Genomic DNA, 121,896 nt, shown 5'->3' on the forward strand with positions numbered 1-121,896 from the left:
TTTAAGAGATCGATTCCTTAATTAAGTAATTGTTCCTTATCATACATCCCTGTTTCACAGAATGGTTATTCTTTACATCAAATGCATACATACAGACATACCCTTTCTCAGACCTTGAAACAACACAGCCCTGAATGCTGCATTTTAAAAAACCCAAACTATTCATTACTATTTTACGATGTACCAGACAGTCTTTGAACCTTTTTTTTTATGGATCTCTTCAATTAACTTGTGCACTCTCAGCCATCACCCTTCAAACCACCATCCTCCATAGATTCTCTAGTGGAAACGAAAGATTAAATAGATAAAACCTAAATTAAGGGATCAGCCCTTAAATTGTGAAACTAGGGTGTGTGTATAGTTAGGGGGAAAGCAGATCATAATGAGGCTCTGCTCCAGGACAGATTTACTTCGCCAATGTAGGCTGTCCCTTAAAAAAAGCCCCTAAAGCAGCAGTTTGCCCAAGCATGAATGAAATAATTCTGCCATCATGCAGCCAGCAGATAATAGACTTGTTGATGGCTCCAGAACTGCAATGGAACCATTTAGTGAGAATAAATTCACTCATCACAAGATTTAAATAGAATAAATCTGTGACTGGTAACCTGAGTGGGGGCCCGGCCAGAGGTACCAACAAAGTACCGGTATGACCACCGGTCCAATTAACGTGGTTCATAGTTCAGTTGGTTAGAGCGTGATGCAAAGGTCGCGGGGTTTCGATTCCCTGCATGAGCTAGCTGCATTGCAGGCGGCTGGACTACATCAGTGGATCCAAACCATTTTTTTTTGCCATGCCCCACCTAAGCATCTCTAAAATCCTGATGCCCCCCTCTTGCGACATATACCGGTAGTTCTTATTATTCAAAAAGTCTGATTCACGGTGGAAGATGCCTAAAAGGCCATTCACTGTTCAGAACTCATTCTCGAATTGCCCCCCTTAAAAATCTAATTGCCCCACGTTGGGAACCACGGAATTAGATGATCCTCGAGGTCCCTTCCAACTTTTAGGATTCTAACCTAGCACGGCTTACACTGACTGGCAGAAGCTCTCCGCAGTTCCAGGCAGGATTCTGTCCCGCTCCTACCTGGAAAGAGGAGGAAGGGGACTCTTCTGCATGCAAAGGAGGGAGCCCTGGAGGATCCCCGGCGCCTGGATCCACCAAGGGATCCCCGCTCTCCAGTGGTCCCCCGCCGCAGTTGTGGCGCAACGGCCAGACCCCCTCGCCGGCGGGAGACCCCTTACCAGTTGCTCCTTCAAGGCGCTCAGGGTGGCTTCGAGGCGCCGCTCCTTGCTGCGCGCCTGCCTGCCGTCGGCTGTCGGCTGCTCGGCCAGCGCCCCGCTCACCAGCGCCCGCTGCTTCTCTCGCAGCACCTGCAGCTCCTGGAGGCCGGCCAGGGCGGCTTGCAGCCTCTCGCCTACCCGGCAGCGGTCCCAGCCGGCCGGCCGCTGCTGCTGCTGCTGTGCTGACCTCCCTAGGAGCATCTTCCAACGCCGTCCGAGCCACAGGCCACGCCGGAACGAGCGAGGCGGAGCCCAGGCAGGCGCTACCCTCTCCCTCCACCGCCAGCCGAGCGAATGCAGCCGAGCAGGCGCTGCGGCGGCCGAGGGGGGAGGGCGCGCGGCCAAGCTGCAGTTCAGCGCCCTCCCCGACGCGGGGCAGACGCAGAGCCAACGCCGAGCGAGCCGAGGCGCCGGAGCAGCCAATCGCGACTAGAGCTCATTCATTCCCTGCCGCAAGCCCCGCCCCCCAGGCTGGGAAGGTTCAACCCGGGGTCTAGACGGCATGTGGATCGCCGCTTTCCCCAAGCATGGGCGTGCATGCGCAATTTTTTCCCGACCATCCCCACCCCACCACGTGGCCGGTGAATTCAGGCTGCGATCCTGAGTCAATGACACCTGCTAGGAAGGATGCGTTGCTGCACTCCTTGGGGGCTTCCTGCCCAGTAGGCATGCTCAGGCTTGCTACAGGTCAGGAAAATCCCTGACGTGTCCTGGTTTTAGATTGTAAAAATGGCGTCAGGGGGTGATAATTGCTGGTGGCGCTGTGGTCTAAACCACTGAGCCTCTTGGGCTTGCTGATCGGAAGGTCGGCGGTTCGAATCCCCGTGATGGAGTGAGCTCCTGTCGTCCTGTCCCAGCTCCTGCCAACCTAGCATTCTGAAAGCATGCCAGTGCAAGTAGATAATTAGGTACTGCTGCGGTAAACAGCATTTCCGTGCGCTCTGGTTTCCATCACGGGGTCTCGTTGTGCCAGAAGTGGTTTAGTCATGCTGGCCACATGAGCCGGAAAGCTGTCTGTGGACAAATGCAAGCTCCCTCGGCCTGAAAGCGAGATGAGCGCCACAACCCCATAGTCACCTTTGATTGGACTTTACTGTCCAGGGGTCCTTTACCTTACCTTTTTTACCTTTGCCAAATTGACAAAATGTCAGGGGAAACCCAGGTGTATGGCAACGGGATGGAAAAAGCAGTGGAAACAGCTCCAAAAGCTCAAAACCACTATGTTTAGGGGAGGTCTTCCCCCCAAACAACTTTGTGGGTGTTAGAAATTTTACTTTTTAAAATATGGCAACCCTAGGCATGCTAACTCTTGCAGATTTGTCTTTCCCGTCAAGTTAAGAGCCCCATCCTTAAATGAGAAGCATTTTGTCTTTGACATAGGATCTGGCTTTGCCCCTTATCCGACATGCTTCTCCTGCTCTTGAAACCTTTGAACAAGGAGGGCAAGATCTCTTTAGTTGGAGAGATCACACGTGCAACTAACAAGACAAGAATAATTCGTTGTCTCAGTGCCAAATGTTAGGTATGAAGAGAACTGACAGCACAGCTCTCTCTTTTAAAATTGTGTTGATTTTATTTGTATTTTAAATAATTTTTATGTATGCCTATTTTAAATTTTTATTGACTTTAGCTGTATTTTATAAATGTTTTGAATGATTTTATGCAAGTCATTGAGAGATTTTTTTATTAAGCAACCTATACATTTTGTCAAACAATTTTTGAGCAGGAATTTTTTTAGAGCATACTTTAAAAAAAACAACAAAAACAAATTAGGGTTGTTGAGTAATAGTGTGGCCTTAATCCCTCCCTCCCACACACAAGACATTACTGAGCAAGGATGAAATTTGCAGGGGTGAGGCAATGTGCCATTTTCCAATCTCTAATCTAGATCTGTCGCATTAGAGACAGGGGTGGGTGGGAAGCTGTAGCTGAAAAAAACGGGATTTCTGAAAGTTAAAAAATGTGTAAGGTTGTCACCATACAACTGGCTCAGAAGTAAATCCCAATGTCTTGATCTCCCTCACCCAGCAGAAAGACAGCAATAAACAAGGCATTTTGGATTTTGGTGAAATCATTGGAAGTAAACTTTTGAACAAGAGATTAGAATTTAACCAAATAAATAGGTCTTCTGAATGCCACATATGTCAAGATTGGAACTTGAGCAATTAATGACCTCGCACAAGACTGATTTCCTACACCAATGAAATCTCTTCCATATGTGATGGATGTATGATTCTGTTTTCCCTTATGTACAAGCATGATTTGAGTACTTTCCCACACTGAAACATCTTTGATAAAGGAAGTATTTTACATGAGGTGGCTCTTAGGATGAGGAAGGATTCACACATAAATAGGAATGGGATGATGGGAATTGTAGTTCAGCAACATCTGGAGGACCAAAGGTTTTCCACACTTCCTCTAGATATTGCTGGTCCATTGGCCATGTAGGTTTGGACTGATAGGAGCTGGAGTTCAATAACATCTGGAGGGGCACAGATTCCTCATCCCTGGTCTAAGGTGATGGACTGCTCTTTTGCACAAGCAAATGAAGCCTTGGTCCTGCAGTCTCTAAGTAAGGACTCTATCTAACCAAAGATGGCTTCTGCCATGGATTTGTTTCACCCAGCCCAAACCCCAAAGCTATGCTGAAATCATTGCAGCCAACCTTACACAGCTCTTTGGAATATGAGCACTCCAGTGTCTCTTCCTTCTGAAATGTTGATCTGGCAGCCTTAACCAATCTCCTTTTCTTTCCCATCTCCTGGAGGGGAGGGGGGAGGGGAGGAGAAAGTTTATTGCTTTTCCACAAAAGGAACATGTCTAGGCTGAATAAATCCAGCAGAAAAAGTGATTACAGGAGGCTTCACAGCAGCTTTAATCTCAGGGAGTTTTCATTTAAAATACAGTAAAAGCCTGCAGTACGGAAGCAGTGGGGGAAAGCAGGGAGGGAGAGCCAGTGATCTATGAGCTTCATATGTTTTCAATTTGATGGTTGCAGCTTTTTAGATAAGCCAATATTTTCTGGGATGAGAATCTGGAGAGCAGCTTAAAATGAAACACTAACATAAAGCACAGCAGTAGAATCAGTGGGTCGCACTCCTTTTTTTATTTAACAGCAGTTATATCCAAGAGGGGAAAAAATCAAGTCCAAGTGAGACTATGGTTTTGCTCAAACTGGGTTAAAGAATATAATTTTGGAGTGAACTGCAGAAGCAGCCTCATCACAATACAGGGCTAGCCATCAAACATGTATGTAAATTAACTTTCTATCTTACCCTGTGCTTAGGAGTTGGGAACCAAAACTGGATGCTAATGATACAAACACTAAGTCCTCTTTTGCAGCTATTTTATGCCTTCTTTATCTTCACAATAGCCATGTGAGGTACCATAGGTTAGGCTGAGAGTTGGTGAGTGAAACAAGTTAGGAAGTCACATGAGGATAGGTTTCTTCCCCAGAGAACATGCTTGGTCCCTCTCCATATCTGACTTTCTGCCTATGGTTTCCTTGGCCAACTTCCAGACCTCCTGGGGACTGGATAAGGTTTGTTCCAACCTGCCGGGACCATCCTTGTAATCATGAGACTCTAGCTTTTCAATCTTTTCCCACCCTTGCTCCTGATCTGGCCACCCCATCTCCAATCCAGGACATCTCCACAGCATAGCTGCCAAGTTTTCCCTTTTCTCGCAAGGAAGCCTACTCAGCATAAGGGAATTTCCCTTACAAAAAGGGAGAACTTGACAGCTATGCTCCACAGGGCTCATGGCATACTGAGAAATGATTGCTTTAATTTTAAATAGAAACATAATATGGCCTCTTCTGCACTATACCTTTAAAGCAGTGTCATACCACTTGTGCATTGAATGTGTTTTAAACATGACTCTGCAGACCTTCCCATGACTCTCTGTTCTGTTAATGGGAGGTGCCAGTAGGGAGGTAATGAATAGTACTAATCTCTCATCATTTAGGACAGTGGTTCCCAATTAGTTAAGTACCGTGGAACCCTTGTTTTTCAGAAGCCAAGACATGGACTCCATACTTTTGAAAATGTTGATATCTATAATAGTTTTGGTGCTGGAGGAGACTCTTGAGAGTCACATGGACTGTGAGAAGATCAAGCCTATCCATTCTGAAGGAAATCAGCCCTGAGTGCTCACTGGAAGGACAGATCATGAAGCTGAGGCTCCAATACTTTGGCCACCTTATGAGAAGAGAAGACTACCTGGAAAAGACCCTGATGTTGGGAAAGATTGAGGGCACTAGGAGAAGGGGACGGCAGAGGACGAGATGGTTGGACAGTGTTCTCGAAGCTACGAACATGAGTTTGACCAAACTGCGGGAGGCAGTGGAAGACAGGAGTGCCTGGCGTGCTCTGGTCCATGGGGTCACGAAGAGCTGGACACAATGAAACGACTAAACAACAACAACAATAGTTTTTGTTACGTGAATGGTGCCACAGGCAGACCCCCCCCGGGGGGGGGGTTTCCCGTGGATCCCCTGGGGTCCACGGACCATTTGGGAACCACTCATCTAGGCAGTTACTAGTTTCTTTGTGACACCAGCAACTCTTCTTCCAATCCCTACTCCCCCCCTCAGACCTCTCTGCATGCTTCTCAACCAAAATATGGTACCTCTTACTAACAAAGGTGTCGAATACTATCTCAATTAACAGACCTGGAAACAGCAGCAGGTGAATGAATGAATGAATGAGAACCATGGATGTGAAAAACAACCAGCACAGATGCTGTTTGTTACAGGTAGGTAGCCGTGTTGGTCTGACGTACTCAAAACAAACAAAAAAACAAAAAATTCCTTCCAGTAGCACCTTAGAGACCTATGGCTCATACCTATGACAAACTTAGTTGGTCTCTAAGGTGCTACTGGAAGGAAAATTTTTTTGTTTAGATGCTGTTTGGAAAGTGAGCAAGGCTTGAGGAAACAGATGTACAGTATAATAAGCTCTAAGGTTTGCATATAGCAACAACAAATATATGGCACATTATATTTATACATCTCATAGACCTGTCTACATTACTGTACACATTTCCATCATCTTTGCCCTGCAGTTTATCTTAACCATTGTATCCAACCCCAAGCAGGCTTGTAGTACTTCCCCAGTGTTTACTTTAGTTAGTAAAACAGGCTCATGATCTATCTACTGGTTGCCAAAATTGGTGTTGGATGATAAGTTTCCTTCCACAGGGATATGCCAGAGGCTTCTGGACAGGTTTTGCTACATTTTCTTTGCCATATACTGTAAACATAAGTATATATTGCATCTAATTTTCTTGGCTATCTGCTCCATTGACTGTTTGGGTATAGAATATTATCCAGTAAGGGAATGGATGTGATGGCATTTATCAGATCGATAGTTTTATCAGCCTGTGAGTTTACAAATACAGGGCTTTATATAGTTATTAGGTCAACTGGGATGATTTTAAGCTGTAGAAAGGAATTCCAAGGAGAAAAATTTAGATTGTGCTCCTTTAGGTAATAAATATAAAGGAATGGGCTATTAGAAAAAGTCACTGATGCAAAGATGACAAGCGTCCATCTACACACCACCGTTAAATGTACTGTGTCCGGTGCAAAATTAAAATGACCTTGCAGTTTTGGTTCCATGGCTTTGCGCCTGCGTTGTGCAATGGAAATAGCTTGAAAATCCTTCTTGTTTGTCCCAAGATGTCAGAATAGCACCCTATTCCCAAGAATTAAAGTGCTGCTTTCTGAATAGCCTCTATTCAGAAAGAGGCTTGCAATCCTGGTGCTGCACACAGCACAAAAGCAGCGGACGTGCTAGCTATGTGTGCATGCCTCATGTCAGTGGTAGCGCATGCTGTGGTTGGCTGGTCAGTTTCCAGCTTCCACTTCTGAGTGCCTATGAATGGGACTCAGTGCCCATTCTGGCAGTGGTGGAGGCGCTGGGGCTGTTATTTCAGTGCTGTGATGTTGGGTAGACACAGGTGTCATCACCTATGACCACGATAGGTGCTGCTGTCTGCCCTTAAGTCACTTGCTTACACCTTCAGGGGGGCAAATGCTCTTCAAGTCTCTTTCTGGCCCTTGGAACTTTTCACAAGCTGCACCCTCTCCACAGGCCACACCCTCTCTCTATAAGCCACTCCCCTTGGTGGTCCTGCTTCCCACACCCAGGTGTTTCTGCCTGGCTAGAATTTGTCCTCGAACTCTGATTAATGTTTCTTGCTTGCCTGGATGGAGCACAGAGGGTGTGTGTGTGGGTGTGCATAGAAATTGGTTAAAATGTGGTTACCATATTTATGTATGCGGCTCCTGTTTTGTTAGGCCCCGAATGGAAAATGAGCGAAGTCCCAACTAAAGAAGAATGGCAACTTAAACTGATGGAATATGTGCAGCTTGCGGACCTAACGTTTAGAATAAGAGAAGAAGAAGAACATATGTTTAGAGAAGATTGGGAAAAACTTATTGAATATATGGGGGGAAATTGTGTTTATTTGAAAATGTTGGCAGTGTTAAGATAAATTCAACAGTGTAAATAAGTTTTGATGGATGTAATAATGGAATGCTGAACGGTTTAGTTTATATAAAACATGCAGGGATTTATGTTATGCAAAATGAACCATGGAAAGGGAAGGGAAGTCATTGATATTTTAAGGTTGTTTAAATTAATATTCTAAAATGTAAAACATAAAATTTAATAAAAGTTATACAAAAGAAAAAAGGGGGAAAAAAGAAATGTGTTAAATAGCAACAACTGGCATGTGACCCTTGGACATGCCTGGCCTAGGAGGTTCCCCACTCCTGATGATGCTGAATTAGCTGCCCTGATAACACTTTCTCTTCTGCCTTATCGTTCTCCGAAAGAGCCCTGGGTCATCCAGTCTGTTCAGCAGATCCTGACCACCTGCCAAGGAACAACTGCCACAAGCTGCTGCTTGGAGGTGGGTGGGTCATGTTTCTCCCCATGACTGAATGTTGCGGCTTCAGTAATACAGTACTGTACACAAATAGATCACTGAAGCAAATATTCTGCCTCAAAGGGGAAATGCCTGACTATGTGCAAAAGTGATGTACCTATTGCATGCAAATCACTTTTGTAGGAAAACATTGTGATGCAACGAAAGCATTTTAAAGCCCTTCCTTTGAAAGACTGGGGCCTCGCATACTTCTTCCCGGCTAGAGATAAGGGAATAACATGCACTCTCATTCTGAATGTCCCCTGAAGCTGCAAAGGGGACGTTTTGAGCAAAGCTTATATGGTATAATCATGGACAAGAAATGAGGAAATCCGCAAATAGGTGACACAGCTCTAGCTTCTGTTAGGAAAACATATTTTACTCGATAAGAGTATTTGCACAGAAGACTCTTCTAAAAACATGAGCAAAATCCTCCCCTTGACTGGTGGGGATTAGGAGGATGCCCATCTGCTTTTCTGACATTTTCAGTTTATTTTTCACGGGGTTACAGTTTGATCGTTTTCTTGCAGAACAAACATATGGGAGAGGTTGCCAATACAGCTGTGAGTTAGTTAGTCTGACAGCATTCCTTTTAACCTTTCCCCTCCACCACTGCAATGTAAACATGCATCTGAGAAGCAGTAGCAGTAATCAGAAACATTATTTCAAAACACGTCCTGGTGGGTTTTTTATATCATAGTAAAGGAGCAGTTGTAAGATTTTACTGTGTGTTTTTTTTTGCTTGTATAGCAACATTAAATAGAAGCATTTAACAAAACCTGGGTCATAGAATCATAGAGTTGGAAGAGACCACAAGGGCCATCCAGTCCAACCCCCTACCAAGCAGGAAACACCATCAAAGCATTCTAGACATATGCCTGTCAAGCCTCTGCTTAAAGACCTCCAAAGAAGGAGACTCCACCACACTCCTTGGTAGCAAATTCCACTGCCGAACAGCTCTTACTGTCAAGGAAGTTCTTCCTAATGTTTAGGTGGAAGCTTCTTTCTTGTAGTTTGAATCCATTGCTCCGTGTCCACTTCTCTGGAGCAGCAGAAAACAACCTTTCTCCCTCCTTTATACATAGCTGCCAAGTTATCCCTTTTTTAAAGGGATTTTTCCTTATGCTAAATAGGCTTCCTCGCGAGAAAAGGGAAAACTTGGCAGCTATGCCTTTATATGACATTCTTTTATATATTTGAACATGGCTATCATATCACCCCTTAACCTTCTCTTCTCCAGGCTAAACATACCCAGCTCCCTAAGCCGTTCCTCATAAGGCATCATTTCCAGGCCTTTGACCATTTTGGCATAGCTGCCAAGTTATCCCTTTTTAAAAGGGATTTTCCCTTATGCTGAATAGGCTTCCTCGCGAGAAAAGGGAAAACTTGGCAGCTATGCATTTTGGTTGCCCTCTTCTGGACACCTTCCAGCTTGTCAGTATCCTTCTTGAACTGTGGTGCCCAGAACTGGACACAGTACTCCAGGTGAGGTCTGACCAGAGCAGAATTCATTGGTACTATTACTTCCCTTGATCTAGATGCTATACTCCTATTGATGCAGCCCAGAATTGCATTGGCTTTTTTAGCTGCCAGATCACAGCTGCATCTAACTTTGATTTAATATATTTCCTGTTTAATGTGTATTGTTATCATTAAACCATCCTGATAGCTTTAAAATGTCAATTGTATTCATTTCTATTTGCTCAAGATGGTTTAAGGAATGTACCTACCTAGTTCTGCTAACTCCTGCATTTCTGCTTTTATACTCTAATGCAGTGCCCCCCCCCCCGCTAAAAAAAACCTTTAGGGGTACTCTCATTTTGAATCAAGAAAACCACCATGTTATAGTTCAAATCAGGAAAAATAAATACAGTAAATGGACAAAAGTACAAAGATTCACAAAATGTTTAAGGGTATGCATACCCTTGCGTACCCCCAGAAAAAAGCACTGCTCTAATGTGTTATTGGGGTTTTGTTTATTAGTGTTTTATAGTTTGACTATATTGTTTTTAATAGTTCTGTTACCTGCCCTGAGTTTCTTCAGGGAGGGCAGGTTTTAAACAATCCAAAAATAAATCAATAAAAACAATAATGAAAGTGCTGGTTCATACTTGCCTATCCATCAATAAGGGAGTGTTTGTTTCTGTCAACCCAGGATGTCTTTAAAAGGTGTTTACACCTTGGTTAAAGATGAATTATGGATGGTTTATGGAAGCCAATGGGTGTGAACACCTCAAAAAGCAGTATTTTATAATAAAGCCCTGGAAGCCCGTACATTTTCCATAATGTTGTGTATGAACATGGATTAAAAACCTAGCCCTGGAAATGCAGTGAGGGCACAGTAAACAGGAATCTGAACACAGCCTCAGTGACTGCAGGATAGAAAAAACCTTGCATGTTCCTCTTTCAACAAGCCTTCGAATACCTTAATTCCAACTGGTATCTGTCTTGGATTTTAATTGATTTCATGTACGTGTTGTCTTCATCTGTTTTTATATCTATAATATTTTTTTAAATTGCTGTTATTTGTATGCAATTGTTTAAACTGTTGTAATTGTATTCTATTCCTGATTGCTTTGGGATGCCTCATGGGAAGCAATTTGCAAGTGAAATAAATAATAACTCATGGCTGAACAATCACAGATCAAACACCAGAAAGACAACTTGCATATCACCTTGAACGCCCTCAAATGACAAGCTTTCCAATACATCTATGGTAGTTCACATTTTAACCTGTAAGTTATCAAGTGCTAAGTAATCAAGTGATAAAAAGGCAAGTATGAACCACATTAAATCCATTCGGTGGATTTGGGACTAGAACACACAGAAAGGAAAGACCTGGTAAAATCCAAGAAGAATGAAGGAGCCAGATAAATGTGAACACCCCCCCCCCCCGATTCCCAGTGGAAAAACAGCAAGTGTGCAAACAACAGACAACAGTGCTATGCATACAAGGGGAACAAAGCATTGCACATTTGTTTATAATACGGCCCACTGCAAGTGTAGATATATCTGAGTATTGTCCTTTGCCTACTGAACATAGAAATGCAGTGGGTTTAGCCAGCTAAAGAACCGAGCTTTTAAATAAATGTTGCCCTTGTAGATTTAAATGTTGGTTTTCTTATTACTTATGTTTAAAAATATGCTTGTTGTTTGCTTAATGGCATCTCCTTTTTATTTACATTTGGTGATCAATATCATGGCACATTATATTGCTTGGCTTGATGAGATGTGGGCGGCTGGGAGGTCAGAAGGGGCTGTTTTTGGCACCCCTCCTAAAGATCTGAAAACGTTCACTAGAGAGTGTTTGAGCTATTGCTATCTTAATGCAGAAAGATATTCATGTGCTACTTAGCATGGATTTTCTGCCCTTATTGAACCAGTGAATCAATAAAAAACCATGGTGGCCGGCACAGCACAGTTTGTCTATTATCAACAGAGGCTTTCAAGCTGAGAAACAAATATATATTTTAAGGGAAATGTAAGCTGAGTGGTTAATGTGGGAAAAAAGCTAGCCACAGAGTTTGGTGAGTATATTGCAAGGGTGTGCAGAATGAAAATGTAACGTTTTGTTTATTTATTTATTGCATTTACATCCCACTTTTTCATTTAAGGAACTCAATGTGGCATACATGGTCCCCCTCATTTAATCCCCACAACAACCCTATGAGGTAGGATAGGCTGAGAGGCAATGACTGGACCAAGGTCATCCAGTGAGCTTCATGGCCCAATGAGGATTTGAACCGTAAAGCTTTCCTCTCCCAGCGATTCCCCTTGTGCTGCTCAGCTGACTCGGGGTGTGTGGGCTGCAGAAAAGGTTTTTCTGGCACCCCAGCCCTTATTCCTGCTGCTTGGTTTATCAGTGGGAGGACATATTGTGGACCATGTATGATTAAACTGTGGACCTGAAGCAGCCTGGATGTGGCCGTGTGCAGGCTACACACTTCTGAACTAGAGATAGGAAAGAAGAAAAAGACTTATTTAGTGGAGACTGCATACTGTCTGGATCATGTGCATATTGCCCAGAGAATGTACAAAATTCTGTTGAGATAAGCACATTATTTATATCGACCGGGAAATATGCACACCTCCCTCTTCATGGATACACATTCTCAATGAGGCAAAATGTCTAATTGTTATTGTGAGGGGCAAGGGGTATCGCGAAGCCCCTCCCCTCCTGAGTTCCAGCCCAGCCCAGAGCACGACTGAGAGCAGGGAGAGCTCCAGCTCCAGTGGGGAAACAGGAAGTGGGATCCAAGGCTCTGGCAGGGTAGAAGAGCCAGCGTCCCAGGTGGGACAGGAAGGAGGAAAGAGGGGGGGGCAGACCCATCCCCCCAACTCCGGAACTTCGCAGAAAGCGTCGGGGGAAGAGGATGGGGCTCCCCAAGTTGTTATGCTGGCGCAAGACGCGCCAAAAGCCATTCGGAGGTTCTGATGAAAGCTGAAAAGATGTGTCTCTGTAAATAGCTCTACCTTTAGCACTGTAAATACGCAGCACCAATAAAAAGATAAAATGCAGAGCGGTGGAGAGTCGTTACTCTGAAGTAGTCCCATCCGACCACTGTGACAGCAACCTCCGAATCTTTTTTGGGCTACTTTGGAGTTGCCGGGATGAGCGCGCCAGAAGCAGAGACATGGCGGCAGATCGCGGAGAAAGCCCAGCAGGACCTGCAGGAACTGGTGTTGCAGGCACAGGGGGAATTAAAGGCGGCGAAGCAAGAAACGGAGAAAATTAAAGAGGACAGGCACAACCTTGCTGAACAGGTGAGAGCACTTCAGGACAAAGAGCAGCAGTTAAGGGCGGTAGCCGTGGACCTCCAAAACAAGTTGGATGCAGAGAGAAACAAGGGAGGAGGGGGAGCCCAACTCCAAGTGCTGACAGGAAGGAGAGCAGGGACCCTAGTAAGCAAGTTCAATGGAGACCCGAGGGAATATCATGGCTTTGAGACTGAGATCGTGTATGCTCTTGAGCTGCACCATGATGAGTTCCCTGATGATGGGCACAGGGTAGCGTTTATTGTGGAACACCTTACCGGGGCAGCCAGGGAGTGGCTCAGACCGTTAATCGCGACAAAAAATCCTTGCATGAAGAATGTCAAACTATTTTTAGAGGCTTTAAAAACTATGTATGCGTCCGATAGCCATATGGACCAGACCAAAGAGGAACTGCATAATTTAAGACAAAGAACAATGACAGTTCGCGAATATTGGGCGAGATTCACCATGCTGGTGCACAGACTGGGGTGGGAACTGCACTCGCCTCCGATGGAAGCGGCGTTCTACCTGGGGTTGAATGAGGATGTGAAAGATGAGCTCTCGAGAGGTCCAAAGCCCAGTAATATGGATCAGCTGAGCAAAGCGGCTCTGGCGGTGGGGGTGAGACAGGAATCCCGGTGGAACGACAAGCAAGCAACGCGCGCAAAGCGGGCTTGGTTCCCACGGTCGCAGGAGAAGCCACTCCCCCAACAGCCATCTCACGCCATGCCAGGGGCCAGCCAAGACCAGGAACCCATGCAAATTGATAGCGCGCGCGCGCGGGCTTTTCAAACCCCAGCGGCGCCAAGACGCAAGGAGGGAAGAGGCGGGAATTGCTTTCTCTGCAACTCCCCTCAGCATCTCGTCAGAGACTGCCCACATCGCAGGGAATGGCAAGGAAAGGCGGGAACAGTTGTGCCCTCCCCCACTGACGCAGCACCACAGCAGGGAAACGAGACAGCCTGGCTGCAGGAGACAAGGGGCAGCAGCCAGGCGCAGTCAGCACACAACAGCCCCAACCCACCCGCCCGCACAGCGAGGAGCAGCGCCAGCCCACCCCCCCAGAGCAGGGGTGGTTCTAGAAGTGACGCTAACGCTCCCTAATGGGTATCCCCTGACGGTCCTCGCGTTAATCGATTCGGGGGCGTCGGCCAACTTCTTTTCGAGAAACTTTGCAGAAGCGCACCAGATCCAACTTCTGCAGCTGGATTTTCCCCTGCACGTCTCCACCATTGACGGCAGGGAGTTGCTGGGAGGGGCCATCACCCACCAGACCCCCCCCCATGAGAATGACGGTGGGGAGACACTCAGAGACACTGGCATTCAACGTCACCACCATCTCAGACCCCCCCATCGTCTTGGGCATGAGCTGGCTGGCGCGCCATGACCCCTCCATCAGTTGGCACCAGAGATGCATCACGTTTGGCTCAGACTATTGTCTGGAGCATTGCATGCAACACCAACCAGGGGAGGGGCCTCCAATAGCCACGGTGGCCACCATGCACGTCAAGGGGGGTGAGACGATACCCAAGCAGTACTGGGACCTGCAGGAGGTCTTCAGTGAAGCGGAATCCGACCACCTGCCCCCGCACAGATCATTTGACTGCCAGATCAACCTGGTGCCGGGGGCCACGCTACCCCCAGCCAAGCTGTACTCCATGTCAGATCAGGAGCTGGAGGATCTGCGTGCGTTTATAGACAAGAACCTCAAGAGGGGGTTCATCAGAGAAAGCAAGGCAGCAGGGGGCAGCCCGGTCTTCTGGGTGGACAAGAAAGACACGCAACAGCGCCGTCTGGTGGTGGATTTCAGGCGCCTGAACAACATGACAGAACCGGTGGCTTTCCCGATGCCCAGAGTGGACGATCTGCTGACAGCGGCACGCAGGGGCAAGATCTTCACCAAGCTCGACCTGAGGGGGGCGTACAACTTGATCAGGATCCGGGAAGGCGATGAGTGGAAGACCACGATGTTCACGCCTCTGGGCTCTTTTGAATATCTGGTGATGCCCTTCGGTTTGCAAGGGGGCTCAGCATGCTTCCAGGCCTTCATGCACCACGTCCTGGGGTCCCTTCTCTTCAAGAAATGCCTGGTCTTCTTGGATGACATCCTTATTTACTCCAATGACCCAGAGCAGCATGTGAAGGATGTCAGAGAGGTGTTGCAGCGCCTGAAGGAGCACCACCTGTATGTGAAGCTGGAGAAGTGTAAGTTTCACACCAAAGAGGTGGACTTCCTGGGCTACAAACTGTCAGACACGGGGCTGGCGATGGACAAGGACAAGGTGCAGGCCATCCTGGACTGGCACAGCCCCAGGACGCGCAAGGATGCCCAACGCCTACTAGGCTTCGCCAACTTCTACAGGAAGTTCATCAAGAACTTCTCTCGCGTTACGGCTCCCATCACGGACTGCCTGAGAGGCAAGCAGAAGTTCAGGTGGACACAGGAAGCGCAAGCAGCGTTCGAAAGCCTCAAGAGGGTGTTCGCTTCCGACCAGAACCTGTTCCACGTGGTGCAGGATGCGCCCCTACGCGTTGAGACCGATGCTTCAGACAGAGTTTTGGGAGCGATCCTGTTGCAACTGGATGCCAACAGAGAGTGGAGACCCTGTGCCTTTTTCTCTAGAAAGCTGACACAGCCAGAACGCAATTACACGGTGTTTGATAAGGAACTTCTCGCGATCCACGCTGCGTTTAAACACTGGAGACATTTCTTGGTGGGCGCCAAGCACCCCATTCAGGTGTGCACGGACCACAAGAACCTGGAGTTCTGGAGAACGGCCAGGGTGCTCAACCAGCGGCAGATACGATGGGCAGAGTTCTTCTCACACTTCAACTTCTCCATCCACTACATACCGGGGGAGCAGAACGTCAGGGCGGATGCCCTCTCCCGCAAGCCAGAGTACATGGAGGAGGAGTTGCCACCAGCACCCCGACACATTTCCCCCCCATCAGCATGGTCCTGCGGAGCAGCAGTGGTGAGCGAGGCAGAACTCACAGCACTGACGGCAGCAGATGAGTTTGCCACCCGCATCTTCAGAGAGCTGCGAGGGGGGAGGGAGCAGGCAAAAGACTTTGAGGAAAGGAGGGGGTTGCTTTTTTACAGGGGAGCCCTGTACCTGCCCACCAACCAGCTCAGAGGTAAGGTCCTCAAGCAGATGCACGACAACCCGACGGCGGGTCATTTCGGAAGGGACAAAACCACTCACCTAGTCATGAGACACTTCTGGTGGCCAGGGGTGCGGGAAGATGTTCAAGACTATGTACGGGGCTGTGACACCTGCCAGCGGGCAAAGGTAGTCAGAGCAGCACCAGCAGGGTTGCTGGAGCCATTAGCCACCCCGCACAGGCCGTGGGAAGTAGTGTCCATGGACTTCATCACAGACCTGCCGTCGTCCAGGGGCAAGACCGCAGTGTTGGTGGTGGTGGACCTTATGTCCAAAATGTGCCATTTTATACCGTGTGCCAGGGCGGTCTCTGCAGAAGAGACAGCCAAACTGCTCGTTGACCATCCATTCAGACTGCATGGATTACCTTTAAGAGTTATTTCGGATCGTGGCCGCCAATTTGTTTCCAGGTTCTGGAGGCGGCTCATGAACCTCCTGCAGGTGGAGGTCAGCTTGTCGACGGCTCGGCACCCGCAGACCAATGGACAGGCGGAGCGGGTCAACGCCATTCTGCAGCAGTACCTGAGATGCTACGTCAGCCAGAGGCAAACGGACTGGGTGGATCGTCTGCCACTGGCAGAATTTGCCTACAACAATGCGGTGCACGTCTCCACAGGGGTGTCGCCCTTTAAGGCCAACTACGGGCGCGACCTCAGATCTTTCCCGGAGAGGGAGGGGGAGGAGGAGGAGGAGGGCCCGCAGGCAGAGGATTGGGCAGAGGAGCTGGAGACGGTGCACCAGCAGCTCAGAGAACACTTGGAGAGGGCCAAGGAAGCGTACAAGAAGGGGGCAGATCGCCACAGGCGACCGGGGGAGGTCATCAGGGTAGGGGACAAGGTTTGGCTGTCCTCGGAGGGCCTTCCCACCAGAGGGAGGTGCAAGAAGCTGGCACCCAGAAGGTTGGGCCCCTTCACGGTCACGCAGCAGGTAAACCCGGTGGCATACAGGCTGGCACTGCCAGAGGACATGAGGGTGCACCCAGTGTTTCATGGATCGCTGCTGTCTCCGTACAGGGAAAGTAGCAGATTCCGAGACGGCGCACAGACCCCCGAGGGAGGGGGGGAGAGAGGAGGCAGGGAGCCACTCAATGAAGCAACGGCCATCCTTGATTCACGAAGGGGGGTGGGTGGCCTGGAGTACCTTATGGCATGGGAGGACGCCCCGCCATCCCAAAATGAATGGGTCCCAGCCACCCAGATACAGGAGGAATTCTTAGTGGAAGAATTCCACACCCTCTTCCCACACAGGCCCAAGCCCTGGCACATGGAAAGGGAGGGGGAGGAGGAGGACGCACAGGAGGGGGAAAGCAGTTCACCATGGAGATGGGAAGCAGAGTTTGAGGACACGGAGGAGGAGATATGGGTATCTCCGAGGTCCACTCAGTCAGGAGAAGAGGTGGACTGGCAGCAGATTTTCACCCCCACCAGCTCTGAGGCCACGGATTTTTTGGGCTTTCCCTCTTCCCAGGAGGGAGGAGGGGGACAACGGGACTGGGGGGAGGTGTTCACACCAACCGGCTCGGACAGCATGGAATTCTTAGGCTTTCAGTCACCACCAACACCCGTGCAACCGCCCAGGAGGGAGGGAGGGGGGCCTGGGGGGGATGGATGTGAGGGGCAAGGGGTATCGCGAAGCCCCTCCCCTCCTGAGTTCCAGCCCAGCCCAGAGCACGACTGAGAGCAGGGAGAGCTCCAGCTCCAGTGGGGAAACAGGAAGTGGGATCCAAGGCTCTGGCAGGGTAGAAGAGCCAGCGTCCCAGGTGGGACAGGAAGGAGGAAAGAGGGGGGGGCAGACCCATCCCCCCAACTCCGGAACTTCGCAGAAAGCGTCGGGGGAAGAGGATGGGGCTCCCCAAGTTGTTATGCTGGCGCAAGATGCGCCAAAAGCCATTCGGAGGTTCTGATGAAAGCTGAAAAGATGTGTCTCTGTAAATAGCTCTACCTTTAGCACTGTAAATACGCAGCACCAATAAAAAGATAAAATGCAGAGCGGTGGAGAGTCGTTACTCTGAAGTAGTCCCATCCGACCACTGTGACAGTTATGCATATTAACTCCTCAATTTATACCCCCCCCTTAATATCTCAATCTCTGTCTCTTTGTAACACCGCTAGAGTGTAAGAATGAGGTGCATTTATGCATTGTTAAACATGTTGAATATTATTTAGCCAAGTGAACAGCTATTATTAACATAATGGGCTCTATGACTTTCTGCTTACTAGTACCGGTATCTGCTCCAAATGTCCTTGAAATACGCAGAGAAGCTTTTATTTGCTGAAGTGTTTCACCTGACTTTAATAATGTCAGTTTCCCTAGGAATTGACTTCCCTTCCATCCTGCACTGGAAACATTGCCACCCTTGCTGGGTCAAAAGAATAATCAAACCACAGAGATGGAAGGGATAAACAGTGCCTTCAATGGTTTTTGTAGCCCCATCCAAGTCCTGTTGCCAAGCAATCAGGGGCTAGGAGTCTCCAAGGAACTCTTGGCTGAGAGCAGAATCCCCATATGAATCAGACAGTCCAGAGGTCAGGTAATCCAGATGATGACAGAGCCAAGGATCCAGTCTAAAAGTCATGGAACCCAGATGGAGATCAGAAAGCAGCAAGGTAGGACCAGGAACCACAGGCATTGTTTCCAGCATCTGACTGCTGCTGAGAGCTCTGCTTAAAAAGGCTGAAGCCAGCTGGTTCTCATCAGTGTCTTCTCCTCTGTGTCCTTGAAGGCTGATCAGCTGCAGGTGGAGTCACTCCCCCTTCTTCCCCTTCAGGCTGCTGTTCAGCAGGCGAAGCTGAATTGTGTCAGTCAGAGGCAGGATGCTTCTGAATGCTGGGAATCACAAGTGGGAAGACTATTGTTGGGTGCAAGCCCTGCTTTCAGGCTTCCTACAGGCATCTGTTGACCACTGCAAGAGCAGGTGGCTAGACTAGATGGGGCATTGGCCAGATCCAGCAAGCTCTCCTTATGTTCTTAAGCCTGCACACACTCACTCAGAAGTAGACCTCACAGGGTCCAATTGTGCTCATTCCCAGTAAGTTTCTTTACTGCCCACTCCACACTCCCCAAACAGCAGAAGCATTGATATAAACATGGTCAGTGCTAGTGGTTGGTATAGACAGACATTTGCTGTGCCAAGACCAATTCAGAAGCCAGAGAAAACGACACTCTCTTTGCAGCGAGGCACACTCTTGATTTCAGCAAGTTCTGGCACAATGTGAGAATGCACCTGCTTTCTCCTCTCATGGTCTCTGGCACAGAGCTGGCCCTACTATTAGGTAGAGTGAGGTGGCTGCCTCAGGCAGTTGATCTGGGGCTTTGTGAAAGGGCATCAAACGGCTTGTTATTTAATGTATTATTGTTGCATTATTACTGCCTCTCACCCACTACATCAGTTGGCAGGGGACCCCAGAGCAGGACTTTGATGCTATTGGACCAGAACAAACAAGAGGAAGTATATAGACAAAGGGTCCCCATTAAAGTTCCAAACTGGTTAGGCCTTTAAAGGTAAAAACCAGTATCTTGGATTGATCCTGAAATGAATGGCTGACCAGTAATTAAATAGGGCTGGAGGAATATGCTCTAGCCAGCCTGCCAAAACACAGTTGAGTGGAGAAATTTTGGGCTAATTGAACTTTCTGGACCATTTCCAATGGCTGCTCCACACAGACTCCATTACAATGGTTGCAAAGAGATTTGAGTGACTTGCAATGTTTAGATGAATCAATGCTTTTAGACATTCAAATGTAAGGAGCGGTTGAGGGGAAGAGGAGTCTAAGAGGAGATATGATGACCATCTTCAAATGTCTAAAGAGCTGTCACCTGGAAGATGGAGCAAGCTTGTTTTCTCCTGCTCTGGAGAAACGTCACAAGCAAGGAGATTCTGACTAAACACCAGGAAGAACTTTCTGATTGTAAGAACTGCTGGACAGTGGAACGGACTCCCTTGGGAGGTGGTGGACTTTCCTTCCTTGGAGGTTTTTAAGCAGAGGTTGGATCGCCACCTGTCATGTATGATTTAGTTGAGATTCCTGCATTGCAGAGGGTTGGAATCGATGACCCTTGGGATACCTTCCAACTCTACAATTCTATGATTCTGTAATGCCCATTTCCTCAGAAAAGTCCTTGATTCCATCCTTTTTGCCCCCAGGATATGTGGCAAAACAAAACACAAATTAAACAGAAGGTGAAGCATGTGGAGTGCCTTAGGTTAATGTCTTTGGATTTCCTCACCTCAGTTGTGGCATCATCTCAATCAGATTAAAGATGAAGGCATTTTACCTTGCAGATGAGAATCCCTGATTACTGACAGACAGAGGAATTGTAAATCATTTTTGCATAAAGGTGCTTAGAAGGCAGGAGGGAAGACGTCTGAAGGAAATAAAGTCTATCAACAGCTTTTTGTAAAGTACCATTACATATTAATTTGAACATCATCTGCGCTATTGACTTGGTTGTTTTGCTTACTGTCTGACGTGTGCTGTCATCTGGAGATTATGGCACACTTTTTATAAGTACATTAAAAGAATTCACCATCTGAGTGGGAGCCACATCCATCAGCAGCTTTTCAGCGGCTGAGAGAACAGTTAAATAACTGAACTCAATGGGCAGGGCCAGATCAAGTGGGTCTTTCTGTCACAAAGACACTGCTGGGAAAGACCCATGTTCTCTGTGTGCCATTTAAAAGTTCTCCCCTCCCAGCCACACAGGAACTTGCCCATAGATAAATGACTTCCCACATCACTGGGATAATGTTTAAAGTGAGATTATAAGATATTAATTCATTTAGCTAATTATTTAATGTTTCCTTTGAACATTTATGCCTAAGGAGGAACCTAATCCTTTGGAAGTTTGCAAAATGTTCAAACAACTTGCTGGTGCAAAAAAAAGGTGTGTTATTTTCCTCCCCCCCTTTTTTTTAAATGTAAGCCCTTTTCAGGTGTTAAGGGAAGAGGAGGAGTATGGTGAAAGGGGCAGTGGAGATGCACATTTAGACACAGCCCCAATATCATGTACCGTAGTTCTCTCTGCACCAATCACGCATAAATTTTGAATGTGCATGGAACCTGCTATATGTGTGATGGCTCCATGTGCAATATAGAACCCTGGGCAGCCAAGGTTCTAAACTACATGGGAATTCTTTCCATGTAATGCAGGGTCCTTGCTTCAAAGGTTATGCCCTAACATGGCAACAGCAGGTGCAAAACAAGCTGCATGGTTTTGTGGAGCAAGGATAAGCTCATCACCCTGCTGCCACTATTGCCCATGCGTTCTCCCCTTTGCACAAGTAACATCTGAAGAGGGTCACTGCAGGGATCCAAAGAGATTTGTGCAAATAACACAAAGCACTTCTGCACTTCCGCACGTGAAAGTAAGTAAAGGACCCATGGACGGGTAAGTAAAGTCAAACTTGACTATGGGGTTGAGGTGCTCATCTCGCTTCAGGCCCAGGAAGCTGGTGTTTGTCTGCAGAGAGCTTTCTGAGTCCTGTGGCCAGCATGACTAAACCACTTCTGGCTCAACATTACACCATGATGAGTACCAAAGCACACACAAACGCCGTTTATTTTCCCGTCGCAACGGTACCTATTTATCTACTTGCACTGGTGTGCTTTCAAACGACTAGGTTGGCAGGAGCTGGGACACAGCAATAGGAGCTCACCCCATCGTGCAGATTCAAACCGTCGATGTTTTGATCAGCAAGCCCCAGAGACTCAGTGGGTTAGATCACAGCACCGCCTGCTCCCACTACTTCCACATGTATATAGGGACACAGACACTTTCCTCTTCCAGCTGCAGCCCCAGTGCTCTAGAAGGTCCTTCAGCCACATTTAGGGGACACAAAGGGCAGGATATGGGCCCAGTGTGTGTGCAGACCACTGCAAGAGAGCCTTTGGATCTACAGGTGTGTGTGTGTGTGTGTGTGTGTGTGTGTGTTGTAAATTTGTTTTATTGTGCTTTGAATTTTTAAGCTGCCTTGGGAATGCTATTGAAGAATAAGTTATAAATCCCTAAAAGAATGAATTAATAAAAATTATTCATGAACCATGGAATATGGCCTATTTGTAATCTCAAATGATACACACAGCTTGAAAACTGAGTAGCCATCCCACTCGTCAGAGGAAGTTCTGTCCTGTTGCCCCTATGTTGTTGTTGTTGTTTAGTCGTTTAGTCGTGTCCGACTCTTCGTGACCCCATGGACCATAGCACGCCAGGCACTCCTGTCTTGCACTGCCTCCCGCAGTTTGGTCAAACTCATGTTCGTAGCTTCGAGAACACTGTCCAACCATCTTGTCCTCTGTCGCCCCCTTCTCCTAGTGCCCTCAATCTTTCCCAACATCAGGGTCTTTCCCAAGGATTCTTCTCTTCTCATGAAGTGGCCAAAGTATTGGAGCCTCAGCTTCACGATCCGTCCTTCCAGGGAGCACTCAGGGCTGATTTCCTTAAGAATGGATAGGTTTGATCTTCTTGCAGTCCATGGGACTCTCAAGAGTCTCCTCCAGCACCATAATTCAAAAGCATCAATTCTTCGGCGATCAGCCTTCTTTATGGTCCAACTCTCACTTCCATACATCACTACTGGGAAAACCATAGCTTTAACTATACGGACCTTTGTCGGCAAGGTGATGTCTCTGCTTTTTAAGATGCTGTCTAGGTTTGTCATTGCTTTTCTCCCAAGAAGCAGGCGTCTTTTAATTTCGTGACTGCTGTCACCATCTGCAGTGATCAAGGAGCCCAAGAAAGTAAAATCTCTCACTGCCTCCATTTCTTCCCCTTCTATTTGCCAGGAGGTGATGGGACCAGTGGCCATGATCTTGGTTTTTTTGATGTTGAGCTTCAGACCATATTTTGCGCTCTCCTCTTTCACCCTCATTAAAAGGTTCTTTAATTCCTCCTCGCTTTCTGCCATCAAGGTTGTGTCATCTGCATATCTGAGATTGTTGATATTTCTTCCAGCAATCTTAATTCCGGCTTGGGATTCATCTAGTCCAGCCTTTCGCATGATGAATTCTGCATATAAGTTAAATAAGCAGGGAGACAATATACAACCTTGTCGTACTCCTTTCCCAATTTTGAACCAATCAGTTGTTCCATATCCAGTTCTAACTGTAGCTTCTTGTCCCACATAGAGATTTCTCAGGAGACAGATGAGGTGATCAGGCACTCCCATTTCTTTAAGAACTTGCCATAGTTTGCTGTGGTCGACACAGTCAAAGGCTTTTGCATAGTCAATGAAGCAGAAGTAGACGTTTTTCTGGAACTCTCTAGCTTTCTCCATAATCCAGCGCATGTTTGCTATTTGGTCTCTGGTTCCTCTGCCCTTTCGAAATCCAGCTTGCACTTCTGGGAGTTCTCGGTCCACATACTGCCTAAGCCTGCCTTGTAGAATTTTAAGCATAACCTTGCTAGCGTGTGAAATGAGCGCAATTGTGCGGTAGTTGCAGCATTCTTTGGCACTGCCCTTCTTTGGAATTGGGATGTAGACTGATCTTCTCCAATCCTCTGGCCATTGCTGAGTTTTCCAAACTTGCTGGCATATTGGGTGTAGCACCTTAACAGCATCATCTTTTAAAATTTTAAACAGTTCAGCTGGAATATCATCACTTCCACTGGCCTTGTTATTAGCAATGCTTTCTAAGGCCCATTTGACTTCACTCTCCAAGATGTCTGGCTCAAGGTCAGCAACCACACTACCTGAGGTGTACGAGACCTCCATATCTTTCTGGTATAATTCCTCTGTGTATTCTTGCCACCTCTTCTTGATGTCTTCTGCTTCTGTTAGGTCCTTACCACTTTTGTCCTTGATTATGGTAATCTTTGTACGAAATGTTCCTTTCATATCTCCAATTTTCTTGAACAGATCTCTGGTTTTCCCCATTCTATTGTTTTCCTCTATTTCTTTGCATTGCTCATTTAAGAAGACCCTCTTGTCTCTCCTTGCTGTTTTTTGGAAATCTGCATTCAGTTTCCTGTATCTTTCCCTATCTCCCTTGCATTTTGCTTGCCTCCTCTCCTCCGCTATTTGTAAGGCCTCGTTGGACAGCCATTTTGCTTTCTTGCATTTCCTTTTCCTTGGGATGGTTTTCATTGCTGCCTCCTGTATAATGTTACGAGCCTCCATCCATAGTTCTTCAGGCACTCTGTCCACCAAATCTAAATCCTTAAACCTGTTCCTCACTTCCACTGTGTATTCATAAGGGATTTGATTCAGATTGTATCTTACTGGCCCAGTGGTTTTTCCTACTTTCTTCAGTTTAAGCTGGAATTTTGCTATAAGAAGCTGATGATCTGAGTTACAGTCAGCTCCAGGTCTTGTTTTTGCTGACTGTATGGAGCTTCTCCATCTTTGGCTGCAGAGAATATAATCAATCTGATTTCGATGCTGTCCATTTGGTGATATCCATGTGTAGAGTCGTCTCTTGTGTTGTTGGAATAGAGTGTTTGTGATGACCAGCTTGTTCTCTTGACAGAACTCTATTAGCCTTTGCCCTGCTTCATTTTGAACTCCAAGGCCAAACTTGCCAGTTGTTCCTTTTATCTCTTGATTCCCTACTTTAGCATTCCAGTCCCCTGTAATGAGAAGAACATCCTTCTTTGGTGTCATTTCTAGAAGGTGTTGTAGGTCTTCATAGAATTGGTCAATTTCACTTTCTTCAGCACCGGTAGTTGGTGCATAAACTTGGATTACTGTGATGTTAAAAGGTCTGCCTTGGATTCGTATCGAGATCATTCTGTCATTTTTGAGATTGCATCCCATTACAGCTTTTGCCACTCTTTTGTTGACTATGAGGGCCACTCCATTTCTGCTACAGGATTCTTGCCCACAGTAGTAGATATGATAGTCATCCGAACTGAATTCGCCCATTCCCTTCCATTTTAGTTCACTGATGCCCAGGATGTCGATATTTATTCTTGTCATCTCATTTTTGACCACATCCAGCTTACCTCCACTCATGGTTCTTACATTCCAGGTTCCTATGCAATATTTTTCTTTACAGCATCGGACTTTCCTTTCGCTTCCAGGCATATCCGCAACTGAGCGTCCTTTCGGCTTTGGCCCAGCCGCTTCATCAGCTCTGAATCTACTTGTACTTGTCCTCCGCTCTTCCTCAGTAGCATGTTGGACACCTTCCGACCTGAGGGGCTCATCTTCCAGCGTCATAACTTTTATATGCCTGTTGTCTTTGTCCATAGAGTTTTCTTGGCAGGGATACTGGAGTGGCTTGCCAGTTCCTTCTCCAGGTGGATCACGTTTAGTCAAAACTCTCCACTATGACCTGTCCATCTTGGGTGGCCCTGCATGGCATAGCTCATAGCTTCTCTGAGTTATTCAAGCCCCTTCGCCACGACAAGGCATTGATCCATGAAGGGGGTTGCCCCTATAGTAGGGATTAATTCATCTTCATCATCCCTAGTAGGACGTCTCTGCAAATATTTCCTCCTCTTTCCAAGCAAATGACCACACCTTTCCCTTAGCTATTTTACTCTCACAGGAAATTTAAAAGATGAACACCACAGATGTCAGAATTCCATTTTTTGGTTATTATCTACTAAACCATCCAAAAGATACCGGTAGCATGGAAATTTACTTTGCTCCAAGGTCAGTGTTTTAGGGGCTTAATATCTATCTGCCTATCTCACTAGCTCTCTATTTCTCTAGCCCAACTATCAGCTTGGTTTTTTTGTTTTTTTGTCCGCCCCCCCAAAAAACTATCAGCTTGAACCTAAATACGGTATGTTTACCCTGAGTCAGAAGTACTGTAAGTCCATTTCCTTCAGTTGGCCTTACTCCCTGCTTAGGTGGGACCTACTTAGATGGATATTTCAGTTCTTACACAATGATGCTGTTGTACTAAGTATCAACAGTGAAGATTAAGAGCAGACATGGACACACTTGCAAAAATATGCATGTCTGAAGGATCTTGTCATAATGGAGCTTTTGCAAAAACAAACTGAAGTGCAGAGCAATTCTTGTCAGCAAGTAGATTCTTGTGGAAACCTTGCATAATTCTTTCTCAGCCACAGTTGCACATGCTGGGTTTACCCTGATGACTTGATAATATGCATTTTGTATTTAAGCCTTTCCTGGCTGGAAATCAGGATAATCTTATCCATCTGCATATTGTAGTGGAAACATAACTGCTTTCTTTCTTTTTCTGATGTTGTATTTCTCCCTCTCTCTCCCTCTCTCTCCCTCTCCCTCCCTCTCTCTCCCTCCCTCTCTCTCTCTCTCCCCCACCTTACTCAATGCTGTGTAACCCTGAGGCAGCCGAGAACATAGTGCCCTCCTGTCATGGAATTCCACTCAATATTGATCCAGAGCAGATTCCAATGTATAGTTAGCAGAGTAAACACTTAAACACGTTTCATTGCAGGATTCCCCAAAAACAGACCAGTGGCAATTGTATTTCATTCAGCAGAACTTTTCTGCTACTGAAGGCAAATGAGCATAATGGTTACAAATCCAGTACATTCAGGATTGGCACTGTCCATAAGAAATCCAGTTGCAGCAGACGTAACGTAAACTCACAATAATTTATAATAAGTCTAAACCTTAACACTAAGCATACAGTGGTACAGTACCTCGGTTTGCGACCGCAATCCGTTCCATGGAGGCGTTCGCTCACTGAGGCGATTGCTCGCCGAAGGCACGCTTCTGCACGTGCGCAAAGTGCCGGTATAGCGCTTTTGCGCACATGTGCGCTGTGCAGATTGCTACTGCGCTTCCGACGCCGTGGAACCCGGATGTAAACACTTCCGGGTCTGCGGCGTTCGCTCGCTGAAGTGTTCGTAAACCGAGGTTCCACTGTACTATGTACAGAACACCACACCAGAAGGAAAAGAGATAGAAAGAGAAAGTGAAACCCAGGCTCCTTCAGGCCCTACTTCTTTAGTCAGCATGACCTTGACTGAAAGAGATATCAGAACCAGTTTAAGGCATCTGTATTCAGCTTCCCTGAAGGTATAACCCAGATATCAAGAACCCCCTGCATTTTGAGGTGCTTTCGAACTGCTAGGTTGGCAGGAGCAGGGACCGAGCAATGGGAGCTCACCCCGTCACAGGGATTCAAACTGCCGACCTTCCAATTGGCAAGCCCTAGGCTCAGTGGTTTAGACCACAGCGCCAGTCATGTCCCTATCAGAAATGTAAAGGTAAAGGGACCCCTGACCATTAGGCCCAGTCGTGACCGACTCTGGGGTTGCGCGCTCATCTCGCATTATTGGCCGAGGGAGCCGGCGTATAGCTTCCAGGTCATGTGGCCAGCATGACAAAGCCGCTTCTGGCAAACCAGAGCAGCACACGGAAACGCCGTTTACCTTCCCGCTGTAGCGGTTCCTATTTATCTACTTGCACTTTGACGTGCTTTCGAACTGCTAGGTTGGCAGGAGCTGGGACCAAGCAACAGGAGCTCACCCCGTCACAGGGATTCGAACCGCCGACCTTCTGATCGGCAAGCCCTAGGCTCAGTGGTTTAACCACAGCGCCACCTGGGTCCCACAGCGCCACCTGGGTCAGAAATGTAGGTTTGTGCAATTAAAGTGGATTAAAACTCTCTGTTTCCTTGGCACAACAATGGCACTGTACATATCCCTTGTGGTTTTTAAAGAGATGGGGAAACGCGCTGAAAGGTGTGGGGTGAATAAATGATTAGAAGCGAGACAAAAACACAGTGCAAGGAAATCAGGACAAATGCTTACTGTCGTAGACCCTCCCCGCCATTAAATGAATGCATAATGAATGCTCAGTAAATCTGGAGGAGTCCTACAACAGGAGGGAAAATGTCATATTAGACTAGCTGTGGCAATCTGATTCTGTTTTTTTTTTTAAAAGAAGACGCACAGGATTTTGTTATGCACATAAGAAGAAGCAAAAGCTGAGACAACACTTTTCATTCCTTATGCCAAGCTCTGTTCCAGATCAACTGCAAGCTGCTGTTCCACATTTTTCAATATGAAACATTTTTCTATATGCTTCAAGGTCTGGCAAAAACAAAAAGAAGATGCAAATCAAATTAAAGGGAGCCAAGGAAGTCGGCATGATAGCAGCTAATTACACCTGCAGATAAACAGTCCTGTCAAGGTTCCTTCATTTTCTCCTCCCCCCCTCCCCCTGAAGACAGTTTCTGAGCCCAGAGCAGTTCTGCCTTTATAAAAGACATGGTGTTATATATAACTGGCATTCAACCAACACACTTTAAAAATGATCCCCTGCATGTGCATGTTTGTAAAAGTTGCACAACAATTGTTATATACATTTCCAGAGATTTTGATGCATTTTGCTAGTGGCTTAATTCCTAAAAACTTTTCATGAATAAGATAAATTGATTTATTTCTACTGCTCAGATCAACTCCAAAAGTAAAGTGATGAGCGGACCTCTAGTCTTCCTCTTGGTTTTTTTTTTTTTTTTGCCCTCTTCATCTATAACATACATTGGTACAAGAGTCAGGAGTTCTGTGTATAAAAATACCTTGGCCTCCTGAAAATGTGGTTGCCTATCCTAATGGCAAAGAATGTTTGCACATGCTTCTGAGCATCCCTCTGGCACTTGTTTTAGACATTTTAATCTACCTTTGGACAAATGATCTTGCTCATATTCAAAATGTGATCTGAGCACCTTTCTTTGGTTTAGAGTGACACTCAGTGGTATGATAACAAACTGCACTTTGGCTCCCATCTTGCTGAGCAGTTTGAAGAGTCATTTTCGACTAACTAGGTCAAAGGCCTGTTGTCTTTGTCCATGGGGTTTTCTTGGCAGGGATACTGGAGTGGCTTGCCAGTTCCTAGAGAGTTTCAGAAAAAACGTCTGCTTCTGCTTCATTGACTATGCAAAAGCCTTTGACTGTGTCGACCACAGCAAACTATGGCAAGTTCTTAAAGAAATGGGAGTGCGTGATCACCTCATCAGTCTCCTGAGAAATCTCTATATGGGACAAGAAGCTACAGTTAGAACTGGATATGGAACAACTGATTGGTTCAAAATTGGGAAAGGAGTACGACAAGGTTGTATATTGTCTCCCTGCTTATTTAACTTATATGCAGAATTCATCATGCAAAAGGCTGGACTAGATGAATCCCAAACCGGAATTAAGATTACCGGAAGAAATATCAACAACCTCAGATATGCAGATGACACAACCTTGATGGCAGAAAGTGAGGAGGAATTAAAGAACCTTTTAATGAGGGTGAAAGAGGAGAGCGCAAAATATGATCTGAAGCTCAACATCAAAAAAACCAAGATCATGGCCACTGGTCCCATCACCTCCTGGCAAATAGAAGGGGAAGAAATGGAGGCAGTGAGAGATTTTATTTTCTTGGGCTCCTTGATCACTGCAGATGGTGACAGCAGTCACGAACTTAAAAGACGCCTGCTCATAGCTGCCAAGTTATCCCTTATTTTGAGGGATTTTCCCTTATGCTGAATAGGCTTCCTCGCGAGAAAAGGGAAAACTTGGCAGCTATGCACCTGCTTCTTGGGAGAAAAGCAATGACAAACCTAGACAGCATCTTAAAAAGCAGAGACATCACCTTGCCGGCAAAGGTCCGTATAGTTAAAGCTATGGTTTTCCCAGTAGTGATGTATGGAAGTGAGAGCTGGACCATAAAGTAGGCTGATCGCCGAAGAATTGATGCTTTTGAATTATGGTGCTGGAGGAGACTCTTGAGAGTCCCATGGACTGCAAGAAGATCAAACCTGTCCATTCTGAAGGAAATCAGCTCTGAGTGCTCACTGGAAGGACAGATCATGAAGCTGAGGCTCCAATACTTTGGCCACCTCATGAGAAGAGAAGAATCCTTGGAAAAGACCCTGATGTTGGGAAAGATTGAGGGCACTAGGAGAAGTGGACGACAGAGGACGAGATGGTTGGACAGTGTTCTTGAAGCTACGAACATGAGTTTGTCCAAACTGCGGGAGGCAGTGCAAGACAGGAGTGCCTGGCGTGCTATGGTCCATGGGGTCACGAAGAGTCGGACACGACTAAATGACTAAACAACAACAACAACAGGTCAAAGGCCTTTGTCAGGTCTATGAAAGTGATGTACAAGGGTATTTCTGCTCTCGGTATTTCTCCTGCAGCTGATGCAGTGAAAAAACATGCTGGCTGTTGACCTCTGAGCTCTAAAGCGGCATTGTGACTCGGGATAGACCCTGTCAGCGAATGCACTGTAATCTGTTGAGAAATACATGGCTGAAGGCTTTCCCCACAGTACTAAGCAGGGAGCTTTTGATGTGGCTAGATAGCTAACACATTACTGAAAGTTCACCGGTTTATTGTTTTTCCAAAGTTCTAACTGGGGATGTCCTACATTAAGACTTTTGGAACAGAGAACATTGTTTTAAATGTCTCCCCTTCCCCTCCCCCTAAAATGAATAATTTGTAAAATCAAACAATATGGTTTATGGAGTTTGGGGAAAGAGTTGATCTAAAGATTTCTGACATTGTTGGTATATAGAGAGCTGTAAAATTTTTATGTGACCCATAATGTGCCTTTCACTTAGAGTCCTTAATGCAATCACTTAAGGAAAAAAGGGGTCTCTGGCAGACTTGCCATATCAAAAGAGTTCTCTGATTATACCTCTGACCATGGAGGAAAATATGTGCCTTGGATTCCTTGGCAGAATGGAGGCTAACTATGTCAGTTCAAGACGTGATCGGGTAATAACCCATGCAACACACCATGCTTAATATGTATTCTCACAACCCAATATTAAAATTTTGCACTTGAAATTTACTTTTCATTGATGAAACTAGAGGGTGTTAGATTTCGTGAAGGACGTTGGGTTGTTTCAACTGCCTTCAGGTTGATGGGGGAAATGTGCATTCAACATGTGACACAAAGACCTAGATACCATAATAAACAAGTTGGGCAGGATTCACCCAATGAACCCCGTAAGTGGAAACCCTGCACTAGGGCTTCCACTTGTGCAATGGGGTTTCCCCCTCTCCTGCCTGCCCCAGACTTCCTGGGCTCCCCCCAAATTGGTTTGGGGAGTCAGGAGACTCCCCAGAGCAGCATATGGGTAGAGGGGAAGGGGGATTATATTACTCTTAACCAGGACTTCTTTTTTTCAGCCGAAGCTCACCAGAGCTCAGCTCTGGCACCTCTCAGGTAGATACCATTGCCATTCCAAGAGAACAAGGGGAAAGTTCATGGTGAGCTCCAGCACCTCATTTTCCTAGAAAAATAGCACTGCTCTTAACCCTAGAACCGACTAGCAGGGAAGTGACCTTGGACCTAATCTTGAATCTGATGTATGACGTAAATGTTGTCAAACTGCTTAGGAACACTGACCACAATATTACCAAATCCAACAGATATGGAAGTAGAAAGTCTGCTATGATCCAAGACAATCTGCCCTTTGTGAGGGAGTTCCATGCACAGTAAGTCTAAAGTCTAGAAACCAGTCTCACTAGTTTTGTTTAAGCAACTTAAAAATGTGAAACAGCTCCCACAGGGTTGAGTGAAGTCAAAGAAAATTGTGGGAAGAATAAACATTGTTTTGAAGAGGAGGCTTTTGGTCTTTCCATCCTGTTGGTGGTAGCACCTGAGCAATAGACAATGGTGCTCATTGTTGTCACTTTGAGATTATTTTCAGAGTGGGGTGTCTGCCATTTTCTATAACTTCAATCCCTATGATGTTCATATTTAGGCTGCATTCCTAGCCACACTTACCTGGCAGGAAACCTCTCTGAATTCAATGAGACTTATATCTATGTAGACCTGGTTTGGATGGCAACCATGGTTAGTGTAATGTAGGAGAAATCTGCAAGGATAATTCTGATTCAACAACAGTGTGTGATACAATGACACTGGATGGGGGCTTTTAAAATGGCCAAGGTCTCTCTGCATATAGGAAAGAACAAATAAATTGGTCTTCATTGGAAAAAAACCTTCGTAGCAAACACATTCAACATTGCATTATTACATATGTTCCACCTGTCAGTTCACCCCTATAATAATAATAATAATAATTTATTATTTATACCCCGCCCATCTGGCCGGGTTCCCCCAGCCACTCTGGGCGGCTTCCAACAAAACAGAAATTCTAAAATACAGATCCTATGCACAATTCCCTTCTATTTAATGAAGTGGGACTGCATTCTGCTTAAGCACGCAGAAGATTGTGCCTTTAAACTACTGTCAAGATGGAGCTAGAATGTGCTCCTTTAAAAACAGGCCAGAAGGTTTATGTTTGCTTTGAGTATTTTATTATCTATCTATCATCTCTATCTATCTATCTATCTATCTATCTATCTATCTATCTATCTATCTATCTATCTATGGTAAAGGGGCCCCTGACCATCAGGTCCAGTCATGTCCGACTCTGGGGTTGCGGCACTCATTTCGCTCCATAGGCCGAGGGAACCGGCGTTTGTCCGCAGACAGCTTCCGGGTCATGTGGCCAGCATGACAAAACTGCTTCTGGCGAACCAGAGCAGCGCACGGAAACGGCATTTACCTTCCTGCCGGAGCGGTCCCTATTTATCTACTTGCACTTTGAGGTGCTTTCGAACTGCTAGGTGGGCAGGAGCTGGGACTGAGCAACGGGAGCTCACCCCGATGCAGGGATTCAAACCGCCGACCTTCTGATCAGCAAGCCCTAGACTCTGTGGTTTAACCCACAGCGCCACCTGGGTCCCTACACACACACACACACACACACACACACACACACACACACACACACACACACACCACAGTATCATAGAAGTATATCAGTGGTTTATAACAATATAAAAACATATGGTAAAATCATAAAAGCAAAAGAGCTAACATCAAACACCATGCCCATCTCTTTTGTGTTTTAGCACATGCTGTACATATCACCTTCCAGCTCTGCAGGGGTTATGTAATGGTTTCATAAGCATGACACCACCTTCTCACAGTTCTCAGAAAAGGATTAAACACCATGGTGGTGTAACAAGGCTGAAATGTTGATGGGATCTTTAAATGCTGCTTTTGTGTCAGAAATGCTTTTCTCTTTTGTTTATTTCTCTTTTTGTTTATTTCTATAGCGTTAATCGTATTAGAACATTGTCCCTTAACACACTTGGGCAAGCAGGGCCGGCACCCTCATGAGGTGGCCTGAAGCAGGTGCCTCAGGCAGCAGAATCCTGCCTCTACCGCTGGGGTCATGTGGTGGCAGCTTCTAGCAAGATCTCACATAAACAGATAATATATATACCGGTAATTATTTACAGTTTATTAGTATTTTTATATTATTTTTTGTTATTATTTTTTCCTCCCTCTGTTCCTCTTATGATCCCTTCACCTTTTTATAACAATAGTCCCCCCCCCAGTTTAGGCAGTTCTTTTTGACATAGAATCATAGAGTTAGAAGAGACCACAAGGACCATCCAGTCCAACCCCCTGCCAAGCAGGAAACACCATCAAAGCATTCTTGACATATGCCTATCAAGCCTCTGCGTAAAGACCTCCAAAGGAGACTCCACCATGTATGAGTTGATTTGCATGTTCAGGTAAAAACAGGTTGGAGGACAAAATTGCTTTGCTGCAAGTGAGGCCCACTGGAGCCCTCCTTTCTGCCCTCCTGATAGCTCCCATATTCAGTTTGATCTCGGCTCCTCTGGTTCATCTGTTGCAGTCTGACATGTTAGACAAGGCTGACCTCTGGCCCCCAAAACGAAGGTAAAGATGCAAGTGATTATGAACAACCACAAAAGGTATGACATTTTGGCTTTACCTTGAGTTTTACAATGCCTCAATTACAGGTGTACCAAATACCATAGAGATTACTTGCTCAATTACATATAATCACAAATGTTAAGATGAGGGTGAGTTCTTCTTCCATATATCTGTCACTTTCCATAAACATGACTCCATATAGCAGGATTCTCAAGGGCACCCTTTTGTTTAATGGACATTTGAATGGTTGTGTTTCACTGTGTCTGCAGGGCAATAATTGGGAGTTTTCTTGCTCTCTTACCACATGTGGTGTAAAGTCATCCATTAGATCAATCAATTGCTCCTAAAAGTTGTTCTTTGGCAAATATCTTGTGTGAAGCTTATCGTTTCACTTCTGATAAACTACCCCAGGGAGCGGGCACAAAATGTTTATGCCAGGTGCCATCTCACTGGGCCAAGTGAACTAAAAATCAAAGGAGGACCTTTCTTGGACAAAGCCTATCATCCTTAAATTGTGCACAGCCCCCAAATTGTTTCATAAGAGGGCTGATTTTGAGCCTAAGTCATGAGGTGCTCGCTTCGGCAGCACATATACTAAAAAAAAAAGCCGTGATGTTTTTGAAATACTTGTCCATTAACTATCACATTTCTTTTCCGCATAGCTTCTAGAACTTTGGCAAAACATGACACCACCCTCTCACAGTTCTCAGGAAATAATTTGATACCACAATGATGTAACAAGGCTCAAATGTTCCTGGGATGTTTTAAATGTCTTCTTTTCTGCCAAAAGTATTCACTCTTTTGCTTATTTGTTTTCTATAGCTATAATTGTGTTAGGAAACTCTCCCATAACGAAGAAGAAACAGCATGCAGAAGAGCATCAGATAATGTGAAGCCTTCAATTCCTGATTCAAAATAGGTTTCCAAACAGTTATATTTAAGAAGAGGACAACTTCTTACAGGGCAGCTGACAAACTCCTCAGGGGTGGGGATGCCCTGTGGATCTGACCACAAACTCCATCACACAATTAAAACAGAGGATTAGTCGGTGTTGTTCACACAAAACATAACCCACAGTCAGTAGCAGTCCTGAGACAAAATCCTGCTAGAAAGAACAAATATTGTTCCCTGAAGACCAACCTTGACTGCCCAATACAGTATACAGTGGTGCCTCGCTAGACGAATTTAATTCGTTCCACGGGTCTTTTCTTATAACGAAAAATTCGTCTAGCGAATCCCATAGGAATGCATTGAAATTTTTTTGAATTTTTTTTTTGCCCATAAGAACGCATTCATTGAATTTCAATGCATTCCTATGGGAAACTGCAATTTGCTAGATTAATTTTTCATAAAACGGATTCGTCTAGTGAGGCAACCTCCGCTCGAAAAATCCTTTCGCTAAGCGGAAATTTCGTTAAGCAGGGCATTCGTTAAGCGAGGCACCACTCTATAGGGTAAAGGCAAAGTCCTACACATAAGAATGATGCCTCTCTATTTTCCTGGCATAAATGCTTCTTTCTCCCCTCATTGATGCTGTCCCTGAATAACAGAACATCTGTATGAATGTGAAATTACAGGCATACCCCTTCAGAGTGCAGTTGCATTGTTTTCGGGTTATGTATTATGCAAGTGTACCGTGGAGTGTGACATTTTGAAATCAGATAGGTCTTTTGGCTAAAAAAACCGGTATTCAGTTCTTCAATTCCCCCCAACCCCTTTTGGGCCTAATCCAACACAATGTTTATGGGATTACTCTGACTGGAAGTTCTTTGTATAGAGCCACATCCCTATATACAGAGCAAGGGTTCTTCGTCCGATTCTCTCTGCTCACAGATCTTACTAAAAGGAAGGCTTTGGGTTTCAGTCTCTCTGCAGTGACTTGTGGGCAAGTAAGAGGAGAAAATGACCACACACAGAAAGAAGTTTATCGCCGTAATAGATAAGGCAATGGCTGATGGTGAAACGATGGCACCTGAAGAGCTAGTGTTTTCTTACAAGGGGGTTTTGTATCCAAGTACTGTTTGCAGCCTTGAGACCTTCAAAGCTCTCGAGTCCTTTGAAGCAAGGAGTGACGACGTGTTCCTAGTAGGATACCCCAAGTCTGGTAAATACCATTTGCTTGCTATAAACATATGTCATGTTCAGAATAATTCTGAATGGTAGTTTGAGAGGGGTGGGAGGAGAAAAACTCATGCTGTTCAAATGAAATGTCCAAGGACCTGTCCCTGATATGCCATAGATATCAGGGCCAAAATATGTCACAGCTTTTGTTGTTGTTTAGTCGTTTAGTCGTGTCCGACTCTTCGTGACCCCATGGACCAGAGCACGCCAGGCACTCCTGTCTTGCACTGCCTCCCACAGTTTGGTCAAACTCATGTTCGTAGCTTCGAGAACACTGTCCAACCATCTCGTCCTCTGTCGTCCCCTTCTCCTAGTGCCCTCAATCTTTCCCAACATCAGGGTCTTTTCCAAGGATTCTTCTCTTCTCATGAGGTGGCCAAAGTATTGGAGCCTCAGCTTCACGATCTGTCCTTCCAGGGAGCACTCAGGGCTGATTTCCTTAAGAATGGATAGGTTTGATCTTCTTGCAGTCCATGGGACTCTCAAGAGTCTCCTCCAGCACCATAATTCAAAAGCATCAATTCTTCGGCGATCAGCCTTCTTTATGGTCCAACTCTCACTTCCATACATCACTACTGGGAAAACCATAGCTTTAACTATACGGACCTTTGTCGGCAAGGTGATGTCTCTGCTTTTTAAGATGCTGTCTAGGTTTGTCATTGCTTTTCTCCCAAGAAGCAGGCGTCTTTTAATTTCGTGACTGCTGTCACCATCTGCAGTGATCAAGGAGCCCAAGAAAGTAAAATCTCTCACTGCCTCCATTTCTTCCCCTTCTATTTGCCAGGAGGTGATGGGACCAGTGGCCATGATCTTGGTTTTTTTGATGTTGAGCTTCAGACCATATTTTGCGCTCTCCTCTTTCACCCTCATTAAAAGGTTCTTTAATTCCTCCTCGCTTTCTGCCATCAAGGTTGTGTCATCTGCATATCTGAGGTTGTTGATATTTCTTCCGGCAATCTTAATTCCGGCTTGGGATTCATCTAGTCCAGCCTTTCGCATGATGAATTCTGCATATAAGTTAAATAAGCAGGGAGACAATATACAACCTTGTCGTACTCCTTTCCCAATTTTGAACCAATCAGTTGTTCCATATCCAGTTCTAACTGTAGCTTCTTGTCCCACATAGAGATTTCTCAGGAGACAGATGAGGTGATCAGGCACTCCCATTTCTTTAAGAACTTGCCATAGTTTGCTGTGGTCGACACAGTCAAAGGCTTTTGCATAGTCAATGAAGCAGAAGTAGACGTTTTTCTGGAAATGTCACAGCTATATCAGGACGAATGATTTGTGATTAGGAAACAATTAATAGTAACCATGAAGGAGGGGGCAACGGCTGCAGTGCTAGTAAGGGGTGCTTTAGCTTCTTCCTCAACAACATTTTCAGGATTAAAATGTCCTGTCGCCCCCCCCCCAAAACCCCACCCTGCTCTTCCCCTGCTTACACTGCTACCTGCAATATATCTTTACCTTTCTTCCATTAGGACTAATAGTAGATGAGGATATTTTATGTGTAGAGGGCCACTGAACCTCACTCCTTCAGTGTGACAATACTAATCTGATATTGCCACATGCATGGCAGTTTTTTAAAATAAAAAATAAAAAAAGATCATAATCATAGGAAATCACAACCACAAAATCCACTACTGCATCTGCAGTGCACATACATCCATGCCACCAGGGGTTTTTGTTTTTAAAGTATTTTCCTGTTGTCAAAACGATAAAAGTTTATTTTGAGAGGAATTCCGGTCTGCCGCACGGACTGAGTGGTGCAAAAACCTCGAGCTCCGAGGTTTCTGGCTGCGTGGAGGAGGAGGGCAATTCCACGGGGGGCGACACGCCCCCCCAAAACCCCGGATCGAGCGTTCCGGGGCACAGATTGCTCGGCAGTGCCCCGGAGCGATTCCTTTGCTGCCCGGTAAGCTCCTTGGAGCCCCGAGAGCCAGCAGAGTAGCAGTCGTGGGAGCCATTTTGAGCACAATCACTACCTCCACGGAGCGAAGCTCCGAGCCGACAGCCTGTAAGCGGTGGATTCTTCCCTTTAAAAAGAAGAGATTTGGACTGAGTAAGTAAAAAATTTATGAATTGGACTCTGTAATTGGTTATGGGATGAGACTTAAAAGGGAAGTCGGTCTTCCCATTTGAGTACTGGAGGACGCAGTGGAGTAATGAATTGCCCCCAAATTGGATTTAAAATCTTTCCCTGAAGCAGAGTAAGGGGGAGAGTTGAACTGTGCTTAGATCTCTGCAAAGGACTGTGTTCTGATATGAGGAAACCCTTCTGGAAATTGGAGTCGGGTCAAAGGAAGGACCGGCTAGCCGCCATTATGTTGTCACAATAGAAAGGAATGTGCCTACCTATCGGAGATTGAGTGACTGTGAGCTGCTGACAGGCTGTCTAGTATTGAATTCAAAGATTGCTCAGCATAGATTTTAAAATTGAACATTAGGAGGAATATCAAAGAAATAGAAGTTGGAACCAGTTTGGATGGGACTTTATCCTTTTTTAAGCTTCGAAAACAAAAAACAAAGAGAACAATAATACCATTTCCGGCTCTGTCACACTTATGGAAATGGAGAACAACAACAAGATGGAGGAGAAGGTTCTGGATTCAGAGGAAGAAAATATACAGTGGGACTTGATTCTGGAAAAAAAAATGGAAATGAAAGAGGAAATGCTCAACTCTAATGGAAAAGCATTAATCTTGGAGGAGAAGATTGCTGAACCAAGAGAACTGAATTTTGAACCAGGAGATTTAAACTGTAGAAAATATGAGGAAGAAGAAGAGGAGGAGGAAGAAGAAGAAGAAGAAGAAGAAGAAGAAGAAGAAGAAGAAGAAGAAGAAGAAGAAGAAGAGAAGAAAATCACTGTTCCACTGGTGGGAGGGGAGGAACAGGGATTGGACTTGATTCGAAAGTCCCCCCAAAAAGGGAAAATCAGAAAGGTTGCCGTCCCAGTGAGAGGGGGAGGGAAGGATGTAGGCTGAAGTCAGAAAGAAAAGGAGATTGAAGATAAAAAGTTGGGAATGCAGCAGGGGGAGAAGCGGGCTGAGAAAGGGATGGATTGGGACAGAGTAGGAGTGGGGTAAAGGTGGAATATTGATTTATTTTAATTGAGTGGATAAAGACGGTCTGAACCTGGATAGTTTTAAGGAGCTAGCTGAAATTTCTGGAGACACCGATTCCAAGGGGAAGGGGGGATATATTAGTTTAAAGACAGGATTAAAGAAGAAGATATAGAAAAGGATGTATGGATATTTTTGGGTAGGGAATAATGGTTTTGAAATTGTATAAAAGTTAAGAGAATTATGATATTATAGGAGAGAAATTAAGAGGATTCTTTGTAAAGATAAATATGTAAGAATTAAGAATCAAGGTTTAAAATATGAGGTATGATGTTAAATTAAGATATTTGGAAACTGCAAAATTTAGATAGAAAAAAATGAGCTCAAAAGGGTGAGGAAGTCCGTAGAGTTAAGAAACAAGAATCCAGAATGTATTTTTTCTTTTTCTTTATGTTTTCTTTTTCCTTTTTTCTTTCTTTTGTTATTATAAAACCAATAAAAATATTATTTAAAAAAAGTTTATTTTGAGAGGTGGTAATAAGGCGTGTGTGATATGCGTACTGTTTCCATTTTTACAATTATTTTATTAATTCATTCATTATATTTATATACTTTTCATAAAAAGAAAAAGTTCCCTGGTACATTAGCACTGATAACTGTTTAATTATAGCTGTGAGGTAAAAGCATCACATTCCCTCTCTCCCCTTTTCAGGTACAAACTGGGTTGGTCAGATCCTAACAGATTTAGTGCTAACATCTGCAAAGAGTAACGAAGACACAAGTAACCTGGATAATGAAGAACTGGAAGAATTTCCCTATCTTGAAGTTGGAGATCCAGAGAAGTACCAGGTGGATAAAAATGTGTTTACTAAGACTGCGGAAAGGGACTCTGATTCATTCCAGTGAATTCTCTTTTATTAGTGACAGCTTGTATTGTATGTATAACATGATAAAAATGGCATTGTACCTGGGGATGAACTTTATATATCAAACTAGAAAGATGTTCTTTAATTCCAGAAAGATGCTGAACCATTTGCAACTATACTCTCTATCATTTTCAAGCCTTTTCTTCACACAGCTGTTGAGAAAAGCTATCCCAAATGCCCTTAAATTATTTTTCTTGATCATCTTCTCTATCAACAACTTTTAGGTAGCAATCCTGTACACACCCCTGAACTCAATGGGGCTCACTCCTGAGCATAGATATAGGGTTGCACTTCATTGTTGATTTTCAAAGCTCTGTTTGACTTTCTGTTTGAAATGCTAAACTTTATTTACTGTCTCTCTACCCCATACAATTTACCAAAGAGGATGGCAGATTTACCCTCTCGAAGAGTCATATTTACCCACCTCACTCCTCAAAATCTTCCTGCATCTGTCTTCAAGAACAAAGCCAAGGTGCGTGAGTCTTAATGGTGTGGAGGAAATATCTTAATGGTGAGTCTTAATGGTGTGGAGGAAATATCTGGAACACTGTAGCAGCAAGCAGTGTCTGCATGGAAATTGGCAAAATGTCCGGAGGGAAACGTCCAATTTCTTTGCGATTTTGCAATTTTTTCTGTCTGGAGAGTCACTTTTTGAAATATGACAACCCTACCGTAGATTTACTAACCTCTTTAGTGGCTCATTTTAGAGTTTCAATGACATGTTATGAGGTGTTTCTGTGACAACATGTAGATTTTTATTTATGGCTTTATTTATTTTGTATTTACATTAGGTCTCCAACTTCTCCTTCATATTAAAGGTAAAGGGACCCCTGACCATTAGGTCCAGTTGTGACCGACTCGGGTTGCGCGCTCATCTCGCATTGTCTCCTTCATATTATTAGTATTTTAATTATGTATTGTAAACTACAATATGTATTGTAAGAGTTATGGGGCAGCATGCATATGCCAACAAATAAGCAACAAATAATATTTTTATTACAACAGTTTTTTTTATCAAAATCCGCTTTGTAAACATCATAAATATTGTTTTTTACTTATAGATACTGCTGCTCATTAGAAATCCAAAAGATGTGGCCACCTCATTTTACCATTTTATCAATCGGTTATCTCCTCTTCCCTCTTACAATACCTGGGATGACTTCTTTACAGCTTTTATGAATGGACAAAGTATGTTCCCTCATTTCCCAACTGAATGCGTTGAGCTCTATCTGCAGATAACTATGCAAAGAAAAGCACTGTAGGCCCATCAGAATGACTGCATTAATTCGGATCAACATCACAGTTTGATCAATTTAGTTCAGGGGTAAGGGAACTTATTGGCCTGGTGGGACAACTCTGGTCCACAACCTGGACCACAACACTCTGTTGGGTGTTGTGAGCAGGACCAGGTTGGGCAAGTGAGCAGGACACCTACTCAGCCATTTGTTGTCACAATCGGTTGTTGTGGGACTGGGAAATGCCTTGCCTACAGAGCCCCTTTTGGCTAAACCTCACCTTTACCTGCCCTGAAGTCAACAGGGCATGGCTTAACTAAAATGGCCTCAGAGGTGAAAAAGAAAGACTTGGCAGGCCAAATTTGGCCCACAAAATCCAGAGCACTTTTGCGTCATTGGGTTGGGTTTTATTTCTTACGCTTTGAACTTAGATGACCACCATTCACCGTCAATGCCCCCTCAGGAAATATGGATGCCTTGATTCATATTGGTGTGTTACTACTTCTTCCTCTTATTGTCTGTGTTTTTGCTTGCTTTGTATATGGTAATTATTATATATGATGATGATGATGATGATTATTAAATTTGTATATCACCCATCATCTGTAGATTTCAGGGCAGTTCACAACATGAAAATACAATAAAAACAAAAACAAAATACATGATAAAAACAAGAACAAAAACCACAAACCAATAAAGGTAATAAACATCCCTCCCCACCCCCCATTTCCCACGGACACATTTTCTATCAATATCAGACTCTCCAAGTGTCTCTATTTTCCACGGACATCTCTGATTTAGAGAAGCTGTCCTGGTTTCTGATTTTATCCCAGAATGTCCCACTTTTCCTTAAGGGTAAAGGTAAAGGTACCCCTGACCATTAGGTCCAGTCGCGGACGACTCTGGGGTTGCGGCGCTCATCTTGCTTTATTGGCCGAGGCTGCCGGTGTACAACTTCCAGGTCATGTGGCCAGCATGACAGAGCCGCTTCTGGTGAACCAGAGCAGCACACGGAAACGCTGTTTACCTTCCCGCCGGACTTGCACTTTGACATGCTTTTGAACTGCTAGGTTGACAGGAGCTGGGACTGAGCAACGGGAGCTCACCCCATAGCGGGGATTCGAACCGCCGACCTTCTGATCGACAAGGCCTAGGCTCTGTGGTTTAGACCACAGCACCACACTTTTCCTTAGGATGTCCCTATTTTCATTGGAGAAATGTTGAAGGGTATGGAATTATCTGACCCATGAGTCATCTGAAGGCAATCCTGTATAGGGAAGCTTTAAAAAAATGTTTAATGTTCTATTATGTTTTTATATATGTTGAAAGCCACCCGGAGTGGCTGGGGCAACCCAGTAAGATGTGTGGGGTATAAATAGTAAAATTATCATTATGGAATGGGACGTCCCCATTTTCATCGGAGAAATGTTGGAGGGTATGTAATACGCTGCTACTGCACCTTTGGGTTATTAGTCATGCTCATTATGTTACAGTATTTTTTTTAAAGGAAAGAAACAGGGATAGGATTCATACTTCGTTAGACCCCCATGCCCATTACAGCCACCAGTCGTCTTTAATTCCAGATGTTCAAAAAGCAGAGGCTGGGAATCTTTTTTATCTGGCTAGTGGGTCACAAGCCAGTGTTTGGAGAGGCCAGAGGCCAGAGCGAGAAATGTAAATTCTACCTTTGTACAGTAAACTGATCGCTACACAAACACACCCCTTTGTTCTCTATCCAGACAAGCAAAATGTGTGGGCAGAGCTGGTGGAACATATTCCAGTCAGACAATGACAATTCAAAGAGGGTGTGAAGCAGGACCAAAGAGGGGGGTATAGCTTGAGGAGAATGATGTGTGGCTGCGGAAATAATAATAATAATAATAATAATAATAATAATAATAATAATAATAATAATAATAATAATAATTTAATATTTATACCCCGCCCATCTGGCTGGGTTCCCCCAGCCATTCTGGGCGGCTTCCAACAAAACAGAAATTCTAAAATACAGAAAAAGTGTGGTGTTTGAAGGGTACTGAGGGCCAGATATACAGGCTGATCTAAACGATGCTCCTTCTTCCACACCAGGGTAAGAGGCATCTCTCTCGCTGCGCCTTTGGTTAGGAAATGCCAGGCCTGCAGATTCTCCACATATATTAAGGAGCATCTAGGGGAAAACCTAGTTTGCCCACAGTTGCACATTGCATGCTGTCTCTGGGTAGGGGTAAATAGAAGAAAAAAGGTGTATGGACAGGGCTGACACCCCCCCCATGAGACAGGGTGAAACAGAAGCCAAAGAGGTGGCACCCCTGCAGGTACCCCACGCACCACAGTGCCTCTGGAGAAGTGGCGCTGATTTCATGTGAGATTTCATAAGAGCTCACCAGAAACCAGTGTCTTCTCTGCCACTGTTGGGGGCAGTGCTTTTTTGGCTTCCCAGGGTGGCGCAGGGGCAGGGTAGCATGGCAACACCGCAGATGGCAAAAGGGGCCACATTCCCCTGTGTATGGCGCTATGAAGAAAGGATTGATTTGCTGTGCCTAATACGGGACGTGGGTGGTGCTGTGGTCTAAACCATTGAGCCTAGGGCTTGCCGATCGGAAGGTTGGTGGTTCAAATCCCCGCAACAGAGTGAGCTCCCGTTGTTCAGTCCCAGGTCCTGCCCACCTAGCAGTTCGAAAGCACGTCAAAGTGCAAGTAGATAAATAGATACTGCTCCGGCAGGAAGGTAAACAGCGTTTCCGTGCAGGGCCGTCTTAAGCATATCTGGCGCCGTGGTGCGACGATCCCTCCGGCGCCCCCCTGCCCCGTTTCTGAGCGTGGCTGTCTGGCGGGCGCAGCGCGGCACCCCCCTGGCGCCCTGCGCCCCCCAGCCTGGCCATAGGGGCGGCCCTGTTTCCGTGTGCTGCTCTGGTTTTGCCAGAAGTAGCTTAGTCATGCTGGCCACATGACCCAGAAAAGCTGTCTGCGGACAAACATCGGCTCCCCCGGGCAGTAAACCAAGATGAGCGCCACAACCCCAGAGTTGTTCACGACTGGACTTAACTGTCAGGGGTCCCTTACCTTTAATAATATAACATCTACACCTGATAAGCAAGCCTCATTATATTCAGAATGCAAAGGAATGTTTTGATCCTCAACTAACCAGCCTTGTATTTCTGTCTTTCCTTGCAGTGGTCTGGGGCTCTTATTTTGACTTTGTTTTTGAATGGAATAAGCATGCTGATGACGCAAATGTCATGGCAATCACATATGAGGAGCTGAAGGAGGTAAGTGCTTTGCTGTGTGGAGAATGCCCTGCACTTTTGGCAAAGGGCATTGCTGAATCCTGGCCATGCGGCTATAAATAGTCAAGACAACAATGCCTAATGGTCGGCTCAACTGGAATACAGTGGTACCTCTGGTTATGAACTTAATCCGTTCTGGAGGTCCGTTCTTAACCTGAAACCGTTCTTAACATGAGGCGCGCTTTCACTAATGGGGCCTCCCACTGGTGCTGCGACGCCGCCACACGACTTCCGCTCGCATCCCGGGGGAAAGTTCACTACCAGAAGCATCTACTTCCGGGTTAGCGGAGCTCGTTACCCGAAGTGTACATAAAGAGGACGGTATGTAACCCAAGGTTCCACTGTACACGAACCAGTCGAAACACTTGTATTACATCAAAATGTGTGCGTCTTTCTTTATAGAGATGTGTCTAGCATAAAGTCTTTGAGTGATATGTGATCGAATGACTAGTAAAGGCCTTAGAATCACAGCAAGCTGCCTTATATTGTGTCGGATGATTGTTCAGTGGTAGACTTTGGGCTCTCAAATTCCAGTGGCGGCCTGCGTAATACTAAAATTTGGTGCCCCCGCTTCTCACGCTTCATTTTGCAGCACTTTTAAAAATCCAATCATTCTACCCCGTTGTTGTGGTGCCCCCTGCAGTGTGGCACCCAGTGTGACCACACCAGTCACCCCACCCTAAAAATGCTGACAGTGCCGGTCCAGGGTTCAGCCAAGGAGCATTTCTCAGCCTTATCTGGTGATTCCCAGGATTGAACTTGGGACAGATTCTCTGCTGTTGAGCTATTGGCCCTTTTTTCCTTCTATCCCTCCTTCCACAAAGTGCCTTGGTACCGTGTTTCCCCTTTTTTAATACGTAGTCAGAAAGTAAGCCATGGCAGGGTTTTTAACCATTTGAGAGCTATAAGACATACCCCGAAAATAAGCCATACTTCCGCACCAGCTAGCAGGACCCAGCATGCCGGCCGCGACAGGAGGAGGAAGCCTGCCGGGTCGGGTCAGTGCCCGGAAGCGGCGGTGGCTGCTTTAGTGCCAATAAAGCGTGCAGCAGTGCCGCACGGAGCACCAGCCAGCAGGACCCAGCTCCTGCAATGCCGGCCGCGGCAGGAGGAGGAAGCCTGCGGGGTCGGGTGGGTGCCCAGAAGCGGTGGCGGCTGCAGCGCTGACAAAGCGTGAAGCAGCACCGCACGAAGCACCAAGGGCACGAGCGGCAGGAGAAAAGAGAGAGAGGCTCGTTACTTGCGGCACTTTAAGAGAAGCAGCCAGAACCGATCTCCACATTCCGAGCCTCCCTTTTGCGCGTGCGGGCATGTTAAAGCCCCGATCACTTCACTCCCCACTTCTTCCTCGCCATCCCTCCCTTTCACGCGTTGCCTTGACCCCGCAGCCCCCCTCCCTGGCCATCTTCCCCTAAGTGCAGCGCTGCTTCGTGAGCGCTGCAGCCGCACGCTCTCTGTGTGTGCTGCAGCCGCACGCTCTCTGTGTGTGCGCGCGTCTCTTTCTTTCTCTCCCTGTGCGTCCGTCTCTCTCTGTGTGTGCGTGTGCGCGCGCGTCTCTCTCTCCCCCGTGCGTCTCTCTCTCTGTGTGTGTGTTTGTGCGCGTCTCTTTCTTTCTCTCCCCGTGCATCCGTCTCTGTGTGTGTGTGTGTGCGCGCGCGTCTCTTTCTTTCTCTCCCCGTGCATCCGTCTCTGTGTGTGTGTGTGTGCGCGCGCGTCTCTTTCTCTCTCTCCCCCGTGCGTCTCTCTGTGTGTGTGTGTGCGCGCGCGTCTCTTTCTTTCTCTCCCTGTGCGTCCGTCTCTCTCTGTGTGTGTGTGTGCGCGCGTCTCTTTCTCTCTCTCCCCCGTGCGTCTCTCTCTGTGTGTGCGCGCGTCTCTTTCTTTCTCTTCCTGTGCGTCCGTCTCTGTGTGTGTGTGTGTGTGTGTGTGTGTGTGCGCGCGTCTCTCTCTCTCTCCCCCCCGTGCGTCTCTCTCTGTGTGTGTTTGTGCGCGTCTCTTTCTTTCTCTCCCCGTGCGTCCGTCTCTCTCTGTGTGTGTGCGCGCGCGTCTCTTTCTCTCTCTCCCCCGTGCGTCTCTGTGTGTGTGTGTGTGTGTGTGCGCGCGTCTCTTTCTTTCTCTCCCTGTGCGTGTCTCTCTCTCTCTGTGTGTGTGTGTGTGTGTGTGTTTGCGCGCGCGCGTCTCCCCCCCCCCCACAGAGAAAAGGTTCCGCTTCGGCTCGTCATTCAGCTGCGCGTGCGCGCCAGGGGCATGGGCCCAAGCCTCGTCCCCCTCGCGCTTCCCTCACAAGCATCTCAGAGCGGGACGGGTCACGGCCTCCCTCCTTATTCCTCGGCCGGCGTGAGAGAGCCCGGGGAGCAGAAGGATCCCAGGTTTAACCCCCAGGTACCCCCAAGTTTGAAATTCTGGAGAGCTGCTGCCAGCCTGGTTGACAGTAAAACCTGGATAGCACAGTAGGCTAGAGTGTGGTGTTTATAATGTGCGCGGAAGAGAGCACCGAGTGTCCTGAGCCAGTGGGACCCAGTTGTACCAGCACTTAAAAAAAAAGACACCCCCTGAAAATAAGCCACCGTGTGTTTTTTTGAGGAAAAAAAGTTATAAGACGGTGTCTTAAAAAAGGGGAAACACGGTAGTTCCTACATCCTATGGTTCCTGGCAAAGCCTTCCAAGAAACCGCAGAATTGTACCCGCCATGCCTGTACATTGTAGATCCCACTCATTCTGCTCTTTTCAAAGTAACACTTTCAGCAATGATGGCATTTTTGACAATTCCTCCAGAAACAATTAATACTAAACGTTGCATATTTTTCTTTCCTTGCTTCAGAATAGACCTTTGGGAGTGAAACGGATAAGTGAATTCTTTGACTTGCAGCTAACTGATGACAAGATTCAAGGGGTTGTGGACAGAAGCAGTTTCAAAGCTATGAAGGAAAACGCTGGAAAAACCCATGGCGCATTTGGTGATATTCTTTTCCGCAAAGGTAAACTTCAAAGACCATGTTAATGTTCTGCTAGAGTTTAAAAATAGCTGGATTGTTGATATAGCTGCATTTCAGTCAAAGGCAGAGCAGGAGGGAAATAGATGGGTCAGGGAGAGGAGGCCTTTCTCCCTGTCAACGCTGGAACTGCTGTGGCAGTTTGACGAGAAAGAGGGTGGGTAAGAGGGAGGAGTTCTCCAACTCAGCTTAAAATCCAAGCTGAAGAAGAATTTTGGGGACCACAACATTTCCCTTCTGTTGAAGGCAAGTTGGTGATGAAAGGTTGGTTGATGAGTTTCATATGCGAATCTAAGAAAGTGTAGACTCTGGAAACATCCCTAAGAGCACCTCTCCTGATCTAAGCAACAGAATGGCTTGGTGGCCTCATTGTGATATTAGAAGTGGTAGTCATTTATTGAGGCTCCATCTGCAATACATATTAAAGCCAGTATTATACCACTTTACACTGCCATGGCTTCCCCAAAGAATTACGGGAGCTGTGGTTTGTAAAGGGCACTGGAAGTTGTTAGGAGAGCCTGTTCTCCTCACAGAGCTACTGGTCTCAGAGTAGTTTAATGTTCAACCCCTCTCTTCAGGAAACTCTGGGATTAGAAGCTCTGTGAGGGGAGTAGGGGTCTCCCAACAACTTTCATGAGCCTTAACAAACTACAGTTGCAAGAATTATTCGAGGGGAGCCATGCCTGTTTAAAGTGGTATGATATTGCATTCAATGAACAGTGCAGATGAGGGCTCAGATTAGATCATTAGCCTCTAGCCCCATTTGGGCTTTCTCAGAATATGTTCTTTTTGGTTCAGAGTATTGCCCAGTCTTGTCTTCCATTTCTTTGAGGAAGACACAACAGTGAGTGGATTTGGTTTTCGAAAGCAATAGCAGCAATAGCACACTAGTAGATAGGGGAAAATTTTATTAGAGCACACTAAATCTGGAATTGCAGGAGAAATTGTCAATTGATCCAAACGTATTGCTTGAGGATATTATTATTAATGAAATCTACTCTGTTCAGGTGGCGTTAGTGACTGGAAGAATCATTTCAGTGAAGAGCACAACCAAAAAATGGATGCAACATTTGAAGAACGCTTGGGTGGAACAGAATTGGGAGGAAAGTTAAAATATGAGGTGTATTGCAAGGCTTGAAGTCTTGACCCAGGACTCCCTCAATCCTAGAGCTAACCTTGTTTAAACTGAGCATAATGAGGGGAGTGCCAAAGCTCAAAATGTTATGTCTGTATCTAGTAGAGATGTGCAACCCCCATCTATTTGTATAGAGGCATTTGCAAGTTGCATTCAACAGTGTCCAGTCTTTTTACCTGTGTACACAATAGTTCAGCTATACAAATCAAGAACTGTGCACTCTTTCACACAATCATTTGTACATGTGAGGCTGTACCTTTTTCAGTGTGATGTGTGAACTGTCTTTTGTTACTTTGTGAACATATTTTTATAGATTTCAGGTAAACCTTGGAAGTTAATAAATGCTAGGGTTTTTGGTTATTTCTGATATGAATGGACAATGCAAGCTACAAAGGAATTCCTGGGCTGGCTTAAGCAAACAAACCTGCTAACATGACAAAAAGGTGTTGATGGACCATTGTGGAGAGGAATCCTTTAGCCTGGGGAGTGAGCTGTTACCAAGTTGATGGGGTTTGTTTGAGGGGACAGGAAGAGAGAGTTTTTGCTCAAGGGTTGCTGGGAGAAAGGAGGAGGATGAAAGGGCTGAGATCCATCTTTGGAGGGTGCTGGCTGCAGGCAGCTTATGCTGCTGCCTCTTGGAATGACTATGCTGTAAGATCTGGACTCTCTCCATGCTTCTTCTTCTTTCTTCTTTGGCGATCACTCATAGCTGAGTAAGATTGTCTTCCATAAACACGGTTTTAACAATGGGTCCCTAAGTGACTGTGGAGGCCAATTCTGGATCCGCACGTCCTTCCACAGTGGGGACATTGGTTTCCAGGCGGGAGTTGATCACAGTGTGGATTTGCCAAGCGTGCCTTCCTCTTAGCACGTTTCTCCCTTGCATCCTGAGATCGAGTTTCTTCAAAGCCCATGACACCTTTGGTAAAGGCTGTTCTCCAACTGGAGCGCTCTCAGGCCAGTGTTTCCCAGTTGTCAGTGTTTATACTACATTTTTAAAGATTTGCCTTGAGACAGTCTTTAAACCTCTTGTTGACCATCAGCATTACACTTTCCATTTTTAAGTTCGGAATAGAGTACAGTGGTACCTCTACTTACAAATTTAATGCGTTCCGAACGCACATTTGTAAGTAGAAAAAAATTGTAAGTGGAATCCCATAGGAATGCATTGGGAGAAAAAATTCGTAAGTCGAAGCAACCCTATCTAAAAATTTGTAAGTAGAAAAAATCCTATCTAAACCGCATCCAAGATGGTGGGCGGAGCTCCATTCGTAAGTAGAGTTATTCGTAAGTAGAGGTACCACTGTAGTTGCTTTGGAAGATGATCATCAGGCATCTGCACAACATGACCATTCCAATGAAGTTGATGTTGAAGAATCATTGCTTCAACACTGGTGATCTTAGCTTCTTCCAGTACAGTACACTGATATTAGTTCGCCTGTCTTCCCAAGTGATGTGTAAAAATTTTCGGAGACACCGTTGATGGAATCTTTTGAGGAGTTGGAGATGGTGTTTATAAGTGGTCCATGTCTCACAAGCATATAGTAAGGTTGGTAGTACAATAGCTTTGTAAACAAGCATTTTGCTTTCCCTGAAAATGTCCCGGTCCTCGAACTCTGCACTTCAATCGGGAGAAAGTTGCACTCGCAGAGCTCAGCTGATGCTGGATTTTGGCATCAATGTTGGCCCTTGTGGAAAGGTAACTGCCTAGGTAGGAGAAGTGATCAACATTTCCCAATGTTACACCACTGAGTTGGATTTGTGGCGCTGCAGAGGAATGCAGGCTGAAGGTATAAATAGTTGAATAAACCATATTTCTTAAAGCACAACAGTCTCTATTGTGTCTTCTATTCTCCAAAGGGCCACAGGCTCTATATGTGTGCCTGGGACCCCATGGACTTTTGCCACTGCTTTACAAGTCAAGAAGTGTGGACTCTTTCACACAAACACTTGTACATGTGAGGTGTACCCTTTTAAGTGTAATGTGTGAACTGTCTTTTGTTACTTTGTGAGCATATGTTGTTTCATTTCATTCCTGCTTTGTAAGGTCATTTCATTTCATGAATGAAGATTTGCTTGTGTTTTCCAGTGATTTGAATGGGCCAGGGCCATAGCTAGGGGGTGGTGAGGAAGGCCCCCACCAGGGGTCCAGGCGAGCTGCCCCCCGAATTGGCTTAAAATATGTCCATAAATATGTCTATGTTATAAGAATTTTAAGGTCATATATATAAAAATTTAAATGTTCATAACTGTATATATAAACCACATGTCTGAAACCCCACAGATTAGGTCCTGAACAAATTGAACTCAAATATTATATATGTCTATATAAGGGCAGGCACACCTTTGTTCTGGGTCCTCCTCCTTTCTCCTGCATGTGGGGGAGCACCCTGTTGCAACAGTTAATAAAGATCAAGCTTACTAGCTGCTTTGCTTCTCAATATTCTCTGGTTGGTCTCTGTTATTTTCTCCTACCGATAGAGAACCTACAAAAGGACTCTATATGGGCTCTTGGGTACCCCATAAGGGAAAAGGAGAAGTTTTTTTTCCTTATATCATCTGTAAATAAAAATATTGATTATTGCCTCATAAAAAAGGGTTTTAAATAGAGAGGGGAGGTTGGAGGAGAGGCAAAAAGAAGAACTAATTTGTCCATGGCTAGGGGCTGGGGGGCTCGATCTGGATGGTTCTGCTGGGGGCACAAGATCACCTGGCTATGGCTCCAGCAAAGCCCCAGGGAGTCTATAGTGTTTACAGTTCTGAACATAACTGTATGAAATCTGCAGGGATTAAGGGCAGGACATCAAAATGTCGGTCAAATAGGACCAAGGCTTTGGTTTTGTTTTCGTGCCAGGCACTTTACACTTGAAACATTTTAAAATGTTTCTGCTGCTAGGCCATCTTCTGGTTTACATGAAACTCACAAGGAATGTTGAGGTGCCCTTGATGAAAATCTCTCCAGGCATGTGCCTGGCATTTTCATTAGACAGCTTTCAGACAACGCTGCAGATGCAACTCTTGACCCTGGCTTTTGACCCTTGAGGTGTATGTTTTTAGGATCCACCTTACTTTTATGGTTTAACCTATAAAAAATTCAGTTTCCCCAAAACATGTAGCCAAAACGCAAAGCTGTCTGTTGGGGGAAAATGTGCATAAACATGAAGAGATTGGTTAAAATATCAAATGGAAATGCATTATACTAGGGGGATTGCTTGCAAAAATGTGCACCAAGTCAAAAGCGCATACAAAAATGTGAATGTTTGGAAAGATGCACACAAAACTGCTGGTTAATTTTTAAGAGGAATTAAATAAGGTAATAATTTTTATGTATTGAAATGACGAAGTGAAGATTGGAAAAATGGGAAACGGAAAGAAATGGAAACTGACAGATTCGAGCATCCCTACCTGGGTCTTACTTTATTCCACTCCTCCATGGTACCCCTGTGCTGTATGGCATACCTGGAGTCCTGGTCAATTGCACAAAGTTGGAGACTTGATTGATGACAGAACTGGGGGCAGGAACGGGCAAGAGAAACTATGGTGGCCTTATCTCTTAGAACATAGGGGTATATAAAGACCTATGACTGCACTTTCATTTTGATATAGAATCCGTTGTCAAGGTTTTATTATAGGCATTGGCCCATAATGTGTACTTTCCTCTTCTGAAGAGCCATTTAATCATTTATTATATGCTCACAGACCCATTAATCTTCCAAACAGTGATGCAACAAGTGCAAAGATCAAACATGTTTGATTTGGTCATTCTAGGCATGGCAAACAAATTAAATGATCCAGACTCTCAAACGAAAGCTCATTGAGAGGTGAACTAGATGTCAATACTGTGCAGTAAATACAGGGTTGTTTGATGTGGTTTTCTTTTTATATAAAAAAAATTGCACAAATTGCAACCTCTGGGAGGGGGCCCCCAGCTTACCGTAAGCGGCTCCCACTTTGCCGCTTTACAGCAAACCGGGGAGGGAGGGGGAGCTATGGCTCCTGACCACCCCTCCCTGACTCGCTGTAAAGTGGCAAAGCAGGAGCTGCTTACGGCGAGCCGGGGAGGGAGGGAGGCTGGGAGGGGCAGCCACGAACGGAGGATCCTCTACATGGCAGGGAGCCACCTTGCCACCCCCGGAGATGTGCCACCAGGAGTGCACCGCTCCCCACTTGTGATGCCACTGCTCTTCTGCAGACTGATCTTTAGTGTTCCACCACCAGCATCTGGGATCTAAGTCATTGTCTTTTGTGTCCTCCCTGGAGGGCTCTTGGGTGGGCGGCTCCCACCCCTCTTCCTCATCTAGCCGTTCCTTGACATTTGTTTACCTGCACTTTTAGGAGACAAACCTGTTTTGAATCTAGCCGTGCTTGTTCTCGGTTGTAAATCGTGCTATTTTTATTACATCGTGTCTTAGGCTCCTTTAGGGGAAAGAACAATATATAAATACCATAAGTAAGATAATAAATGACAAATTGAAGACAAGGAAACCAAGCTGCACGATTTCAACTCCCCAAATTACAATTTAACCTGGGCTTTTTTCAGCTGGAACTCAGTCCTGGCACCTCTCATGTGGGAGTCATTGCCATTATAAGAGAACAAGGGAGGTGCTCATGGTGAGATCTGGCACCTTTTTCTTCTAGAAAAATAGCACTGGATATAACCGTTTAATAGAAATGTGATTTATGGCTTCAGTGTCTTTATTTCTAGAGGCTCCCTTGTCTGAGTGGATGGAATTCCAGAGCACCTTTGCAGGACTGGACTCTGCCACTGGAGACTGACGGCCAAGCTGCACATGTTCTTAATGGCATCACTTGCAGTGAATGATTTCTCTCTCCCAAATAGCCAGCTTAGGGGTCCTCATTTGTCTTGGGGCCCTGGCTTGGGGACGGTGGTAGGGAGATTTCTCTCTTTGCCCTTGCTACAGTACAGATCCGGATCAGCTCCTTTGCGCCTGCAATTTGCATGAGAAAATACATTCCCATTCACTTCAGTGGCATCCATAGAAACTGCAGGTGCAGGAGGGTCAGATCAGGACCATGGGTTTGGAGTGGGGGCAAATAGAAAAAAGTTCCCATCTCTCATGCTGTCTGACGCAAAACCACCAGACATGACTATTTCTGAAAGAAGATAAAACCCCAATGAACACAAGAGTAAACAATGGGATTAACATAATTTATAGTATTTGCCCTACCCCCATTATCTTTGGAATAACAGTTATTTTTTTCATTTACAGGTGGTGAAAAGGCATATCAGGCACAGAGACAAGCAGTCGGACAGGGAACGCCCAGGGTTTTGTTCAAGGGGTGAAACTTCCCCTTTAAAATCATATTTTGTTCTAAGACAACCACTTAATCCCTTCCTTCTCTGCACTTAATGTTTATTTAGCTAGTTGTTTCACAAGATTTATATACTGTTTGAATGTTGTAAAACCTCAGAGGCATAGAAAAATCTAAAAAAAATATAAAAAATAAAGTGGTTTACTTAAGAAATTGTGTGCTTGTGTTGAGTTTCCAGTAACCACTCGGAGCACAAAAGCTTCTGCTGACTCTGTCGTTTGAACCTGTTGCTGATGTGAATATTTATTTATTGTAATTAAAGCTCATTTTTTCCTCCAATGAGCCCAAGGTGGCATCCATGGCTCTGCTCCACTTCATTTAATGCCCCCCCACAACCCCAAGAGGTAAGGTTAGGGAGAGAAACAGTGACCAGCCCAAAGTAGCCCAGTGAGCTTCATGGGCAAGCATGGATTTGAAATCTGGTCTGTCAGGTCCTTGTCTGACACGCTAACCACTACACTACACTGCCTCTAGAATCTCTCCACCCTCAATCCTAGGCCAAACATGTTTGCCTGGTCTGGCATTAACTATGTTGCTGAGACAGGAATGGATTCCTGCACGCACACAGGCCAGGCACAGATTACAGATTACAGAGGTCAGAGAGACCTTTTTCTGAATGCTTTCTGTCCTCTTCCCCCAAAAGAGTGGAAAAACATCAAGTTTGCTGATGACACTGAATTGATCAAGGTTGTTAAAACAAAAAGAGATTATCAAGAGCTCTGAAAGGACCTCACCAAAGTGAGTGAATGGACAGTAAAGTGACACATGTTGGAGCAAAAGACCTTAATTTCACCCTTGCACTCATGGGGTCTGAACTAGGGGTGACGGGCCAGAAGCAAGACCTCGGGGTCATAGTAGATAGCTGGGTGAAGATGTCGACCCAGTGAAGATGTCAGCCTCAGTGTGCAGTAGCTGTGAAAAAGGCATATTCTGTGCTAGGGATCATGAGGAAAGGAATTGAAAATAAAACTGCCAATATCATAATGCCATTGTAGAAATCTATGGTGCAACCACATTTGTATTACTGTGCATACAGTTCTGGTTGCCTCAATTAAAAAAGGATTATTGTAGAGTTGTGAAAGGTGCAGAAAACAACCACGAGCAATTTCCTATGAATAAAGGTTGCAGCGCTTGGGACTTTTTAGTTTAAAGAAAATATGAGTTAGAAATGACATGATAGAAGTTTATAAACCTATGCATGGAGAGCACCGCAGTAATACCATGTTGAGATGCATCTAAGACCCTTCTAATTATGTTTCCCATTTTATAAATGGGAATCACAGAGGTGGAAAGTCTTTAGTCTAGCAGTTGCCAACATAGAGCCACCCAGATCTTGTTAGATTCCAATTTGCATCAGCCCACCCTGCTATACATGCCCACGGAAAAGTCAACCCAGTTGTTTTCATTGGGGCTTATTTCCATCAGGTAAGTGCTTAGGTTTGCAGCCTAAACCGCTTATAAAAACTTCCTTTCCTAATACTGTCGTACCTTGGTTTTTGAACAGAATGCATTCCGGAAGTCTGTTCGACTTCCGAAACCAAAGCACAGCTTCTGATTGACTGCAGGAAGCTCCTGCAGCCAATTGGAAGCTATGGAAGCCCTGTCGGACATTTAGCTTTCAAAAAGAAGTTTGAAAACTGGAATTCTCACTTCTGGGTTTCGATTGTTCGGGAGCCAAAACATTCGGGAACTAAGCTGTTTGAAAATCAAGGTACTACTGTATTTTCCTGCATATATGGTATGTATGCTACTCATGTGACTTTTGACATGTAGGCTGCAGTTGAGACCATATACACTTTGTCCATATACCACTGTTGGAATCTGGGTTGTGCAAGGTTGATCTGTGTTGGCCTGGTTTTGTGGATGGATATATTATTTGGTGGCAGGAAATTGTAAGCACAAGCAATATCTATGCACCATTCTATGAGCAATCTATGAGATGATCCTCATTACTGAATGTCCTCTACTTCTTGGAATATCAGATGGTTTCTCCTGGTGCTAAAAGGGGTGCAGACCATGGCAAACGAAGAATAGGGTCTAAGGAAAGTCGGTGGGTGATTCTGCAAATCCGAGGTACCAAAGCATGTGCAGAGTGGCTTTCTGGTTGCATTTAGTAACCATAGCTCAAAAAATTTGCACAAATATAGAAGAGGCGCTTGTGGTCACATGGTGGAAAAAGAAAGGAACGGATTTCTAGCAGTAACTATCTGAGAAACACACCCAGTGAAAGAAGTTGAAGAAAATGGAAAAAGTAAGGGCCAAAAAATCCTAAAAGAGAAAGAGAAAAAGAGGAGGCAAGCATTATGGAATGCAAAAATAGCTGTAGGCTGCAACATTTTGAACAAGCAAGGCAACAAGTAAGCCTGAGAACTGCAGCCACTTGATCCCTAGGGTAATATTTGATGGAAACTGGACATTCTCACCCAAACTGGATGGAACTGGACTTTGGGCTTTGCATATTGCAAAATCTGCACTGATTGCATAACAACCCAGAAATACATGAAACAAGGAGGGTGGGATAAACAGCATGTCAGAACAAGGGAGAGACTTGAGACGAGTATAAAGGCTTCGTGGGATTGGGAGGGAAAGTTTTGCTCAGTTTGGTCCACAGCTCAACCTAACTGGAGCTCCTCAGATTACAGAAGGTAAAAATCTGGGGTTAGGTAAGGGCTCCACACCTTTGGGACTCCCCCCCCCAAAAAGAAGCACCTTTGGCGATGCCTTTGCTAACCTTTAAATGACTAAAACAATTACATTATTTATTATTATTATTATTATTATTATTATTATTATTATTATTATTTAAAATGCTGAGGGTTGAGGGTCTTCTTTTTCAACACAAAAGATTCTTCTTTTAACCCAATCAACAATATTTGTCATAATTTGTCTTCTGGTCTTTGACCATAATAAAGATATTTACATTTACAACACAAAAGACAAAATTTAAATTTTTGTTTGTTTTATATGCTTTTAAAAAATAATAATAATATGATGGCTTTGGTTACTTTTTGCAAGCTGTCATAAAAACGCAACACCTATAACTCAAGTGTGTAAGCCAAAGTCTCTGCCTTCCTTTACAGGCACTCCACTTCCAGAGGAGAAAGAAGAAGAGACCTTTGAAAAAATGCCTTACGTTAGACAGAAGTTCATTGACATTCTGGAAAAAGCAATGGAAGATGGTGAAAAGATGACTCGAGAGGAGATGCTATTTACTTATGACGGAGTTGTGTACCCTACAGCTCTTTGCAGCCCAGAGCAGTTCAAAGCTCTTGAATCTTTTGACGCAAGAAGCGATGATGTGATTCTAGCAGGATACTGCAAATCTGGTGAGTGTGTGGACATCTTAATATTGGCTAAAGTCAAAGTGTTAGTAGAGACTGGAATGATAGTATGCAAAAAAACAAACAAACAAAATTTTCTTGAATAAATGGCAGTATAATATCATAATTTGCAAAGAGCTAAAGACAGGAAAAAATTATCGTTCTCAAAAACAACAGTTCTAATCCCCTGAATATTTTGGCTGCAGAACTGTGATGACAAATGGATATGCTACAAATGTAGACATTTTAATGTGGAGAGAGAGTTCAAATGAGATAAGCTGTTTTGATAGGACACTCGTCTTTATCTGATATAACCACCAAGGGATCCTGACTAGATGTAGGGAGGTCTAAATGTAAAACAAAAATATAATAAGATAAATGTATTTCTACTGTTTGACACAGTATATGCCTCTCGTCTAGTGAGCTTTGGAATCTGATGGGGAAACTGACATCTTGGTGCGACATTTCCTCTTTTTGCAGGCAGTTGATGGGATAAGGCTTAATATTAGTGTCACTCAGATTAGTTAGTTTTCTGCTGTTGCCTTCTGTCTTAATTTGTTCTTAAATTTGATTTCAGGCCTATTTTAAACAATATTTTAAAACTTTATCATCAAGGTTGCCTAGAGACTGCTCTGTCTTGGTAGACTAATGAAATAAACAGGAAGGTAAATAAATAGCTAGGTGACACTCACAAGAATATGTGAATAAGTCTCTCTGTTTATACACACACACACACCTTAAGTATGTCAGTGAAAATGCAGTGAAAATGCAGTCTTTAAAGATCTCATTTTTTCTTTGTTTCCTGGCAAAGCAATTTTGCTTTTTGAGGAGAGAAAACAATTATGATTAAAAAAATGGGAAAGAATGTCTTCTATCAGAGTTTCTTGAAAGTCACTAATCTTCTTGCTCATGAATTAATCAGTTCTCCAATTCCTATGCATTTGTTTGGCAGTCTGAAAAAAAGCATTTCATTCCCAGCTCTGTGTTTTCCTAGGTACCAACTGGGTTGGCCAAATAGTTACAGATTTAGTAGTCACATCTGCAAAGAAACACGAACCGGAGAAACTGAACGAAAAATTGCTACTTGCGGAATTTCCGTATCTTGAAATTGGAGATCTTGAAAAATATCAGGTTAGTGCTCTTTGTAATGAAACCAGGATTGCTCAGACATAATTTTATTGCCCATACACAATCCCCCCTCCCATTGTCACATTTGTCGCATTAGTTCCACTACTCTGGTAGGATAGTTCTTGAAGTTTAAAGTGGACCTTCCTAAGGAGACTTCTGGGCAAAGTTTTCCCTTATCATTTCCATGAAAAGTGCATCGACTCATTGCACTGTGTTATAAGAATTTTAAGGTCTTAGATATGTAATAAATGTCCATAAATGTACCAAGCAAACACGTACATAAATATACAAACTACAAGTCTGAAACCCCACAGAAAAAAGTTCTGAAACCATTTTGTCCCTCCCAAATTGACATCTTCAATTTGGGAGGGACATCATCTCTTCTCTGCAAGGTCGAAGGAAAATGGAAAAACCTCCCCACTGTCTTTTCGTTCACAAATCCTGTCTTAAGGGTATGTCTGTGTATGGATAGGGTGAGCCTGTGACCTGGATCAGGAACTACAGTAAGTATTTATCATTGAAAAAGACTGGTCAGGCTCCCCAGGTAATACAAGCAAGTGACCATTAACAGGTAACCTGCCAGACAGGAGATAAACAACGCATTCTGATTTCTGTTGTAGATACCGGTAAGGGCAGATTTTGTTGACAACAACTGACACCTGTGCAGCTAAGGACAAATTTTGGGGTGGGGAAAACTTACCCCTCCCAAGAAGCTTGTTTTTTTTTAAAAAAATATATATATTTAAAAAACCAGATGCCTTTTGAAGGGGCATGGCATTGGGGCCCCCAGCAGGAGGTTCCCCCTCCAAAAATGCCCCAGAATAGCATGCAGTTTTGGACATTCTGGGAGTCAAAATGGCAGCCACCAACTAGTGTCTTAGTGGTCGCTAAGGAGAGTTCCATTGCTGCCACTACTCTAGATGTGGCAGCAGGAACAACAACAACAACAAGTTTTAAAAGAAGCTGCCCAAGGGAAGGGCTTCTCTCCAAATTTTCCAGCTCAGCTTCAATTTCTATGTTGAAGTTCTTGGAAGTGTTTTCAAGAGTCATGCACAAAGCTTGGATTGCTCAATCAGTTTTGCTGTTGGCAAATAGTAGAACTGGTTATTATTATTTTTAAGATGGCTTTTAAAAAAACGAATAATCTATTTTCCATTTCATGCCTATTTATTTGGCCTCTGGAAGAGGATGAACAGCTATCCCTCCAGGAGAGTGATTTTTACTCATCTCCGCCCTGATAAGCTTCCAAAATCCGTCTTCAAGAATAAAGCCAAAGTAAGTACTGTTATCACAAAAATATTTTAAGTGGTACATGTATGTAGATCAGCCTTGAACCAACACATAACTATAAGCAAATAAGTCAAGTGCTTTTCGCAGTAGATGTTAACTTACAGCTCAAACATCTAATAAGCTTTCTTTTTTTTTACCAGCAGCCAGGCTTGGAATAAATAACAAGCGACTGGAAGAACTTACCGGTAGAGGGTGCTTTTCTGACAAATTGGTACAGTAAAGCATGTAGAATAGCACTTGTAGAAAAATTCACTAATAAAATAACATTGGCACAAGGGTGAAGCATAAAGACTCTTTTGTAACTGATTGGTATAGGTTTATTATGCATATAGCTCAGATGAAAACAGAGGACACTCCTCACATTATGTAATCTTTTGGTTAACATAACTTTTTTATTGGTTTCTATACAAATGGTTGTCTAGAATAGGAACTTAACTCTGTTTTTTGCATGTATGCCTAGACTCCATCTTCTGGGTTAGGGAAGAGATATTTTACTATATGGGTGTATGATGCTGTTATATGTTCTAAGAATCCAATATACAAACAAGCACTTTAAAAAAAATAAACAAAATCGGATATAACAGAGCAGCATAGCTACAACTGCATCTACAATCCTGTTACTTGCAGCAGCCGGAGCAGAAGAGTGGTGTGGGAGAAAGTTCAAATTGTAATTTTGCTATGCCAAGTTCAAATTGTAATTTTGCTATGCCAGCTCCCAGGCTGGTGCAAGAAATAGATCCAGGCCTGTTGCCATCAACAATGGCCCATCAAAGCTGGTGAAATAAGTCCTGCCAGAACTGCAATGGGCTGGTTTATTGCTTTAATCCTGGTGCTGACATTCTACTCCATCCCTTGTTCCGCTTAAGTATAACGCAACAATTGTCTCACAGTGTGAGATTTGAAGGTGTGTTTTCTGGCCGCCTTTTGTGTAGCGTGACTTGGTCCAATTTGCACCGCATAGGAAATCCCATAGTAGCAACAGGACATGTTTGTACTTGATAATCAGTAGCTACAAGCAGCGGGAAAGAAGGTACCTTTTACCAGATAAAATGAATGTGGATGACAGCCAGTCCGGGGGTGGGTGGGGGTGAAAGCTTCTCGTCTAAAGAGGTTAGACAAATTCATGGAAGATGAAACGAGTCATGGCCACTAGTCATGATGGCTGGGAGAGCACTAGTTGCTGAGGAACGCAAGTGGGAATAATGTTGCACTCATGTCCTGTTTGTATTGTATTCAGACATCACAATGACTGCAATGGGTCTCACTCCATTGCAGTGATAATATGTGGTGCATTAATTGATTGCCAGGGTACTGCCAGAGGCTCCTGGCTGGTTGCCCAGGGAAGTATAAAGACAAGGAAAAGTTTCTTACCATCCTTTTTTATTTTAAACTTTACAGAGAGGCTATAGAACCCAACCTCTTGGATAATGGCGTTGTCCCGACTGAATCTCCACCCCCCCGTCTCTCCCACTTCCTCATTCGTCATCACCATCACCTCCTCTATGGATGCCGCTAAGTGCCCTCTGTCTTTGAGATCTTTGCTCTCCTACTTTTAAAGCTTGCCAGGTTCTAGGAGATGGTGGGCCTGTAATGCTTTCTAGTGACAACGTGTCAGCCAGCTGCTGCTCTGGTTCTGCCTGCTCCTCCTCTCCAATTATTTCCCAACTTTTCCTCTCTTCTGCCTCTGAGCTGTGACCTCCCGCAAATCACTGTTGTAAAGCTATAGTTTCTTCCTCTTCCTCCTCCCTGGGAGGGTCAGGTTGGGGAGGCGGTTTCTACCACTCCTCCTCCTCAGTCCAGTCCCTGACATTGATTTATGAATAATATGGTATATTGTAGATACTGCAATTCTATCATCTCACACTTATCATTCTCATGTTTTCATTTTCTAGATATTGCTGCTGATTCGGAATCCAAAGGATGTCGCTGCATCTTTTTTCCATTTTTCGAACACTTTTGCTCCATATCCCCCTTATGATAAATTTGAAGCATACTTCCGAGCTTTAATGGAAGGACAAAGTAGACATTTCCTTTTCCTATCTATGTCAATTATAATAATAATAATAATAATGCATATACTATGAAAAATACAATGGTTTGTATCTAACAAAGTTGTTCGTGTGCCATCCTCCAAATCTGTTCTGGGGGATCCCCAACCCTCCCAAGCAGATTTGGGGAGTGTGGGGTATGTAGGAAGAGGAAAGGGAGAGGAAGTGCCATTGTGGCACAAGAGGAAGTCCTTGCACAAATTGTATGACTTTGTTGGATACAACCTAGTGATTTTATGTCTTCTCTAAAGTCATCCAATGTTGAATTTGAAGAGATTATATTGTAAAGCCTTTAAAAAAATTCATTGTGAACATTGATGTTTCTTCCTCAGCTTTATTGGGAAATAATTATTATATTAAGTGTGCCCACGAGGCTTACAATTTTAACTAACCATAGTTTACTGCTAAGTCTGAACCAGGACAAACTATAATTAATGTTAATTGTAGTTTATCTTAACAAAGCATCCTCTGACAGTGGATAATGATCCTAGCTTCATCCGATAAACCATAGTTAACACCAACCACAATTCCCTAATTGAACATAACAACAAATGGCATTTAGTTGAAAATGGAAGCAGATGTTTCCAATCTCCTTGCGAACTGAAGAGTAGTAGGAAGGGGAAACACATGAGTCAGAAACTCCTGTATGTAACACTGAACTATGGTGTTACAGGTACACCAGGCCTCACTTCTTAGGAAGTGGCAAACTTGCTGCTTAGATTGACTTGTACAGACAGTTCAGATTGAATGCCTCCTTGCGGAGTCCATCAGCTGGACAGTCCTAATTCCCATGCTCAAAAATCCTGATTTACTATACCGACATAAATTTGTTTTTTGAGATTCAGTTAAATGAGAACCATGGAGCACCAACGTTACCATATGGTGATTCCAGTGCTTCTCAGGCTTTTGATACTATTAAGGCCCAGGGTTTGGGGGTGAGAGTTGAAGCAAAAGGGAGGCACATTTCATTCCACATCAAAAAAAAAAAATTTGTATTTTCATGATCAGTTTACAGATCATTGGGCAGGCATGCTCTTTGCAACTGAAGGAAATCCTGATTAATATTGCTTTCGAGCAGGGGCACCGTGAATATGGGGTATATGGGGCACAAAGGGCTTCAGCCCCCTCAATATTTTCAGGCAGGGCAATCTCGAGCAGGTCGGGCGCCCTGGTGCTGAGGGGCGGAGATTGCTCTGGCGCCCCCGCCCTCACAGGGTGCAGCATGGTTTCCGCGCGGCTTTGCCGCGCTGCGCCCCGCCTACCGGCCCGGCGCCCTGACACACCGCACTACCGGGAGTCTACCTAGAGCTGGCCCTGTTTTGAGGCCTGGGGCTCTCCCCTCCCAATATTGAGGGGGCCACCATCCCCTGCCTCCCATGGGACGGGAGTCTTGGAGGATGTTTTTGCCATTCCCGCTCCCCCCCATCGCATGTGATGTCATGCACGTGTGACTGCCCCCCCAATGTTGTGCCCAGCTTTGTGCGCCTGCTTCCTAGTGCCAAACTTCCATTTTGCCCAGTTTATCAGGACTTCTGGATAGGGACATACTGGGCAATGGTATTCTCTTGACCTTCTGGTGGCTGAGTCACCACTGCTGCTTACAGGTGAGAGTGGAGAAGGTCAAGGTTCCCAGTAAGCAGCAGCAACTCAGCTGGTGGGAGGTCAGGTAAGCACCAGCAACCCCACCACTACTGTCCATTACAGTCAGCCATTGTGAAGGCTACATCCCAGTGTAGAAGATTCCACCTAAACATTAGGAAGAACTTCCTAACAGTAAGAGCTGTTCGACAGTGGGATTTGTTGCCAAGGAGTGTGGTGGAGTCGCCTTCTTTGGAGGTCTTTAAGCAATGGCTTGACAGCCATCTGTCAGGAATGCTTTGATGGTGTTTCCTGCTTGGCAGGGGGTTGGACTGGATGACCCTTGTGGTCTCTTCCAACTCTATGATTCTATGATTCTCTCCCTCATGATGGTGTGCAGAACAATTCTGCATGGCACATTCCCAATTTGAGGGGCATAGAGTAAGTCTAACATGTAATCCTGTGCTTAGCCATGGTGTTTGCATAAAATGAAGATGTTATAAAGATTGTTATACAAATTCTATACTTATTCTTAACAGGAAGTTCAACCTTTTGCATGCATTGAACCATTGGGTTCAATGGGACTTACTACAAGATTATTGTGTATAAATCTTGCTCTCACTATTACTGTATGATCTGATTTTTGCCAGTGCCCTGGGGTTCCTATATTGAATATCTTTCCGTGTGGAACAAATTCATTGATAAAGAAAATGTCATGCCAATAACATATGAAGACCTGAAAGAGGTAAGGTTAATCATGTTCAGATATACCTCGTAGTTCAGGCAATTGTTCAGCTAAAACAGGGTTGCTATATTTCAAAAAGTGAAATATGTCAACCCTAGCAAAGTTGTTGAGCTTTTTTCCCTTTTCTTTTGGCCAAAGCTGTTAAAAGCTATTTTTGAGGAAATTAGCCAAAAACTACACTTCCCACATGGGCTGCCATATGTCTGGATTTTTCCTGACATTTAAGTGATTTCCACCCATTTTCGATGGCCGAATGTACAGTGGTACCTCGACTTACGAAGATACTCTGTTCCGAAGGCACCTTTGTAGGTCTAAAATTTCGGAAGTCGAAAAAGCGGCTTCCCCTTTAAAAAAACAAAACAAAACCGGAAACAGAAACATTCGCAAGTCGAGTAAACCGCATCTAAAACTTCGTAAGTCGAGGAAACCGCATCTAAAAGCGCTGTGTTTTCCTTCGGAGGCTCAAAAAAACCGTAAGCACAGGGCTGTTTTTGCCGCTTGTAACTCGAAAAAAACGGAAGTCGAGTACTTCGTAAGTCGAGGTACCACTGTACATTATTGAAGCCAAAAACTGCAGCACAAAATTCAGAGCAGTTCAAAAGCAGAAGGATAACAATGCTCCGAGCAGTGCACAAGTGTTTGCTTCCATAAGTGAAATAAGCAGAATCCTCAAATATCTCTTGCATGACCCCATTTCAGGTTGGAAGAGGCCCCTTTGAGCTGAGCCTAGCTCAACTGAACTGAGGTTCATACATGCAGAAGATGTTGCAGGCAGTGTTTTGCTATATAACTGGAGAACTTGCATTTGAGTCGCCACACCAGGCTATAAAGAACAAGAACGCCAGCAGGCACTTCTGTAATACAAAAGCATGAAAATACATAAATTGTATGTATGGGGAAAGGCCATTGTTTAGTGATAGAATGTCTGTTTTGCTTGCGGACGGCCCCCAGACTCTATCCCCAGAAACACCATTAGGTGAGCTTAGACAGTGTAGACAGTAATGAGCTAAGAACATAAGGCAAGCTCTATGGGACTAGGCCAATGGCCCATCTAGTCCAGCATTCCATTCTCACAGTAGCCAACCATGATTGTGGGAAAGCTGCAAGCAAGACCCAAGGACAAGAGCACTCTCCCCTCCTGTGATTCCTAGCAAATGGTGGAAGCTAGATGGATGAAGGGTCTGACTTCACAAGAACATGGCTTTGCATGCCCCTGTAATCAACATAGGTATACTGCAAATGGATGCGAGTGGCGCTGTGGTCTAAACCACTGATTGCTGATCAGAAGGTTGGCTGTTCGAATCCCCACAATGGGGTGAGCTCCCGTTGCTCAGTCCCAGCTCCTGCCAACCTAGCATATCGAAAGCACTCCAGAGCAACTAGATAAATAGGTGCCGCTCCAGCGGGAAGGTAAATGGCGTTTCCATGCGCTCTGGTTTCCGTCACAGTGTTCTGTTGCACCAGAAGCGGTTTAGTCATGCTGGCCACATGGCCCGGAAAGCTGTCTGTGGACAAACGGCCTGAAAGCGAGATGAGCGCCGCAACCCCATAGTTGCCTTTGACTGGACTTAACCATCCAGGGGTCCTTTACCTTTACCTTTACCTGTACCTTAAGGTAAAGGTAAAGGGACCCCTGACCATTAGGTCCAGTCGTGACCGACTCTGGGGTTGCGTGCTCATCTCGCATTATTGGCCGAGGGAGCCGGCGTATAGCTTCCAGGTCATGTGGCCAGCATGACAAAGCCGCTTCTGGCAAACCAGAGCAGCACATGGAAACGCCGTTTACCTTCCCGCTGTAGCGGTTCCTATTTATCTACTTGCATTTTGACGTGCTTTCGAACTGCTAGGTTGGCAGGAGCTGGGACCAAGCAACGGGAGCTCACCCCGTCACAGGGATTTGAACCGCCGACCTTCTGATCAGCAAGCCCTAGGCTCAGTGGTTTAACCACAGCGCCACCTGGGTCTCATTACCTGTACCTTAAATGGAAGTAAAGTGTGTTGCATTGAGACCTTTCCTAAGCAAGCCGGATTTATTTGTTGGATGTATGAATTTATATAAGTAAGTTTGATTAACTTGCGGTGCTTCATCAAACATCTGATCAGAGTATCACACACATTGCTTTCCCCTTTTCTCTTTGCAGAACACAGTTGCAGGAGCCAAAAAAATAGCTGAATTCTTTGAACTGAACCTAAGTGACGAAGACTGTCTTGGTGTTGCAGAAAGGAGCACTTTCAAAGCAATGAAAGGCAATTCCAAATCCACCCATGGAGGATTTGGTGATGTTCTTTTCCGTAAAGGTAAGTGCTATAAAGCAACCTACACTCTCTCAAATGTCCTCTCCCTATTGGAGGCCAAGATTGTGTCCACATTCTTCTGCCAGCTTTGGGAAAATCACCCAAGACTATGAATAAATAGCTTTTATGCATTGCATAAGAAAAAAAAAACAAGAAGATTTCAGGGGAAGCATCCCAAAATTCTTCAGGGGATCTGTATTTTATTTAGACTGCAGAAAAAGAGAGTGAAATGTCTAAAAAATAATAATTGAAAAAGTAACAAAATCCCAGCACCACAAAGGGTAGGAATTGTGTTACTCATCATTTATAATGTTTGACATTTTATTATGTTTTTATGTGTGTTGGAGGGCACCCAGAGAGGCTGGGGAGGCCCAGCCGGAAAGGCGGGGTAAAAATAATAAAATTATTTATTCACAAAAGTAATTAATATGCTTTAGTAGTTCCAGTAATGCTTTGGACTTACTAATGCTTACCTGCAACTGCAGGTCCAGTACCGAGGGCCTTCTGACGGCTCCCTCGTTGCGAGAAGCCAAGTTGCAGGGAACTAATCAGAGGGCCTTCTCGGTGGTGGCGCCTGCCCTGTGGAATGCCCTCCCATCAGATGTCAAAGAGGAAAACAGCTACCAGATTTTTAGAAGACATCTGAAGGCAGCCCTGTTTAGGGAGGCTTTTAATGTTTAATTATTTTATTTCATTTTTCTGTTGTAAGCCGCCCAGAGTGGCTGGGGAAACCCAGCCAGATGGGCGGGGTATAAATAATATATTTATTATTATTATTATTATTACTAAAATATGTGATTTCGGGACCACAAATAGAAAATCATGGTTGCTTGTGGAAGTATATACGGTATATACACACACACACACACACACAATTTTATATTCCCTTGTTTTCAGGTGGTGTAAGTGACTGGAAGACACTTTTCAGTCAAGAAAATAGTGAGGAAATGGACAGAATATTCAAAGAGAGATTAGCAGGGACCAAGGTGGGATCAAATATAAAATATGATGTCTATTGTAAATAATGAAGACTGAAGAACAGATGTAACTACTAGGAGTGGATTCATAAATGATCCGCTGAATTTCAAGGACAGCAAGAAATCCAGGTTTTTGGAATGAATTCATAAACATTATATCTATATGAAAGGGCAAGAGAAATTATATCAGCTTTTTGGGGGGGTGAAAGCTTTCAATATATACATATACTCCTCCTGTAATTAATCCTTATCAGATAGATGCCAGATTGTTATTTCAAAGATATAAGCTTTGTAAAATGATATATTTTATTTGATTAGTCTTTTGTCACTGTAGAAACACACTTTTTCCGTTTCACTAATTTTTCATCAGGTAGACTAGCCGGGTTATGCATTTTAGATTATTACACTAAACTGTCAAAGCAGATGTATTATCCAAATATGTTTCTACTGGGAGTTGTGGCTCTGCTTGCATTGCTCACCAACCCCACCCCTAACCGCTTGCCAAACTCCCCGCCACCTTTTGCCAACCTCCACAAAACTAGACTTTGCCAACCCCTGGGCTAGCTTTGTAATGTGGGTGGGGCAATCTGCTTGCCAGTCACATGATGGCATTGCAGTATCACATGACTGACAGGTGAGTTGCCTCGAACCAAAAATGAGACAGGGCTGAAAAGTGGAAATGTACGGTAGTTGGATGGTATTGTGCAACAGCTAGGAAATTGGGGAGGCAGCAGGGGACGAAGAAGGGAGAGTGGTGGATAGGTGGTGAAAGAGCAGGAGTGGGGTGAGGAGTAATAATGGATGCTATTTATTTATTTTTGACTGATCAAGATGGCCCGAAACTGGAATGACCTATGGAACTGGCTGATTCATCTGGGAGACCCTGAGTCCAGGGGAAGGGGGGGGGGCTGAATTAGATTTAAGTGTTTAAATGTTATTATGATAATAGAAATAATATTTGAATGTATGGAAAATTTTGGGGTATAAATTTGAGGCTAAGGGGAGAAATAGAGGATAGATGGCTGGGAAAATAAATTTAGATTTGGATTAAGATGAATTATGGGTGGAAGATAGTCGATGCTTTTAAGAATAGAAATAGTTGTGAGATAATGAAAAAAAATTGTTAGAATGATTTACGATAATAAATGAAAATTGCTTAATTTGGAGTTAAAAATGGACCCAGTGTGAGGGGAATCGAGGAAGTCTACAATGTTAATTAAAATGTTAGAATTGCTATGTTTTTCTTTTTTATGTTTTCATTCTTTTTTTGTCTTTGTTTTTGTGAATTTGCAATCTTTGAAAATCAATAAAAAAAATTTGGGGGGGAGGGGGAGACAGGTGAATTGCCTCTCTCACACACACACCTGTCAAAATCCCAGCATCAGAAGTTGCAAGGGGGATTGCCTGTAAAGCCTGCCTTGCCCTGATCCTGTCAACCTTTTGCACGGGTCCTCTCACTGCTCCTTTACCCCGTTATAAAAAGGAGGAGGAGGAGGAGGAGAAGGAGGGAGGTAAACAGCTTAGACCTTCTCCTTTGTACCTCATGCCACCACAGCCAAGCAAGATGAAAAGTGAAAAGTGGGTGCAGCAAAAGTACCAGCATAGGAAGGAGGCCAGAAATGGCAGGCAGCCAGTCTGGAGATTGGTGGCAGCAGTCGTAGATTCCCAGGCCAGCTGACTCCTCCTCCTGGCCATCTCCCTACTTTCCATGCTGCTGCCAGAGTGACTCCACATCGTAATAATCCCAATAGGGCCAGAAGCAGCTGATCTCCAAACTGGCCCGGGAGGAGGAAGGTGGCCACTAGTGGTGCCTGCCAGCCTGGAGATGTGGATCTCAGACACAGGGACCTCAGGGCTGGCAGAGCTGGGATGCTGCTGCAGCCTGTTCTCACCCACTGCAGCTCACCTGGGCTGCCATCTCTCATTATGCTGTGGTTCACAGCACCCCCTGCCTGTGGCTAAGCAAACTGCAGCATGATGATACTCTTGCATTTTTATTAGAAAGCACAAAGAATCACAACGCTAACCAACACAAAATTAGGGGGGGGGGAATGAAATTATATCCATTGTATTTTTATGGCCAGCTAATCTAATTGCCATCTGCTATTTTCCACCAACAATGGAAAAAAATATACATATTTGAAACAATTTGTATGGGTTGGCTTTACTTATACTAGTCTCACCCACCATAGCATAGATACTTAGCCTCCCAACATAATAATCTCTTTCTAATATGCATGTGTCTGTCCTCTAAGTAGCTTGTGATTTGCTCCTTTAAATTGCCTTAGCATTCCAAGGGTAAGGTTCAAAAGTACATGTTACAGCAATGTTGAAGAGGCAAAATAGTTCAGAGTTAGGGTTAGGGTTAGGGTCAGTGAGTCCATTGGAGGCAGTTTGTACTGTTTGTACCTTGTGTTGTGTCTTGTGTTCTGCAGGGGCGGGGGTGGTATTGAGATATGAATTGAAAAAATAAATAGCTTAAATCATATGGTTTTGTCAGGAATAAGCCAGCTCCAAGCGAAGGTTTGCAGCCAACTGCAGAAACTAGCCAGGAACAGAGAGGCTAAGATGTTAGTCAGGCAGGGAAGAGCCAGCAGCTGCAGACTTCAGCTCTTCCTGACCTTGACAGAGAGGCTGATAAGGCAGTAGCTGAGAGCAGGCTAGAACACAGACAAAGCTCGCAGGAAGCACAAATAGGCGCGAATAGATTCAGAGACAGCCTCTCTCTGCAGCTGATCCACTAAGTCCAAAGATCTAGTTACAGGTAGGTAGCTGTGTTGGTCTGCAGTAGTTGAAACAAAATTTTAAAAATCCTTTGTATCTGAAGAAGTGTGCATGCACAAGAAAGCTCATACCGATAACAAACATAGTTGGTCTCTAAGGTGCTACTGGAAGGAATTTTTTTATTAAATCCAAAGAGTTGGCGAATGGGAGGGCTGCTAGATAGGAAGCAAAACAAGAGATGTAAGGGTTGTAAGTTCAATATCTTCTGTTGATGCCGGAAGCTTTGTCAGCTATCTGTTTGTTTTTGCAATACATTCTCCTTTCTAATTACCTATGCTTACTGTGTTATCAAGCTGGGAACCTGGACTCCTGACAGGAGTCATGTAGTGATTCTCAATGCTTTAAATCTCTGTCTTGTTCTTCTTGTACCATGACATCTGCTTTTCTGGATGCATTTGAAACTGACAAGTAAAACAAGGGACCACCGTCTGGATTTAATCCATACCCCTGTGCATATAAGGGAACTTGTTACATCCAAAATAGTCTGTATGTAGTGATATTGTCACAGGCACAGAGAGAGACTTTAAGAAGCAAAAACAAGCCTGTGGTGCGACTCTACAGACTATCTATCATCCATGGGTATAAGTTGAAAACCGGTTGATCAAGGGGAGTGAAAAAGACTGTGAACAGGAAAATCTGTGACCGGTAAAAAAACCCCAGCATCCTAAAGGAATGTAATCCCTATGAAGTAAAGTGACAACATTAGGGGTTGTGATGTCACTCTGGACATCACAACCCCTAATGTTGAAAGAACTACTCCAGGATCTTTCGTTTCACTTATTCATTTTATTTAATTAAAAATATTTATATACTGTTTTAGATCAGGGGTCAGCAAACTTTTTCGGCAGGGGGCCTGTCCACTGTCCCTCAGACCTTGTGGGGGGCTGGACTATATTTTGAAAAAAATATATGAATGAATTCCGATGCCCCACAAATAACCCAGAGATGCATTTTAAATAAAAGGACACATTCTACCCATGTAAAAACACCAGGCAGGCCCTACAAATAACAAAGAGATGCATTTTAAATAAAAGAATGCATTCTACTCATGTAAAAACATGCTGATTCCTGGATCATTCACGGGCCGGATTTAGAAGGCAATTGGGCCGCATCCGGCCCCCGGGCCTTAGTTTGGGGATCCCTGTTTTAGGTTTTAAAAAAATCAAAAGCAGTCCACAACAGAACATTGCAAAAGAATTGCAAAAGACAGCAGATCTATCTGAAAACAGTAAAACATATGCAAGCCAATCCATTAGTTCTGTGTGCAGGCAACATTACTGATCAGGGAATGCCTTTTTTTTAATTCCAAGCCTACAGTGCCTCTTAAACAATCACATTGTGCTTTTCAGATCATGTTTCATAGGCCCTGGGGCTCCAAATGTCAAAGGGTAGGGTTTGAGTTCCGGGAACACCAAGTTAAAGCATTTAAAGCAAAGCTTTTATGTAAGGGTGTGGTCCCAGAAGTTCACACCCTCCTAGTGTGTAAAAGTTTAAACAAAGCTAGTCAGACAAATAGATAGTTCTCTGGCCCCACCCTCACCGGCTTCTAGCATAATTAAGGCATGCTTTTATGTAAGGGTCTGGTCACAGCTGTTCGTATACTCCTAGTATGCCATAGTTTAAGAAAAACCCAGTGAAGGCAATCAGATAGCTCTGAAACAAGCTTGCTTATGAGTTGAAGGTCATCAATTGCCTTATTCTGTGCTACTCTTTGCACTGACTCATTGTTTACCCTCTTGTAAAATGCTCTCGGTACATATTGCCTCAGTTACCTGTGCTCACAGCAACACTTTGACCTGTTTCTACTACCCTCTAAGGGGAGAAAATGGTCATGTATTACTGTTTCCCAGCAATTGCTATTCTGAGTTATGCTGCCTCTCTTACTGGATATAATATACAGTGGCACCTTGGTTCTCGAACTAAATCCATTCCGGGAGTCCACTTGATGCCCGAAACCATTTGAAAACCAAGGTGCAGCTTCCGATTGGCTGCAGGAGCTTCCTGACATTTGGCTTCCAAAAAACATTCGCAAACCAAAACACTTACTTCTGGATTTGCGGCGTCCGGGAGCTGATTTGTTTGACAACTAAGCCGTTCAGGAACTAAGGTACCACTGTATTCATGACTAGTAGCCATACATGAAAGAAAGTGATCTTTCAAGAAACATGATCACAGGCCACAAAGCAGGGCTCAGCAACCTTTTTCAGCCATGGGCCGGTCACTGTCCCTCAGACCATGTGGTGGGCTGGACTATATTTGGGGGGGAGGAATGAACAAATTCCTATGCCCCACAAATAACCCAGAGATGCATTTGAAATAAAAAAAAACATTCTACTCATGTAAAAACACCAGGCAGGCCCCACAAATAACCCAGAGATGCATTTTAAATAAAAGCACACATTCGACTCATGTAAAAACACACTGATTCCCGGACCATCTGTGGGCTGGATTGAGAAGGCTATTGGGCCGCATCTGGCCCCCGGGCCTGAGGTTGCCTACTCCTGCCTTAAAGGGCCCTAACTCTTTATACTGGGTCCTTATTTATTTATTAAATTTGTATATCACCCTTCATCCAAAGATCACAGGGCAGTTTGCAACATAAAAATACAAATACAGGTATATGGACAAGGAGCCAGTCTACCTGACAATGGAGTGGTTTGATATGATCCAACTGCATTGTTGCAGTAAGTTATCTTGTGGCCCTATTTTGGATCAACGGCAAAATCTGGGCTATTTTTCTTTTTAAAGGCAGAATGACACACAGCAAAACATTGCAATAGCCTGAATGGGAGGTTTCCAGAGCATGGGTGACTATGACCCAACTATCTCCATCCAGGTATGGTTGCTGAAGTTGATAGAAAGAAACTGCAATGAGAATGCTGTACCAATAACTGACCCCAGACTGTTAACCTGATCCTTTAGAAGGAGTGCAACCTCTACGGAGAACTTGGGTCTAAGAGTAGCCTACTGAAAGCACCTTCATCTTATCTGGATCAAGTCTATTCACCCTTATCTAGCCCATTGCCATGCTCAAGCGTTGTTTCAGTACACCCACAGCCTCCCCTGCAGCTGGTGGAAAACAGAGGGAAAGCCAAGAGTAGCCCACATAATGGTGATACTGTACTTCCACCCACATCTCCAGATGGCCTCTCCTGGGTGTTCCCTGTAGATCAGGGGTGGGGAAACTCAGGCCCATAGGCCAAATGTGGCCTTCCATGTGGAAATTCCTCTGCAACTGGTATTTCTCCCTTCCCAAATAATCAAAATCCTAGCACTTATTAATTTCTAGGGGTTTTTTTGGGGGGGTGTCCCCCTAATCTATAACAGTATAATGGAAGAGGACACTCATTCTCACACACCCCTTAAATAAAGTAGGTTCAAACTGCTGAAATTTCATCATCATCATCATCCTGAGAAAAAAGCATCCTGAGAAAGAGGCAGGGGGAGGGGAAAGCGCTCCTCTTGCATTATCCAGAAAGTCGAGGGCAGGATTCATAGAATCATAGAATCATAGAATCATAGAATCATAGAGTTGGAAGAGACCACAAGGGCCATCCAGTCCAACCCCCTGCCAAGCAGGAAACACCATCAAAGCATTCCTGACAGATGGCTGTCAAGCCTCTGCTTGAAGACCTCCAAAGAAGGAGACTCCACCACACTCCTTGGCAGCAAATTCCACTGCCGAACAGCTCTTACTGTCAGGAAGTTCTTCCTAATGTTTAGGTGGAATTTTCTTTCTTGTAGTTTGAATCCGTTGCTCCGTGTCCGCTTCTCTGGAGCAGCAGAAAACAACCTTTCTCCCTCCTTTATATGACATCCTTTTATATATTTGAACATGGTTATCATATCACCCCTTAACCTTCTCTTCTCCAGGCTAAACATACCCAGCTCCCTAAGCCGTTCCTCATAAGGCATCGTTTCCAGGCCTTTGACCATTTTGGTTGCCCTCTTCTGGACACGTTCCAGCTTATCAGTATCCTTCTTGAACTGTGGTGCCCAGAACTGGACACAATACTCCAGGTGAGGTCTGACCAGAGCAGAATACAGTGGTACTATTACTTCCCTTGATCTAGATGCTATACTCCTATTGATGCAGCCCAGAATTGCATTGGCTTTTTTAGCTGCTGCATCACACTGCTGACTCATGTCAAGTTTGTGGTCAACCAAAACTCCTAGATCCTTTTCACATGTACTGCTCTCAAGCCAGGTGTCTCCCATCCTGTATCTGTGCCTTTCATTTTTTTTGCCCAAGTGTAGTACTTTACATTTCTCCTTGTTAAAATTCATCTTGTTTGCTTTGGCCCAGTTGTCTAATCTGTTAAGGTCATTCTGAAGTGTGATCCTGTCCTCTGGGGTGTTAGCCACCCCTCCCAACTTGGTGTCATCTGCAAACTTGCTCAGGATTCCCTCAAGCCCATCATCCAAGTCATTGATAAAGATGTTGAACAAGACTGGGCCCAAGACAGAACCCTGTGGCACCCCACTAGTCACTACTCTCCAGGATGAGGAGGAGCCATTGATGAGCACCCTTTGGGTTCGGTCAGTAAGCCAGCTACAAATCCACTGAATGGTAGCATTGTCTAGCCCACATTTTACCAGCTTCTTTACAAGAATATCATGGGGCACCTTGTCAAAGGCCTTGCTGAAATCAAGATAGGCTACATCCACAGCGTTCCCTTCATCTACCAGGCTTGTAATTCTGTCAAAAAATGAGATCAGATTAGTCTGACATGACTTATTTTTCAGGAACCCATGCTGACTTTTAGTGATCACAGAGTTTCTTTCTAGGTGCTCACAGACTGTTTGCTTAATGATCTGCTCTAGAATCTTTCCTGGTATTGATGTCAGGCTGACTGGGCGGTAATTGTTTGGGTCCTCTCTTTTCCCCTTTTTGAAAATAGGGACAACATTTGCCCTCCTCCAGTCTGCTGGAACTTCGCCTGTTCTCCAGGAATTTTCAAAGATTATTGCCAGTGGTTCTGAAATCACCTCTGCCAGTTCTTTTAATACTCTTGGATGTAGTTCATCTGGCCCTGGAGACTTGAATACATCTAAACTAGCCAAGTATTCTTGTACTACCTCCTTACTTATTCTGGGCTGTGTTTCCCCTGCTGAATCATCTGCTCCATATTCTTCAGGTCGGGCGTTGTTTTCTTTCTTGGAGAAGACTGAGGCAAAGAAGGCATTGAGGAGTTCTGCCCTTTCTCTGTCCCCTGTTTGCATTTCACCATCTTCTCCTCTGAGTGACCCCACTGTTTCCTTGTTTTTCCTTTTGCTACGGACATACCCATAAAAGCCCTTTTTGTTGCTTTTAACCTCTCTGGCGAGCCTGAGTTCATTCTGTGCTTTAGCTTTTCTGACTTTGTCTCTACACGTGCTGGCTATATGTTTGAATTCCTCTCTGGAGATTTCCCCCCTTTTCCATTTTTTGTACATATCCCTTTTAAATCTTAACTCAGTCAAAAGTTCTTTAGATAGCCAGCCTGGCTTCTTTAGGCACCTTCCATGTTTCCGTCTCATTGGTATTGCCTGAAGTTGTGCTTTTAATATCTCCCTTTTAACAAACTCCCAACCATCATGAACTCCCTTCCCTTTTAGTATTACTGTCCATGGGATTTCACCCAGCGTTTCCCTAAGTTTTCTGAAGTTGGCTTTCTTAAAGTCTAGAATTTGGACCTTAGTATGCTTGGTTGCTCCTTTCCGCTGGATAATAAACTCCAGAAGAGCATGGTCACTCCCACCTAATGATCCTGCCACTTCTACCCCACTAACCAAGTCATCACTATTGGTTAGGACCAGATCTAAAATGGCTGATCCTCTTGTTGCTTCTCCCACTTTCTGGACAATGAAGTTGTCTGCAAGGCCAGTGAGGAATCTGTTCGACCTTATGCTCTTGGCTGAGTTTGACATCCAACAAATATCAGGATAGTTGAAATCCCCCATTACTACTATCTCACTTCCTTTGGAATGCTTGGCCATCTGTTCCAGGAAGGCATCATCTGTGTCCTCAGTTTGGCTTGGGGTTTCTGCACAGCATAATCAAAATCTATGGATTGCGTGAGTACGAGTTTAATGAAAGCCGTTTCACTCCCAGTAACGTGCATGCTTCTGTCCAATTTGGAGTTCCAGATGTTGAAATCTCAGCTTAGAAGTTGACTTCAACTCCTCCTTGTGGGTGGAAGCAAGGAAAACTGCCTTCTTCTATTCGCGTGTTTCCAGGAAATGCACCCCCCTCCTCCCTCTCCCTCTAGCCAATTTTCTCTCTCAGAAACAAACATTTCTCAACGTCCTGGCTCAGCACAAGTTGGCCGCACCTTCACTAAATGCTGTGCAGGCTGGAAGAAGAAGGTCAGAGTCCTTTCTTGCGCTCCAAACACCAACTCAGAGTTAATCTGTAACCAGTTCTCTTCTTCAAAGCAGGCACGGCAACTTATTCTTGAGCATGTGATTAGACGATGGATCTATAATTATATCTTATATCTGTTTATTTCACCATTGGCCGAGATCTCAGTCTGCCTGTGCACTAGTCTCCTATTCTGCACAATCATGTCTCAGGAAGAATTTAAGGACATGCTGGACAAGAAGTTGGAAGAAGCTGGAAAGGCTGCTCCTGAAGACCAGTTGTTTACGCATGATGGGGGTTTATACCCTAACATAGTCTGTTGTCCCGACACACTGAAAATTATTGACACATTTGAAGCTCGGAGTGATGATGTGGTATTAGTGGGATACCCCAAAACTGGTGAGTATGTTCATCTTGCAAGAAATACTTGGTGTGTGTGTGTGAGAGAGAATACTACTACAGTGATACCTCGGTTTAAGTACACAATTGGTTTCGGAAGCCTGTACTTAACCCGAAGCATACTTAACCTGAAGCGAACTTTCCCATTGAAAGTAATGGAAAGTGGATTAATTTGTTCCAGATGGTCCGCGGAGTACTTAAACTGAAAGTACTCAGACCAAGGCGTACTTAAACCGAGGTATGACTGTACTACTACTACTACTACTAAAGCATTTATATTATAATATTAAGGTTCTCATTACAGTGGTACCTCAGGTTACAGACGCTTCAGGTTACAGACTCTGCTAACCCAGAAATAGTACCTCGGGTTAAGAAATTTGCTTCAGGAGGAGAACAGAAATCGCGCGGCGGCAGCGGGAGGCCCCATTAGCTAAAGTGGTACCTCAGGTTAAGAACGGTTTCAGGTTAAGAACAGACCTCCAGAATGAATTAAGTTCTTAACCCAAAGTACCACTGTATAATTAGCACCACGTCCTTTTTTTAATCAGCAGAAACTTAGTTGTGAAATATTTAATGAGCTCTCTTGGTGAAAGTGCATCAAAAGAAAAACAAAACACCTATATCTAAGAGAAGGGATGGGGGGTGGCGAGAAATACAGGGCCCGCAAAATGAGATCTTGCTATTTATGGTTTTAAAAACCTCCTATATGTTAAATGATATGAACTAATAAGCATGGAAATAAAAATGCCAAGTTCCATAAGCATTACAATGAGATGCAGCACAGGTGTGTGTGAGTGGGGGGGGGGGGCATTATCCATCCCAATCGTGTCCTTGCATGCATACTGGGGTTCCAGGCGCTTGCCCAGGGTTCATGTTTATTTTGGAATGAGGCACAGCAGAGAATGTGGTGTGGTGTCATGAGGGTATATGGCTTATTTACACATATAAGGCGACAACCATTTTGTGTGTGGGTTCTGTTCCTGGCCTTCTCACATGTCAGCAGAGCATGCAGAACCTCGCCCCGTGTTACACCCTGTTACACTTCATGACAGGGTGGATAAAAATAAATGATTTTTTTAAAAAAATTAGATTTTTTGATTTAAATTGGATTTTTTTATTTGAATTGGATTTTTTTATTTAAATTGGATTTTTTAAATTTAAATTGGATTTTTAAAATAAAATGCTTTTGGAGGAAAAATCTTTCTAAAGATAGCTTTCTATTTAAGCTACATTATAGTCCAAAGGCTATTCATCAGGAAATAAGGATTTGCTTTAAGTTTATCATGTGTGCTAAAACTCAGAGTAAGTTTTGTGTTGTTGTTGTTTTTTTAAAAAAAGTTTAATCACATCAGTTAACAAACATGGATACATAAGCTATCATGTTATTGCTTTAATTAAATAAATTGTTTAAATTGTTATTAAGGAAATGATTGTTTTTCTCCTTCCCATAAAGTACAGCAGAAAAGTTGTCCAAATATAAACAGTTAACTTATTAAACCTTGCAATAATTTCATAATTAACTGTCTATGTATTCAGCGCCGGTGCTAGGGCTTTTTGCGCCCTAGACAAAATCACCTTCTGGCGCCCCCCCCCCAGGCACATGCGCCATGACGCGTGCACAACGCCGCTGACGCCCCTGTGTCCCACCCATAGGCGGGAGGGCGCTGAGCTCTCATTTTGGCTCGCGTGCCTCCCGCCTATGGAAGGGACGCTGTGAGCTCTTCAGCGGTGGCTGCAGCGAGCGGGCGGTGGCGGCAGCAGCAACAGCGCCCATAGCTGAAGGCTTCAGCTACGGGCGCTGCCGCCGCCACCGCCACCGCTCACTCGTTGCTGCTCCATAGGCGGGAGGAGCGTGAGCGCGTGCCGTGGGAGGGCGGCGGCGGCGGGGTTTTTTTGCGCCCCCTCCATTTACGCGCTCTAGGCAACGGCCTAGTTCGCCTAAAATGGACGCACCGGCCCTGTATGTATTTCTAATAGTATAACCAAATCAGTAATTTTTGATATAGCTGTAAAAACTACTCTGAAAATTTATTCTTCCAAAAATGAAAACTTCATCTGGTTGTAAATATTAAGATTATACCAGCATGAATGAGTCTTTCTGTAAAAAAGAAAAAGAAAAAAAGATTTTAAATCTTACTGACTAGTAATTTAAATCATGATTTAAATAAATTTGATTTAAATCAACCCCCCCCCCGCTTCATTACACCCCTGCTCACAGTCGGCTAACAAAATGCCTAAATAAATAAAAATATATTTTACAAGGCACCTAAAACCCCTCAGGGTTGGCATGAACAAGGTATGTGAGGGGAGACTGTTCCACAATTGGGCATCACACTATTGACAAGTGTAACATTGTTTTGTTTTGTTTTTCAATCTCAATCTCAAACCTTTTATTGGTGTATAGACAAAATCCTGAAGGGTTCAATACAATAAAATCATTCTGCCCTGCTCAGCTCCATCACAACTTTACTTCTTGCAAAGTCCATGGACCAAGAGAAACAGAGATATACAGATATAGCAAGGCAGAATTCAAAGGAATTCAAAGGAACAGAGTGACAGTGGGGACCCTGATCTGACTTGGGAGAGGTTAATGGACATCATTCTTAAGTTAGGTCTAGGGCAGGCATCCCCAAACTTCGGCCCTCCAGATGTTTTGGCCTACAATTCCCATCATCCCTGACCACTGATCCTGTTAGCTAGGGATCATGGGAGTTGTAGGCCAAAACATCTGGAGGGCCGTAGTTTGGGGATGCCTGGTCTAGGGGAAAGAACCCGCTAATCATCTGAATTGGCCTCATTATCACCCCTGAAAAAAACCCCCACAAAAAACCAATGCAAACCACTGAACACATATGGTTTTATCTATGTTGTGAAAGGTAAAGGACCCCTGACAGTTAAGTCCAGTCGCAGATGACTCTGGGGTTGCATCGCTCATCTCACTTTACAGGCTGAGGGAGCTGGCGTTTGTCTGCAAACAGTTTTTCCGGGTCATGTGGCCAGCATGACTAAGCCGCTTCTAGCGAAGCCAGAGCAGCGCACGGAAAAGCTGTTTACCTTCCCGCTGGAGCGGTACCTATTTATCTACCTTGCACTGCGTGCTTTCAAACTGCTAGGTTGGCAGGAGCAGGGACCGAGCAACGGGAGCTCACCCCGTCGTGGGGATTCGAACAGCCAAACTTCTGATCGGCAAGTCCAAGAGGGTCAGTGGTTTGGACCACAGTGCCACCTGCGTCCCCACAGTGCCACCCGCTATATTGTACTTATCTCAAAGCAAAACAACCTCCCCCTTTGGGAGTCTCGCAGAACAGTCAACTTGATTGTACTACTATTCTTTATCCTATATGCACACCACAACCACATTCAAATTCTATGGTTATGAATCTCGCTTCTGAAGTTCCTTTGGCTGTGCAATGGTGATGCAAGGCCTATGTTACAGCAGGTATGAGGAGTCTCTTTCTGTGTTTTCTAACAGTTCTTTAGCATTCCTTCAGGTACAAACTGGGTTGGTCAGATTTTAAAAGAGTTGGAAGCTGCATCTGGAAAATACGATGAAGAAGAAATGAAGCGGAGGCAGCAGATAGAGAACGAACTAAAACTAATGCCATTCCTTGAATTTGGAGATCCCGGGAAGTTTGAGGTCAGTATTGGAGAGAATAGTGCATAGCTTGATTCATTTGAATGACATGAGAGATACCTCAAGGTCTTCTCCAACCTACTGTGCTCCAGAAATAGGCAGTCAGTTTGATGAGTTAGTGTCCTTGGGGTGGGTAAAGAGAACTGCCTCCCAGCTTTGAATTCAGTTTCTCGGTGCCAAAGCTCAACTCAGTGCCAAAGCTCAACTCAAAACCTCTTCTGGGCATTTTTGTTTGGATGAGCTTGTAGAAGCCAGAGACAAAAACAAGTGACTTCAGCTGTGCCTTGTCTGGCTTCCGAATATTTAAGGCTGCAATCCTAACCCGATTTACCTGGGAGTGAACTCCAAGGAATTCCATAAGACTTACTTCTGCATAGAAATGGTTACATTCAGAGTTATGTGAAGCAGCTCTCAATGTGTCAAACTTGCTGTGGATTATTCCTATAGTACAATCGAACCACCCTGCTATTTTTTGCCCAAACATTTCTCTTTTTTCCCTAACATGTTACTAAAGAGGTTGAAGAAGTTACCTTCCAGAAGAGTGATAAAAACACATCTCTTTCCTCAGAAGATTCCCAAATCTATTTTCCAAAAAAAGGCAAAGGTAAGTTCACTGCTTAAAGTTTCCTTAATCCATCCATCCATCCATCCATCCATCCATCCATCCATTCATTTAGAATATTTATATACCACTTTTCATGAAAAATTCATCAAATTGGCTTACATACCAAAATATGGCAATGAACAAACTGTTGTTACAGATTCTGGTCAGAATAAACTTTAGGTTTGTTTCTTTTATTTTTACAATGGGAAACTGTTTTATTCAAAACCAAGGGCAGAAGCTTTCAGTCTCCTTGTATAAGAAGGGGAGGAGAGCAGAGGTGCAGCCCACGAGTCTAAGGTTTGCTGCAGCTTTTAAAAATAATGCTAAAGAATACATTAGCATTATGCCCAGCCACTGAATGGTTGCATTCTGCATGGCAGCAGTTTTTCAGGGTCTCAAGCAGAGGCTTTTCCCATCCTAAGGATGGCTTTCTGCTATGGAGTCCCATCAGCCAAAGGATTTACACTTGTTTAAAAAGTCTTTGCCTCTCTCTGTACATGCCCCATGTCCTCTCCAAATCTGCTCCAAAGGGTTGGGGGAAACTCCACAGTAGTTTAAGGGGGAGTAAATGGAAAGGAGAGGGCGAGGCCTTCTGTTGCACAAGCAGAAATCCTTGTGCTGATGGAACAGTGGCGTTGGTGCTACATTGGATTCCGCCCTGACACTGCAATCCTGTACAATTTTTACCTGGGATTCTGAGGGATTGACCTCCACGTTCAACGAGCAATTTCTAACAATGAGCTAGGAGCTCACCTTATTATTATTATTATTATTATTATTATTTTAAGGTGTTTGTCCCCTTGTTTTATGTTCTTTCTCTAAACGTTGTCATATTAATTCATGGCCAAATACATGAATATTTTCATACTACAGATTAAAGAAAAAGATTAGATGATTTATGTTTTTGGTGTTATGGGTATGAACTTTGTCCCCCTAGTTTTGCATACCTGTTATGCCTCTTTCTGTTTTGAAGATCCTGGTTTTGTTTCGAAATCCAAAAGACACGGCTGTATCCTACTTCCATTTTTCCAAAGGCATTAAAATCGTCCCTGATCAGAAAACCTGGGATGAGTTCTTCTCAGAATTTATCGGTGGAATAGGTATGTGCCTCTTCCATTCAGCCTATTAAATTCTATTCTAGGTACAACAGAAATATGAATTTGTAAGAAGAAGAAAAGGTCATGTTGCTCTAAATCAGGGTTTTTTTCTGACCGTGGCCCCCTTCCAATCTTGTTTCCTTCCTGTGCCCCACCCCCACCCCATCCAGAAAGGTAGCTATTTAAATGTTTTGTTTCTAAATAGAACATGTTTTATTTATAATTTATACAAAATACAATTACATAAAATGATAGGAACTTAATGAAATATTACTGAAGCAGAAAAACCATAGAATCATAGAGTTGGGAGGGACTCCAAGGGTTATCATTCTAGTGCAACCCCCTGCAATGTAGGAAACTCAGTTAAAGCATCCACAACAAACCTCTGCTTTAAAACCTCTAAGGAAGGAGAGTCCAGATCAGGCATCCTCAAACTGCCGCCCTCCAGATGTTTGGGCCTACAACTCCCATGATCCCTAACTAAGAGGACCAGTGGTCAGGGATGATGGGAATTGTAGTCCAAAACATCTGGAGGGCTGAAGTTTGGGGGTGCCTGGTACAGATCCTCTCAAGGGAGATCCATCTTCCATGTATTATAAAAAGTAAAGGTAAAGGGACCCCTGACGATTAAGTCCAGTCGCGGATGACTCTGGGGTTGCGGCGCTCATCTCGGTTTACTGGCCGAGGGAGCTGGCCTACAGCTTCTGGGTCATGTGGCCAGCATGACTAAGCCGCTTCTGGTGAACCAGAGCAGCAGAAGGAAATGCCGTTTACCTTCCTGCCGGAGCAGTACCTATTTATCTACTTGCACTTTGACGTGCTTTCGAACTGCTAGGTTGGCAGGAGCAGGGAACGAACAACGGGAGCTCACCCCATCGCAGGGATTCGAACCACCGACCTTCTGATTGGCAAGCCCTAGGCTCAGTGGTTTAGTCCACAGCGCCAGCCGCGTCCTTTGTTATAAAAAATAAACAACACTTATTTGACCCCAGTTATTTGATACAGAGAGGGAAACATCTGTAAGCATACCCTCCAACATTTCTCCAACGAAAATAGGGACACCTTTGTCCATAATAATAATTTTTACTACATATACGCCACCCATCTGACTGGGTTGCCCTAGTCACACTGGGAGGCTTCCAACATATATAAAAACATAATAAAACATTAAACATAAAAGACCTTCCCTATACAGGGCTGCCTTCAGATGACTTGGGGGTTGGATAACTCCATACCCTTCAACATTTGGTGAAAATAAGGAAAAGCAGGACATTCTGGGATCAAATCAGAAATTGGGATGACTTCTGTAAATCTGGGACTGTCACTGGAAGATAGGGACACTTGGAGGGTCTGCAAAAGGCTCACAAGGAGTTCTGTATATATGGGAGAATTTTAAAAAGGAAGGTTGTCCTTCCTGGCCTGGTGCAAAAAGATCTTGTCATCCAGAGGAGCCCTGGCTGTCTAGATAAAACACTATAGCCCCACACACCTTTACCTGGGAGTAAGGCCCACTGAACTCAGTGCAGCTTTCTTCTGAGTAGACACTTATTTACTAGCACGTCAGCAGCACCAGACGAGGCTAGGTGCTGGGGCTGCAGAGCCAGGCCGATGCTGCCAACGAGTCATGTACCCCTCAGCAACATCCGAAGGCACCAATCTGCTTGGTGTTGAGGTGGATCGCACCCTGCACATTGCAGAGTCAGGCCCAGGCTACCACCTGGCCCAACACTGGTGGCAGCTATAAGCAGTGGTCAAAACAGGAGCCTCCGTGATCATCCTCTCCTGCTGGCAAAAAACCAAGAAAATGCATGTGGCAAAAAGAAGCACAAGTTCGCCCCCTGGTGGGCTGTCCCCTTACCTGCTTGTGATTGGCCAAGCAGAGAGCCAGCCAATCAGTGTGTGTGTGTGTGTGTGTGTGTGTGTGTATACCTCGACTTACGAAGATGATCCGTTCCGCGGCCGTCTTTGTAAGTCGAAGTCTTCGGTTGTTGAAGCGTCCGTTCTGCGCTTGCGTGAAGCGCGATTTCGCGCTTCTGCACAGGCGCAGAACGCACGTGCGGGGTGCGTGCGACGAAAATACTTCTGGGGTTGTCGACTTTGGAAGTCGAAACCTTCGGAAGTCGAGTCGTTTGGATGTCGAGGTACCGTACCACTGTATACAGTGATATACACTGTATACAGTGGTACATCGCAAGACGAATGCCTCGCGCAACGAAAAACTCACAAGACGAATGCATTTTGTGATGTGTTTGGTGACTCGCAAGACGAAGTTTTCTATGGCCATGCATCGCAAGACGATTTTTTTTTGCGGTTTTGCTTATGTTTTTTCATTTTTTTGCTGCGGCAAACCGCTCTTTGCAAGACAAAATTGTCACAAGACAAAGCGACTTGCAGAACGAATTAATTTCATCTTGCGAGGCACCACTGTGCGTGTGTGTGTGTATGTGTGTGTGTATATAGTCATACCTTGGGTTGCGTACGCTGTGGGTTGCATACTTTTAAGGTAAGAACGCGGCGGACCCAGAAGTGTTTACTTCCAAGTTCCGCCGCGCCCATATGCGCAGAAGCGCTCATTGGTGCTTCGTGTGTGTGCAGAAGCGCCGCTCTGGATACGTACTTTTCAGGGTGCGAATGGCACCCCAGAATGTATGAGGTACGTATCCAGAGGTACCACTGCAGATAGATAGATAGATAGATAGATAGATAGAGATATATATTCTTTTCTTTTCCACTTCCCTATGTGCCCCCCTTTACGTAATTTTCACTTGTGCCCCCCTTGGAATATCCTGTGGGCCCCATATGGCCCCTGGTTGGGAAACACTGCTGTAAACTGTTTGCAGTTTCACAATTCTTCAGTAGAGCAGTTTTAGATTTGCAATTTTTCAAATGCTTTAAAAAAAAAAGCACCAGAAATCTTGTATGGCATCATGAACAGAAATTGAATTTTTATACACCACACCTTTGCTGACTGGCTGACATACAGAATTTCAGCCCTGGAGAACAAGTTTTAGATAATCTGTGATTTGTGTGCAAGCAGTCGCCACAGGCAAAGCCAAAGTGGCCTAAGCTATGTGTGGTGGTCTACACTTTCCAGAAAAATGAATAAAGTGGAAAGAATTACATTTGAACTAGTGCATATAATAAATATTGGTGCACACAATGCACAGGCACATAAGTGAAGAGCATTTGAAAACTAATATTAATTAACTAGTGGTTTTCAGCCCGTTCAATAACGGGCGCTAGAATCCTGGGGTTCGGAGAAGCGCTTGCGCAGCGCTTCTCCGAACCCTGGGACCTGTCCTTGCTGTCGGCGGCAGGGGGACAGGAACGGAGGAGGAGAAAGCGCTGCTTTTTCCTTCTCCGTTCCTCTCCCGCAGCCGCCGACAGGAAGCAGATATCCCAGGGTTCGGAGAAGCGCTTGCGCAGCGCTTCTCCGAACCCTGGGACCCGTCCTTGCTGTCGGCGGCAGGGGGACAGGAACGGAGGAGGAGAAAGCGCTGCTTTCTCCTCCTCCGTTCCTCTCCCGCAGCCGCCGACAGGAAGCAGACATCCCAGGGTTCGGAGAAGCGCTTGCGCAGCGCTTCTCCGAACCCTGGGACCCGTCCTTGCTGTCGGCGGCAGGGGGACAGGAACGGAGGAGGAGAAAGCGCTGCTTTCTCCTTCTCCGTTCCTCTCCCGCAGCCGCCGACAGGAAGCAGACATCCCAGGGTTCGGAGAAGCGCTTGCGCAGCGCTTCTCCGAACCCTGGGACCCGTCCTTGCTGTTGGCGGCAGGGGGACAGGAACGGAGGAGGAGAAAGCGCTGCTTTCTCCTCCTCCGTTCCTCTCCCGCAGCCGCCGACAGGAAGCAGACATCCCAGGGTTCGGAGAAGCGCTTGCGCAGCGCTTCTCCGAACCCTGGGACCTGTCATTGCTGTCGGCGGCAGGGGGACAGGAACGGAGGAGGAGAAAGCGCTGCTTTCTCCTTCTCCGTTCCTCTCCCGCAGCCGCCGACAGGAAGCAGACATCCCAGGGTTCGGAGAAGCGCTTGCGCAGCGCTTCTCCGAACCCTGGGACCCGTCCTTGCTGTCGGCGGCAGGGGGACAGGAACGGAGGAGGAGAAAGCGGCGCTTTCTCCTCCTTCCTTCCTCTCCCCCAGCCGCCGACAGGAAGGACGCGCGCACTCTTCCCCCCCCCCGCCTCCTCCAACCGCCGCTCCGGCGGGAGCGGCGGTTGGAGGAGGCAGAGTGGGGGGAGAGTGCGCGCGCGCAGTCTCTGCTGTCCAATCCCTGTATCCCTGGGGCACATGCGCAGTGACCCAGGGACACACGGGACATCTGGACGCAGGGACAACATGGACATTATTATATAGGATTAACCCAATGAATCATTGTAAAAGACATAACAGAGAGAACAGCTGGCAATGAATTACAGTCATACCTCGGTTTGAGTATTTTCAGTTTAAGTACTCCACGGACCGCCTGGAACGGATTAATCCAGTTTCCATTACTTTCAATGGGAAAGTTCGCTTCAGGTTAAGTACGCTTCAGGTTAAGTACAGACTTCCGGAACCAATTGTGTTTGTAAACCGAGGTACCACTGTACAAGAAAACCAAAGTCATGGTTTTCTCAAGAAACCCTTGGGCCCATAGATGGTGCATGGACAACCAGCTAATTGAACAAGTCGAAGTCTTCAAATATCTTGGCCTTGTTTTCCAGTCTATAGGGGCAGGGGGAGCACACCAGAAATGTGCAAAAGAAAAAGCGTCCCAAAGCGCCAAAATTCTGACATGCTTTTTCTACACAAAAGGTGGTAAACCTGTAAGTGTTCCAAGCTAAACCCCTAGCACAGTTATTATATGGGGCTCAGATTTAGACAGGCACTCACCTTGGATCTACAGAAGCCGTCCAATCAAAGTTCTTGAGGCATTTTTTCCCCTGTACCACCCTGTGTCCCAAACGCATTATTGCACCTAGGCTAATCTTCCCTCGGTAGATTTACGGATTTGGCGTAAAAGACATAACATAGGACCATCAGCAAACCAGATCCATGGAAGACATTTTGAGAAACATTTTCACATGCTACCTTTCCAAACATTAGCTTGCATAAGCCAATGTTACTTGTGGAAAATGAATTCAGATTTTACATAAAAGCCTTTATCATTGTCTTATCAGAGATTTGTTACATGAATAAAATGTTCTGCTTTCTTCCTACTAGTTCCCTACCGCCTTTATTTTGATCATATCGTTGAATGGAACAAGTATCTGGATGACAAAAATATCATGTTTATTACCTATGAGGAACTAAAAGAGGTAAATAACACTTTTTAAAATTTATTTTTAAAGCATTTCTAATGGAGAGTGTGTGAAGGAAATTGAAACAGGATTTAAATCATGGTTTCTGCTCATCTCTACCCTCTTTGACTGGTAAACATCTCATGAATGTTTTCTTTCAAAATACAACTTCTGGATTTGTTAAATCTTATCTTGACTGGATTACTGTAAGTCATTGAGGACCATTTCTTCATAGACAGTTCCAAACAATTACTGCTTGCAAGGAAAGACACATCTGGAAACAATAATAAGGCCACATATTTTTCTATTACAAAACATATTGTTTAGTAGCCAAAGAACAACTGAGCCGGATTCAAGAAAGTTACGTTCTGGTTGCAACTTTTGCGTGGAATGCAGAACAAAAACAGGACCTGGGGACCTGGAAACGTTTCATGAGGTCACAGTATTTTTCACTTGTGACACCCTTGTTTTCTTTATCCAGAACACAACTTTGGGACTAAAAAAAATAGCTGAATTCTTTAATTTTTCTGTGACGGAACAAGATATTCAGTCCATTGTGGAGAAGACCAGTTTCAACACCATGAAAGAAAAATCCCCCAACACCCACGGAAAACTGGGCAACGCTCTTTTCCGTAAAGGTAACATTCTAATACAGGGGTCAGCAAACTTTTCCACCGGTTGCCTGCACGAGGGAGCGTGTGCACCTGTGTGCATGCACACTGCCCGCCGCTCTTCCCCTGCTGGCTTTCGGAGCCATGGCGGGGGAGGAGAAGGAGGTGTCTGTGGCTTCATCCTGGAAGTCTGTCCCGTGCAGAGCTAAACCGGTGTGGTGCGCCAGTTTACCTCCACGCAGGGACTGACCGAGCGGGCGGCAAGGGCCGGGGGCCGGTTTAAAGACCGCCTCGGGCCGTATCAGGCCCATGCGCCGTAGTTTGCCAACCCCTGTTCTAATATGAATTAAATTGCTTTCATCAACAGTACATACCTTGCTTCTCTAGTACGTTTTCTTCCAGAAGCATTGTGCAGTATGAGAAGGAAGCCTATAAGTGGAATGTTTTAGAGCAAATCTATAAATGTAGCACAGTCTAATGACTGGATTGTACCACTCCAGTATGTGGATTGGGATTGTATGTTTCACCTCCCAACTGCTTCAGTTACATCAGGTAGAAAGCAGCCTCGAATCTGTTGTTTTCATGAATATGCCACAAACCTACCTTTCCTCTTGGATCTCGGCTCTGCTTACAGTTTTTCCACATGACTGCATGCATGTATTTAGTGAATGTTGGTTGTTCTGTTTTCATCATTTACAATATAAGCTGTTTAGATGTTTTTATTACATTAAGGGCTCTAGCATTTTAATAACCATAATCCTAACGATAACAATAATTTATTAAATTTGTACACTTCCCTTCATCCATAGATTCACAATATAAAAAAGACAAAATACGTAATGAAAATAGGAATAAAAACAAACCAAGAATCCTTCCTCCCACAACACATTTAAAAGGGCATTGGATGTCAATCAGCTCAAGGTCTGGTTTAAGTGGAAAGTTTTTGCCTGGCGCCTAAAGGTATATAATGGAGGTGGCTGCCGAACCTCCCTGTGTAGAGCCACTGCAGAAAAGGCCTGTTCTCGTGTTGCCACTCCCCAGACTTTTCATGGAGAGGGCACACAAAGAAGGGCCTTAGATGATGAGTGCAGGGTCTGGGTCGGTTCATGTAAGGAGAGATGGTTCTTGAGGTGCTGCGGCCCTGAGCCATTTATATTTATCATAATATATTTTTGCCTCTGAAGGGTGCCCTCTCAAGAAAACATTCATGGTGTATTGCAGTAAAACAACAACAAGAAACCATCACTACCAACAATGAGGTGTCCATAAAACCATAATCAGTCTGAAACAATCTCAGGCTACAATTGTATTCATTCTTACACAGGAGCAAGTTTCACACCACTCAGTGCAACATTCTTCGGAGCTCTAAAATCAGTAAGAACATATTGCAAGATGATGACCCACAAAAAGCTCGCTGAAATGAAATATTCTACAGCCCTATTCAGGCATTCACCCAAATGTGTATGGGCTGAAAATGGGCAGGAGACTTCCTGATCACAGGGAATCCCACTTCCTAGGAAGATGCTAAGTGTGTTTACCAAAACATAGTAACAACCCCCCCTTCAAACTTCCCCTGCTACAGGTGGGGACACCAGGGACTTTGTTTTCCTGTGTACCCTCCTGATTTTTAGCCCATGTGTGTGTGTCCCATACAGCAGAAGAGGGCTTTTGCTGTAACAAGCAGCAAAGGGGCCAAGTGAACCTCTCTTGGGGAGCTGCTCTACATTTTAGGCACCTGAAAAGGCCCAGTTTTGGGGCCCCATCTGGCGGTAATTGTGGAGAATTAAAAGCAGGGCCTCTTTTATTACCTATCATTTGAAAATAACACTTCCCATAGCTGCCAAGTTCTCCCTTTTTTTAAGGGAAATTCCCTCATGCTGAATAGGCTTACTCGCGAGAAAAGGGAAAACTTGGCAGCTATGACACTTCCATGTGTCTGATAAAGTGACCCCAGTCACCAAAAGCTCATGCCACAATAAATATTTCTCTCTTGTACTATAATCTTTATTATGCTTTATATTTGCAGGCATAGTAGGTGACTGGAAGAGTGTCTTCTCTGAGAGCCAGAATGAAGAAATGGATAGAAAATTTGAGGAGACTGCAGCGAAAACTAAGCTTGGAAGGATGTTGAAGTACGAGCTCTATTGCAAGAGCTAAGGAGGGCAATGGTGCTACAGTTCTCTCATGCCTTCAGTTTCGTCCATAAAGGAAGACATGTTTGGGTTGGTTTTGTTAAAGGGAAGTCCTTCTGTTATACACTCCACTCCATGACCATAATAAAAAATTTCATAGAAAAAAATTATTAAAATTTCTCTTTTTAAAGTATAAACTGTTTCAAACAGTTTTTATTATTTCTGAACTGAAACTGTACTTGCAGGACCAGGTGCTGGGTTCCCACCCCCCAACCCATGCAAATAAGAATCCAATGAGGCTGGGTTTTTGGGTCAAAACAGGCCACAACTTTATTGAATGCAAACAAAAGAGGTTTGGCTTGGGACAATCAAAATAATTCTTGCCCAGTGGCTGGAAGTGAGGCGTGGTCAATCCAGATGGGGGTTCCTAAGACTTACATCCAATTGGGGCCCCAGTGAAGCCTCTGCCGCCCTGCAGTGCTGCTGCACCAAGAGGGGTGAGCGGACTTGTGTGGTAGCATCCCCCTAATTACTAGATCAGAAAGAAGAAAGATTCCTAAACTGGAAAATATTTAAAAAAATTAATTTCCATTTTGAAATTTGGTATAAGAATTTTGAAGACTACTTTCTTGAGCTGAAGATCAAGTCTTCACACAGATTAGCAGGTGGTGCTTTGCAAATGACACATTTAAAAGTTTTAAAAAATAGAGTGACAGATGTATCTGGACTGGAGACAGATATGAATAACTACTGGATTTCACATACAGTGGAACCTCGGTTTACAAACACCTCGGTTTACGAATTTTCGGTTTATGAATGCCGCGGACCCATCTGGAACGGATTAATTTACTTTCCATTACTTTCAATGGGAAAGTTCGCTTCAGTTTTATGAACGCTTCAGTTTATGAACAGACTTCCGGAACCAATTACACCCATGCTTTGGGTTAAGTACGCTTCAGGTTGAGTACTCTGCGGACCCGTCTGGAACGGATTAATCCACTTTCCATTACTTTCAATGGGAAAGTTCACTTCAGTTTATGAACAGACTTCTGGAACCAATTGTGTTCATAAACCGAGATACCACTGTATTCAGAAATGGAGGTTCTGTTGCTTCGTCCTAGAAGTCTTGGTGCAAGCAATTTCCTGGAATCTGCACAGTACCTAACTGTGGAATATATCATCACTGAAGCAGTCAAATGCAACATTTTCCTGTTGCCTAGAATGGGCATGCAGAGGAATGTGGCTCCAGACAGGGAGGACTTCCTGTCATGCCTGCTCTGGAGCCTCCTTCCCTTGTGTGTGACCAGGTAGATGGGCGTGGACCTCTTCTTCTGGCTCTTAGCCAGCACTTGGCTCATCCTTACAGAGGATAGAAAGCCTGAAGCCCAGCTCAGACTTATTTTCTCCGCAAATGTAACTGTAACCACAAGATAAAGCCTGCCTTCAGATTACTGCTGCGAACTGAGTGTAAGTCAACTTTACTCTTACCTTTAAAGAAGACTGTTGTGGTTTTATTATTTATTTTAAGAGGGAAATAAAGGGGAAACTTACCAGGAACAAGCCAGACCAGACAATCCAGACTGCATTGCTAAATTTAAAAGGATTCTAACGAATCATCAGCTTGCTTCCAGCAATCCGCAATGGAATGTGCTCTGCTGTTTGCTCAAGTAGCGTGAGTGAGGAGGGATAATATATATTCAATATATCCTCTCCTACCTTCCTCAACATTCCCACACTAACCAGATGTGGAGATGGCAAGAATTCAGATGGCTTTAAAAGGCTATCGGACAAGTTCATAGAGAACAAGGCTACTAGTCAACATGGTTACCACTCTACCTCCATGGTCAGGGGCAGCATTTGAATCCCATTTGCTGGAAAACAAGAGCAGAAGAGGGCTGTTGCCTTCCTGTGGTTGCTGGTGGGCTTCCCATGGGGGCTTCAGAGGCTTCTGTGGGGAACCACACACCAGACTAGAGAGGCAAGAGCTCTTATGTTTCATAGGCCCTGGGGCTCCAAGCATCAAAGGGTGGGGTTTAAGTTCTGGGAACACCAAGTTAAAGCATTAAAAGCAAAGCTTTTGTGTAAGGGTGGGTCCCAGAAGTTCATACCTTTCTAGTATGTAAAAGTTTAAGCAAACCTACGGTAGTCAGATAAATAGATAGCTCTCTTGAGACAACAGCAGAAGATACCAGCTGATATGGGATGAAAGTCATCAACTGCATATTACTCTGTCTCATATTACTCTGTGCTGTCTCATGGTTTATCGTAAAATGCTGCTAGAAAACAACACTCCAGTTGCTTGTACTCACAATACAATTTCACTAGTGTTTCTACTGCCCTGTAGAGGGAAGAACTTGTTACGCATTTTTGTTTCCCAGCCAGTGGTGGAGCTTCATGCACCGGGGGGGCGGGGGCGGAGAACAGGCGGGGCTGGGGCTGGGGCAGGGGCGTGGCATGTGTCCTGGGGGCGGTGCGCCCAGCACGGGTGGGGGAATCACCCATGATGGCACCCTGCCGGGATCGTGCTGGCAGGGGCGGGGCACTCCCCCGCACTCATCTTCCTCCGCCAGTGTTCCCAGCAACTGCTTTTCTGATGTATGCTGCCCATAGCTGCCAAGTTTTCCCTTTTCTCGCGAGGAATCCTATTCAGCATAAGGGAAAATCCCTTTTAAAAAGGGATAACTTGGCAGCTATGATGCTGCCTCTTTTACAGGTGATAATGTATAGCCATGCCATGATTGGTATGTAGGTATATATGGTAGAAGCTGATCTTTCAAGTAACCTGGTCCCAAGCCAGGTTAAAAGGATAATAACCGTCACCTTAAATTGGCCAGCCAAAGCAGTTGCGCAATATGATCCGACTGCCCAGTTCCATAAGTTATTCTGTGGCCTTATTATGGACACCCTGCAGAATCTGTGCTGTCCTTAAATCCGCCTGCCATATACCATGTCACAATAGTCTGAACAGGAGGTTACAGTGGCCAAGCCATCTCCATCCAGGTGTGGTTGCTGCTGGCATTTCAGCTGAAGCCGATAGGAAGAAACCACAGAGGTCCCTTTAACCACTAATGACAAAACTGGATCAATAACTGACCCCAGGATGTGAACCTGATTCTTTAGATGGAATTCCAACCCTGTTCAGAACAGGTTGAACCCCATTCAGCTGGGTGTATGAATCACCCACCTGCAGCACCGACATCTTGCCTCGATTGAGTCTATTCACCTTCATCCAGCCCATTGCCGTGCCCAAGCATTGATTCAGTAAGTCCACAGCCTCCCCTGCATCTGACGGAAAAGAGAGGGAAAGCTGAGTGTCACCTATATATCTCCACCCACATCTCTAGATGACCTCTCCTGGGAGTTCCCTGTAGATCAGGGGTGGGGAACCTCAGGTCCACAGGCCAAATATGGCCCTGAGGCCTCTTTATCTGGCCCTTGGGACTCTCTCCAGCCCATATCCCTCCCCAGCTACACACTTCTCTCCTCAAGCCACACCCCTCACAGGCCTTGTTTCACACCCTTCGTGAGGGTTTCTATCTGGCTGGACTCTGATAATGACTCTGGCTTGCCCAGATAAATGCTAAAGTGGGCTACGTGTGGGTGTACCTACTGTAGAAAGGTAAGAATTTGCACTCATTGCTCTGTCTACTTTGGCCTCTCACCCTGCCAAGGACTGGCATGTGGCTCCTGGAATGTTGCAGGAATATGACCCTCAAGCTGCAAAGGTTTCCCAACAGAAATGTCAACATTAAATAGCTCAAGGGAAAGAACAGAAATCCGCAGGGCCCCAATTGTGCAATTGCAAAGGGGTTTGAGCAACAATCCCATCTTACTCAACTCACCCACCGAGTAGGAGTGGAACAACTGCCAAGTGTTGCCTCTCACACGTAGCTTGGTGAACCTCTGCAGAGTGGTATAACCAATGGCTTAGAAAACCCCTCAGAGGTCCAAAGGAATCAGTCTCTCTCTCTCTCTCTCTCTCTCTCTCTCTCTCTCTCTCTCTCTCTCTCTCTCTCTCTCACACACACACACACACACACACACACACCACACACCCCTACCTGCTTTGCCAGCAAAGGTTATCCCAAAGGGCAAACAAGGCAGATTCTGTCTCAAAACTAGGCTTATTGTCATTGGTTAATGTATTTTTAACCTTCTGTTGGAAGCCGCCCAGAGTGGCTGGGGAAGCCGAGCCAGATGGGCGGGGTAGAAATAATAATAATAATAATAATAATAATAATAATAATAATAATCAGCATCATAGTACAGTGGTACCTCGGTTTAAGTACACAATTGGTTCTGGAAGTCTGTACTTAACCTGAAGCATGCTCAGTGGCGGAGCTTCAGGCTCCGGCACCGGGAGTGGGGGCGGGGCTGATGCCTGGGAGTGAGGCGTGCCTCCTGGAGGGGCGGGGTGTGCGTTCCGGGGCGAGGCATGCCTCCCGGAGGGGCAGGGCGTGTGTTCCAGGGGCGTGGCACGTCTCCCGGAAGGGCGTGGCACACATTCCGGGGGTGGGGCGCGCATTTTGGGGGTGGGTGTCTGCGATGGCGCCCCTTGGAGCCCGCCGCTCGGGGTGGCCCGTGCCCACTGCCCCTATCTTCCTATGCCCCTGAGGGTGCTTAACCTGAAGCGAACTTTCCCATTGAAAGTAATGGAAAGTGGATTAATCCGTTCCAGACGGGTCCGCGGAGTACTTAAACTGAAAGTACTCAAACCGAAGAGTACTTAAACCAAGGTATGACTGTAATAATAATTACTGAGGAGGCAGATTTCGTCTGTGTCTGATCATGGCTGCTCAATGACTAACTGCAACTTCTCGTTGTTTACCACATTTATACATGAATCACTCTCCCATGCTCCACACACACAAGGACTGTTTTCTGAACTCCAAAACCAATTCTAATTCTAAAATGTGTGTTGGGAATGCAGGCAACATTTCAGTAGCTCCACTGCTGGGTAGTATGCCTCTGAATACCAACTGCTGAGAATCGCAAGTGGGGCAAGTGGACTCATGTTCTGCTTGCAGGCTTCCCACTAGCATCTGATTAGCCACTGTGAAAACCCAATGCCAGGTAAGATGACATTGGAACTGATTCAGTAAAACCCTTCTTAATGCTGATGACTTCTGAAAGAATTGGCAGCCCAGGTGCAGTGCCGGATTTACGTATAAGCTAAACAAGCTGTAGCTTAGGGCCCCCCAAAAAATTTAAAGGAAAAAAAAACACCTGGATGTACATTTCCAAAATATAAGATAAAAAACAAATAAAATAAAGCCTACATACAGCAACAGTGTTTTGTGTTGTGTCGGTTTCTATTTTGTTAGGTGCAAATGGCTTTAGATACCTATTAGGTCCATAAATTACAATATAGCATATACCGGTATTCAACACAAAAAACAGTGACAGTTTGTTGTTGACGAAGGACAGCTGGACATCATAGCTGCCAAGTTTTCCCTTTTCTCGCGAGGAAGCCTATTCAGCATAAGGGAAAATCCCTTAAAAAAAGGGATAACTTGGCAGCTATGCTGGACATATAAAGGGCCCCATTACCTTCAGTAGCTTAGGGCCTCATCAAACCTAAATCCGGCCCTGCCCAGATGTCAAGGACTGCAGTTAACTTGCAATGGGAACGATGCCTAATGAGGAACGACTTAGGGAGCTGGGTATGTTTAGCCTGGAGAAGAGAAGGTTAAGGGGTGATATGATAGCCATGTTCAAGTATATGAAAGGATGTCATATAGAGGAGGGAGAAAGGATGTTTTCTGCTGCTCCAGAGAAGCGGACACGGAGCAATGGATTCAAACGTCAAGAAAGAAGCTTCCACCTAAACATTAGGAAGAACTTCCTGACAGTAAGAGCTGTTCGGCAGTGGAATTTGCTGCCAAGGAGTGTGGTGGAGTCTCCTTCTTTGGAGGTCTTTAAGCAGAGGCTTGACAGGCATATGTCAAGAATGCTTTGATGGTGTTCCCTGCTTGGCAGGTGGTTGGACTGGATGGCCCTCGTGGTCTCTTCCAACTCTATGATTCTATAAAGGCTAGAGATGTTTTCCAAACATCTTCCAGCAATCTTCGTTAAACAGTAACTTTACATTCTGAATGCCTCAGCACATACCTACAAATTGCAACTGTGGTAATCTATTAACTTTGTTCTGATCAACATTCATTTGTTTGGGCAGAATAGAGAAAATATCAGTTTTCATGAAGTGCCCGTCCCATCAGACACAAAGATGGCCGTGAGAGGTAAACATGGGATTGAAATTACGGACAACATATTGGCTGATGGTGTCAATCTAGCTCCAGAAGATAAACTGTTGACCTATAATGGGATTTTGTATCCTGCTGTTGTTTGCAAGCTAGAAAATTTCCAAGCTCTTGAAACCTTTGATGCTAGAATGGATGATGTGATCCTGGTAGGATATCCTAAAACAGGTGAGTAGCCATATTTTCTACCCTAACAAAAATGCCTTATGAAAGGCAGTATATAAGGAATATAACCATACATGGAAGATACAGGCAGAGGGCCTTCTTAGTAGTGGCACCCACCCTGTGGAATGCCCTCCCACCCGATGTCAAAGAGAAAAACAACTACCAGACTTTTAGAAGACACCTGAAGGCAGCCCTGTTTAGGGAAGCTTTTAATGTTTGATGGACTATTGTATTTTAATATTTTGTTGGAAGCCGCCCAGAGAGGCTGGGGAAACCCAGCCAGATGGGTGGGCTACAAATAATAAATTATTGTTGTTATTCTTCTTATTATATTCAGTATAAAAAACAAATCGCAAAGGTGCTGTTACATATAGCCAAGATTTTTATGATGAATCTATATAGCCCAACCATGATGAGGAAGGAGCCATGGGAGGAGTACTTATATGACTCTCCCTGTTTATATACTCAAAAAATGGAGAACTGTCTGATTTGGCTTCACCTCCAGATCTGATCATTGATAATTCCATTATTGATCTAGTCAAAATAAAGTCAAGATTAAAAGTTCATTTATAATAGAATTTCCAAAATTCAGAACTGATGCATGCACAGCATTACTCTGTTTTCCACATCTTTAAATCATTTGCTTCTCCCCAATCCCACACCCTGGTGACACCAATGTGCACAAAAACTCTGCAACAAAAGCAAAGTTGTTGTGCTTGCACATGCAACTGCAGCACAATTTATTTTCTGTGGGGCTGTTACTGTCCCCACATGTGTGGCGGAATAGTGCCTGATGATGATTCCAGTTCATCATTAGTTAATCTATCACTCCCATTATAGGCAGGTGTTCCCTGGGAGGCGGAGCTAGAGGGCATTCTAAATGGCAGTTGGCAGTTGGCAGTTGAGAGTAGAGTGTCAGAGAGGGATGCAGGAGCTGTATTAACAAGTCTGTGTTATATAAAAAGAAGATATGTGCTTTTGAGAACCAAAGAAATTCATGTTTATAAGTTAAATAATAAAGTTAAATGTGCTTAAATGTTCACTGACTCGGCAGTGTCTCAGTACCTTCAGAGGTGTGACAAAGAGGGGAGAACAAAGCTTTCCTGTGGAAGAGGAAACTGTTTGCTTTTTTCTCTTGTCATACAAAGGGCTGGTTAGCGAAGCTAAAGGAGCCACATAGTTGCCTAAGGGAGAGGCACATTGTAGCAGTAGGGATCTCAGGGAGGGAGACACCACTGGTGGCAATAGGTTGCGAATGCAGTGCCTGAGGTACTCTGGAGACAAGTCCAATTTGGACACTGGAGGTTTTTCTCCTGTTTGTGGAGAAGCACAGGGAGAGCCTCTGATATTAAAGCAGTGAGGGGTGGGAAACAGGGGATCCCTCACAACATGTCTATTCAAAAAGAGTCTTGATAGAATTGTATGTGCAATTACATCAAGTTTGCTTTTTTGAGGTGTCCTCAATGTCAATTTTTTCATATATCAATTTATCAGTATCAGTTATCATGTAATGTGAAGAGGATGACCAATGAACTGAAGCCCATATGTGCAACATTCAGAAAGAAAAATGGGAATATTGGTGAATTTCTAATGCATTGGTTCCTTCAGAAAGATAACCAATTACTTCAACATTCTGGCATCTCAACAAGTCCAATTAATTCAGAACTCCAAAAGTTCAGAAAGATCTCAAGCTTTGAGAGAAACCCAAAACCGACCAATTCACCTATCCCTAAGTCACAGTGCTGTAGTCCCCATCTGTCAGTCAGTAGGGATGACACACATATATCACCTGTATAACTACAATCCCTGAGGTTTTCTGGTGCATAATTGCCCATGTTATCATTGGTGAGAAGTCACCAGTAAAGGATACCAGGGGACATTTGTGGACAGTGTCCTTGAGCACCAGGAATTTCTATGAGCAAATTATTTAAAAGCAGCATGAAGCCATAGTGGTCATTTGCATAGCTACCAAGTCCCGGTTAGAAAAATACGGGATCAGCAGCGCCGGCACCGGAAGTCGGAGAAGCAACTTCCGGTGCCGGCGCTGCCCGATGTCTGGTGCCCAGACATGGGCAGAGTGGCACCGCAAAAAAATCTGGGGGAATTACGGGATATTTCGCCATTCGGGATGACAGCGGGATACGGCTTTAAAAACGGGAAAACAGGAGACTTGGCAACTATGGTCATTTGTGCCAGTCTCAAGCACATACATAAGACATATTTCATTTCCTTCAGGTACAAATTGGCTTGAAACCATGCTCAGTGGCTTGGAAATCAGGGCTGGGAAATATACAGAAGCGGAAACGGAAATAAGAAAGGCTATTGAAGAAGAATTATCAGTGCCTTCACGCCTCGAGTTTGGGAATCTAGATGCATTCAAGGTTAGTTCATCAACAATCAGCACATCACTGACTTTATTTCTTCTCTGAAAAGCATTTTAAGCACAGTTTTTTTTAAAAAAAAACCTATTATTATTATTATTATTATTATTATTATTATTATTCTGCACCCATCAGGCTAGGTTTCCTCAGATACTCTGGGCAGCTTACGGGAAATATAAAAACATGTGGATAACTGTGCACACAATAAAAGAGTTGTATTTATCACATGACACATATCACATGACGCATATCACATGACGCAACCACGGGTTGCGAACATGATCCATGCGGGAGGCATGTTCGCAACCCGCAGCGTTCGCAGCCTGAAGCACTGCATCTGCGCATGCGCGTGATGCGATTCAGCACTTTTGTGCATGCACACGCGGTCATTTTGCACTTCTGCGCATGCGTGAGCACTGAAACCTGGAAGTAACCCATTCTGGTACTTCCGGGTTCGGCACGGTCCGCAACCCCAAAATGCCCAACCCGCAGCATTCGTAACCCGAGGTATGACTGTAGTGAAGAAAGGAATGAATTGACCACAGTGTTTATTTCCTATCTTATTTAAGAGGATGACGAAATTACCTTCCAGAAGGATCATAGTAACTCATCTCCTTCCTCATTTACTACCCAAATCTATTTTCAAAAGTAAAGCCAAGGTAAGTGCATACATCTTAAAGTCTTTCAGCTAAGACTGCTTTACTGCAACATTCACTTAAATGTCATTTCAGAGCATTAAGAGCACATTCTTAAAGCGTGATTTTTATCTTTGTGTTTCAGATACTGGTGCTGATTCGGAATCCAAAGGATACAATGGTGTCTTATTTTCATTTTAACAATAACCTTTCTGTCCTTCCTAATTCAACATGGGATGCACATTTCACAGATTTTATGAATGGAAAAGGTATCCACTTTATTTTGAATAAAATCATGCAAGAGTAGTTCACAGTATGGAAAGAGGTCCTGGATCTGCCCCCCCCCCCATTCTGATGTCCAGGTGGGAGCAGAAGCTGCGAGTGTGTATTATCACCTTTGGTTAATATGCCCACTGAATCCTTTCTTAGGGACTTAGGACCTAGACACTGTCATGAATGCTATGGCAACCTCTTGTAATGTGCTTTTAGCTGGGGTTGCCTTTGAAGATGGGCCAGAATTGTCCATCTGCCAGAATCTAGCAGCACGACTCGTAATAGTGGGCCTTCATGAACTGTGCTGTTTCCCAATGTGTATCTAGGCTAATCTCAAAATTTAAAATTCTACATGCAGTCACATGCATTCTTAAAACATCAGTGTCCACATGCATGGGAAAGCAGATCCAATGAGCGTTCCCGCATGTGTGTATGCAGGCGAGTTTATGTGGGTATGCTAGCAGAGAGCCTGTTAAGCGTTAAAATGTTGATATCATCTACTTTGAAGTGCTCGTTTTGGAAAACAATGCTGCTTCCCCCAGCAATTCTAATTTGTATAGCTGAATTTGCTTATAATGATAAGCTTTAAAATGTTGAAATCATGCAGCTCTCATCTCCTTTTTATCCAGTGTGTTGGGGCTCCTACTTTGACCATGTCTCAGAATGGGACAAGTACATTGACGATGAAAATGTCATGGGCATATGTTACGAAGAACTTAAGGAGGTGAGGTTAACATTAGCCCCAGGAAGATCAAAACTAGGTGTGTTTTTTTCTAAACTGCTATCGAAGCGATAAATGCACAAGGACACTTTATACGTGAATGTCCTGTCTGTGATGAGTGCGTACGGACATGCCATTTCATGTCTGACCGTTTTCTGAAATGCTCATAACACAGTTGTTGTGTAGGGTTGTGGCCTACGCTGGCAGCTAAGCCAAAGAGATGGTTTCTTCTGGCCAGAGTTTTGAAAGCAAAAGCATATATTAGGCTAGAATACCTCTCAAGGGATACCTAGGTCGCTCTACACCTGTCACTATTGCAAGGCCAGGAGGAAGCAGGGCAGAGACCACAGCTGAAGAAACCACTTGTGTGAGTTTCTTTTTATATGACATTGGCCTCCACCTTCAGTGTAGAGTTAAAACATCATTTTTATTCTTATATTTTGAAGTAATGTTATTTTAAAAATATAACAAAAAGAAAGGGGAAAAACATTGCCAGCTGACTTACAAAAACCATTAACCAATCAGTCCTAATTTAAACATATAGCTTCATATGTCCATATATGCCTAAATAGGTATTTAAATTATAGGTAGGTAGCTGTGTTGGTCTGACGTAGTCGAAACAAAATAACAAAATTCCTTCCAGTAACACCTTAGAGACCAACTAAGTTTGTCATTGGTATGAGCTTTTGCACACTTCTTCAGATAGGTATTGAGATAGACGAAAGGCTGGTGAAATCTTTGGACTACTGAATAGTAGATGATGTTGTGTTAATTTAACAGACACATAACTTTTGCTCCACTATAGATGTAATGTTTTTGACATATGCAATATGCTCTCTCTTGGGTTTTTTTTTTTTGGGGGGGGGGAGAGCTACATTCAGGATTGCAAAAAAAATAGCTGATTTCTTTGGGTTGGTCTCCACCTTCAGTGTAGAGTTAGAACTTTTATATTTTAAAATTATTTTATGGGCATATAACAAAAAGAAAGCGGGGGAAAGCCAGTCGATATGTACAACAAAAAATTAACCCATCAATCCTAATTCAAGCATATAGCTTTATATGTCTATATGCCTAAATAGATATTTAAATCAGATTGACAAAGGGGTAGTAATAATAATATGGTCCATGGGGTCACGAAGAGCCGGACACGACTAAACGACTAAACAACAAGAATAATAATTTATTATTTATACCCTGCCCATCAGACCTGTAGTAGTACAGGGGTCAGCAAACTTTTTCAGCAGGGGGCCGGTCCACTGTCCCTCAGACCTTGTGGGGGGCTGGACTATATTTTGGAAAAAAACTATGAACAAATTCCTATGCCCCACAAATCTCTGGGTTGAGATGCATTTTAAATAAAAGGACACATTCTACTCATGTAAAAACATGCTGATTCCCGGACCATCCATGGACCGGATTTAGAAGACAATTGGGCCGCATCTGGCCCCCGGGCCTTAGTTTGGGGACCTGTAGTAGATGGTACTTAGTTAATTTAACAGACACATTACTTTTGCCCCACTATAGATGTCACCAGTGATTTTTTTTAAAAAAGTGTCAGTACTCGCCAGCAAGCAGGGGAGGGCCAGTGGGGGCGTGGCCTGATGGCAAGTCTGGGCGGTGAGGAGGGTGGCATAGCTGCTTGATGTTACCTCGTCCACCCACCAGGGCGCTGCTGCTTGGGTGAAGAAGCCTCCCCTGCCTGACTTTGGGAGGGAGGCAGCAGGCCTCCAGGATCCTGTCAGAGCATTGTGCCTCCTTGTCCTAAGCCGGACAAATGCTTCTGAGAGCCCTTGTGCCTTCTTCCCCCCCCAAAAAAGGTGGCAGTACTGGCCTTTTGGACAAGTGGCGTGCACTTCATGCAGCATAAGTGCTTGGTGTGTATCAACAAGCTGCTTTCCTCAATTCTTGAAGGAAGATGAATGGAAATAAAAAATGTCTATGGGGGGGGGGGAAAGGTGGCAGTACTACATACTGTTGCATACAGCTAGAATGAAAGGACTAGATTTGACATGTTCTCTCTTGTTTTTTGGGGGCCAAGCATCCAAATTTAGGATTGCAAAAAATCGCTAAGTTCTTTGGGTTTTCTGTGAATGAAGAAGAAATCAAAAGTGTTGTAGAAAATTGCAGCTTCAAAGCTATGAAGCAGAAGTCTACCGAAACTCATGGAGCATTTGGAGACGCTCTTTTCCGCAAAGGTAAATTTCTAGGGTATGGTGAGGGTTAATAAGATTGTTCACCGACAGTTGTCTGCTAAGTGATCACAACTATGTACAGTTACTTATCAAGCTATTTTTGTGTGTGTATGGTTTTGTAAATTAGGGATGTCACAAAGGCTTGCAAGGTTTATATTTCAGTTCAGACCTGTGATTTCAAGTCATGTTATCATTCTTTGTTATCATTCAAGAAGACAGGGTAAAGGAATAGGAATCCATGTTTGATTGAATTAAATCAGCTCAGACATTGTTGAGGATTATGGTGGAGAAAAAGCTCCCATCATCATGTCTCTGGTATCAGCATACAGCATCCTGGGGAACTTGCTCATGTCACATTGAAGCCCCTTTCTAATGCCTGCTTTGGACTCTCCTGTCCGCATATCCCCCCCCCCAGTAGTGGACAGCACTGAGCAACTGGGAGCCACCACTTAAATTTCCCACAATGATTTGATTCGTCTCCTTGTTTCCAAGAGCTAAGAGGGCACCCATGTTATATGGGGGACTTGGCATGGGAGGGATCCATCAGAAGGAACTACACCAAGATCCCCCTCACATCATTAGGCAGTCCTGTCTTTTGTGTCTCTGACTTTGGTGTCGGACGTAGATACAAATTGGATAATACATTTTAAAAGAGAAACAGGTGGTGATTTTTCAAATATTACTCGGACATACATCCCACAAGAGATGGTTGGAGTTTATGGAATAGGATGTCCATGAGTCCTACTTTACAGAAGACAGTGATCTTTTTTTAAGAGCTGTTCCTAGTCATTCTTTAGCTAAAGGTGTCCTCTGTTTGAGGGCTGTCCAGTCCAAGGTTGGTTTAAAGAGCACATAAGTCACTTGATGTCTTCCCCAATCTGGTGAGATGTATTTCTATTCAAATGTATGCAAATCCACTTTTTTTGACATTGCATAGCCGTCTACCCTATTGTGAAGCAAGAACCAGTGCACTGTCCTCTTTTAAAGTTAGTTTTGACTCACCGGTAGTTGTAATTAACAGCTCCTGTGTGAGAGACTTATGCACAGTGAGTGGTTAATAAATAGCATGTTTCATAGAAAATCCTAACAGCAGCTGTGTGGTGTTCAGCTGAGGAGCAAACGATTATGGTTCCTTTCTGTCAAAGTCAGTTACCTCCTTTAGCCAACAATGGGGTGAATAGGAGCAGCAGGCCCACAATGGAACAGAGGTGAAGCAGCAGCCTCCCAGCAGTGGAGCCACTGCTGCTTTGCAGGGGAAGGGAAGGCTAAGCAAGTGGCAAGGGTGGGGCTGCACAGGAGGATCAGCAGAATATTGCTGCCATCACACAGTATTCACTTCACTGCTGTCTTCGCCTTCCCTTTCCCTTTCCCGCAAGTGGCAATGCCACTGCAAATCCACTCTACTGAAGAGACCCCAGTTTAATAAAATACCTTCTGAATATATGTTAAAACTCTTCATTTATCTTAAATGTTTACAGGATCTGTCGGTGACTGGAAGAGCCTGTTCTCAGAATCTCAGAACCAAGAAATGGACAGAAGGTTTAAAGAGTGTTTAGCCAAAAGCAAACTAGGAGCTAAGATGAAGTATGAGGTTTACTGCAAGAGCTGATGGCGCAACCTATATTCAAAGGGCTGGCTGCCTCCACCATAGTCTCCTGGAATACAATTAGCTTTGTCTTTTTCTGTACAGAACATTGAGGAAGCCATAATGTTTCCAGTCTCTTGCAATTCCAGCAGTTTTGATATTTAAGCAGGTTGACTTGCTTAAATTATGGATGCTTGAGGAATTTGTTCTTTGTGGATCTTAATTCAAACTGACTTGATATCTGCTCCTGGACTATTGTATAAAAATTGGTTATCCTTCAGTTGCGTGTTCAGACCCAGAGACCTCCCCCCTAAATAAATTCACACTTGACTCAAATTTTGGTCTGGTTTTTGGCAGAATTTAGGCCACAACTTTATTGATTACAGAAAGTGAGTGGTTGCATAGGCTCTAGTTTGACTAGCTCCCTGCACCCTTGCAGGTAGCGCTGACCCAGGGCACCAGCATAGGTCAGCCAAGGGTGAACACCTGGATAGGCGGAAAGCCAGGAACAGACTATGTCCACTCCCCAGATGCTCCCCTGGACTCAGGCATGGGCACAACCCCCCTCTCAGGGGTTGACCAAACCATTTGAGTCCCTGGATTCCTTTAACGGAATACCCTTCACATAGTGATGGTGAGAGTGTTCTCCCATCCCTATCACCTGAACCAGTGCCTATCCACAACATTACAAGATGTGACAATTTGCTACACGGCAGGCAAAACCCCAATGGCCACAGCCAATCAGCCAAGTGGGGGAAATTCCTACCGTGCCCCTGTCCCAACGACAGACGACACACGGCGGCATAGCAAGGTCAAGCACAAAAGCCCTAAAAGTAGGGAGAGGTGGGCAGGTGTTCCAAATGTACGCACCGAAAGAGGAAGCTCTGGGTCACGTGCATGTGAATATATAGGCCTCCTCAATCCGTTTGGACTGCGCCCCATTGGCCAGATTGAACCCAACATAAAGGGACCTACCAATCGGGTGTTGTGGCTGACCAATCTTACCCACCCACAACACAGGAGGTCAGTCTCCAGGTCTCACCACAACACGTGCCCTCTTTTAGGGAGGACACAATATTCCGCATTTCCCTGAATTTTGCAACGCAGCTCCCAGTTGAAACTGTGAGGTGAGCGTGTGGAATCCATGTTGCAGCTCCAGTGACGCAGCATGGCTCCTGACAGCCCTGCTTCTGTGTGTCATGTTCCTCCAGGGTTTCATCACTTGCAGTGGGCAATCTCCTTCCTCTCTAAGGGCACCCCGCCTGTGTTACTAGTCCAGCATAGTCCACTCAACTCTATTGAAAAATTCTGCATCTTGCTCTGTAGCTCAAGTTGCTATACCTTCTCTTTCAGCAAGGCAATCAGTTTGCAGTTGCCACAAGGATACTTCTGCATGTTCTCTGGGAGGAAGACAAACATGGCACAGGTGTTGCAGGTCTCTGCAGCAGCTTCTTCACCTCCCATGTCTCTTAGTTCTATGCATTGAGACAGCACCAAGGGCCTTCCCCGCTCAACACCCTCACAAATTCCCATGTTCACAAGTCCTGGTCACAAGCTCTGGTCATAAGCTCCCAGAACCTGCAATCAGCTAAGTTTAACTGCAGCTAACTCCTTCCCCAACTCACTTCCTCATTCGCAGGGCCTGAGGTGCTAAACTTTGAAGGGTAGCATTTGGTCTCAGAACGCCAAGATAAGGCATTTAAAGCAAAGCTTTTACGTAAGGGTGTGGCCACAGTAGTTCATACTTCTGTGTGCAATAGTTTAAGCAAACTTAGTCAGAGAAATCAATAGCTCTCTTAAGACAAAAGCAGAAGAAACTAGCTGATATGGGATGAAGGTTATCAACTGTGCATGGCTCATTGTTTATCTTCTTGTAAAATGCTGCTGGAAAATAACCCTATTTTACAAACCCTTGAAGTGGTGGTCCAAAATCATTTATTTGCACTGATTTCAATCAATGGACATATGATATGATGATATGATATGATAGCCATGTTCAAATATATAAAAGGATGTCATATAGAGGAGGGAGAAAGGTTGTTTTCTGCTGCTCCAGAGAAGCGGACATGGAGCAATGGATTCAAACTACAAGAAAGAAGATTCCACCTAAACATTAGGAAGAACTTCCTGACAGTAAGAGCTGTTTGGCAGTGGAATTTGCTGCCAAGGAGTGTGGTGGAGTCTCCTTCTTTGGAGGTCTTTAAGCAGAGGCTTGACAGCCATATGTCAGGAATGTTTTGATGGTGTTTCCTGTGGGGTTGGACTGGATGGCCCTTGTGGTCTCTTCCAACTCTATGATTCTATGACATATACATGGTATTATGGCTGCTCTACGACTTGCTGACACTTTTCATTGTTTGCCACACTTATTAATGAGTCTCTTTCTCCTGCTTTGCAATGCCTGTTTTCTGAACACACCAAACCAATTTCTATGAGGACCTGAACTGATCCAGCAAAACTCTTCTTGATAATGATGACTTCTGAAAGAATCAGAAGCCCAGATATCAAGGACTGCCGTGAGTATGGAATGGGAAATACAAAGGCTAGAGATACTTTACAAGCATCTTGGTTAAACAGTAACACTGTGAACTGCATCACCAGATAGGAATCATAATCTTGGTAATATATTAACTTTTTCTGATCAACATAAGTATCAATCTGTTCGGGCAGAGTAGCTCACATCTCAGTCTTCATCAAGTGTCCATTCCATCAGATACAAAGATGACCATGAACAGGAAACGTATTGAAATTCTGGACAAGATGTCGGCTGATGCTGACAAGCTAGCTCCAGAAGATAAGCTATTTACTTATAAAGGGATTTTGTATCCTCTTGCTATTTGCAAGCTAGAAAATTTCCAAGCTCTTGAAACCTTTGATGCCAGAACGGATGATGTGATCCTGGCAGGATATCCTAAAACGGGTGAGTAGCCATCTTTTCCACCCTAACAAAAATGTCTTATGAAAGGCAGTATATGAAGAACATAACCCTACATGGAACATATTCAGTATAAAAAACAAATTACAAAGGTGCAGTTACCTATAGCCAATGAATCTAAATAGCCCAACCACGAAGAGGAAAGAGTCACAGGAGGAGTACTTGTATGACTCTCCCTATTTATATACTAAAAAATGGAGAACTGTCTGATTTGGCTTCACACCCAGACTACACATTCATGTCTGAACATTAATAATGGTCAGAGGAATGGTCAGAGGAACCAACTCCCGTGGCAGGTTGCCAGGAATGGAGAAGACAAGGAAAAGTTCTTACCATCTGCCTTTTATTCAATGTTTACAGAGAGAGGCTTGGGAATGCAGCCTCTTGGAATAATGGTGTTGCCCCGAGTAAATCTCTCCTCCCCTTCTCTCCCACTTCCTCATTCATCATCTGTTCTACCAGTGGTGCTGAGGGCTCTTTGCTTCTGAGCCCTCTGCTCTTCTACTTTCAGGGCTCGCCAGGTTCGGGGGGGGGGAGGGTCTAGCATGCTTTCTAAAGACACATGTGGAATAGATTCCCATCCTTATGGTTACATCTCCAGCACTTACTACTGGTTTTTTTGTTCATTTTCACCAATTTTGATGGAGTGAGGTACCACCTGCACATCATTTTTTTAAAAAATTCTTTATTTAAATAGCAGGCTGTAAATTTGATATCATATTTCCAAAGATTTCCCCATTTCTCTAATTCTATTGTATATCTGAAGTCTTGGGCCCATTTTACCATTACATCCTTAACAATTTCGTCTTTTAAATACCAATTTAATAATAACTTTTTACATTTTGGATAAATTCTTTATTTGTGGGCAGTGTCCTTGAGCCGAGACCACATAACACCGGTCTTGAAAGACCTACATTATCTCCCAGTACGTTTCTGAGCACAATTCAAAGTGTTGGTGCTGACCTTTAAAGCCCTAAACGGCCTGGGTCCAGTATACCTGAAGGAGCGTCTCCACCCCCATCGTTCTGCCCAGACACTGAGGTCCAGCGCCGAGGGCCTTCTGGCGGTTCCCTCACTGCGAGAAGCAAAGCTACAGGAAACCAGGCAGAGGGCCTTCTCGGTAGTGGCACCCTGTGGAACACCCTCCCATCAGAGGTCAGAGAGATAAACAACTACCTGACATTTAGAAAATACCTAAAGGCAGCCCTGTTTAGGGAAGTTTTTAATCTGTGATATTTGATGTATTTTAATGTTTGTTGGAAGCCGCCCAGAGTGGCAGGGGAAGCCCAGCCAGATAGGCGGGGCATAAATAATAAATTACTATTATTATTATTATTATTATTATTATTATTATTATTATTAGGGATTTCCATGAGCTGGTTATTAAAAAGAAGCATGAAGCACATACCCCAGACATTTTGCATCTCATTCAGGTACAAACTGGCTTGAAACCATGCTACGTGACTTGGAATTCAGGGCTGGGAAATATACAGAAGAGGAATATAAAAGAAGAATGGCAATTGAAGAGGAATTGGCAGTGCCTCCACGTCTTGAGTTCGGGGATCTAGATGCCATCAAGGTTAGTTCACCAGCAATCAGCACATCACTGGCATAAATTAGCCTCTGGAAAGCAGACAGATAGTGCTCATTGTCTAGGAGAACCACTCTTTTTAAAAATGAGTTTAGGAAGCATCAGAACTCTGTCACCCAAGGAGCAGACATTTGGATTCCTATGCTAGAGGGAAATAACATTGGCCTTTCTCCATACATGTTGAGCCCATAGAAGCCAGCAGCACATGCTCTTTCCGATTATTTGGGTGTTCAACTTAACTGTTCAACTTACTGCAGAGCCACACCACACATTTAAAGCACAATCAATGCACATTTTAAGCATATGACATCCCTCAAATGCGCATTGAACATACTTTAAATGTACAGCGCGGATCTGCCTTAATGCTTTCCCCAGCACATTTTGGTGTCTGGAGAAAACCTTCCATGGAGATTTTACTTATTTTTGTGGGAGCGTGGAGGAATTGCATCACTTTGGGGTGAGGGGAGTACCCGGTAATATTTCGCTGAGGTGGCCAAACAGTTTCCGTCTTCTCCCCTATTTTAAACTGCAAAAAGCTGTGGCTTGGTCGCAGTTGGCCACGTGATTATGTCGTGTCATCCTGAGGGGCACAGGTGGCCAAGCCAAAGTATTCATGGCCTGATGGACACAGTGTCTCTGAGGCAAGTTTGTTTGTTTATTTATTTTAAGAACTTGCTTCATGTCATTTCACGGTACAGTCACATGTATTCCCATCTCTGACTGTTAAAAGTTCTTCTTTTTAGCCGAAGAGCAGATTGAAGACACAGAGCGTAATAATGACATGTACCAGGGAGGCACAACCTCGCCAGGAGTCATTGGAAGAGGGTTTGCAATTTTTGTTTGGTTTAGATTGGGGATGCACTTTCCCCCGCAGATGTTGATTTCACTTTGTCATTTGTATTAACAGCAGCACATATAAAGTGTTCTGAAATCTGCCAGTTCCAGAAATCTAGCTCATCATCGTGTTTATTTTTCCTTTTTCCTGGTCAGCTGGAAGTTCACCCATCAGTCTTTATAACCAGGTTTAAAAAAAATTAACTGTAAAATACTGATAACTGTGCACACAATGAAAGAATTGTATTTACCACATGACATTACAAACACACACACACACACATTCCCAGAAAAGTGGTAGCTGTGCTTTAAAATCAGAATTGGGAAGAGTGCTTTGTATGTTATGTAGACATTTAGGAACCAACCAGGCTAGGGATTAAATAAATAAAATGAAAATAGATCTAGTGAAAGATCTGGAAGGAAATGTTTCCACTGCAATTCATACTACAATGTAGTGAAGAAAGGAATGGATTGACCACAGTGTTTATTTTCTATCTTATTTAAGAGGATGACGAAATTACCTTCCAGAAGGATCATAGTAACTCATCTCCCTCCTCTTTTACTACCCAAATCTATTTTCAAAAATAAAGCCAAGGTGAGTGCATACATCTTATAGTCTTTCAGCTAAGACTGCTTTACTGCAGCATTCACTTAAATATTATTTCAGAGCATTAAGAGCACAATCTTAAAGCACGAATCCTATCTTAATTTTTTCAGATACTGGCGCTGACTCGGAATCCCAAAGATACAATGGTGTCTTATTTTCACTTCAGCAATAATTTTTCTGCCTTTCCTAATGCAACATGGGATGCATATTTCAGAGATTTTATGAATGGAAAAGGTATCCTTTTTATTTTACAGCAAATGTCAAAAATATATATGCAAAAGTAGTTCATGGTATGGGAAGAGGTTCTGGATCTAGGACCCCATTTGGATATCTAGGTGGCAGCAGAAACCAAGTGTATGTACTTTCACCTCTGGTTAATATGCCAGCTTCATCCTTTCGCAGAGACTTAGGACCTAGACACGGCCAGGAATGCTATGGAAAGAAGGGTGACAACTAGAATAAAAAATTGGGGAGGGGCAGGTAAGCCCTGCCCTGCATAATCAATCTCAAGATGTAGCACACAGACACAATTTGAATGGAAATGTCCATCAACTTTGGGTGGGAGCTGGCCACCTCAAATATTTTATGGGGGGAGGGCGAAGGGACCTCGGCCTCTAGGAGTTGGCTCCAATGTATGATAACCACTTGACTTGACTACTGTATTGTGCTGGGTCTGCCTTTGAAGATGGGCCAGCAACATCAATCACTCCAGAATCTAGTGGCATAACTTCTGTTGGAAGTTTGGCCTTTGGCCATGTAAAATAATAATAATAATAATAATAATAATAATAATAATAATAATAATAATAATATATTTATACACTTGGTTTCCCCAGCCACTCTGGGTGTCTTCCAACAAAATATTAAAATACAATAATTCATCAAATATAAAAAGCATCCCTAAACAGGGCTGCCTTCAGATGTCTTCTAAAAGTCAGATAGTTGTTTATTTCTTTGACATCTGATGGGAGGGCGTTCCACAGGGTGGGCGCCACTATCAAGAAAGCCCTCTGCCTGGCTCCCTGTAAATTTGCTTCTCGCTGTGAGGGCCCTTGGTGCTGGACCTCAGTGTCCGGACCCTAGACCTTCATGAGCTGTGCTGTTTGCCAGTTCGTATCTAAGCTAATTTCAATGTGCTGGTTTCAACGTTTAAAATCCTATATTGTCAGGGTGGGTATGGGGAGCAGGTCAGCAATAACTCACAATGTGCCAGTGAAGTTAACTCTTTATTCAAAGAAACAAAACAGCTCAGGTCTAGTGAGCACAGCAACTCTTCCCATTAGATCTTGCCCCAGTGAGGCAGTTGTAAGGACGCGGGTGGCGCTCTGGGTTAAACCACAGAGCCTAGGGCTTGTTGATCAGAAGGTCGGCGGTTCGAACCCCCGCGACGGGGTGAGCTCCCATTGCTCGGTCCCTGCTACTGCCAACCTAGCAATTCGAAAGCATGTCAAAGTGCAAGTAGAAAAAATAGGTACTGCTCCGGCGGGAAGGCATTTCCGTGCGCTGCTCTGGTTCGCCAGAAGCGGCTTAGTCATGCTGGCCACATGACCTGGAAGCTGTACGCCGGCTCCCTCGGCCAGGAAAGCGAGATGAGTGCTGCAACCCCAGAGTCGTCTGCGACTGGACCTAATGGTCAGAGGTCCCTTTACCTTTACCTTAAGGTCCCCCGCCTTCCCGCAGTTGCCTAAGACTCCTCCTCCCCCAATTCCTTCCCAAGCAATCTGAAGCGCTATCATCTTGCCTGTCTCTTCTCTGCCATCTTCATACCCCTGAGGGTTCTGGGAGATCAGGGGGGAGGGGACCTAGTTGCAGCAGGAGGGGGAGACCCCCGGGATTCTTCAGCAGCCTGCTTGATCTTTGCCTTGACGCCTTTCCTTTCCAATCTCTGATTCTAGACTGCTCTCTGCCCCAGCCTCTTCCTGCTCACTAAAGCCTTTCCCCTCTTCAGCTCCTGACACCCCCTCTTCCTAGCCTGCTCCCTCTTTTCCCTCTGACAACTCATCATTGTCCCACCACCAATCCTCTGGCTCTGAGCTGTCATCACTTGGAGGTTCCCTTGGGGGTTCCCTAGCTAGTGCTTCCCACCACTCCTGTGCACCCAGCCAGTCCATGACAGCCATGCATGTACATGCCTTCTTAAAACATCCATGTGTGTGTGTGTGTGTGTGTGTGTGTGTGTGTGTGTGTGTGTGTATGCTAACAGTGAGCTTTAAATCCTCAGATAGTTCTTGCATTAAGGATCTAAGGTGTATGTGTGAATTCTAGGGGGCTCTGGGCATGGAAGAAACCAGGGATAAGGCCACAAAATGGTGAAAATGCTTTGGCGAGCTTACTCTGGTAGGATAGTGGTGGGTCGCACATTCTTTCCACCCAGAATGACATTTGGGATGGGAGAAAAGTTGAAAAATAAAGCTACTGGCTTCTGTGCACCAACAGGAAACCACTAGGAACCTCTTAAACCCCCACACAAAAAGGAAAAACTGCTGAAATGCTCCCCAAATTTGTATAGTTTCTACTTTGAAGTGTTCTTTGTGGGAAACAATGCTGCTTCCCCCAGCAATTCTAATTTGTATAGCTGAATTTGCTTATAATGATAAGCTTTAAAATGTTGAAATCATGCAGCTCTCGTCTCCTTTTTATCCAGTGTGTTGGGGCTCCTACTTTGACCATGTCTCAGAATGGGACAAGTACATTGACGATGAAAATGTCATGGGCATATGTTACGAAGAACTTAAGGAGGTGAGGTTAACATTAGCCCCAGGAAGATCAAAACTAGGTGTTTTTTTTTCTAAACTGCTATCGAAGCGATAAATGCACAAGGACACTTTATACGTGAATGTCCTGTCTGTGATGAGTGCGTACGGACATGCCATTTCATATCTGACCGTTTTCTGAAATGCTCATAACACAGTTGTTGTCTAGGGTTGTGGCCTACGCTGGCAGCTAAGCCAAAGAGATGGTTTCTTCTGGCCAGAGTTTTGAAAGCAAAAGCATATATTAGGCTAGAATACCTCTCAAGGGATACCTAGGTCGCTCTACACCTGTCATTTTTGAAGGCCAGGAGGAAGCAGGGCTGAGACCACAGCTGAAGAACCCACTTGTGTGAGTTTCTTTTTATATGACACTGGCCTCCACCTTCAGTGTAGAGTTAAAACATCATTTTTATTCTTATATTTTGTTATGTACTGAGCTGAATCCTAGAACAATAGGATTCAGAATCAGCGGGAGCTACCCAATCCAACTCCAGGTGGAAGTGAATCCGCAACCTGATTGGCCTGCTGGAGCAGCCAATCAGGCGGCTGGCAGAAGTGAATCTGCTACCTGATTGGCCTGTAGGAGCAGCCAATCAGGCTGCAGGCAGAAGTCAATCCACAATATAATTGGCCCACAGGTGTAGCCCTGAAGTAGCCAATCACGCAAGGCCCATTGTGGAAATAATGTATATAAACAGATGGTTTTGGGAAAAGAGCGATTCGTCTTCTCTTCTTCTCCTTGATGAATATGAGCTGAATAAAGAGCATGAAATTCACTCTCGACTCCGAGTATATTTCACTGGCGACGAAGGTGGGATCCTGCTGAGCTGACCGCCACCACGCACTGCACCGCAGCACCGCCACCTGCTGCACCGCTGCATCGCACCGTGCATCCAGGCTTCAGCTCCAGGACCCAAGGAACCCAGAATGGCAACCGACAGCAGCTTCTTGCCATTCAAACCAGCATCAGGAGACTGGGAAGGGTACGCCGCCCGTTTCAACTTCCTCCTGCAAGCGAAAGAAGTCACCAACGATGCCATGAAGAGGGCGACATTCTTCAGCGTCTGTGGAGAGGAGACGTTTGAAATCGCCCGGGCTCTCCTTGCACCTAGAGATGTCGCTACCGTCTCTTACAAAACAATAATGGAACGGCTGAAGGAGCACTTTTCACCACAGCCCTCGGTGGTAGCTTGCCGAAATGCCTTCTACGCAAAGCGGCAAGCCCCAGGGGAAACCATAACTGGGTTTGTGACCTCCCTCCGCCAAGCCGCCCGGTTATGCAACTTCTCAGAGTTGGAGAACATGCTTCGTGACCGCCTCGTCGGTGGCCTGAGGGACGAGATGTTGCAACGACGCCTCTACGCCAAAAAAGACCTCACGTTCCAGATTGCTCTGGAGGAAGCCCTGGCAACCGAAGCCGCCGAGAGGTCAACGCAAGAGGCACGACCGGCCCCGCCATCCCAACCGAGGGTCTACCACGAAGACCTCACCGACGAATCCGAATCTGACAGGGAGGAAGTACACCGAGTACAGCGGCGCACTCAAGCAGCACACACACCACAGCAGCCTCGACGAGAAGGAGGGAACTGTGCAAGCTGCGGGGAGAACCACGAGAGGAGGACCTGTCGTTTCCGCAACGCAGAGTGCAGGCAGTGCAGAAAATTGGGACACATCGCCCGGGTGTGTCGGGCTCGACTCACCCGTCGACAAGCATCAGATGACCGACCCAGGAGCCCCAGGTCACACGGCACCATGCACCAAGGCAACTCGACGGAGATCACGGACTACCAGGTATTCCAGTTGCCCCATCCCAGCACAGAAAAAATTTATATAGAGGTACAGATAGAGGGAGCCCCATGCCGCATGGAGCTGGACACGGGTTCAACTCTATCCATAATCTCGGCCCGAACATTAAGGGAACTGTGCCCTAATGGGGGTCCCAAACTAAGGCCGGCCCCATTCACCCTCCGGGACTTCCAGAAACGTAAGGTCCCTACTATGGGGGTGGGGACCTTCAGGGTGCAATATCGAGGGCGAAAGCAACAATTGGACTTGCTGGTAGTTAAGGGCCCCTACGTTAGCTTACTGGGACTGGCATGGTTTGGACCTCTGGGGCTAGCCGTTACCAGGGTGAACCGCACTAGCTTACAAGTGGACGTGGACGCCATATGCAAAGAGTTTCCAGGGGTTTTCGATGGGGCATTGGGATGATATACAGGACCCCCCATTGCCCTACAGCTAGACCCCGCTGTACGACCCATCAGGCACAAGGCCCGCCGGGTCCCGTTCGCCCTGAAACCCCGCATAGACGAGGAATTGGACCGGCTCGTGGAGCAAGGAGTGCTGGAGCCGGTGCCCAACGCCCCCTGGGAAACTCCAATTGTCACACCCGTCAAGCCTAATGGTTCGGTCCGCATCTGTGCAGACTACAAATGCACCATAAACAAGGCTCTCACGGCCCATGCATACCCAGTGCCAGTGGTCAGCCATGTCCTCGCCACCCTGGCTGGGTCAAAAATCTTTGGCAAACTGGACTTGGCCCAAGCGTATCAACAGTTGCCTGTGGACGAAGCCACAGCAGAGGCTCAGACGATTGTGACGCACAGAGGGGCATTCAGAGTAAAGCGGCTGCAATTTGGCGTTAGCGTGGCACCAGGCATATTCCAGAATCTAATGGACTCTCTCCTTAAAGGGATTCCTGGCGTCACCCCCTTCTTCGATGATGTACTGATCGCCGGGCCCACACCAGAGGAATTTGAGGACCGCCTCCGCTCCGTCCTGCACCGTTTCCAGACGGCGGGCCTCAAGGTGAAGCGGGAAAAGTGTTTACTGGGAGTGCCGCAGGTGGACTTTCTGGGATTTAAGGTGGACGCAGAAGGGGTCCATCCAACCGGTGACAAGGTACGGGCCATTTGTGAGGCCCCAGCGCCCAAGAGCAAGCCCGAACTTCAGTCATTCTTGGGACTATTGAACTTTTACCATGCCTTCCTTCCCCATAAGGCAGCGGTAGCGGAGCCCCTACACAGACTCCTAGATAAAAGGGCCCCTTGGGTGTGGGGCCAGCGACAAAGGGCCGCATTCCAGGCAGTCAAGGACTTGCTCGTCTCGAACTCGGTCTTGGCACACTTCGACGAGAGGCTGCCAGTGGTGCAGGCATGCGACGCCTCTCCCTATGGCATCGGCGCTGTCCTGGGACACCAACTCCCGGATGGAAGAGAGGTGCCGGTGGCATACTTCTCCCAGACGCTTGCTGCAGCCGAACGAAACTACTCACAGATTGACAAGGAGGGTCTGGCAATCGTGAAGGGCGTAAAAAAATTCAATGATTTCTTGTACGGGCGGCCCTTTACCATAGTGACTGACCACAAGCCGTTGCTTGGCCTGTTTGCCCCCGAGAAGCAGACCCCCCAAGTGTTGTCTCCACGTGTCCTCAGGTGGTCAATTTTCCTTGCCGGCTACCAGTATGCACTAATCCACCGCCCTGGGAAGGCGATGGGCCACGCAGACGCACTCAGCAGGCTACCACTACCAGAAACAGGCCCCGACCCAGCGCCTGCGCAAGAGGTTATGACCCTGGAGCTGCTTCCCGACCGACCCATTCAGGCACAAGAAGTTGCGCACCATTCCACAAAAGATAGGGTCATCTCCCGGGTCCTGGACTGGGTGTGGCGAGGATGGCCCAGCAGCAGCCCCGGGCCAGAATTCGCTGGCTACACAAACCGCAAACATGAACTGTCGGCCCACAAGGGGTGCCTGTTATGGGGAAGCAGGGTCGTTGTTCCCCAGCCCCTCCGCAAAAGGGTCCTCACAGCCCTACACGAGACACACCCAGGGGTAGTGAGGATGAAGGCCCTTGCCAGGAGTTATGTGTGGTGGCCGGGGATTGACAGAGAGATAGAGGCCTGGGTCCAACACTGCCAGACCTGCCAAGAATCCCGCCCGGATCCCCCAAGGGCCCCAGTCCAGCCCTGGGAGTCCGCCCGACATCCATGGTCACGCTTGCACGTGGACTTCGCTGGCCCCTTCCAGGGAAAAACATTCTTCATAGTGGTGGATTCCTACACCAAATGGCTGGAGGTCGCACTGGTACCGTCCACTTCTACGGCGGCAGCCATCCGGGTACTACGTAAGCTGTTTGCAACCCACGGGCTCCCTGACACCCTCGTCTCGGACAATGGAACCGCATTCACGTCAGAGGAGTTCCAGACCTTCACAGCGCAGAACGCCATCCGCCACATCCGCTCAGCACCATTCCACCCTGCCACCAATGGCCAAGCGGAGCGCATGGTGCGGACCACCAAGGACAGCCTCCGCCGCATAACACAAGGGGACTGGGAATACCGCCTTGCCGCATTTCTTCTAGCACAGCACAGCACCCCAAGCACAACGACGGGCCGGAGCCCAGCTGAACTACTCATGGGCCGGCGCCTTGCAACTAGACTGGACCGACTTCACCCCGACAGAGCTCAGGATGAGGTAGTGGTGGGGAAAGGCAGGAACCCCCGGACATTTGTGGCCCAGGACCCAGTGTATGCAAAGAATTTTGGGGCAGGCCCAGCATGGGTACCCACCACAGTCACCAAGGTGACCGGTCCCGTGTCGTACGAGGTACTAACGGAAGGGGGGCAATGTTGGCGCCGCCACTGCGACCAGCTACGGCGACGATTCCCAGGAGGAACCCGGGAGGAGAGCGGGACAGAGGGGTCCCAAGGGGACAGCAGGGCAGTGAGGCCTGTAGAGCGAGAGGGGTGGGCAGGGGAAGCAGAAGCAGAAGCAGTAGGCACAGAGGGGCGCCCCGAGGCTGGAAGGACACCGGAACCAGAGTCACAACCTAGTGGTTCAGTGGCGCCAGACCAGACAGCCCCGGCACAGCCAGCAGCCTCGGAACACGAGCCAGAACCAGAACCCCTGACCAAGGAACACCCCAGGCCACAACGCACACGGAGGCGGCCAGCAGACCTTGGGGACTACGAATGCAACTTCCCGGGCAGGACTGGAACTTAGAGGGGAGGGGTGTTATGTACTGAGCTGAATCCTAGAACAATAGGATTCAGAATCAGCGGGAGCTACCCAATCCAACTCCAGGTGGAAGTGAATCCGCAACCTGATTGGCCTGCTGGAGCAGCCAATCAGGCGGCTGGCAGAAGTGAATCTGCTACCTGATTGGCCTGTAGGAGCAGCCAATCAGGCTGCAGGCAGAAGTCAATCCACAATATAATTGGCCCACGGGTGTAGCCCTGAAGTAGCCAATCACGCAAGGCCCATTGTGGAAATAATGTATATAAGCAGATGGTTTTGGGAAAAGAGCGATTCGTCTTCTCTTCTCCTCCTTGATGAATATGAGCTGAATAAAGAGCATGAAATTCACTCTCGACTCCGAGTATATTTCATATTTTAAAGTAATGTTATTTAAAAAATATAACAAAAAGAAAGGGGGAAAACATTGCCAGCTGACTTACAAAAAACATTAACCAATCAGTCCTAATTTAAACATATAGCTTCATATGTCCATATGCCTAAATAGGTATTTAAATGAGATTGACAAAAGGGTAGTGAAGTCTTTGGACTACTGAGTAGTAGATGATGTTGTGTTAATTTAACAAACACATTACTTTTGCTCCACTATAGATATAATATTTTTGACATATGCAATATGCTCTCTCTTGTTTATGAAAAAACAAAAGGATATACATTCAGGATTGCAAAAAATAGCTAAATTCTGTGGGTTTTCCGTGACTGAAGAAGAAATTAAAAGTGTTGTAGAAGAATGCAGCTTCAAAGCTATGAAGCAGAAATCTATCGAAACTCATGGAGCATTTGGAGACGCTCTTTTCCGCAAAGGTAAATTTCTAGGGTATGGTGAGGGTTAATAAGATTGTTCACTGACAGTTGTCTGCTAAGTGATCACAACTATGTACAGTTACTTATCAAGCTATTTTTGTGTGTATGGTTTTGTAAATTAGGGCTGTCACAAAGGCTTGCAAGGTTTATATTTCAGTTCAGACCTGTGATTTCAAGGCATGTTATCATTCCTTGTTATCATCCAAGAACACAGGGTAAAGGAATAGGAATCCATGTTTGATTGAATAAAATCAGCTCAGAAGTTGTTGAGGATTATGGTGAAGAAAAAGCTCCCATCATCATATCACTGGTATCAGCATACGGCATCCTGGGGAACTTGCTCATGCCCCATTGAAGCCCCCTTCTTATTCCTGCTTTGGACTCTCCTGTTCACATATTTTTTCCAGTAGTGGACAGCACTGAGCAACTGGGAGCCACAACTTAGTTTTCCCACAATGATTTGATTCTGCCCCCTGTTTCCAAGAGCTAAGAGGGCACCCATGTTATATGGGGGACTTGGCATAGGAGGGATCCATCAGAAGGAACTACACCAAGGTCCCCCTCACATCATTAGGCAGTCCTGTCTTTTGTGTCTCCTACTTTGGTGTCAGAAGTAGATACAAATTGGATAATAGATTTTAAAAGAGAAACAGGTGGTGATTTTTCAAATATCACTCAGACATACATCCCACAAGAGATGGTTGGAGTTTGTGGAATAGGATGTCCATGAGTCCTACTTTACAAAAGACAGTGATCTATTTTCAAGAGCTGCTCCTAGTCGTTCTTTAGCTAAAGGTGTCCTCTGTTTGAGGGCTGTCCAGTCCAAGGTTGGTTTAAGGAGCACACAAGTCACTTGGTGTCTTCCCCAATCTGGTGAGATGTATTTCTATTCAAATGTATGCAAATCCACTTTTTTGACATTGCATAATTGTCTACCCTATTGTGAAGTGAGAACCAGTGCACTGTCCTCTTTTAAAGTTAGTTTTGACTTAGTTGCAATGAAAAATTCCTCTGTAAAAGACTGCCATCGCACTGCCATAACTTTGCTGCTGTCTTGGCCGTCCGCTCCCTTTTCCTGCAAGTGGCAAGTGACACTGTGTCTGGGAGGCCATTGCTGCAAATCCACCCCACTGAAGAGACTCCAGCTTAATAAAATACCTTCTGAATATATGTTAAAACTATTCATTTTTCTTAAATATTTGCAGGATCTGTTGGTGACTGGAAAAGCCTGTTCTCAGAATCTCAGAACCAAGAAATGGACAGAAGATTTGAAGAGTGTTTAGCCAAAAGCAAACTAGGAGCAAAGATGAAGTATGAGGTTAACTGCAAGATCTGAGGAAGCAACCTATATTCGAAGGGCTGCCTGCCTCCTGCATTGTCTCTTGGAATATAATTAGGTTTTCATTTTTAATAAAATAATAATAATAATAATAATAATAATAATAATAATAATAATAATAATAATGTATACCCCCACCCATCTGTCTGGGTTTCCCCAGTCACTCTGTGTATCAATACATTGATGGAGTCACAATAGTTCCTGTGTCTTGCAATTTCAGCAGTTTTGTTATTTAAGCAGGACGGCCTGTTTAAATTATGGATGCCTGAGGAATTTGTTCTTTGTGGATCTTAATGCAAACTGACTTGATCTCTGCTCCTGGACTACATGTATTGTACGAATCAGAACTTAGTTATCTTTCAGATTTTGCTTTTCCCTGAACATTGCAAAGCAGCTTCAAGTTGAAACTATGTTTTATAATGTGTCAGGGACTGAGCAGAGGAGGAATGGTGGAGACGGCCTCCCCAGCCTGGCCCTTCCAGAGAAGAGGAAGACAGTTCAGAATTGCAATAAGAGTTTGAGGGAGGTCACAGCTCAGAGGCAGATGAGGGGAAAAGCTGGGAAATAATGGGAGAGGAGGAGGAGGAGGAGGAGGAGGAGGAGGAGGAGGAGGAGGAGGAGGAGGAGGAAGAAGAAGAAGAAGAAGAAGAAGAAGAAGAAGAAGAAGAAGAAGAAGAAGAAGAAGAAGAAGAAGAAGAAGGGGAGCGACAGCTGATGGACTCAGTTTCTTTAGAAAGCATTCCGGATTCCCCCTCCCAGAATCCAGCAAGCCTTGAAAGTAGGAGAGCAAAGAGCTCAAAGGCAGAGGCACTTTTCAGCACCCTTAGGAGAGACTATGAGATTGACAAATGAGGAAGTGGGAGAGGCAGAGGGGGTGGAGATTCACTTGGGACGACACCATTATTATGAGAGGCTACATTCCCAGGCCTCTATCTGTGAATATTAAATAAAAGTAGATGGAATGACTTTTCCTTGTCTTGTCCATTCCTGGCAACCTGTCGTGGGGGTTGTTTCCTGTGCCGCCTGACAGAATGCATATTTAAAGAAGAAATGCACTTAGAATGCACGTTAAGAAGAAATCCTATGTATATTTTAAGAGGTCTTCCCCACACATCCTCCCTTTAGGCAAGCTGTTTGGGAAGTTTATTTGGGGAGCAGGCATAAAACCACATATTGCTTTTTTCTAAATTAACCTCACAGCTGCGCAAAGAAGATTTACTCTCCCCAATTTATGTATTACAAAGCATACTTGATTTCCCAGGCCATGTTCTGGAGATCAGAATTAGACTCAAATACACCTGAATGGGCCAGGATAGATACTGATGATATAGTGCCATTTCAATATAGATAATGCTAGAAGAGCCTGCTGGATCAGGCCAATGGCCTCTCTAATCCAGCATCCTGTTCTCATCTTGGACAACCAGCTGCATCAGTCACTTACTCTGAAATTGCTCAATAGTTGCACCCTTTTGGAAAGAGGTTCTGACAAGGATGAAGATGACTTTTAAAACTTCTGTTACCTTAGGAGACGTACAAGCTTTGGACATTCCAGATCTATCAGGGGTTAGAATCTAAGGTGTAGTTTAAAAAGCCCACATTAGTTGTGAAATAAATCACAATGCAGAACTGGAAACCAATTGGAAGCTCATTGTTGTTCA

General features: G+C 44.9%; 6 protein-coding genes across 12 annotated transcripts in view; 5 read left to right on the forward strand and 1 right to left on the reverse strand.

The window, feature by feature from the left end:
* DACT2 (dishevelled binding antagonist of beta catenin 2) overlaps window positions 1–1,669 on the reverse strand; it is a 16,368-nt gene extending 14,699 nt beyond the window's left edge. The window contains exon 1 of the mRNA XM_035110561.3: window positions 1,244–1,669. Within this exon, the coding sequence (XP_034966452.1) occupies window positions 1,244–1,483 (240 nt within the window). The 5' untranslated portion in view covers window positions 1,484–1,669. The remainder of the gene's footprint in view (window positions 1–1,243) is intronic.
* A 34,011-nt stretch (window positions 1,670–35,680) lies between these two features.
* LOC118082833 (sulfotransferase 6B1-like) lies at window positions 35,681–49,012 on the forward strand. The gene is made up of 7 exons (XM_035110665.2): window positions 35,681–35,882; window positions 39,674–39,810; window positions 40,270–40,359; window positions 40,949–41,075; window positions 44,297–44,391; window positions 47,228–47,384; window positions 48,407–49,012. The coding sequence occupies exons 1-7, from the start codon at window positions 35,681–35,683 to the stop codon at window positions 48,535–48,537; spliced, it is 939 nt and encodes a 312-aa protein (XP_034966556.1). The 3' UTR covers window positions 48,538–49,012.
* A 7,369-nt stretch (window positions 49,013–56,381) lies between these two features.
* LOC118081929 (sulfotransferase 6B1-like) lies at window positions 56,382–72,954 on the forward strand. Of its 5 annotated transcripts, none has more exons than XM_060272830.2 (8): window positions 56,382–56,513; window positions 56,949–57,194; window positions 58,183–58,319; window positions 59,502–59,591; window positions 61,499–61,625; window positions 63,883–63,977; window positions 66,119–66,275; window positions 72,782–72,954. In XM_060272830.2, exons 2-8 carry the CDS (start codon window positions 56,993–56,995, stop codon window positions 72,811–72,813), a joined length of 840 nt encoding a protein of 279 aa, XP_060128813.1. In that variant the 5' UTR covers window positions 56,382–56,513; window positions 56,949–56,992; the 3' UTR covers window positions 72,814–72,954. The 5 variants fall into 5 exon arrangements, with proteins under 5 accessions (XP_060128813.1, XP_060128815.1, XP_060128810.1 ...); XM_060272832.2 differs by lacking the exon at window positions 72,782–72,954 and adding an exon at window positions 68,081–68,239; XM_060272827.2 differs by lacking the exon at window positions 72,782–72,954 and adding an exon at window positions 67,170–67,586.
* A 3,081-nt stretch (window positions 72,955–76,035) lies between these two features.
* LOC118081928 (sulfotransferase 6B1) lies at window positions 76,036–90,323 on the forward strand. Its single transcript, XM_035108532.3, has 7 exons — window positions 76,036–76,775; window positions 80,267–80,412; window positions 80,924–81,013; window positions 81,987–82,113; window positions 87,307–87,401; window positions 87,865–88,021; window positions 90,021–90,323. Exons 1-7 carry the CDS (start codon window positions 76,256–76,258, stop codon window positions 90,149–90,151), a joined length of 1,266 nt encoding a protein of 421 aa, XP_034964423.1. The 5' UTR covers window positions 76,036–76,255; the 3' UTR covers window positions 90,152–90,323.
* Window positions 90,324–91,475: 1,152 nt separating this feature from the next.
* LOC118081927 (sulfotransferase 6B1) lies at window positions 91,476–104,674 on the forward strand. Of its 2 annotated transcripts, none has more exons than XM_088666388.1 (8): window positions 91,476–91,593; window positions 96,307–96,554; window positions 98,787–98,932; window positions 99,502–99,591; window positions 99,713–99,836; window positions 100,470–100,564; window positions 102,600–102,756; window positions 104,232–104,674. In XM_088666388.1, the coding sequence occupies exons 2-8, from the start codon at window positions 96,353–96,355 to the stop codon at window positions 104,360–104,362; spliced, it is 945 nt and encodes a 314-aa protein (XP_088522514.1). In that variant the 5' UTR covers window positions 91,476–91,593; window positions 96,307–96,352; the 3' UTR covers window positions 104,363–104,674. The 2 variants fall into 2 exon arrangements, with proteins under 2 accessions (XP_088522514.1, XP_034964422.3); XM_035108531.3 differs by having other exon boundaries at window positions 91,478–91,593; window positions 96,302–96,554.
* Window positions 104,675–106,926: 2,252 nt separating this feature from the next.
* LOC118081926 (sulfotransferase 6B1-like) lies at window positions 106,927–120,371 on the forward strand. Of its 2 annotated transcripts, XM_035108529.3 has the most exons (7): window positions 106,927–107,258; window positions 108,707–108,852; window positions 110,204–110,293; window positions 110,416–110,539; window positions 112,950–113,044; window positions 118,743–118,899; window positions 120,105–120,371. In XM_035108529.3, exons 1-7 carry the CDS (start codon window positions 107,060–107,062, stop codon window positions 120,233–120,235), a joined length of 942 nt encoding a protein of 313 aa, XP_034964420.1. In that variant the 5' UTR covers window positions 106,927–107,059; the 3' UTR covers window positions 120,236–120,371. The 2 variants fall into 2 exon arrangements, with proteins under 2 accessions (XP_034964420.1, XP_088522515.1); XM_088666389.1 differs by lacking the exon at window positions 110,204–110,293.
* Window positions 120,372–121,896: the final 1,525 nt, after the last annotated feature.

The sequence above is a fragment of the Zootoca vivipara genome, chromosome 3, assembly GCF_965207765.1.
Source record: "Zootoca vivipara chromosome 3, rZooViv2.hap1.1, whole genome shotgun sequence".
NCBI lineage: Eukaryota > Metazoa > Chordata > Lepidosauria > Squamata > Lacertidae > Zootoca > Zootoca vivipara.

What these genes read in the sequence shown, in the direction of transcription:
- LOC118081926 (XM_035108529.3), top strand. Translation starts at nt 107,060, where the DNA reads ATGACCATGAACAGGAAACGTATTGAAATTCTGGACAAGATGTCGGCT. An exon ending in GGCAGGATATCCTAAAACGG is followed by an intron (nt 107,259 to 108,706) that starts GTGAGTAGCCAT and finishes CATCTCATTCAG; the next exon opens with GTACAAACTGGCTTGAAACC. An exon ending in GTTACGAAGAACTTAAGGAG is followed by an intron (nt 113,045 to 118,742) that starts GTGAGGTTAACA and finishes AAAAAACAAAAG; the next exon opens with GATATACATTCAGGATTGCA.
- LOC118081928 (XM_035108532.3), top strand. Translation starts at nt 76,256, where the DNA reads ATGCACCCCCCTCCTCCCTCTCCCTCTAGCCAATTTTCTCTCTCAGAA. An exon ending in AGAATTTATCGGTGGAATAG is followed by an intron (nt 82,114 to 87,306) that starts GTATGTGCCTCT and finishes TCTTCCTACTAG; the next exon opens with TTCCCTACCGCCTTTATTTT. An exon ending in CCTATGAGGAACTAAAAGAG is followed by an intron (nt 87,402 to 87,864) that starts GTAAATAACACT and finishes TTCTTTATCCAG; the next exon opens with AACACAACTTTGGGACTAAA.
- LOC118082833 (XM_035110665.2), top strand. Translation starts at nt 35,681, where the DNA reads ATGACCACACACAGAAAGAAGTTTATCGCCGTAATAGATAAGGCAATG. An exon ending in AGTAGGATACCCCAAGTCTG is followed by an intron (nt 35,883 to 39,673) that starts GTAAATACCATT and finishes TCCCCTTTTCAG; the next exon opens with GTACAAACTGGGTTGGTCAG. An exon ending in CATATGAGGAGCTGAAGGAG is followed by an intron (nt 44,392 to 47,227) that starts GTAAGTGCTTTG and finishes TCCTTGCTTCAG; the next exon opens with AATAGACCTTTGGGAGTGAA.
- LOC118081927 (XM_088666388.1), top strand. Translation starts at nt 96,353, where the DNA reads ATGGCCGTGAGAGGTAAACATGGGATTGAAATTACGGACAACATATTG. An exon ending in GGAATCTAGATGCATTCAAG is followed by an intron (nt 98,933 to 99,501) that starts GTTAGTTCATCA and finishes ATCTTATTTAAG; the next exon opens with AGGATGACGAAATTACCTTC. An exon ending in AGATTTTATGAATGGAAAAG is followed by an intron (nt 99,837 to 100,469) that starts GTATCCACTTTA and finishes CTTTTTATCCAG; the next exon opens with TGTGTTGGGGCTCCTACTTT.
- LOC118081929 (XM_060272827.2), top strand. Translation starts at nt 56,993, where the DNA reads ATGCCTTACGTTAGACAGAAGTTCATTGACATTCTGGAAAAAGCAATG. An exon ending in TCTTCAAGAATAAAGCCAAA is followed by an intron (nt 59,592 to 61,498) that starts GTAAGTACTGTT and finishes TTCATTTTCTAG; the next exon opens with ATATTGCTGCTGATTCGGAA. An exon ending in TGATGTTCTTTTCCGTAAAG is followed by an intron (nt 66,276 to 67,169) that starts GTAAGTGCTATA and finishes CCTTGTTTTCAG; the next exon opens with GTGGTGTAAGTGACTGGAAG.